We start from the raw sequence: 131,156 nt of genomic DNA on the forward strand, positions 1-131,156 counted from the left end.
CTGATTCCTGGTGTGATCAATTCTTTTGCTTGAAAACCAGGGCTTACTAGAGGTACTCCACTGCCTGAGGTAGAGTAGCACATGGTATCCTCCTTCGCTCAGGAAAGACAAGGCAAATTATTTTGTCACATGAGGCGGAAAATCTCATAAGCATCTCTCCCTATCCATGACAGTAAAAACACAGTAATAATTTAAATGATTAACTATCAGCTGCCCTTTCATGACACCAAAATTGCACTGCCTGAGGTGGCTTGCTCATCTTCCTGACATAGTCTGTTTATCATTCTGAACATCTTTCCAAAGCAAAGCAAAGTGTGCTGCTTATATACCGTTTCACAGTGCTTAAAGTTCTCTTTGGGCAGACAACAGTTTAATTATGCAGGGTGCACATTGCCCACCTCCTGTAAGCTCAGTACAGTGGTGCCTCGCTTAACGAGTGCACCGTATAGCGATGTTTCCGTATAGCGATCCCTTTTATACGGAAACATACCCAATCGTCGCAATGGGGAAAACCCGCATTGCGAAGATCGGGTATTGCGGCGGCCATTTTGGAGCCGCCGAACAGCTGATCGGCGGTTCCAAAATGGCCGCTGGAAGCCCAGAAATGGCTGCCGGCAGCCGTTTTCGCGCCCTGCCCTCGCTTAGCGAAGGCGCGAAAATGGCTGCCGGCAATTGGAATCCTCGCTGAACGGGTAAGTAAGAAAGGTATTGGAACACATTAAACTAAGTTTAATGCGTTTCAATACATTTCCCCTACCCGTTTAGCAACGATTTTGCATAGCGAGGGTTAATCCGGAACGGATTAACCTCGCTATGCGGGGCACCACTGTACTCAATTTACTGACGTTAGAAGGAGGGAAAGTTGAGGCAACCTTGAGCCAGCTCCCTGAGCCTGGGATTGAGCTCCCATCATGAGCAGAGTCTTCACTATAATATTGCAGTTTAACCACTGGGCCACAAGGTTCCTGTTTCCAATAGTTACAGGTGAAACTAATTTAGTGGAGATAACATAGTGAGAAATCTACTTTCTAAAATCCTTCAGTCTGAATCCATCTTTAATTTCCAAAATAATGGCTGAGATAGAAAGAACAGGAATCTACAGTATTTCCATAACATCTATTAACAACAACAACAACAACAAAATCTCTGGAGCATTCATAAATGAAAGTTAAGCCCATGAAATGTAACAATAAAGCCTAGAATAAAGCCAAACAGCCAAAAACAGTGGCTCAAAGAAGATGAAAAGTACTTTAAAAACGAAAAGGACAAGTAAAAAGAGAGAGGAGAAAAAGTTTTCAGCAAGTGCTAAAAAGTTCACAAAATACGTGGCAAGCAAGCAACACTGAGTCAGGCATTCCATAACCTGTGTGCCAGGTACAGCAGGCAATCCTTTAGGTAAGGTAATAATTTGTATATTACATAAGGAAAGCCCACTCAGATTAGCCCACTCATGTATCCTTTGTTGACGTATAATCTTAGAGATTTGACAGAAGAGATTTTCTTCAGCACTCTGATTAATGGCCCACTGTGAAACCTAAATAATCCATACAGAGCACAGCTTCTCCCAGTATTGAAGTTGCTCAACCATCCCTATAGTTTTGTCTGTTATACTAGGTTCTCAGGGCTGGATGGAAATAATGTGCTTCACCAAACTGTCTTCTTCAGTCACTGACCTGATTCCTCTGCAAGCACCACAAGCACTGCTAGACAGAGATAGCCATTTATGGTTACTTGCTCCCACCTCTTCATAGTTCTGACATATAATACAGTCCTTCAGCCTCATTCTTGCAACAAGAACGGGTTCGGGGCACACATATTGCATTTATAATCAGTGCAGCCCATCAATGATTTTGTAAATCAAGAGAGGTCATTCCATGTGGGTCAAGGTGAATATCAAGGGTCAAGTAGAAACTATAATAATATGGTTTGCCCTTTGTTTATGAGGAAAACCATCTCCATCAGGTCCAGATTCAACATTTAGGTGGAAAAGAAGAAGTAAGCAATTAAGGTTGGGCAGTAGCATCCTGATATATAAGAACATAAGAAGAGCCCTGCCGGATCAGGCCAAGGGCCCATCTAGTCCAGCTTCCTGTATCTCACAGTGGCCCCACCAGATGCCTCTGGGAGCACATGAGACAACTAGATACCTGTCTCCTGATGCCCCTCCCCTGCATCTGGCATTTGGAGGTACCTTCCTTTTAAGGCTGGAGATTGTACATCCCCATCATGGTTTGTAACCTGCCATGGACTTTTCCTCCAGAAATCTGTCCAATCCCCTTTTAAAGGCATCTAGGCCAGAAGCCATCACCACATCCTGTGGCAAGGAGTTCCACAGACTAACAACATGCTGGGTAAAGAAATATTTTCTTTTGTCTGTTCTCACTCTCCCAACACACAGTTTGAGTGGATGTCCCCTGGATCTAGTATTGATTGAGAGGGAAAAGAGCTTCCCATATCCATAGGTTTGTCAGGATATGGAAAAGTGGGAGATGTAAAGGATAAAGAATGAACATGTTTTGTAAAGAGAAACCCATCTTGGAGGCCATGGTTCTAGTTTTGACAATTGCCACCTATTCAGAATAGCAGGGCTTTTGGGAGAGCAGGAGTAATCAGAGACTGTGTGAGAGAGTGGTTGAACATGAGTAGGCTACCTGTTCCTGATGGGAGTTGTACTCCTTCTGAAGGAGCAAGTGAATCCCTCTTTGTTGCTAGAGGCCCGAAGGACTTCATGACTTGAAGGGTCATTTGGTATACCAGCTGCAGCTGTCCTGAACAAAGTACTCATCCAGACATCGGTACATTTGAAGTTTGGATTGTTCCAATGTGCTCTGTGTGAGGTTGCCCGAAAAGATAACTCAGAAGCTGGAGCTCATACTGAATGTTTAGCTAGATTTCTGAGAAGAGTAAACAACCAGTACAACATGACACCATTCTCTGCTGAAAGATGTGTACCAATGTTTTCTTCTTCTTCTTCTTCTAACAGGCTGGGTATAAGGTTTGGGTTTGTTAGTATCTGAGCAACGTAGGACCTGAGACATCACCTTTTCTCTTATAGATCCATTTGGTCCTTGAGGTCACGTGAAGAGGCCTTCCTGGTGGTGCCATGTGCTCCACTGTTGATGGGAGTGGACTGTTTAGTGTGGCATCCAGGACGTGGAAAGCTCTTCCCTTAGACATTGAGCATGCGTCAACAAATTTTGTTTTTAATACATGTTGAAAACTTATCTATTTTAGTAAGTGTACTCACACTTCAGGTCTAAGTGATTTAAAAGTATTCAAAAATAAATAATAGCGAATGATAGAAAAAATAGAATGGGTGGGGACATTCTGGGTGGTTTTTTTTTTTTTTTTTTTTGGTAGCTGATGAATTTTGAAAGAAAGAATCATCTCCCATACTGGATGCCAACTTATATATCTAGCTACTAAGAGACTTGCTTCTGCTGTTGCTTTGGCATGTCTGCCTCTGGCCACGCAGCCTGGACTCTCTCACATGTGCACACATGCGCGCACGCACGCGCACACACACACACATGAGGACTCTCACACACACACATTCCTCTGGGAGCCAATCAGGGTTTGAATGACATCCCAGATGACTCTTTGCTATTAATTCTTGGAAACAGAAAGAACCCCTTGTTCAAACCATTCTTATTCCCTAGGAGGAATTACAAAGCAGCAGACTAAAAAGTTCCTGACTTAACCCTTCCCCAGACTTTCTGGTTTGCTCCATTGCAGAAGGCTGCCAGAAGCAGGAGAGCTGCATGCATTGCCTGGCTGGATTCTTACCTAAGAGAATTATTCTTGCTTGCCAAAATAAGCAACTATAGGTTAGACCCATGGACTAAGCAAAATGGGTGCTGGGAATAGGAATCTCAACCCTGTAAATCTACTGCAGCAGAATTTCTCAGCTTGTGATTCTCCAGATGCATCAGACTACAATTTCCCTTCATCTCCAACCAGATGGTCAGATCACTTGGCCAGAACAGCCTGGGGAACTTTTAATTCAGCAGAATGGAGGGTCTGGGATTGAGGAAGATTTAAGTAATCAATTTTGATCATCCCCTGTGTCATACAAATAAATGCCCCCCCCCCAAATTATATAAAGCTATACCTTTGTTTGATATATACCCCTGCCTTTCTCGCAGTGCAAGGATCTCCTGCTTCTGGCAGGTTACAACGTGAATGAAAACAGATAGTTTTTTAAAAAATCATTTATATATATTTTTAAAATAAAAACTATTAAATAAATTTTATTGATTGATTGATTGATTTGATTTGATTTGATTTGTTTCCCGCCCATCTGGTCTATGCGACCATTCTGAACAGCTAAAGAACCACTGAATTAAAACCATTTTTAATTTTTAAATTACATTTTTAAAACTGAATTAAAACCATTTCAAAGTGCAGCAAAATAAGAAAATCTGCAACATCCTTTATTAACACACTTTTGGTAACAGCACAGTAGTTCACAAATGCCTGTCTAGAATTTTTTTCTTAGCCTTCTTGTAGAAGAGTAGGGGATGGCAGGCTAACATCTTGTGGAAGGGAGTTCCATAGCCTGGGACCAGCCACTGAGAAGGGCCTCTCCACAGTCTGACTTTAAATTCATCCAAATTAAAAGGATCTTGCAAGGGGTAATATAGTCCCAGGCATGTTTATATAAATGTATCCAGGCACTCGCTTGGGTTCCTTCAAGTTGATACCAGGAACCTGCTGTTCACCAGGAAAAGATTCAATTTGCCAAGAGGAGGTGGGATGTCATCTGTCAAACAGATAGGCAGTGCCCACTTTCCTCTTTGAACTCTGGAGACCCCTAGGAATGCAGGCATGCTGATTTCTTTAACAATAATAAATCCAATCTCCTGAATAGTTTTGAAGCTACTGGATATATTGTGGATTTTTGATGAATACTAGGCTCCTAATCCATCAAAATCTCTCTGCTATGCTTTTTGTCAAATTATCTTCAAGGTGATCCATTAAGAATGAAGATGATTAGCAAAAGCAATGAAGAGTCTTGCGGCACATTGAAGACTAGTGAGTGCTTTTCGGTACGCAGCATCCATCGGATGAGAGGGATGTTGCCCTTGCTGGCAGAGTGGGGGAGATTTTTGATAACAGAAGTGCAAAATGTATACATTATTATTTTAATACCAGATTTTAATAAACAATAGCTAGAAAATGAGAAGGGTGTCATAGCATAGATAAGCAGATTGACACCTGCACAGTGATTATCATCTCCCAACTAGTATGTGTAAAAAACTATACATCATGTGCTGTCAAGTTGGAACCAATTTATAGTGACCCTAACAGGGCTTTCCAGATAAGAGCATGTCTAGATGGGGGAGATGTTGGAGTGGTCTGGCTTGCACCTAAACAGTTCTTATCTTTAATTCAATCTATTTTATCTCTCACTTGAGCATTCCATCCACACTGATCGCTGTTTCTTCTCCCATGAGAAGGGTCCAGACAAATCTTTGGATTGCACCAGTTTGTCCTCCTTTTAATTAATGACACTCCCCTCCCTGCCCCCTTCTCCATCTTTTCTCATGGCTGTCATTTATTAGGCTGCAACAACATTCCTTTTTTGTGTTAAATCAAGTAATTGACATAGTGGAACAGATATGCATCTACCTAGAATGGTACACGTAATACCGCCAATGTATTTTATCTAGAATAGAGCTGCATCAATAGGAACATGTATTTTAAAAAATTAAAACAGTAGAGAATCTGAAAATAGAAGAGGGGGGTTCTCCATCGTTCCTTTCAGTGCCACAACTCACCAAATATGGCATGGGTGCCACAACTCACCAAATATGACATGGGGTTGTCACCTCTGAAAACACCAACCACAGTTCTATTTGGATATGAACTAGCTATCCACATAGGCTATAGAATGGGATAATTAGGACAGCTCTGAATTGCACTGAAAAAACTGTAGCCCTAACACTGTGCAAATAAAGAGTGAGACAAGTCAAAACCTGCTTTGATGCCATGATTTGAATCAAACCAAACACCATGAAAACCATTCCAAACAGCAAGCAATCTGCTCATCTGGATGTGCTCTAACTGAGATGTTTAAGGAGTGGTTTTACCCTATCCAACCCCTACCCCACCCCACCATGTATTTCCATGGCCAAGCAGGGGTTCAAACCCATGCATCCTAGCCCAACAGTCTGTCCATTATACCACAGTGGCTATTGTTAAACCACTCCTGCAAAGAAAATCAATGATGTTGTCATCTTTTGCATTTCCTTTTCTTCACATCCTCTTATGACCCAACCATGTTTATAACTACTTTCCGTGCCAAGTAACAATCCATATATCTGAAATAATGGATTCAACTGCAAGAAAATTAAAATCCAGGTAAGACATGTTACCTTTAAGGTCCCCCAAGGCTTTTTCATGTTTTTGTTACAACAGGCTAGCATAGCTACCTCTCTGATATGATAGCATGATATGCCTGGAGTATTCATAGAAAAAGCCCATATCCTTACATTCTGGGAGACAGAAACATATTGACATGGTTTCTCCTTAAGCACCTGTAAGTAGGCTTATCCAAATGAAACAATACCTGGATTTGACAAAGAACTGTTAATAACCCATTATCTCTCCTGAAATGTATCTCCATTTTCCCCTAGAAATTCAAGTGGTTAATGACTTGAGCAGGGAGAGCATTCTAGGATTTGTTATTGTCCCAAACCCTCCCCACACCATCAGGAACACTGGAAATCCCAAGGATGGTGTTCATGAATAAGGAAATCTCTCCTTTTCAAAAGGTCCCCTTCCCTCTGTGAAGGGTGACCAATAATTGTAACACCAGGGGGCATGCTGAGAAGGCTGTTACTACTCATGCAATTATCCATCTAGATTCTCAAGTATTGAATTGGGCTGAAAAGACAATAGGAATAGGTGAAAAAAGTAAGAGAGAGAGAGAAGCTGTAGGCAGTTTCAATAGGAAAGACAGTTTAGGGTTTGTCAGCACCTTAGGGAACTGGCTATCACCTCAGAGATCTGATGGGGAACGACAGGTTTTGGCTGTTGACTGGCATATTAAGTAATTCCTCTCTACCTATTCACATATGTAAATAAACACAAATATTTTCAAATAGCAGTATCTCCAGCCAGAGTTTGAAAAAATTACTTTGTTTGACTGTAGTTCCCAGGATTCCCTCAATATCTTACTTTGTATTGAGGGTGCTGTGTATGTCTTGCCTGAAAGTCAGGAAAATCTCCATATCTCAGTAAATGGAAAAGAAAATGTTCAAACATAAAAATAGCTTTTTAATGACTTATTACTTCCTATTATTCTTTCTGTTGGCCAGTCTCACAAGTAATTCATTGCAATGCATATATTAATGTGTTGCAAAGCCATTATTAACAAAACAGAAAAATTTAGGAAATTTTGTTGTTGTTCATTCTAGTAGCAAATTCTAATATTACACTTGGAAATATTTTTTAGAATACAGAATACAAATCTCCTGAATAGGAAAATATATAAAAAAATATTTTCTGTATTACTTAGGATTGATAATGGCACAAAACCCTGAAAATTGTCAAAATATATCTAAATATTGTATTTAAAGTAACATTTGAAAGAAAAGACCTAAGCAAAATAGGTCATACCTAAAAAGTAAATTTCAATTACTAGTGGTACTACTCATTACACAGAAATAACTTATTCTGGTATCTAAATTACTTATAACTAGTTAATTCCAAACTATGTTGCCCAATGTTGTTTGCTATGCTTTTCTATCAATGCAACCACTATTACTTCTTAAGTCACTGGACAAAGAAAACAGTAGTCTCTCTCTCTCTCTCTCTCTCTCTCTCTCTCTCTCTCTCTCTCTCTCTCTGTGTGTGTGTGTGTGTGTGTGTGTGTGTGTGTGTGTGTGTGTGTGTGTTTGTGTTTAGGGGAAGCATTATTCCACAGGCCAAAGACAGGCTGTTGTGAGTAATGAGGAAAAGACTATAGGAGGGTGGGGTAGGGTGGGGGTCACAAAACTTTGGTTTTCTAATTCCTGAACCAGCATGAGGACAATAGAGACACAATGGGGTCAAGGAATGACTGTCAAATTCTGTCTGTCAGATGTGGCCCAATTTAAAAGTGACACAGTGTAGAAACTGATTTGAGCAGATGAGCCACAGCACATTTAGACCAGTCACTGATTCTGGCCAAGGCAGCATCACCAGTCTGGGTTCAGTATTCATTAATCTAATTTGAACATAGCATTGCCACATTTAAACCTGGACACATTTCTTTCACACACCTAGCCTTGCTTTTAAATTGGTCCGGCATCATACTTGGAGCTTGGGAAAGTTACTTTTTTTGGACCAAAATTCCCAGCATCCTCTGCTCAGCATGGTCACTGTCTGGAGGGCAGTGTGAGCTGCAGTTCTAGAATCATAAGTTTGTCAGGCACTGCTCGTGCATTGTGAACTGCTAGAGTGGTGTCGAACTGTGGCCCTCCAGATGTTCTTGGCCTTTAACTCCCAGAAATCCTGGCCAGCAGAGGTGGTGGTGAAGGCTTGGGGGAGTTGGAAGTCCAAGAACATCTGGAGGGCCACAGTTCAACACCACTGCGCTAGACAATAGATAGTCACGACTGTACGAAGTGCTCCATCACAAAATGTCTGAGTGGTCACCTTGTACTTGGACGCCAACCTGTCCCCACACTGAACTGCACTAAATAATCCTACTTCTTCAAGGAGTTCTACAGACATCACAGAACAATCCACTCTGTGATACACTATAAGAATTACATTTATACCAGCCTTGAAATCATATATTGGTGTGAAAAACCTATCTTGAACTTCCAAAGAGTGCTTTTTTTTGTGAAGGGCTTCTGTAACATGCATGGGCAGTTCGCAGCCATGACTGGAATTTGGGATGAATTCTGTTTAAGAAAACTTTTATCCTCCTTTTCAGCCTTGAGCCAAGCAACATATTACACTGTTGCTTTTAACAAAATAACAGCTGTTGAGTCCTTATTCACCCCAATTTCTCCTGTACCTTGGTGTCCTTGTGTTGCTCAACAAACATGTTTAGACATTGCTTTTTTTATTCACAGAATGCTCTCTGAACCCCCATGAACATGTTAGAACAGGGATGGGCAACTTTGTCCTATATGAGGAGTCAAAACACGTGTCCCGCTGCTTTATTTCAAATAGTACTATGGAAACAAGGTGTAGAAATGCAATGAACTAGGACAGAAAATCACTTTTTTAAAAATGAGAGTAAACCACTAGGAAGATTGTGAAATTGCTAAAGTAAAAAAAAAAACCTACAAGAAGGTGAGAAGCGATTAGCCAAAATCACTTTATATTTTCGTGTCTACTGGGAAAACTGACCAGTAGACATGACAATACAATGCATGTGTCTTTAGTTTGTTCATGACCTTAAGTCACGACTGTTGCTGTGATGAAAGCAAATTTCAACATCTAGACCTTTTTGCTTTTGCAGCTTCAACAGAGTCAAGAATTAGAAAATATTTACAGGAAATAAAATTTTGTGTTAGACTTTGGTCACTTGCTCACAAAGATTATTATCACTTCATGGTGCCACCACATTCCACCACACTCAGAGACATTCCAAAAGGTTTCTCCTTCTGTGTGGAAAAAAGAGATGGTCATAGAATTGCCTAGCACCTCTGGTCCTTAATATATTCCTACATTACTGATTTAAACAGACTTCTGCAGTCATTATATATCCCAGAGAACAGAAATAGTAGTTGTATGAAGGTAGAAATCCCAGAAATCTCTGATAATATATTCTCAGTTTTTCACCTGATAATAAATCCTTTATGGTAGCCATGTAAAAGAGGGGGCAGAGGTGGGAGCCAGTATACAGTTGTAATCTAATAAATAGACCAGGGACTATTTAACTCTGTTTTAGGCTTGAGCTAAGACTTGCAAGGAACATACTGCACTAACAGGACAGTCAGCTTTTCAGCAGAACTACATTCATGCTCAGAATGAAAGCCAGAAAACGTTACAAGTCTCATCAAGAAGACATTTCATTCCCCCACCTTCCGAGCATCATCTTAGGACCTACTTTACACAAAGAGAATATTTTTGTAGGCTCTCTGTAAATTTGTCTGGCTACTGGCATTTCCTTCTGACAGTTATTCAAACGGCTGCATGTCATCAGAATTTTTGCTTATGGAATTTTTCATTTAGCAGAACATTAGAATCTTTGCAGCAAATGGTTATCACTAACCATAATGCAAAAGGAGTGTCTTAAATCAGAAATGCATGAAATGGGCAGATAAAACAGCCACATTTAAGAGAAGGAAGGAAGGCAGGCAGGAAGGAAGGAAGGAGGGAAGGAAGGCTTAACCTTACACACAAACTATATCTTACTAGTGGATTGTCATTATTAAAGGGAATTCTGTAATTGCTGAAAATAGCTGGTTGCCACAGCAGAAGATTTTTACACTTCCTGTAGCTTGCCAGTCAGCTTACATTGTTTTGTGATTGGTCATCCTGAGGTACACACTGTCTTCATTTGCAAGTTTGATTGCTCAGTCAACAAAAATATATCTCAATCAAGTCTCTGGAACACCATGAATTTCAGCTTTTGGTGATGGTGTATGTATAATCTAGATTTTCAGTCCCAAACACAGATACTGTGATGGATTTATTGCCTCTGTAATAATGTTATCAACATTGCCTTGCCTCATCTTCATATGAGATCACATCACATCCATAGACATTAGAAAAGCTTTCGAAAAGTGGTCATGAATCCTCCAAAATATGGTAGATGGTCTCTCATGTAGCCTCTCATCCAGCCCACCCACCATAGGTCTGGAAAGATCTAGCAATGCTCTCTGCTTCTCAGGTCCCTATTGCATAGACTCTGGAGAGATATACAACCCTCTCTTCTTTCTTGAAAGTCAGTCAAATCACAGAGAAACAGCTCTACAAGAGAATCTAGTACATTCACTTCCATCCAGAAGTTAGACACTTGTACAAGTCAGGGAAAGAAACCACAAATGTTTTTCATATTTCCTTCTTCTAATGCTACATAGTTCTCCAAAGGGTGTTAAAATGCAACTTCCAACCTCTCCACCCCCACCCAGTGCTGACTGGGTTGAATAGGGTTGCAGTGTATCCTATCTGGAGGGCAGTGGGCTGAGAGTCTGATCCAGCCATGTAAACGTGTTTTCAGATGCTGGTTGGACTTCAACTCCCAGAAGCTCCATCACACATGGCCAATCATGAAAGAATCTGGCAGCTGTAAGTCAGCAACATCTGTGGGCCCATAGCCACAGACCTCAGAGAACTATTAACCAATCTGCACTTTTTAGACAGGTCTTCCTTCAGCTATAAGCATGACATACACACAGACAGATATGACTAACCTTTGGTTCTCTTTGCTGTTCTTCTGTTATAGTTCCATTCAGACTTTCTGACATCAGTGGAAACAGATAGAAGCAGACAGACAAACTGAACACATGCCAGCTGACGGCGCAGAGAAGAGTCAGGGAGTAACCTGAGTGGCCACAAAAGCAACCAGAAAAGCATCTGAAAAGAGCAAAGCACATATCTTCCCGTCCTCCGGATATTGGCTGCTGTTTGGCTGATGCTCTATCCATGAGGAAGCATTCCACTCAGGAGAGAGGCACACAATGTCACAGGTGTGCCAGATGTATTTAAAGGCAAAAGTGCACCCCTGTTGTGGCCTACAGTCCAGCTCCTCTTAGCTTTCTCTGCTCCTTGGTTCTGAAGCAAGACACAACAGGCCTTTAAAAAGCTTTGTGCATGCCTGTGGTGTGTGTGTATTAATCACATGATTTTTGTTCACCTGTATCTTGAACAAAGACAGTGCACTGTTAAAAAGCCCAAACAAGAAAGCAGGCAAGAGAAGGGGGGGAGTACAGAGAGAAATTGAAGGGGTTGTTGAGAGAAAAAGAGAGCCCTTATCAAACTTCCAATTCATGGGTCTCCCATTCCGTCAGCACACTGGTGTTATTGTTCAGCCGTTGTGTGTCAAGCGTCTTCTCCTACTCCATTCGTTTATGCTCCACTGTATAGAAATTTTTGTGAACCCTTTAGTTTTCCCAGGCAAACCTGGGACAACACCTCTCCTCTGTCCCCAGGAAAAGAGGCAGCCCAAAGTTTTACCACTATCTTGTTTAGATTCTGATCAGGGCACATGTGCTCAGATATTGATGATGCATTTATACCTGTGCATACAAGTTGTCCTAAACGATGAGATAGAGTAACCAGGGCAAACAGTATGTGCAGATAGCCAGTGTTTTTTATACCTCATAAAGTCTGCAAATTAGCTATCTTCATTGTATGGTGGGTCACCTGGAGGAAATCACACACTTAATTTGGAAATATGATTGTTCTGTCTAGAACATCTGCTCCAATCAGATTTCTAGAACATTAATGGATTTAATTTTTTTAATTAATGGCTACCACCACATACAGTTTGGCCCTAAGAAATAAGAGGCACACGTACTTGAAACATTTTCCTCATAGAAACAGTGTATATCTTGGGACATAATTATTTTCCTTCATCTTCTTTCCACATGTGTGTTTCCCTTCTCAGTCTCTCTTCTTGCAAACTGCAAACTCTTCTTGCAAAATTTCTGACAGGGAAGGCCTGACTGCAGAAGATAACTTCACAGGAATCATCAACAGCACTAAGCTACATATGTTCTCTGGAACAAAATGAGACTAAAAATAATGTGTTCCTTCAAAATAGATAAAGCATGGAAAGTCAGAGAAAATATCAGAAGAGTAAGTAGGAAAAGAGGAACATTGTATGAATGCAGGAACAATACTGATAACACCAATCACAAAGCAGGTACAATACTGAAAACAGTTTATCTTTAAAAGTCTTGAGACAGAAATGATTGTATTTACAGTAAATCAAACATTGAATTACAGGCTGAAATATTGCTGGTGCAGCTTCACCTTCACAAGGCTGATGGTATCATCACCAGGGGCAATTTTTGGAAAGTAGACACTTCTAAGCCATCGCTCCCATGTAATCCCTTTCATAATGTGGATGTCAAAGGAGCAATGGGATGGGGTGTGTGTTCTTTATCAACAAAAATCACTGCTGACCATAATTTAGTTAATTAAAGTCTTCCTTCTCCCGTCCCATAGTTCCCACATAAGGATTACATGGGAGCTGTGGAAGCCATGACACAGAAGTAGGAAGTCATTCATTTCCAACAATCATTACCCCCAGTGGAAAGCTGATATCAGGCATAGCTGCACCAACAGGATTTCAGCCACAGATTCTATACTTCATGCAGGCTGGTCTTCTTTTTAAGTGTTACAGGAAGATCACCCAAATCCTAAACAAATTCCCCTTCCTCTCTGAGAGTCCAGGGTGCAGTGAAATATGGCTACCTCATGTTACATCAGAGACTGCTAAGATAAAAACAGAAGGGGAATATCACATGAATTTAACTTTTCTTATTACAGCACTATAGTAGAAAGGAGAAGCCGCGTCTTATGGAATTCCTTTTTCTGTACAACTGTTGAATGATGCAATTCTCTCAGAGTCTAGATCCAGCAAATTATCCACTTCCAGAGATAGGTGAGAAATTAATTGGATTCACAAATGTTTGCAAGGTTATCTAATTTGCAGCCTCTGAAACCAAATGCAGACTCATCTGCAGTATGAGGTCATTAGTCAGGACATGCATGAGCTTTCAGTGTGGTTTGTTAAACAAGAGTACTTTGAAAAAATATGTATATATTTTTAATGTGCCTGAAAAAAATGTCTATGCTTGAAAAATATATAGGAACACTCTTTGGTCAAGGAGAGTTTGTGTGTGCATTTTGCATGCAAAAAGACTAAATTTTGAAAGGTAACAATTTCCATGTAAGGCAAAAAAAAAAACAAAAACAAAAAAAAAAACTTTATAGCCCGATATAGATTTGAGCCAGAATTAACTTTGAGATGGAAGGTTTAGAGAACTCTGGCCAGATCCATTTATATAGACTCACTCATACCTCTGCTGATCTGCCAGCAAGTATCCCATTCTCTAATGTTGTGTGTTTGGGGTGGGGTGAGTTGAAATCTATCATCCTATTCTCTTTTGCATCAGGAGGTCTGTAAGATCTTGCACCTGGGCATGAGAGAGGGGAAATTGCATGCCTCTCCTCTTTTCTGTGGCTTGCTCCTTTGCTCTTCCCTCCCACCCCCAAGTTGAATATTAGCCCGACAAGGGAACAATCAGGTCAGTGTTTCCAAGCTATGATGATCTCCCAGTGGGACCAAGAGATGACCCTCTTTCCCTCCCTAAGGCCTTCCACAGTCTAAAGATCCTTCCATCTCTCTCACTAGCTAAAGGGGAGCCTCTCTGAGGCTAGGTTTATGGGATAAAATTACATTAACTGAAGAATGCTATGGAGATTAATTATTCCCATGGGTTGAGGTTACCAAACTCTATTTGTTTCTTGTTAATTGATGGGATGTAAGGCATTCACTGCAAAATCCTGGTTGTTAAAAATGCCAAATTATTTCCTCTCTTCTGCCTCCCACAAGACATCTCTTTGGAGATGATCACATTCACTGCAAGGAAAAATAGAAGACATCGATCTCCTACACCAGCTCAGTGTAACAATTAGAGTATTAGGCCAAGACTCAGGAGATCTGGGTTCAAATCCCTGGTCAGCCATTAATCACATGGTGTGACATAGGGCGAATGCTCCCTCTCCATAAAATATAGCTGGTAGTTGAAAGGATTTCACAGATACAGGCACAGGCAGGGCTTGAAAAAGTTCCTTTTGGGGACTACAACTCCAAAAATGCTCCAGCCAGTATGATTCTGGGCCCACAGGTGATAACTGTGATGGAATCAGAGATTTTCCCCAATGCTAATGCGAATACTGAGACCTGGCAATAGAAACATCTCACTTGTGGATGAAACACACTTCAGTGGTCCCCATAGTCATTGGAGCTTTGGGAACAATGGCAATAAATTTCACACAGTACTATAAGCAATTGCAGATCTCGGAAATGACACCATCGGAGCTAAAAAAAAAAGGCAATATATGTAACAGCATACATTCTGCACCGATATTTAACAGCTACTTAGGTTTTCAGTTAAAAATTGTATCTATTATTTAATTGCCGTCAATGTTTTTATAATTTTGATTGACTGTGCCTGGTGTTTTTGAATAAATACTACTACTACTACTACTACTACTACTACTACTACTACTAAAGCAAAGCCAGAACTTGGAGAAGTTACTGTTTTGAACTACAGTTCCCAGAATCCATGCTGCTAGGTGAGGTCTGAGATTCATAACTTTAACAAAGTTCCAAACTCTGAATAAAGCTCAGTTTTCTAAAAATTAAAAAAAAATGGGAGGGTAACCACATGGAATGTGAATGGGAGGGAAATAGTAGGTTTCTCCATGAAAGAAAACATTTTGGGGTGAACAGATACCAGTAATGTTGAACAAGAACAATCCATGGTATGTTTACAAGGGCTACATCAAGTATTATGTTAGTATGAGTAGTACACTATGCAATAGCGTAGTATGCTTGGACTGACAAGAAGAAGAAGAAGAAGAAGAAGAAGAAGAAGAAGAAGAAGAAGAAGAAGAAGAACAACAACAACAACAACAACAACAACAACAACAACAACAACAACAACAACAAAAATTGGATTGGTGTACCATATTTTGGAATAAGCAGGAAACATCAACCATCTGTTATACATGGATGACCTAAAACTATATGCAAAAAGTGCCACAGAGATAGAATCACCGCTAAACAAAGTGTGAATATTTAGTGAAGATATTCAAATTGACAAATGTGCAGTTCTGTCTATACACCATGGCAAGATCCAAGACTTAGATGGAATAGAGTTAACAAATGGCAATATTATACAATCACTATCAAGTGATGAACATTATAAATACCTTGGAATACTAGAAGCAGACAACATCATGCACACAAAACGTAAAGAACTGACAGAAAGAGAATATATCGAAAGACTGTGGAAAATCTTAAAATAAAAATTAAATGGGAGAAATACAATCAAAGCCATAAACTCATGGGCAGCTCCAGTAATTAGACACCCAGCAGGAATAATAGATTAGACCGTAAATGAATTAGAAGAATTGGATCAAAAAACACAGAAACTAATCAACATGCATCATGCACTACATCCAAAAAGTGATGTGGACAGATTATATTTACCAGGAAAAATTGGGGGCTATGGATTACTGCTAAGAGTAGACCTTTGGTCTAGATGGGCAGGATAGAAATCAAATGAATGAATGAATGAATGAATGAATGAATGAATGAATGAATGAATGAATAAATAAATAAATAAATAAATAAATAAATAAATAAATAAATAAATAAATAAATAAATAATACAACAGGTAGTATAGGAGAAAAAAGGAAGCCTAAATGATTATATCAGTACAAGTAGAGAAAAATTACTTAGGGGCAGTGAAAATTGAGAATATTTTGTAAACAACTGAAACAAAGTCTCATTATGAAAATCAACAATTTGAAAATAAATTAAATAGTTGGAAAAATAAACCACTATATGGATAACATCTGAGAAACACTGATGGAAAGCATTATACTAATTCAACATGGGCATGGCTAAAACTGGGGGCCATTATGATGGCAGAAAGTGAGGAGGAACTAAAGAACCTTGTAATGAGGGTGAAAGAGGAGAGTGTAAAAAACGGTCTGAAACTCAACATCAAAAAAAATTAAGATCATGGCCACTGGTCCCATCACCTCCTGGGAAATAGAAGGGGAAGATATGGAGGCAGTGACAAATTTTACTTTCTTGGGCTCCATGATCACTGCAGATGGTAACAGCAGCCACAAAATTAAAAGACGCCTGCTTCTTGGGAGGAAAGTGATGAGAAACCTCGACAGCATCTTAAAAATCAGAGACATCACCTTGCTGATGAAGGTCCGCATAGTCAAAGCTATGATTTTTCCAGTAGCGATGTATGGAAGTGAGAAATGGACCATAAAGAAAGCTGACCGCCGAAGATTTGATGCCTTTGAATTGTGTTGCTGGAGGAGGCTCTTGAGAGTCCCCTGGACTGCAAGGAGAACAAACCTATCCATTCTAAAGGAAATAAACCCTGAGTGCTCACTGGAGGGACATATCCTGAAGCTGAGGCTCCAGTACTTTGGCCATCTCATGAGAAGAGAAGACTCCTTGGAAAAGACCTTGATGTTGGGAAAGTGTGAAGGCAAGAGAAGGGGACGACAGAGGATGAGATGGTTGGACAATATCATTGAAGCGACCAACATGAATTTTACACAACTCTGGGAGGCAGTGGAAGATAGGAGGGCCTGGCGTGCTCTGGTCCATGGGGTCATGAAGAGTCGGACACCACTAAACGACTAAACGACGACAGGGACCATTAAGGAAAAAAACCAAAGGCTTGATCTTTGCTGTACAAGAACAAGCACTCCAAACCATTGTGACGAAAGCTAAGATCCAAGGAATTAGTGCTAACACCAAATGTCGACTCTGCCACAGTTCATCTGTAAATGTCCAAAGACTGCACAAACAGATTACAAAATTAGACATGATAGAGTGGGAAAAAATAGTGTATTAATCATTGTGCAAAAATATAACCTGCCAGCCTTTAAAAAACCATGGGAACATCAAGTAGAAAAGGTGTCAGAAAATGATAACGTGAAGATCTTGTGGGATTTCTAGATCCAATTTGATACAGTAGAAACCTGGAACATAACACACCAGACATAGTAGTAATAGAATGAAGATCAATGGCATTGCAATTCCAGTGGATGCCAGAGTTGAAAATAAAGAACTGGAAAAGGCTAACAAAGTAAAGAGACCTGGCAATTGAAACATCTTGCTTGTGGATGAAACACACTTCATGGTCGTGTTGCCCAGGATTATGGGACATATAGTCCAACATATCTGGATGACACTGGATTAGTGGGAGACTAACCTATAATGTACCGCATCCCACAAAAACAGCCCAGCTAATGGAATAATTTTATGTAAAATGGCTCACATGTTAGTGCTATTTACTCAGATAGGTAAATAAGGGAGAAAACATTAAATTAAATTAAATGCTGGCAGGAGGGAAGGCCTGGACGAAAAGCCATGTTTTAAGTTGAGTTTTAAATGTACCCAGCGTAGGGGCCGCACGGATCTCAGGAGGGAGATTGTTCCAAAGGCGAGGAGCCACCGCCGAGAAGGCCTGGTTTCATGTCTTTTCCCTCCGGGCCTCCCTCGGTGTCAGGCTCCTCAGCCTCACCTCCTGGCTCGCGCGGGTGATCCGGGTAGATCTTGGTGGGAGAAGGCGAGGATGTGTGTGCTGTGGTGGTGGCGGAACTGGAAGTGGTGGCGGAAGGGGGAATCCCAGCACGGGGGTGTCTCAAGACCCCACCCTGGATCTGGAGCCAGCACCAACTGCTCTGGATCCACCTGCTGAAGCGCCAGCACCGTGGCTGCAGCCGCCTTCTCAGGTTTGGCTGCACGGGGGGGGGGGAAGCTGTCCCTCCGGGGCATAAGCAGAGCGTTATTTTCCCTACAGCTTGCTAAAGCCTGCCAGAAAGGAATCCCACTCCCGGGGGGGGGGGGGTGATGGCTTGTGTCAGGCTTTCCCCCTCTTTCTATGCCTGACAGGGGCATAGAGAGGTGGGGGGAAAGGGACCAAAGCGATCCCCTGGCTTCACCGGCTTTCCCTTTCCCTCCCCAATCTAAAACCAATTCAAGTGTCTAGCATTCCACCCATGTATAGCTCGGTTTCTCTTATGATGTAATCAGGGAGGGAAACTGAAATGCTTCTGTGCCTGATGGGGCCAAAGTCTACTTTGCTGCCAAATGCCTTGGTGCAATCTCTACCTCCAAGTTAAATACCTCATTGCCTGCTGCGGGCAAACTCTACTTCACTGCCAAATGTGATGCTGCTGAAGACAAACTCTACCTCAGTGCCTCATGCCTCTGTGTGCCTGCCAGAGACAAATCAAGCTACCTCAGTGCCAAAGATCTCTCATTCTGCTGGGGCCAAATCCCTCAATGCCATCTGCTTCTGTGCCGCGTGGTAAACTTTCCTGAGGGGACCCAATTTGTGGGTGAATAACTCGGATGTCCAATACCCAATCTTCACCAAACTTGGCAGGCATGTTGGGGAAACACATAGGAAGCTTCTGTTTGATTTAGGATTCTCTAAGTACCTGGGGGGAGCGTTCCTGGGGGTGTCCTCCTTGTGACTATATAACTCAGAGGTCTGTTACCCAACATTCACCAAACTTGCTGGGCTTGTAGGAAACCATCTCAGGAAGCTTCCGTGCATATATGGTATATCTAGGTGCTTGGGGGGGGCAGTTTTATAGCATTTTAAAGTGAAAATGAGTTGACAAATTGATTTGTCGATTCATCTGAGAATATTCATAAATTCGTATTCGTTGATTTGTTAACCTTGATGAATCATGAATCACAAAAAATTGCCATTTTTAATGCTTCCCCATCTCTAGTGGAGATCATTCTTGCCTGTAGCAGTGGCTGACACACAGAGAAGACACAGATTCTTAATCACTTTTCACCCACACTCTCTAGAACAAAAAGAGCAGTATTATTCCCTACTAGAGGAAACAAAAGAGAAAAGTAGGTGAAGGGACTGTGAGCAGGAGATAAGAGTACTGACAGCTTCTTTTTTCTGCCTTAGTTTTTTTAAAGATAGGGACATGATTTCTGGATTAGTAGGAGAATATGAGCCCTCAAACAGCGGCACTGATTACCTGTTAATTAGCACCCATTGTTAGTGATCAAACCATGACAAAAGAGGGCTTTGACAAGAAAATTAACGCAGGTCATCATAACAATGCAACACCAGAAGATATCAAACATCTCAGATTTATTAATAAATTGATTTCTGCTACTATATTTGTTTGGAGTTTGAAATGGAGGTATTCAAATATAACAGTGAAAATGTTAACTCATGCATTTCAACTGAAGTGCTGGAAAAAAAATATAGGCTTATTGACCCACATAGCACTCAGCTCAGATATTGTCCCACATTATAGCCCCATTGAAAGTTTGCAGGTAGACTGGACATTGGGTGGATTCCATGTTTGCTAGTACAGATTCTAGGATTAAACCTTTGAAAAGCTACTTTTTAGGATTACAGCTCCCAGAAACCCCTAGCTAGTGACCATGCTGGCTGGGGGAAAATTAGAAATTATAGTCAGAAAAGTCATTTTTTCCAAGCTATGGTTTCTGTGATGTATGCTTGTGTACTAGGTTTTACAGCGTGGTCGACTGTCATGAATTTTGTCGTGTTAGATCTGCTAGATTTCAACAAACATTTCATTTTATATTAATTGCCCAATCAATCTTGGAGCTTAATGGATTTCCAATAGGTAGCTGAAAGTCAGACAACGAAGTAACAGCTGCAGCAAAAAACAACAACAAAGGAATTTTTTAAAAAACTGTTCAAAATGAGGATATGGGACAATATTAAGACATGTGGATTAAATCCTTGTTCTCTAAACATATGATGTACAGAAGCTCCCCTTATAACATCCAATAACATGAACAAATCTGTGCTGTCCTGAATATTTTTATTCATGTTAACATTTATTTCAAATGAAGCTTTCCCTTTGGCTATTGCAAGACTAGGGTACACCGGACTGCAACCTGTTGGACAGCAACTATGGTCAGACATCATTGAACTGCAATTCCCATCAGTACTACACAGCATAGCTAAGGGTATGGGCTGTTAGTAGTTCAATTACATCTTTGCGCATGCAGATATAACGAGCAGTGGCCTTCTAGCTGGTTTTGCACTACAGTGCCCATCAGCCTAATCTGCACAGCCAGTGGTGGCCAGTGGTGAGGGCTGATGGTAGTTGTATTCCAGCAATGTTATGCATCCCATCACTGAGAAAACATGTGTCTCCATTCAGTTGGTAGTCCCGTTTAAAGCAAACCCAGTAAACCAGATGGGACTTACATAAATGTTGACTTATTATTCACTCATTGATTCAACAGACCTGTTCTAGGTGAGACACAGAGTACTGTAGATCTAGGATTTAGGTCCCAGATAGGCATGCATTACTGAGACCTGGGTGGGGGAAGAAGGAGGAGTTCCTCTATCTCAGTTGTGTCCCCCTGGGTACATGGTCCAACACCAGGGTCACCCGGAGGGTCGGGGAGGAGGCGTGGCAATAGTCTACAAGGATTCCTTCCACTTTTCCAGACTCCCTGTCCCCTTGGGAAATGGTCTTGAGGGCCTGTATTGTGTGTTGGGCTCAAGAGACAGACTGGGGATTCTGTTGGTGTACCGCCAATACTGCTGCTTACCAACAGTCTCCCTACGTGAGCTGATGGAGGTGATCTTGGACCTGGTGGTGAGAACCCCCAGTCTTTTTGTACCGGGGGACCTCAACCTCCATGCCAAGGCCACTTTAACAGGGGCGGCTCAGGACTTCATGGCCGCCATGACAACCATGGGGCTGTCTCAACATGTCATCAGCCCAACTCATGAGAAAGGCCATACATTTGACCTAGTATTCTCAACGGGAAAGAGGGATGGTGGTCTGGATGTGGTGGGTTTATCTTTGACCCCACTGTCATGGTCGGACCATTTCCTGGTAAAGTTTAGACTCCCTGCCGCTGCTACTCTCTGCAGGGAAGGGGGATCAATTAAAATGATCTACCCCTGGAGACTTATGGATCCTGAAGGATTCCTGAATGCTCTCGGAGAGTTTCCAGCTGATGTGGCTGGTGCTCCTGTCAAAGCCCAGGTCACTTTGTGGTACAAGGAGATGCCCCAGGCAGTTGACATGATTGCAGCTAGGCACCCTCTCCCTGCCTGCAGAGCCTATATGGCACCGTGGTATACAGAGGAGCTTCTTGCTATGAAGCAGTTGGGGAGATGGCTTGAGCACAGATGGAGGAAATATCACTTCAATTATGACCAAACACAGCTTAGAGCCCATTATCGGGCCTACTTTGTGGTGATACAGCTGGCGAAACGTTAGCATTTCTCAAGTCGTGTTGCTTCCTTGGAGTGTTGTCCAGCAGAGCTATTTTGAGTGGCCTAATGGTTAGGTGGACGTCCTGGACCACTCAGTGCCTCGCTGTAACAAATTTGTTACACACTTTGAAGGGAAAATTGCTCAGATTCACAAAGACTTGGACCACCTTTAATGCTGAGCCTATGGTTGTGTCCAGTGCTCCGGACTTATGTCATAATTTATTGGATGAGTTTCAGTTGTTACGACCCAAGGATGTGGACAGGATGCTTGGATTGGTTCATACCACCACTACACAACTCGACCCTTGCCCATCATGGCTAATAAAGGAATCTCCCTGGGGGATTTGTACCTGGATCCTTGAGGCCATCAACTCCTCATTAAGAGAGGGAGTGGTCCCCTCCCCGGTTAAAGGAGGCAATGGTTCGCCCACTCCTTAAAAAGTCTAATCTGGACCCAGATCTAGTGATTAACTATCGACCAGTGGCAAATCTCCGTTTTCTGGGCATGGTGTTGGAACGTGTGGTGGCTGAGCAGCTCCAGAGTCTCCTGGGTGAAATGGATTATCTAGATCCATTTCAGTCAGGTTTCAGGCTGGGTTATGGAACAGAGACTTCCTTGTTTGCCCTGTTTGATGACCTTTGCCGGGAGAGAGACAGGGGGGAATGCATCCCTGTTGATTCTCCCGGACCTCTCAGTGGCTTTTGATACCATCGACCATGGAGTCCTTCTGGACAGATTGGCTGGGATGGGAATGGGAGGCACCGTTTTATGGTGGTTCCGCTCCTACCTGGCAGATTGGGTCCAGAAGGTGGTGCTGGGGGACAGTAGCTCTGATCCATGGTGGTTGTGTCATGGGGTTCTTCAGGGTTCTATACGGTCCCCCATGCTATTCAATATCTACATGAAACCACTAGGGGAGATCATTAAGAGGTTTGGGCTGAGGAGTCAGCAATATGCTGACAACACCCAGCCCTACCTCTCATTCTCTACCAATCCAGGTGTGCAATCACCATTCTGAACCCGTGCCTGGACTCAGTAATGGACTGGATGAGGGTCAATAAACTGAGGCTCAATCTAGACAAGTCAGAAGTACTGCTGGTAGGTGCTCAGCCAGATAGGTTAAAGAGCCATTTCCCTGCCCTAGACGGGGTTGCACTCCTCTTAAAGGATAGGGTCCGCAGCCTGGGAGTGCTTCTTGACCTGGGTATGACTTTGGAAGCCCAGATGGACTCGGTGTCCAGGGGTGTCTTCTTACAGCTGCGGAGAATATATCAACTTCGCCCTTACCTGGATGAGCGGAGCCTGGCAACAGTCAGATATGCATTGATAACAACCAGACTGGACTATTGCAATGCGCTATACATGGGGCAGCCTTTGAAGACGGTCCAACAACTGCAACTGGCACAGAACAGGGCTGCACAGCTGGTAAGTGGTGCCGCCACGTAGACTCATATCACGGCAGTTATGAAAAATTTACACTGGCTGCCAGTTGCTGCTCGGGCCCAATTCAAAGGGCTTACTCTGACATATAAAGCCCTAAACGGCTTACGACCTGGTTATCTAAAAGGACCGCCTTCTTCCATACAAGCCTGCCCTTACTCTAAGATCAGGCCAGGAGGCCCTTCTGAAGGTGCCATCCCTGAAAGAGGTGAGGGGGATGGCATGTCGAAATAGGGCCTCCTTGGCTGTTGCCCCCCAACTTTGGAATGCCCTTCCTATAAAGATCCACCTGGCTCCGACACTTTTGGCTTTTTGGTGCCAGGCAAAGACCTTTCTGTTTAGCCAGCATTTTAATTAAATAGTATCCTTTAGCTGGCTGTATGAGCAGCAGGATTTATTAATGATAAATTGACTGTTTTCAGATTGGGTATTATTATAATAACAGGTATTATTTTAATGGTTTTAATGTGGTTCTAAAGTTTTAATATTGCTGTACACCACTCAGAGACCATTGGTAATAGTGCGGCTAAAAACCTTGTAAATAAAATTAATTAATTAATTAATACCTCCCCATCACCACTATTAGCAATTCTTGAAAGATGAATGTGCAAGATGTCTGTGTAACTGCCACTCATTGCCCAGTGTCTATGCCATCACATAAGATAAGGGAAAAGCTGTCCACCCCAAGGCAGTTCTGGATAGTGTCAAAGATTTTAAATTTTTTTAAGGTGGAGGGCTAATTTTCTGGTGAGATGAATACTGAGCTCTTAATTATAGCTCCCCCCCCCCCACTTTATCTTCTGATACTGGATCCCACAATTGACAGGAAGATACCTGGCTTTGTTTCAGTAGAAAATGTGGAAACTGACAATGGGAAGAATCAAACTCTTAAGATTCCAGGAATATTCTATATCATTTCTAAAATATTCCACACCAACTGTCCTCACTGTGATACCCTCCACGTGCTTTGGATGGAGTACAACTCCCATTGATAGGAATTGTAATCTATCATATATGCAGAACACCAGCTTTGTAAATGCTGGTGTGTGTGATTTATTCCAAAAATAAAACCTTGAGTACAGCTACTCAGTCCCAGTGGGTATATGTAGTGAGATGCGGAGACAAGACACATAAGCTACCAATTTATATATATTATGTGACAGTCTTCCGCAGCCAGGTGCATTTTCTTCAGTTGTTTTGGATTACAACTCCATCATCCCAAAGGATGGGGCTGATGGGAATAGTACTCCAACACATCTAGAGAGTAACAGGCTGGAGAAGGCTCCTCTGTGGATTTTATCTGCCCTGATGGCACTTTAACATCACTGCTTTGTGCAGAGCTGACCCATAATGTTCTTTATTACGTGTTAACACTGGGATATGCTGCCTAACTGCAGCTTCATAATACTAGGCAAGTGAAAACATGTGTGTGCCGTTGTCACATTACATGTGCGATGTCTCTGACACACATAGGTTGTTCACCTCATACAGAAGTCCTACCATGTACGATGCACGCCTTAAGCACCGTCCTCCCTCATGCCAAAGGAGGCACGGGGGCCTAAATTTTTTATTTATTTTTAAAGCTAACCTGAGGTGCAGTACCCTATGTAGAACAAACTAAATAAAAGTTAACTGTAGCCACCATGTCTATCCTAACCAGAATGTGTGTGAGATGGGGGGGGGGCTAAAATGCATTTGGGGGGGTGGGTGTCTAAAAATCTCCTGCCAGCATACAATGAATGTATTTGGGCCCTAAAGAGCTCTTAGCTCCACCCTCCGCCTTTCCCTCCCCCAGTGTTAAGCAGCAAGCCAGTCAGAGAGACATTCATGCCGGGTATTAGGAAAAACCAAGCCTCCCCCTAGGAATGGCACTTGTCTGAGAGTTCCCTCAGCACACAGCTCCTGAAAGCCACCAGGCTTGTGAAAGGAGAACAGAGAGGCTATTGGGATACAAATTACAGTTCTCTCAGGATTTACCCGGCAGAGCAGCCAGGCCAACAGTAAGTTTTCTTACCTGCGCTTGGTAAATCTCTCCTTCCCTCCCTCTTCTCCCTCTTCTTCTCTGTTCTTTTTAAATAGCTGACAGCTTTCTCCTTCCATGTTAATTAATCAGATAAAAGTGGTTGCTCTTGTCTTCAAAGGAGCAGCAAACAAAAATTAGAAATGGGAAAGGCAGTCAAGGTTTTGTTGGAATAGTTGTGTTTAAAGTAGGGAGCGGCTGGCGGTGATGGGTGTCCACTTAATTTGAAGTGTTGCTTCCCTGGAATTGGATAATACCTGGCAGAAATGTTATACAAGGTGACAGAGGTGAAAAGCAACCAGGTGCCAAAGCTTCAGATTTTTTAGAAGTACTATTTTAAAAGAATTTTGGAGCAGAAATGAAACAGGAAGAGAGCATGGAGCCAAAATATTTCTATCCATGGCGCCTTTTACCTGGTCTGCTTCAAAAGACATAGTGTATTAGAAATACATGGCGAATTCTTACACAGTCATAGGGCTTTTTTGTTAGCTTGCTTGTTTTCATCTTTTAACGGTAAACCCACCCATTTCATCTCCTGATATTCTTCACTCTAATCTCAATCTTAGATTGACAACTCCATCCGCCTTTGGAGTTTAGAGGAAGAAATTAGAAAGTGTTTTTTGCTTTCTGGTCCTCTCCAAGACCTCCCAAATCTTTGTTTGTTGGCTTTCACCTGGAAGCAGGCTCTCACTTTATAAACATTTATGGCATGGATTGAAAGCTTCCAGTCAATTAGAAATTTTCTTACACATCTTTGATCGTGGATGTCTCAGGTCCTGTAAAATGATCTGTAATGTAGCAGGTTTCCTGTTTTTTTTTAATTAAGCATTTCCTGATTCTTTGCCAGATTATTGGGAGACTTTCTTTGCCTTTAGCTTTAGCATTCATATTCACCTTTTTTTTGTGGTTCCAGTTTGAAGTTTTGATTTTTGGGGCGTACAAGAAAGAGGAACCATGACAGATGATCAAGACCTTTCTGAGGTGGAGATGAGTCCTGTAGGTTCTGAAGACCACCATTGCCTTTCGCCAGGACCTTCCATGGCGTCAGATGCCAACTCTCACCTTTCTAACTCCAGTAGTGGCGAGATGGGGAAGGTGAAGAAGGAACAACAGGACGCAGAAGCAGATGACGATAAGTTCCCTGTGTGCATCCGGGAGGCAGTCAGCCAGGTATTGAGCGGCTACGACTGGACTCTGGTGCCCATGCCTGTGCGGGTCAATGGAAGCAGCAAGAGCAAACCCCATGTCAAGCGGCCTATGAATGCCTTCATGGTGTGGGCACAAGCAGCCCGGAGGAAACTGGCAGACCAGTACCCTCACCTCCATAATGCAGAACTTAGTAAGACACTTGGGAAACTCTGGAGGTAAGAATGGCTGAGGGAATGCCTTGGGGTGGGGAAATGTGTAAGAAACGTGAGAAAAGTGGCACAAACTGGGGAGTGATAGCCACTCAGAAAGCATAGCTTATTTCAGGATCTGTGTTTATGCTTCATGATGCAAACAGGCAAGCGGGTGGGATGATGAAGGAAATGAGGAACATGTGAATGGCTAGTAAACTGAAGTGGATAAAGAGCTTCCTATCTTGACAATGTATTGTCAATATAAATTTTGTATTACGTTTTGATTCTGCATACTCTTGTTCTATAGCAAAGCCCATGTATATTTGTCCACTATGAGTTTTTTTTTTTTTGCCTCCGGCTCCAAACTGCCTACCATCCTTCTGTCTACAGCTCTTCATTTCCTTCTGAAGCATTGTTAGTCAGTCCTTTCTGCTAGCAAGTGTTTTCTGGGTTGGTTGGTTGGTTGGTTGGTTGGTTTATTCTCATGAGTCCAACATTTTTTGAAGTCTACAATGAACATTTGTGGTGGGGAAAACCAGCGATTCTTAAATGTAAAAAGTTTTTTCAACGGGCTAGATGCTGACCAGGAAAGTGACAAAAGTACACGTAAAACGAACGCACAAATGTATAAAAAGTTATTTTAAATTCATGTCTCAAAGTCAATCTTATTATTGGTGTAAGTTCCATTTCAAACATTTGGAATCTGGCTTGGGTTTATTTTTAACTTTCTTAAATATATTTGGATCCGAGTCTTGAAGATGGAGAGCATACGGAATGTTGAAGGAAACAGTTATCTCCTCCAGTTTTTCTATTATTTACCCACAGATATCAATAACTGGTTACTATCTAAATAGGAAGTGAATTTGGAATGCCATAGCAGCGCAATGCAAAGGGCTATGAAAAGAAAAGCTAACAGAGTTTTTAAAAAACACAACAACCAAGAACTGTGAAAGAAAGCTAACAGAAAGGATCTAAAATTAGAGAATAGGACTGGTTATCTTGCCACTGATTTGACACTTTTTGTGTGAATCTGTTGCTTTTAAAAGATCAGAAAATTTGGGGTTCTTTCTGTTTATGGAATTATATCATTCCATACCTAATAAAACAAGTCAGCAGCCATTGAACATATGCATATGTGCATTCATCACATTTTCTAAGACTACATTCCACTGCACACTTGCTTAGAAATAAGTTCCATCAAATGCTATGAGGCTTCCTCCATTAAAGCATACACAGGATTGCACTGCTGTGAGTTTTCTATACTATCACTTGATTGCACTGTTGTATTATGCTGTTATTGCTCATGTGCTACATGGGGTTTGGACATCATTTTTAAAAGCATTTCTGGTTGAGATTATTTATCTCAGATAAAAGGGCCACTGCAATGCTGTGTAGAATATAGTTAAGAGAATATCATAGGTGCTTGTTGAACAGTGCCTGTGACATCAAAGATTATGACATGCACAATTTGTCTCTCATTCCATGCCTTTAGACCTGCAAGTAGATGGGAGCCAAAACAAACCAGTCTGAAAGTGAGGCACAGAAAATCCCTTATTAGTTTCATAGCTTTATTTTGATACTTTGTGTGCATTTACTACCTTTGTAAATCAGAAATCATGGGGCTTCACACTTGAAATTAGTTGGTGTTAGCTTCCATCTGAATACTAGCTTTGCAAGTGAAGTGACTCCTATCTCTCATACTTTGTAGTACACATCAATCAGGTTTTTAAAAAAAGAGCGAGAGAAAGAGCATGAGATTGAGATGGGCAGGAGAGAAATATTGAATCTCCTTTGCTGGAAGGCTAACCTCATTCGTTCTGTCAGGATGGATGCATTAATGCCTTGAGACCCAGAACATACAAGAAGGTTGTGCTACAAAATCAAAAATGCAGTGAAGAGTGCTTTGAACTGATCATCCATGTAACCCTTAAGGCTGGATTCTGGTGGTGCAGGATGTTCCTTTAACATCAAGGCAGCACTGCTTATATATTCAAATATCACAAATGCACTTTCTTCCCATTCCCTGTCCATCTTGGAATATCAAGAGATCTTGTACCTTGTTTGTTAAAATAAAGGTATGGGTTTAGTGTGGGTTTTGAATTTTCCCCCCTACAAATCACCTCTGCTTCTATTTATAAAATCATTTGAGCGATGCTCGAGTAAAGCTTAAGTGAATTATTTTATTTGAATTATTTTGTTTGAGCTGAGTCCTCATAGTTCTGGTTTGAATGTCAGCTTCAGTGTAAAAACCTGAATATCAGAAAACAGCTTCAATAAACAGCAAAGTGGAAGATGTGTTTCTCATATGACTATTAGATTTATAGGGGCAAACAAAATATAAGCAACACACAGACTGTTGCCTATCATACATGAGCTAGCCACACCAGTTGTTTTCAAGCCTTTTTCTCATCCACACCCTAACCATCATTCCTTCAAGGGATCTAAATAAGCAGCTAGGCCTAGTTCATGTGATTCGCTTTGCTGAGCAATTTGTCTGAGGGGAGCAATGCAACACCCCATGTGATACAAGGCCAGGAGTTCCATTTTTCCCCCTTCTGGCTCCTTGTTTATGAATAACTTTAGTCAGTGAGGAGAAGAAGGGCAATTGGTCTATACAAGAGCACATGCTTTGCATGCGAAAAGTTTAGAGTTCAATCACGCAAAGATAGGAAAGGCTTTTGATTGAAAAGCTAGAGAGTCACTGCCAGCCTGTGCAAACAATACAGAACGAGCTAAATCAATCATTTGACTCACTATAAGGCAATTTTATATATAGAAATGCTTCTTTTTTATTAGCTCTCTAATTCTCTGGGAGATATGTCTGGTTGATACTGGAGCTTTATCCATCATGTTGACAAATACAAATTCAAATTGATCCTTATGTAGAGGATTTAGATCTCTATCCTTTCCTCTTCCTTTGGATGAGTGGGTCAGAAGTAGAGATACTACTTGAAGAAAGTAAGAACGGATATTAAAATGTAGGACCTTGGTTAGCCGTGTCTCTTCCACTGGCGTCTATGTCTCTCTTCAGAAAAGGAGGACAGCACATAAGGAGGGTGGTTTTATTTCTCTTTTGCCCTTTATTAAACTAATTTCCCCCCTTATATCTTCTCCTGTGTAGTATAATGCTTACAATACTGCAGGTACAAACAAATCTGAGAGGCCCTGGGGTAGATTAATCCTAATTATGCTTACATTTTTCTAAATATGCCTTGTGAAGATGTTTCGGGCAGCTTGCTTGTCTTTTGCCAGAATCTGTATATACTCCATTTTATTGTATCAATACTTTATTTTATTCTTTTTAAAATATATATATAAATAAAATTTCAAATTTTGCTCCAAAATATCTTCATATATAATTTTATTCTGATCATTTTTTACTTTGTCAGAATTTCATAATGCTTTGGAGAAACTGCCCATTGCTTTTCAGAACTCATTCGCTGTTACATCTACAACAATTACTAGTGGATGTAACACAATAGTCATAATCATAATCAGGGCTGGCCATAGCAACAGGTTTAGTGTGCCATGAAATGACTAGTGCTGTGATTTGTTATTATTGCAGATTTACTGCTCAGAACAGGAAGTGCATTAGAAGGATTTTCTGCCTCCTGTACCAAAATAACTTGGCTAGTTTTGAGTATTATTTGACTGCACAGGATGAAGTTTTGAAAAAAGTAGATACTTTCAGCTACTTCACCTCAAGCAGCAAAATATCTTGATCGGGCTTGGATCATAATCATAATATCACTTCGGTAGTTTGGGAACATAGGAAGTCGCCTTACATGAAATAAAACCAAACAAACAATTATTTTGGCAGCTAGACAGGTTTAAGCTGCCAAAACACACTTGTCCTGATATCATTGAACTCATTTGGATTTATTGTACATATGGACAGGTATGTATAGGATCGCACTGCCCCCTTTGTTTAGTCCTAGGTAGGAAATACATGTGAAATGTTCCATTAACCTTTTAAACGAATGCTTTGAGACTGCAGGCCTTGTTATTTATATGTTGAAAATAACAAGATATGTTATAATCTTGATGTTTGTCAAACTTTGTATAGTTTGATTACAGGAAGTTCCTTAACTAGTTATAGATTTAAGAAATTATTTCTTCTGTTGATATAGGCATAGATAAGTAATCACAGAAACTGTTGTGATATAAACAATAAAGCAACCAGTGACTCAGTTAATGCTGATTGCTGCAGAACATGTGTGTGTCATGGTAGGGTCCCTAACTAGGATCTATCAGCAAGATGTATATGTGAGTTATGGAAAAGGCTAGCTAGAAATGTCTTCAATTTATATAATTTGCAGTGTAGCCCTGGTGAGAAACTATAAAAAAAACCCTACCCTGTTGCATTTTTTAAAGAGGTTGGTGTTTTGAAGTTTACTATTACAAAAATGTAACAATTCAATAATGTTAACATTATAAATTTCATAAGAAGAAATTCAACAAGATACTGAGTGTCTGAATATCTGTTTTGCAATGCAAAATTATTTTTTTAAAAAAAGTGTTCCCTTCTGTAATTGCAATCATATACAGTATGATTGTAGCCATTGGCTTTTGAACCTATCTAGACTTTATCCAATTCATGACATGGTAAACCAAATGACAGTTATAGCTTTGGATCTAGATTTCCTTTCACTTAACTACTTCTACTACTACTACTATTGTTGCTGTTGCTGTTTTTATCTTCTTTTAGTCTTGCATCTTCAGAAGCTTTAATCTGCAGTCTAAATTCACTATTATGGGATAATTCACTGTCTACAACTCATTGAACTCAATGGAGTTTATTTTGAAGTGAACATGCTTCACAATGTGGTCGTGATTATCATTAATGTGTATTATTACAGAATTGCTTATTGTGTTTTCTAGAATGAAAAGAACTGGACATTACAAATCCCTCCTGTCTTCTGTTAAACAGTTATGAATATTGGCCATTTAAGGCAGAGGTCTGGATAATGTTCATTTCCTTTTCAGCTTTGTGGTCCCATAGTGGTTGCCATCATTTATTTTTGTCTCATTTGCTTAGTTCTAGTTCAAGTCTGCCCCAAGACATTTTCTACCCAGAGGTGAAGGAAACAAGGGTGCCCTCCTGCCTTCATCCCATTGCAAGTAAACAAATTGACTGCATTTGCAGTGGAACCTTATTTCAGTACTGGCAATGGAAGCACTTCATTCACTTCTTCTAACGCCCAGCAGGCTTACTTGGGGAGCATAGTCAGGCAGCCACCTCACTCTGCCTAATAGTAGGGCTGGCTGTGTTCTGGCTTCAGCAGAGTATTCCTAACATGGTCTCCTGTCTCGGAGCCTGGGACAGTTATTTTTCTGGACTATAGATCCCAGAGCTTCTCAGCCAAGTGGCCAAGCTGGCTGTGGGGTTCTGGGAGTCATAATCCAAAAATGTACTTTTCCAGGCTGTCTCAGAGGAGGACAACCCCATGGGCCAAATCAACATGGTTGCCGTCTGAAAACCCCTGATTTATTACTTTACTTGCTTTGCCTTGTTTGCTTTTGCTAACAGAGACTTCCTTGTATGCGTCTCTCTCCACTAGCATGGCTCTACACGTTTTCCTAATTTTTTTTTACCCTGGTGCCAACATTTCAACATCAGCAGAAATATTTTAAAATAAATATTACCTTAAACTACACTTTAGGCTTCACTCTCTTGGTAAGCATTTGGTCCCTAGTGGAAAAACTGAAATGCAATTCTACTTTGTAGATCATGCTTTGTATGAAGTTCCAGTGCAGTAACATTTGAGCCCTGAAAGCCTTTTGTGGTGCCATAATAATTTTTTGTTGTGACCCTAAACACACACAAAATATAAAGGTCACTTCCCACACTCTTTTCACAGGATTGTTGTATGAACCTCAGTATAATCAATAAGGACTGTGCAGCAGCATGGTTATTACCTGGCTCATTCCCGCAATGTTTGATTTATTGATACCATTCGAAGTAGAAACACTAAGAGACAACTATGTTCTATAGATATTAATATGTTGACCAGCACTGATCTTCTGATGACAATTGTGATTTTTCCCTGGGTTGTTTTAAACCAGCCATATTATAAGAGTTTTGGATGAAAGGGAAAAGGACCGATGGAATAAATAGTAGCAAAGATAATTGAAGTTGCCCTCTACTCTGCCAGTTGAGTTATCCTTAGATCTGGGTAATATATATACATTATTTTACATTAACCTGTCTTCCCTTTCAAGGGATGGTGATCCATTGACAAGGTTTCCAGATATCTTTCAGTGAACAGAACTCTGTAGTTTTCAGAAAAACTTTCACAGTCCCACAGAATGCCATAAAAACCTCGAACCGCATGGTTGTTTTTCTTTGTACTTTGCATAAAACACAATGGATTCCTCTTCTTCATACTCAATGCATGTTTTATCCCTAATGTTTTCACCTCGTATGTCAAGCAGGGGCAAGGTAGTACTCACCACTTTTGAATCATAAATTTAATTATTATTTTAATGTCCACCAACAGAGGCGCTGGCTGGAAGCCTATTGTGTAGTGTAGTTAAGTTGCAATTAGAATAGGCACATTGAATGAACCTCAGTATAATTAATAATGTCTGTGCCTTTATAGACAATTTGACTCACTTAATCCCCACTGATTCAGTGGGTCTACTACACAGAGCAACAGCTTTTTAGCAACTGTTTTGGAGTGTTCCCCTTATGTACAGAAATTAACATTTCACGATGTAGTCCTCCCCCTGCCATTTTTCGTAGTTGATGTGTCAATTCTTATATCCCAACCAGTCCTGCAATGCATACTCCAAACAGGACTGCAATTATTTCAGAGTGTGTGTTATCTGTCTCTCTGTTGTACCTGTATTTTTTAAATGGGGTACCCAGTATGGTAGAGTAGGTGGAGTAATGGACTAGGACTCGGGAGGTCTGGATTAGATTCCTTAGCTTTACCATGAAAACAATGGTGATGTGAAATTGATAAAGCCACTCCTTAAATGCCTCACTCACCTTGGAAAACTTATTAGGTTTGCTACAAGTCAGTTCTAACTTGCTGGCACATAACAGCAACATCAGTATTTCGAATATAAGACTCCAGAGGACATGGTTAGTAGTTCCTCTCCTTTTATATGAAAGTGTATGTATAAATGGATTGTCTTTTGCTATTGCTGTCTGCCAAGCATTTTGACCACAACTTGTGATCCTGTAAGATAGACAGGCAGCTGCATTTTTTTTTTCAAATACGCCCTTTCCTCACTTACCAGTTGTACTTTGGGAATCTTTGTTCTCAATTTCTTTCAATATAGGCACCAGGTAGCATTATGTTAATTAATAAGTTATAATGATGAATTAATTATAAATATATGTATCTTAGTGGAACATGGGGCTGCTGTGGAGAAAGAAGACTTGTAACAAGTAATGCACTTAAAATTGTAACATTTTTGCATATTAAGCATTCTGTGTACAGGGCTTTTAAAATTCATCCACCAATCTGTTTGCCAAGTGATAATTTCATTAGCTAGATGACTTTCTTGTCACTATATTTTACTTGCCAACTGAAAATCTGTGAGGACTGTAAGGCTGCTGCGGAGAGATCGCCAGCATAATCACCAAATCAAATAATCGTACCACTAAATGCCAAACTGATTGCAAACTGAAAAAAAAAGGCAATCCAGAGTGTGTCTCTGATATGTTCGGGGAGACATGTCTAGTTAACATTAAGCCTACAAGTAATATCTTTAATTTTACCATTTTACAGGTGCTAATTAGAGAGTGGCTTGTGACCTCCGCAAGACCATTTGAAAAACAATTTGGTAGCTTGAGGGAGGGAAGGAGTTAAAGGAAGGCTATTTACAGACTGATGTGCACATGAATATACTAAGTTGCATATTTATTTTAATTGTTTTTTTTTAAATTGTTACAATCAATATTTCAACTGAAAAAGTCTCTCTTGTAAGCTCCGCTTTTAAAATTTCAATTTAATGAAAGTTAAGGGACACGGGAGCTGTCAAAACATGGAAAGCTGCCCCACAACTGCTAAAGGTCACAATAAAACTTTCCAAGCAAAAAAATTTTTTTCCAGAATTTTAAAAACTGTTTTCAGGACATGTGAGAAACTGGGGGGGGGGGGGAGAGGGAGAGAATGGGGTGGGCTGGAAAAATGCCCCAGGGAGCTACGGTGGTGCCCAAACTTACAAACTTAATTGGTTCTGGAACTCTGATCGTAATTCGAAATGGTCATAAGTTGATGCACCATTTCCCATAGGAATGCACTGAAATGCAATTAATCCATTCCGGCTGAAGAAAAAATACACACAAAAAAACACAAAACACCACTGCAAGACCCATCGGAAACATGATTAATCCGTTCTGGCCAAAAGAAAAGAAAAGAAAAGCAAACAAACAAACCATGCAAGACCCTTCAGAAATGCAAAAAAAGCAAAGCAGAAAGCAAATAAACTGTGCAAGACCCTTCAGAAATGCAAAAAAGCAAAGCAAAAACCAAGCAAGCCCTGCAAGACCCATCCAGAAATGTGATTAATCCGTTCTGGCCCAAAGGAAAAAGAAAAGAAAATCAAACAAACCGTTCAAGAGCCTTCAGAAATGCAAAACAAAACAAAAAAACAAACCAAAAAGCAAACAAACTGTGGAAGACCCTTTGGAAATGCAAAAAAGCAAAGCAAAAAAGCAAACAAACCCTGCGAGACCCATTGGAAATGGGGGGAAAAACTCAAAAAGCAAAAAACCCCTGTAAGACCCATCGGAAATAGGGAAAAAACAACAACCAAAAAACAAACAAACCCTGCAAGACTCATCACAGCATAGAAACATAATCCTACCACCCAGTCCAAAACCGTGCTGCAAAACCCACCCAGAACAGTTTTTAAAAAGTAGAAAGCAGCAGCTTTCCTTACCAGGCAGTCCGAAGCCTCCTCCGGTTAGCAATTTGAATTCCCCGCTTTTTCCCCTGCCTTTTTCTGGTTGTAACTTGAAGCTCCGGTCGCAAGTAGAAGCAAAATTTTGTGGCCAGTGCTGGTCGTAACTCGAAATGGTCATATGTTGGGACATTCATAAGTCGAAGCACCACTGTACTTGCATTCCATAGGCAACATTTAGGTGGCCCTGTGCACCACACACAGCCACATACACACACACATTACGTGGCGCCTCAACTACTTAATCACATTGGTTCTAAAAGCCAAACGCTAGTTATGTCACAGATGATTAACTACACAAGTTTATTTTTTTTTTTATTTAGGAAATGGCTGAAATATACTTCACATGCACATTTTCATATGAGAGGAACAAACACATCTGTTTTCCACTTGTGCATGTTGTTAAAAAGATGTATGCTGTCACAACATGTTATAGCATACATGCAGGGTACATGCAGTTTGCTACAGGGCGTCAGAAACATATGTGCACTATCATGCACACAAAGCCACCGTTACGTATGAATATTGCATATGTGTGTGTTTTGCTGCTTGGATGCATGTTCAGAAACCTTGCTTTTTCAACTTTGCTCCTGATTTCATAGAGAACTTTTTTAATCTTTAGAAAAGTTGTTTGGAGACAGGGTAGGAGAACAAATAGGAAGCAGGGGATAAATATACGCTGGAATAATCAACAACATTAGTGGCATGGATAGTTTTGTGTAAGTGCCAGAAAACAAATGTACATGAAATACATTCAATACAAACAATTTCTGTTTGTCCCATGTTCAATTCACTATGAAACCACACTTCTAGGCAATGTAAATAGGTCCTTATCTGATTTTATGGGGAGTCTTGCATTTGGTTGTCATGTGCTTTCCCCCTACAGTGTGACTCAAATTTGTAAAAAGTAATTTGTGATAATAGGGCGCAGCTAGAAGTGATTCAGCCTCTGCGTAACATCTGTGTTATCAACTACTCAGCCCACCCCAGAATTAACCATTCAAATACTTCCCCGTTTATTCACGCTCCGCTCTTCATGTACTCTCAGCTAGGAATAGCTATCCCATGAAAAGAATGGGACTGGGGTAGACACTATCTATCTGTTTGTTTGTTTGTTTGTTTGTTTGTTTGTTTGTTTAACTTATATGCCGCCCACACTACCCAAAGGTCTCTGGGCGGCTTATAGCAATTAAAATACAATAAGATAAAACAATTGAAATACAATTAAAATATTAATTTTACTGTTAATGTAAAATTAACACTACTGTTAATGATGCTTATTTCCCACCTTTCTTCTGTGACCGCAGTGGCATATTTGAGGTTTGTGCTGTAGGCTCACATCCAGGACTAGACCCAACTCAGATCCTGATAAGCTTCAACATATAGGCTGCATTGCAGGTCTTCAGAACATGCATGCCTTGGGTTTTTCTTGATAGCAGTTGCCTTATTGGTTTCCAGAAGCTACTAGTACACTTCATATTGCCCAGAATTGTATTAATTCATTTTTTTTTATCATGCTCTTCTTCTAGAACTGAGACCAAGGTGACTCACAACCAGATTTAAACAGATATATATTCTTTACAAACATTTTTAAAGATACGGATAATAACAAAAAGGTCCTTATGTTAAAATGCAATTAAAATAAACATAACATTAAAACACTGTTGGATTTAAAACAATTTTGAAATGGCAACTTTTAACAAAGATACAAAGTATCTGAAAGTTGGGGGTTTTTTTTCACTTGTATATCTCACACAATTTTCTCTTCCACTAGTGGAAGTACTTACAGTATTTATTTACTACTTATTTATCCAATGGCTATTAAAACCATAAATCCACTCATCATAGGTTCCTTCTTGGGATAATATAAGACTGAACCCATTGAGTTTCAGCCCTGTAACCAATTTTTTGTGCTTAGGTTCAACCATGGGAGACACTGAATTGTCATTGTAAAGATACTGTATTGATTCATTTCTATATGCATTAAAAAGAGACAAATGCAGTGTTCATTTACATCTGAAGACGTGGACTCCAGTCCCCCCCACACACATGCCCAATAAAACTTTCTAGACTTTAAGGTGCTGCAAGTTTCCTTGTTTTTTTGTTGTTGTTGTTTGCTATAAGTAACACAGCTGCCGCCTGGAAATTTTGTTCATGTGCCTTCATTGTTGTGATGCTTTAGTTTTCCTTTTAAGCGGTTTTGAGGGGGGTTTGTTTCTAAAAGCAAAGTATAAATATTTTGCTTTTTGTCCTTCTTCTCTTTCTCTTCTGTCTGAGCACTGGGGTAGAGACCAGCATTTTTAGATCTTAAAGATTCATGTTATGGGGAGCTTCTGTGGTTGGCACTAGCAGGTGAATCAGATTTGGGGTATCATGAAAGAGTAGCAAATTACATTATTTATTTGTTGGTTGGTTGATTGATTTTTGCTGCAAGGGATTGAAATAGATTTTTGTGAGATTTAGTGCCTCATGTAAGAACACAGCTTTACTAGCTCTAAAATACTGAATACCATGCCTTGAGGAAGATTCCATTTTCTGCTCTGCCTCAGGAAGCAATGCTTTTTTGGCCAGCTTCAGTCGCTTCTAGAACCAATTTTAGAAATAGAACATAAGTAAGATCTATTTTAGAAACAAACTTGTGATTAAAGCAAAAACAGCCCCGTGTCAAAAGGCTGTGACAGCCCACAGCTGTAGATGAATCTTTAAATAAAGAATACGTTGAGGTGGTTAGTTCTTTCCCCAATACATTTGCCCTTCCATTTGTTCAGTTGATAAACTGTCCATCATACCTTGTTGAATGTGTCAACAGCCTGCATTACATATATAGTTTTAGTTATTATCATAATTAGACCATAAGAAAATTCTGGCTATCGCAATGAAACCATGACGGCTGATTCAGACAAGCCAGTTACCACTGGATATGCGTATATACTGGAAATTTGAATATACTGAGAACTGAACTCCTCACCTTCCTCTCCATTTGCCAATTTCTCTGGAATATAGCATGGATGGAGTAAAAGGTGCCTATTTAGAAAGAAGTATCAATGGTTGAAACCAAGTCTAGTTGATTTGCTGATGTTTTTCAGTGTTTTCCGCTCCACAAAATGGCATCCGGGGCCTTAGACTGAAAGTGAGGAAATTGCTGAACACAGGATGGATGCCAAATTCACTTGAGTTGCTTCAGGGCCATTGGACTTTACCCAGTAAATCTGCCAGGAAGTGGAATCCCTGAAAGATACTATTCTTTTAGAGGCAGGAGCAGACACAAAGATATGTAGAGGGAGCAGTTGTGGTGGATGGTACTGCTCAGTGGAGTCAAACACTGCTGTGGGAAATAAAGTTCCCTTGAGAGAGTGGCAGGCTTTGCAAGGAGGAAGAAAGATATACATGTACATGTATACTGTAAAGAGATCATAAAATGGAGCCTCGTCTTTTGGACACAGGGCAAAACAATGGTCAGACTGTACGTAAAGCTGTAGGAAATTATACTTTTACTGTTTGATGAAAGCACTTGTGTCCATAGCACCCTCTGTTGGATACGACATCAAATAACAAATGCCCAGACTGGATCTTTGAGGGACAACTTGTTATTGTTGTTGTTTATCGTTTAGTCGTGTCCGACTCTTCGTGACCCCATGGACCAGAGCACGCCAGGCCCTCCTGTCTTTCCAGAAGCAACTAGCCTGTTGCTATCATAAAGAAATGTGAAAAAGGGGAGTGCTGAGGCAAATTAAATGCTAATTAATGCATTATTATATGCATTTATAAAACGAAGAAGAAACGTGGAAGTCTATCAGAAATATTATCTAGTATACGTACTTTGTTTTCCAGTTTTGTGCACCCGGGAAATTATTGGAAGATCAATATACAAAATAATCACAAACATGTGAATTCAGGACCAAACTATTCTACAGGTAGCATTTCAGTAGCAGCACTTCTTAAGTGCTGAAAATGTCTGATTGTCACAAAATGAGCTTTCCACTTTTTCTGCAGTTTGCTAATTAGCTTGGGTTTTGGTGTTTTGGGGGGGGAAGAATTGGTTGCAAATATAACTTATTAGTCCTGGAAATCTGCCAGAATCTTATATCTAAAACAGCAACAGATTTCAGTTTCTAATAAAGTCTATCAAAAAAGACATCAGGGGCATATCTACACTTGCAGCTCAAGACAAGGAATGTGTTTCTTCCTGTTGGTTTGAGTGTGTTAAAAAATCTATTTCAAAACTAATGTAACAAATTTGAATGACTTACCTTTTGTTGCAATGACTTGAATGTTTCCTAGTTACTTTATAATGTATTTTAAGAGCATTTTAAAGCATTGTTAGATGCATCCTGAACATAATTTTTCAAATCTTATGTCACTGTTATAAATAATAAGATTTTATCAACATTAATGAAAAATTAAGAAGCAGTGTAATGAATTATTGTGGGATGTATAGGTGGTGGTAAGAAATTATTTTTTGGATTGTGCATGAGTAGCACAACAAATTACTATATTAAAAATGCAAATTCTGTTTATACTACAAACATATCTTACTTTTATAACAATTTAGGTCTGTCCCAAAGAATCCTAGAAATTGTTACACAGAAAAGGAGCTTGGCAAAGGAGTATATCTGTCTTAAATTCTTGCCCCTTAGAAGACTTTGGATTATGGTTCATAGGAAATAATATGTTATTGTTAAATATTCTAAGCCTGTAGATATGCTTTCAGAGACTTTCTGCACAAGAATTCAAAGGATGTCCCATCACATTGTAGCCATATTATTTCATTTGCCACTCTGATGCCTGGGAAACATCTAATTACTCTACCAATATATAAGAGGTATAGCAGGTAGGTGTTGGAGAACAAACTTGTCACTGATCATTCCTCTCTCATACTTTGTCTTTCTTTTAATATCGCCATGCATCCTATACATGTGCTTCTCTCCATGCATTAGGGACCTGATTAAGAGCTTAATAATAATAATGATGATGATGATGATGATGATGATGATGATGATGATGATGATGATGATGATGATGATGAAGCAGACAACATGCAGACAAAAGTTAAAGAACTGACAGAAAGAGAATATATCAAAAGACTGCATAAAATCTTACAATCAAAATTAAATAGGGGAAATACAATCAAAGTCATAAACATATAATGTTCCAATAATTAGATACCCAGCTACAATAATATACTGGACTCAAAACGAACTAGAAGAACTGGATCAAAAAAACTAATGAACATACATCACACACTATATTAAAAAAGTGATGTGGACAGATTGGATGCCATGGATTACTGCAAATACAGGAGGTAGTAGAGCAGGGGTTGTCAGCCCCCAGTCCGCAGCCTGGTGCCAGTCCGTGGGCTTGCTGGAACTGGGCTGCAGATGTGGACCTCCACCCGCATGTGCAGTGGGTGTGTCACGCTCACATGGGGGTATGTAGCACCTGCTGGTGACATGTCATGCTTGCACAGGAAGCGTGTCATGCATGCATGCGTGCGAGCGTGACATGCCTCCGTGAGCATGATGTGCCCCCACCCCCACACACATGGAGCTCACTCCCCCCCCAGCTGGTCTGCGGCCCCAAAAAGGTTGGGGACTACTGTAGTAGAGGAAGGAAAAAGAAGCCTAAATGGTTTTATCAGTACACGCAGAGAAAAATTACTGAAAGCAGTGAAAATGGAGAACATTTTGAAAACAACAGAATCAAAGGCTCAATATAAGAAACAACCAATTGAAAAGAAATTAAACAGCTGGAAAAATAAACCACTACATGGACAATTCCTGAGAAATATTGATGGAAAGCATGATCATAATTCAACATGGGCATCGCTAAAACTGGGGACCCTTAAGAGAAAAAAAAATGAAGGCTTGATTTTTGCTGCCCAAGAGCAAGTGCTATAAACCAATATGATGAAAGCTAAGATTGAAGGAGTTAGTGCTGACAGCAAATGTAGATTTCAAAGTTTTAACACTTACATATAAAGCCCTATATGGTTTAGGGCCTCGTTACCTGACGGAACGCCTTTCTCCCACCTAGGTCTACCTGTATCACTCGATCTAGCCAGGAGATGAAACTGAGGAGCCTAATGCCGAGGGAGGCCCAGAAGGAAAAAACGAGAAACTGGGCCTTCTCGGCAGTGGCTCCTCATCTTTGGAATAGCCTCCCTCCTGAGTTTCGTATGGCCTCTTTCCTGGGCATCTTCAAATGGCAACTGAAAACCTGACTGTTTAAGCAAGCCTTTCCTCCATCCACCGCCTGATTTTGTTCTCTGTGCCTTTTTCCCATTTGGATTACTATGGTTTCTCTTTTTTAGTGAAATGTTATTATGATTTTAAATTGTATTAGATTTGATCTGTTGTTACCCGCCCAGAGTAGTTGGTATGACTAGATGGGCGGGCTATAAATGTAACAAACAAACAAACAAATAAATAAATGTCAATTCTGCCAAGAAAAAGATGAAACTGTGTCACATCTCACAGAGTGGCAAAGTTAGTGCACTGGTCATTATGTGAAAAATATAACTTGCTGGCCTCCAAAAACCCATCGGAACATCAGGTAGAGAAAGTGTCAGAAAATGAGGAAGTCAAGATCTTGTGAGATTTCCGGATCCAAACGGACAGACACCTGGAACATAAGACACCAGACATAGTAGTAATAGAACAAATAAATGTCCAGATCAATTACATTGCAATTCCAGGTGATGCCAGAGTTGAAAATAAAGAATTGGAAAAGCTAACAAAGTACAGAGACCCGGCAATCAAAATATCTTACCTCTGGAAGAAACACATTTCAGTTGTCCGCATAGTCATTGGGGCTTTGGGAACAATATCAAAAAATTTCACACAGTACTATAAGCAGTTGCATAACTCAGAAATCACACCATCAGAATTACAAAAACGTCAATATTAGGAACAGCATACATACTGTGTCAATATTTAACAGATACTTAAGTTTTTGGTTTAAACTTATATCTGTTATATAATACCAATCAATGCTTTTATAATTTTGACTGTGCCTGGAGTTTTTGAATAACAACTAAAGCAAAGCCAGAACTTGGAGAAGTTATTATTTTGGGCTACAGTTCACAGAATCCATGCTGCTGGGTGGGGTCTGAGATTTATAACTTTAACAAGGTTCCAAACTCTGAGTAAAGCTCAGTTTTCTAAAAATTAAAAAAATGGCAGGGCAACCACATGGAATGTGAATGGGAGGGAAAGAGTTGGTTTCTCCATCAGAGAAAACATTTTGGGCTGAACAGATGCCAGTAATGTTGAACAAGAACAATCCATGATACTTTTACAAGGGCTACATCAAGTACTGTATTATGTTAGTATGAGTAGTACACTATACTGTAGTGTAGTATGCTTGGACTGACCAATAATTTGTGAAAACCCAAGAAGAAAAGCTTGAGCACGTTGCCCATTGACTGTTTTCCATCAATGAGAAATACTGTATTGGGGATGAGGTTGAGTAGAAAGTCATTTAGGTGCTTGCTGTTGCTCTGGAACAAATGGATTTTCCACATATTGGGATGGAGATCCTGTGTATTCCTAAATGTTGTTGGACTTAACTTCCATCAGGCCTAACCCGGTGGTCATAGACATGGATGATAAAAGTTATAGTCCAACTGCATTTGGAGGACCCCAGATTCCTGCCTCTGCAGTCTAGGGCAATCTTTGCATTTTAAGAAATACTTCCACTTCCTTTCTGTCGAGCTGCTCTTGTGTGAGCAGGCCAGATACAGTAGCTGAATGAGGGGTACTTGGCTGAGGAGCCAAGGGTCAAAAATACAATTCATCACTGTGACCCCCTGGAGAAGAGCCAGCCTGTGTAGCCTTGGAGAAGCTGCATAATCCCAAGGTGGCCCCAGAAGAAAAGAATGGTAAACCACTTCTGAGTATCCAGAAAACCCTGAAAAGGGTTGCTATATGTCAGAATTGAATTTGTGGCATGTGAAAAACAAAACAAAACAAAACCTGCTCTGTTTAATAGAGGATATTGGGCTCATGCTCAAAGCAGTGAGCAAATCTTGTTGTTGGACCTTATCGTTTCCACATGTGAACAGAAAGTGTGCTGTGTCTGACAGCAGTAAGGAGAAAGTAAAACAGGACCTACTCGTTGAGAAAATGGCTAGGCGCAAGAGTGGGCAGGCACCCTTGCACCCATAAGGGTTGTAAACAAGAAGAAATTATCAGGCTACAATAGCTGAAAATCTACACAATAGGATGAAAGATGCAGAATCCTTGGTCTCTTTTGCATTTGGCCAACCTTGTTTAGATTAAATAAATAAATAAAAAAAACTAAATACAGTAAAGGTGCCTTGCTCTATGAACTATCCTTTGATACTTTCTAAACTCCTCATTGTTCTGCAATAAGGAGTGTGCACATTTCAGATGAGTACTTTTCCTCCATCGCAAACAACAAAAAGTCTTGCAATTTCTTTTTTTGCAAAAAGATTAACGAATTATGGTATAAGCTTTTGTGGAGTAAAGCCCTTTTATCAGATGAATAAACATATAAATGTGTAATGATAAAAAAAATCAGATAGCACTGAAATGCAGAATGTACAATACATAACAAATTAAAGCTTAAATATTTGCAAAGAAAGAAACAAAAACAAAACTCATAGTGAATATTCATAATGGCAGTTGGTGAACTTCAAAGTTAATTTACACATATAATCGGACTGGACGCAAGAATCTCCATTAACATACACTCCTTGATCAGTCCTAATCCCAGCAACTCCATGCATCAGTCTCCTTTTACAGTTCTTTTGGTCTCTCTTCTGTATTCTGTACATGACAATAGAAAAATCTGTAAAGTTGTAGCCCACTCCTTTCACATTGTATGAAGACTCCTTTGTGCAAGAGGAAATAAATCAGTTAGCCTTTATAGATCTGTTTGGGGCTTTAGAGGAGGAGAACCTTCAAGAGCCTCTGATAACATGAAAAATATATGGCATATAGAAAATGCATTTTTCATCCTAGCCTAGAAAGAGCATTGGTGCTGTCATAGTTGCAACATCTGGGCTTATGTGCATGCATATATGTGCATATGTACATGTGATCTTCTGCACCACCTTAATTCTTCTAAATCCCTGCTGAATGTTCAGTGACCAAGCCTGTCATAACACACCAACCCATCTGAGTAAAGAAGGGTAGCTGCGTGTCACAACAACCCAGCTGTATAATTTGCTAGCAACCACTAGATAGGCTGCAACAAAAGAATAGAACATGGAGATGTAACCTTTTTCTGATCATAAAGCTAGCATATAGACGGTACTCTGATGGCATCAAGCATTGCGCACTTGTAATAGGGGAAATAGAACATACAGTTTAAAAAACTGCTAATGTGCCAATCTGTACTTTTGTTTCTGTGTCCATGCAAATGTTCCTTTGCATAAAAGGTCATGAAGTAGGGGGGATGCCCAGGCAGGAAACAAGTGAAATCCAAATCCCCCCAAAGCTCCTGGCCTCTGCCTGCTCATACCAGTTTCACTTTTCTAAAGCTGATTTGAAGTCTTGATCCCTGGGAGAAACAAAAGGAATCCAGGAGACATAGAAGGGGAAGACAAGGGAGGGGGGCAGAGCTGGATTTGGTTGTGATACATTCCTAGAGTTTGGAGACAACAGTGAGAAATCAAGCAGGCAGAGGGCCCGTGATTCAACACTTGAACTGCTGAGGTAAAGAAGTTGGTCAGAAAATCAAGTGTGCCTGTGGCATGGTTTCTCCTGTCGAATATATTTCCATAACACAGCACGCAGGGTACTTTCCATCAATGACAGTTGATGGGGTCCTGTTGTGCCTTGAAAAAAGAAGAAGCAATACATTTAGGACCAAAATATATGTGATGTCAGCTGGTGATGGTGCTGTCCTTGTGGAGATGACTTCCGTCGTAGCTACTGTGCCTCTACAACCAGGTGACAAATCATAAGACAAAAACAAGGCATTTTCAACATGCAGAACTGAGGAAAATTTCTGCTGGGATAAATTTGCATGCCAACTTTTACTGTAGTTTTTTTTATATATACTCATGGATATAGTTACAGAATCCATTTTGTTTGCTCTATTTTTATCTAGTGCATGTTTGCATGCACTAATTGAATCATGGATTGGAAGTGTCAGACAATTTCACACAATTCTAGTGACATCTGGAAGTGAGCAAGTTGCCTTCCCTTGGACAATAGTTACCATGTGCAGTTAAATTTCTAACTTATGGCGATACTAACACTTAATCACCTCTAAAAGATCCTATAATTAAAAACCCTGTTTAGATTTTGCAAATACAAGGTTGTGGATTCCATTATTGAGCCAATCCATCTCTTGTTATGTCTTCCTCTTTTCCTTTTGGCTTGGTATATACCAAATTACAAAGAAAATCTAGATCCATTCCCAATAATTCAGTGTTTCTTGCGAGGACCAGCCCAACAAATGCCCAGGATCTTTCAAAATAGATTTAGGTGCCAGCCTGTGTCTCTCACTCCTTGGGAGCTGGAATACATATAGCACTGTACACTTATGTTTAGAACCAATTAGGATGGAGGAGTTAGAGTTCTGGTCATTTGTGTGTGAAATATAAAATCAAGAGGATAGACAGGGAAAACTGGCGTTGAACTCTTGGGGGCTCAATGGTTTTAATCTTCTGGATTAAGGCAGTGGTGGAATGCATTTATGTGGCAGCGACCCTCTCTGCACTGCTTGGGGTCAAATTAGGTCAGCACTATAAGAGGCTTCACTGCAGGTCATCCTATATGATTACTACCTAAAAGAGGAGAAGCCAAGTCTTGTACATTTGCTGTTCCTTCTGCAACCAGGTACTCATGGGTCATCACTTCTGCCTTTAGGCCCTATCCCCGCTCTTGTCTTTAGATTTTGCAAAAAAAAAAAAATCAATTCAATAGAGTAACAGTCTCTAAACTTAGATGAAACTTGCAGAAACCCCTTCAGTTTTGTGTTTTGGTGTGTATTCCTGGAATATAACTCCAAGCTACAACTTAGAGGTTTTAAGCAGAATTGCAGATTTGCTCCTGGGACAATCTGTACCATTGGAAATGTCACATAGGAAAAGAGATATCTTTGATTTTTGCTGTTTCTAACTGATACCTGAACTCCTTTGTGTGTGTGTGGGAGGGAGTATTATAGACCCAAAGAAAAACAAAACAAAGCTAGCGATCTGGCACCTTGTGAGCCCTGCCAATGCTTGCAGGGTCAGCAGCTGGTTGATCCTGGCAGCCCCACTGCTTTTCCCTCTGCGAACACCTGGCTTGGGTTGCCGTTGGCTGGGTTCAGTGACATCTTTCCTTTCTTTCTCACTCACCCCAATAAGAAATATGGATTTCCCTCCTCCTTGTCACTGGTTTTTTTTTTTCTTGAGTCTGGGTTCTCCTGGGGAGTTGTAAGTCAGCAATGGTTTTCCCAAGGCTACAGGGGAACGTGTACAGGACACAGCAAGTCCTGGTGGAAGGCCAGACAGCTTGCTGGCAGGAGCACCTTCACCATTGTCTCCATCCTCACATGCCTACATATTTTGCACATACAAAAATCTGCGTATTTCAGGATGTATATGAGCGTATCTATAGATGAGGGCTGCTTCTCTCTGGAACTGCACTCACCACATTGTTGCCAGACGTTACCGTTCTTCTCTAGCCTCAACTTCTGAGAAAAATGGTTCTGCAGGATGTAAGCACCAATTGGCTGGTGGTTTTGAAAGCATCTCTCTCCCTCAGAGCAGCACCACAACTTAACAAAACAGCTTAACTTTGTCACATGAGCTTCTTACTGTCACGTAAACACACCGGTGGATCTTAAATATTTTTAAACAGAGGGGACAGTACTGTGGAAGTATAGGTAGATAAGTAAAGCCAACAACTTCAAAAATATATATTGGAAGAAGCTAGGCATATAATTGCATATAAGAAAAACAGTGTCTGTGCACTCTGCATTGTTTCATTCAATGTGTTCCATATCACTTCAATGGTGAGGTTATATAGCTCAGATTTCTAATTATATCCTGTGCAGTAGTTGACAAAGTGATAGTAGATAGTGTTGAAGGAGAGGGGAGAAAGCATTAAAGAGAGATCTAGTGGGGCATCAAACGTTCTGTAACCATTAGAACATGATACAGTGCAAGAGGTCTATGAAGCTTCTGTAGCAAGGGCAAAGGATATGGGAATGTCTTTACAACTTAAGTGTCACAGGTCAAATAGGGATATACTGTCCCATTCACATAATTCAGCAGTAGATTCCAGGTTTTGTTCTTGTTATTTCCTGTAAGGTTTGGGAGAGACTTCAGCCTGAACCTCCAGAGAGCTGCTGACAATAAGGGTCCTATGTAGATGCTTACAGGGATTGTTGTTGTTTAGTCGATAAATTGTGTCCAACTCTTCATGACCCCATGGACCAGAGCACGCCATGTCCTCTTATCTTCCACTGCCTCTCGGAGTTGGGTCAAATTCATGTCGGTAGCTTCAATGACACTGTCCAACCATCTCGTCCTCTGTCATCCCCTTCTCCTCTTTCCCTCACACTTTCCCAACATCAGGATCTTTTCCAGGGAGTCTTCTCATGAGATGGCCAAAGTATTGGAGCCTCAGCTTCAGGATCTGTCCTTCCAGTGAGCACTCAGGGTTGATTAGAGGGATACCTAGGGCTAAATCCACCTTTTAATCTCAGCTAGAATAGAGTCACTGAATACTTGGGATTTGTTATGCAACCACATATGTAAGTCTATCGATATACTGGGTTTTCTCAAGTAACAACTGGATCAAGTAGTCTGCATTTTATAGGACTAATCCATCAATTGTAAATAGAATAGAATGAATAGAAATTCCCTTTTGAAATATTCTGAGGTTGCTAGATAGTGCCTATGACCAGATATCTTCACAGACATCTTCATGTAACCCATATTATACTGTGCATTTTAATTGTAAGCTATTTTCATAGCCAATTTTGTCTGACAATAGGGCATAATGATGATTAATCCACAAGACAATTGTTTTTTGTGATCGCTGTGGCACTTCACAAGACAATCTTTTCTATGGATGATTTTCGCAAGACGACGATTTTTCCCCATTGGAATGCATTAAATAGATTTCAATGCATTCCAATGGGGAACTGCGTTTCGCAAGACAATGTTTTCACAAGATGACGTTTTTCGCAGAACGAATTAACATCATCTTGCGAAGCACCTCTTTATTAACATGCATCCACACACAGATTAAAGTTGTACACCTCTGGTTATCAAATTAAATTGTGACTACAATGGCTGGAGATGAGTCAGCATATCTAGAGTGCACTAAGTTAGGGAAATCTTCATTTAATTCATTAATCTATTGGTTAATTAACCAACAAAGTTAAATAGTCTTTCATGTGTTCCAAAGCTGAGCCTGGGTGCTTAGAACAGATATCAGGATTAAAACTTCTGGTCCCAATGAAGCCCTATCTTTGGAGCTTCGTTTATAGTTAATTTCTCCAAAAACCCATTGTTTCCAGTATATGATCTTACTTCCACTGTAGATAGGAAGCTGAGATCTGGGAACAAGACTGAAAGAAACACATGGCTGGGCTTTCTTAAGATGTAAATGAGTAGAGGCATCCATGAGAAGTGACTGGGGGGTTTACTAAAACCATTAGGAAGTTTTTGATCATGCTTTTCGCTGTTCCAGATTACTTTAGCATGGTGGCAACAGCTGCTAAAATTGTATAGAGGGAGGTTCATGCATTTTTCTCTCATGTTCACACACAACACACCTTCCATACCCTACACAATGGAACTGCTTTGGGAGCTATTCTTAGCTATTTATGTGTGAAGTGAACCTCAGAGGTAAATTTATAAAAGCAAAAGTCACTGCTAAACAAGGCTGTTCTGGGAATAAAAGAGATCCTTACTTGTCTCTATTAGTTAGACCAGAGTTCCTCCGCAGTTGAAACAACAGAAAAGAGGAGGAGAGTCCCCACCACCACCGGTTTTCCAGTAATCTGGAGATAGAGTGAAAATCTGGGCCAAAAATATGCTTTGTGGATCTTGGCTAAACAGCCTGAATATGAGCATAATAAAGATGATATAGCAGTCTGACCAAAGTTGTGTGTTGGCTGGGCCTGTTATTAGGCAAAACGGAGCAGCTGTTTCAAATTTCTGATACAGTACTGTACTTTAGTAGGGAGCAGGAAGATGTTGGACCTGTGTAGACTGGCAGCCTGCGCTACATCTCCTGCCTTAGCCTGCCACCTCCAGGAACAGCAGAGGACACTGCTTGTAACCAGGGTTGGGATAAGGTTCAACTGTCCAGTTGGTGTCCATGTGCCAAAAGAGGGATGAAAGAGACAGGCCTTGTTTCTTTGTTTGCTGCCTCCCCCCTCCATAAGGGACTCAGATTGGCTCACAGTCAGTTAAAGCTCTATAGGAATCACCATTCATAAGAAAGGACACTAAAAAAAGAATTAAACATGTAACAATATTAAAAGAATTTTACAAACCTCTACATTCTATAGAAGCAGGCTTCCTTAAAAAAAGAAACCTACTTACTGCTTAAATATCCTTTGCTCCAGCAGCTAAATATCTTTTGTCACTGTAGGATCCTCTTCTAATGCTCTTTAAGAGACATAAATCCATGTAAAAGAACATTGCAAAACTTAAGGAGTAAGAGCTTCTCACAGCATGAATGTACTTGGGCTGATCAGGCATTACTCAGGGATGGGAAAGATATTTAATAAACTAAGAGCCAGTGTGTTGTCACAATTAGATTATAAAGTGGTACATTCCGGGGCCATATTCCCAGAAATAGTAAAAATCCCCAGATTACTAAGAGACGTTGGACTGGTCAAGCCTAACTCTTCGTCTTAAATTACCTCACATGCCTGTTGTGATGATAAAATTGGGATGGAGGATCACCAAAATGGGATTTTTAGTTATATATTCTCTTTCTCTCCCACATCCACCAGATCTTTATTAACTAATTTTCTATCCCATATGAATGAAATTGGCAACAACTTTTCTAACCACACTTTCTTCAAAATTGAGGAAGGTTGCTAAGATGCAGTTTACTTCACCTTCACCAGCTGGCAGCCCTTGACACATGGCACAAAAAGGGCAAACTAGTCAAAATAAAAGGGATTAGATTTCTGCTAACCCATGTCTAATGAAATGAGCAGTAAGATTCTGTTCTAACAGGAGAAACACCTAATGCTACCAGGCCAGCCTTGCATTTCTATAGCACCTTTCATGAGACGTTCTACAGGGCTGTGCTATGTTTTTATTACTCCCCGAAACAACATCTTATAAAGCAGCTCCTGTTCAATAGAGGAGTAACTGAGGTCAGACCCTAAAAATGTGAGCAACATTTGGAATGATTAAAAGGAGATTCTGAATTGCATAACTCTCAAAACTATATATCACATCTTAATCCAAGATGAATTCAGAAATAATCTGTTGAGTGGATCTAGGTTATACATGACACAGAGGGTTGCCCCTTTCACCATTAAGGCCGCCTCCCTTAGGAAGAAAAGGAATATGTGTTAGAGACACAATTGGATGTCTATTTGAGAATGAGAATTTTCTGTATATGATTTAGTGACTTTGAAATCCTTCCTTTCACTCATGGGCTGAGAGTCTTTAGGTTTTTATATATTGTGTACGGCGGATTTGAAACGGTCTGAAGACCTTTTCAATAAAAGTTATATTCTATTCTAACTTGATCAAATAGCTGATTAGCTACATGTAGATCTCACTCTTACTCCAGGCTCAAAAAGTGGTGGTAGCACTCATACCTGGTAGTTTCCAATGTAATGTTTTAAAAAGAGGCTGAACAGAAGCATGATATTGAAGCAGTCATGGTTCAGAACTTTATTATTTATCCACAATGCTGTAATGGTGTGAAATTGTTTCTAACGGTTTTGCTTTATCAGCTATATGTTGTATGTTTCCCCTTTTTAATAAACCCATCTTCTATTCCTCCTCCTACCAACTCTTTTGACTTTTAGGCTATTGAATGAAAGCGATAAGCGGCCCTTCATTGAAGAAGCAGAGCGGCTGCGGATGCAGCACAAGAAGGACCATCCTGATTACAAGTATCAGCCACGTCGGCGGAAAAATGGCAAGGCCACCCAGGGAGAAAATGATGGCCAAGCCGATGGGGAATCTGGTGGAGCTACTGCCATTCAGGCTCACTATAAGAATGCCCACTTGGACCATCGACACCCAGGGGAAGGATCCCCCCTATCTGACGGGCACCCTGAACACTCCTCAGGTTAGTTTGATTAGGCCAGTTAACTCAGTGGCCAGATTCTCAGTTCTGCTGGTTGGCTGACTTATAAATTAGCTACTGTCTACATGTGGTAGGTGGGATCATGACTGGCCAAGGATTTTGTTTTATTTCTGCCTGGCAGGACTCAATATTTAGATATGGCATAGGTGAGCTTTTTAAGATAAAGAATTCATTGATCCTCAGTGCCAGAGCCCATGGAATATATTAGAGCTGCTATCTTCCCTTGTCCCCCCGCCCCCGCCCCAGACTGGTTGTACATGTTCTTCTTGCTTCTGTAGTGGAGGCTGTACAAAAAAAAAAAAAGAATATCATGTATCAGTTCCTGTGAGGAAAAGTGAACCAAGGGACTGGCCTGGGTACATTGCATCGTTTAGGGCGGGAGGGGGCAAAGTGTGGCTCTCTAGCTGTTATTGTACTGCAACACCCATCATCCCTAGACAACTGAATCAGCAGCAATGAACGCTGTGAGTTGCAGTCCAGGGACATCCTCAGAGCTGCTCTTTTGCCTACCAGTGACCTGAGAGGCCAACTCTGTGTGTTATCCTTGACATGATCCTGCCAATATATTATGTTTTTGTGAAGCCCTGGGTTATTCAAAGTGAGAGTGGCCCTTCATACCTTTTCTCTCTTTCCTCCCATGTGATTTTCGCCTCACAGGGCAGAGCCATGGACCCCCCACACCACCAACTACTCCAAAGACAGAACTGCAGTCGGGTAAGGGTGACTCCAAGCGGGAGGGACGCTCACTTGGGGAAGGAGGAAAGCCTCACATCGACTTTGGCAACGTGGATATTGGAGAGATCAGCCATGAAGTGATGTCCAACATGGAGCCCTTTGATGTCAATGAATTTGATCAGTACCTGCCACCAAATGGACACACTGCTCACCCAGGCCATGTCGGGGGCTATGCCGCAGCGGCTGGCTATGGCCTTGGGAGTGCCCTGGCTGCAGCCAGTGGACACTCAGCCTGGATCTCCAAACAACATGGGGTTTCCTTGTCTGCTGCCACATCCTCAGTGGTAGACTCCAAGGCACAAGTGAAAACAGAGGGCTCTGCTCCAGGGAGCCATTACACTGATCAACCTTCCACTTCCCAGATAGCATATACATCCCTCAGTCTGCCCCACTATGGCTCAGCCTTCCCTTCTATATCCAGGCCCCAGTTTGACTACCCTGATCACCAGCCCTCAGGACCCTACTACAGCCACTCCAGTCAGGCTTCTGGCCTCTACTCGGCCTTTTCCTATATGGGGCCCTCTCAACGTCCCTTATACACTGCCATCTCTGATCCAGCACCCTCAGTGCCACAGTCTCATAGTCCCACACACTGGGAGCAGCCTGTGTATACAACCCTTTCAAGACCCTAGGGAAAGGGGAGCAGTGACCGAAGCAGCAGCGGAAAGGCTCCGGAGAATCAGCCCCAGAAGACGAGCCTCCAAGTTCCGAGGTCATTTGGTGTCATCCAGTCGCCAGAACCCACAGAATATCCGGGCGTGTCTGTCATGACCGCAGTTATTGATGGCTTACCTGGCTGGAGGGAGGTTCCCACCCACCCGTCCCCACTTTCCCAGTCCCCAATTGGCTTCAAAGATCCCATAGGCCTTCTAGATGAGGATGATTCTAGGCATGGAGCCACTAGTCTTCACGGGTTTCTGTCGGGCAGATTGAGGATTTAAAAATAACAACAGCAATAATAACATGAAAAAGAAACAATCCGCTTCCTTCTCTTCCCCTCCCTCAAGCTGTCCAGACCCATCAGTGTGAAGGTTTAGAAAGAAATCAATGTGGCCATCACTTTGCCATCTGTGAGTGAAGTGTGGCTAGTTGGACACCCTGAAGGCTATGTTACAGAAGGAGAAGTAGGGTGGTGCAGCTGATGTGGACAGTTCTCTAGGTCATTCCTGCTTCAGAGTCTCACACGCATGAAATTCTGTTCTGTACTGGAAGACCAACCTATGCTTGCTTTTCCTGTTGATATTTGACATAACCGTGCCCCACTTTCCCTTATCCATCTCAGCACTTCTCTGCTGCCTGGCTGTCTTAAGACTTACCTACACAGTACATTGGACTCAGGAACTGCATTATATGCTCTGGCTGCCTTTGCATCATAGCATGTAAACATGTGTCTACACATTGGTCCCTTGGACCATAAAAGGCAAAGGAAACTGTATCCTACTTGGTTGTTATGAACAATTTTGTATTCCTAGTTTGTTTCCAATGCTCTATGGTTCCCTTCTAAACTCTTCCACAGCTGCCTTTCTAATGCTCCAGAAGTTCCCCTGCCAATGCCAATGCTTTTTTCTGCCATGCTTGTGTGTGTGTCTGTCTGTCTGTCTGTGTAGAGCGGGTGAGGGAAGGCAGAAAATGTGTAACAACCAGAACAGTCAGTGTGGTTTTCCTGCTCTAGCTTCTATTCTGAAAGTTGCATCATCCTTCACCATTAGGTTCGCTGGCTAGGCTGGATGGGAACAGCAGTTGAACACTGAACTAGTGGGCTGCATGTTCCCTGCCTCTTTCCCTTTCCTTTACAAAACAATATGTGCCACAAAATCCTCTTTATGACTGTCATGATAGCTTAGCCGATATCTGCTCCCACTCTGATGAGAGACAGCCCAGGACATTTTGCTGCTTGAGGGAGAGATTCAGATGTTACTCCTAGCAAATTTAAATACAGTATATAATTAACATTGCAATTGGTTACTTGCTGCACTTACAAGTTCTCCAACCTTTCCTATACGAGAGAGGTTGCCTCTCACTACCAAATAGCAAAGCCAGAGATGCTCCCATTCAGAATTATGAAGCCACATTCTGCCAGTGTCACAAAATAAGGAGAATGAACATTGCAGGTGCATCTTATGTTGAATAACATTAAAAACAAAGATGGAGCATGCAACATTAAAGAAACTCATTTCAGTTTAAGTTTTCATAAGGAGGCAACCAATCAAGATGATCGAAAGGTTGCTATTAGCCCTGTGGAATGCTTTGCTTGGCCTTCGTAGAGCTTCCAAACAGACATTGCCTCCAGTGCTACCTGGCATGTCATTTTGAAGACTGCCATCACGTAGCTGATGATGGTATGAAAGCACCAGAGAGAGAGAACTGGTGTCAGGCAAATAAATGAGGATGGGCCCACTATTCATCATGGTACATGCTGTTCTTTCCAACCCCTCTGGATTGAGATGGCTGAGGTTAACCTGCCCAAAGTTATGAACTTTATATATGCTTGCCTTCATTTTCAGCTATGGATGATTGTCTTTTCTCCATGGTGTTTGAAAAGGACATGTAGTATGCCTGTGCTCTTCGTATGCATGCAATCTATTAACTGCTCTGCACCCTTATTTATGCAAGTAGCACATCCTTCCCCTGCCCCCAGCGCTACAGTCCTGTGTTGTCTTAGCACCATTAACTTTGCATCAAATGTATGGAATAATAAACTTTAAAAGGTTTCATCGTTGTGTGACAGTTTCTGTTTCCTCTTTTCCTCTCACTCTACCCACCCATCCTGGGTAAGAGGTACAAATAATTATTGTTAAACATACAAACCTTTTTGTTCACATATTTCTGTTTGCACTTTGTTAAAAGACACTGTGACTACTAAGAAATGCCTACAGTCTACCTAGGTGAAACACTGTGAGGCATCACCTTTCAAAGGATTGTACCTTCCGTATCACCTGTAGACAATTGGGTGCTGCTGAAATGTCCACAATCAGGGCATCATGGTGATGACAGCTATGTCCTATAGTTTATCTGTTACATCTGGCATGCTAATGTTATCTGTTTATATATATCTTCAGAAAAAGATTACATATAGTTCTCAGGCAAACATGTCTCCACTGATGTTATCCTTCCCTCTTCAATTCACTAAGGCTGAAACATTATGCAAAGCAGCGTGTTCCTGCCCACCTAGACACCTCAGCAAGATTGGTGATTGCAGCCACATCCTGTTGTTTTCCCTGGCACTCACATTTCCATTCCAAACCTTGATGCCTTTTCTTTGAACCTCCAGACTATCCTTGAAGGCAGCTGGTGTCCCCTCTGATCTCATTGTTCAACAGCAGGATGAACCAGAAACCCTGCTTTCATAAGTCTTTCCCCCAGCTTCTCTGTTCCATCAGATAGATGGCTCCGCAGCAAGTCTTGCAAGTTGACGAATAGATGACATGTTCTTTCTTCACTTTGAAATATCTTTTCACAAGGCCAAGGTAGCAAGATATGAATGGGGAATAAATAGGCAGAGGTCACTTAAGAGTTAGGAAATGACATGTTTTGTATAGCAGGGTGCACTATTTGCTCATTCTGTGTGGGTACTTTCAAAGAATGCAGTGGGCGAGCGGGTTATGCATCTGGCCTGACATTGTCCCCACTGCCTTTAAAGGGAATCTTTGGCTCTGGTCCAAGAGACCGGGGTTCCTTTCAGTTTGAATGCTTAAGATGCCCAGCCAAATGGAGTGATTCAGACCACCCTTTTGTCATAACACCAGGCACCATTTAACCAAACTGAGGGCAAGCAACCTGATACAGTTACGCCCTCTGTCCACAGAAGCAGCTGACAGTAGGTGGTAGGAAGACAATAAGACTGTAGGAGTAAAACAGGAATGAACAAAGTGCAGCCTGGGGGTTGCATACATCCCCACAGGATTGCTTTGAGGTCCTTCAGGAAGTCCCCCTGTGTTGCTGTTTTTTTTTAAAAAAAACAAGACAAGAAAAAGGCTGTTCACCCTACTAGTCCCCCCCCGGGGGGGGGGAGCTTCTAAGATCAGCATTGTTTGCATGGGTTGTTGCGGTCCCTGGACTCCAAAGCACCCAACCCTCCCCTACACAAAAAAAGCAGCAACAACAAACTCACATAAATAGATATACAGTAATTCCTGCCTGTTTTTAGTTTTGAGTTGTTGGTCATTTCTGGGCTTACAGCAGTTTCTAGGGGTGACGGTTTGGCCACGAGGCTCTTCAGACAAAAAGTGCAAATAGATATACATATTATATGAAGAATGGTTCCTGGCTCATTCTCTGGAAAGCCTTAGAGTAGTAGAATCCACATCTTCAGCCAGCAAACGAGGTACTAGAAAACACCCTGCTTAATTTGTGTTGGGGGGGGCAGCCACTGCTTAATCTTTTGCTTCCTTTACTATGAATGTTAGAAGCAAATAATAGTCAATACTAGAACTAGCACTTTCACAATATGCACAGTTAAAACTGTGCAATTCACTATAGCACTATAACAAGATAAATTCACGAAGGACAAGCCTGTAAATGGACTTGCTGTGATGGCAAGCTGTACAGTCCCAGGGCACCCCCCAAAAGAAGGGAATGGGAAACCACTTCTGGTAGAGAAAACCTGGAAAAGGGTTGCCATGAGTCAGGATTGACTTGATGGCACCACTACTACTACTACTACTACTACTACTACTACTACTTCTTCTTCTTCTTCTTCTTCTTCTTCTTCTTCTTCTTCTTCTTCTTCTTCTTCTTCTTCTTCTTCTTCTTCTTCTTCTTCTCCATCTCCTTCTCCTTCTTCTCCATCTCCTTCTCCTTCTTCTCCATCTTCTCCTTCTTCTCCTCCTCCTCCTCCTTCTCCTCCTCCTCCTTCTCCTTCTCCTCCTCCTCCTCCTTCTTCTTCTTCATCATCATCATCCATATATGCCCTACAGTAGAGGAGTGGCATGCCTTTGTATACTATTTACGGGGGGGGCATGAGCTAGAAGATACTGTTACTCTTGTGTCCTACATGAGGCTTTCCCATAAGCTACTGGCAGATCATGGTGTGAACAAAATGCTGGACTAGGTGAGCTTTTGTTCTGATCCAGCAGGGCTCTTAGGAACGTGGTGGCGCTGCGGGCTAAACCGCAGAAGCCTGTGCTGCAGGGTCAGAAGACCAAGCAGTCGTAAGATCGAATCCATGCGACGGAGTGAGCTCCCGTCGCTTGTCTCAGCTCCTGCCAACCTAGCGGTTCGAAAGCATGCAAATGCAAGTAGATAAATAGGGACCACTTCGGTGGGAAGGTAACAGTGTTCCGTGTCTAAGTCGCACTGGCCATGTGACCATGGAAGATTGTCTTCGGACAAACGCTGGCTCTATGGCTTGGAAACGGGGATGAGCACCGCCCCCTAGAGTCGAACACGACTGGACAAAAATTGTCAAGGGGAACCTTTACCTTTACCTTTACCTAGCAGGGCTCTTATGTTCCTCATAGCACAATCTTATATAATGGGGCTTGTTTGTAGTTTAGCAATTTAACTCTTGCAGCCTAAATACTGTAATTTATTGCGGCACATTCTTTGGATGTGACATATATGTCTCATTTATTTATATTTGTCAACCACTCTTCACCTTAACTAACAAAAGGGCAGTATACACAAGGTTAGAAAAGACAAAAACATACCCAAAATACAATACCATGAAACAGTAGGATAGCATCATTGTGAAACGACTCAGAGGTATAAAAACAGTAGAACACAGTATACCTAAGTCAGCTTTGGAATGCTAAAATCCTAGACAAGTAGGTAGGATTTAACCAGATGTTGTCATTATAGTCACATCAGGGCCAGGCAAACTTTTATGGGAAAGCACTCCAAATACAGGATACAACCACTGAGAAGGTTATCTCCCTTGTGGCTGTACAACACACTTCCTCTACCATAAAGGATCCCACAAAAGAGCTGGACAGGTTAACAGAGTCCACTTCATTTTTCAGATTGACAAGACTCTCTTTTTGCTACAGCAGGCTAATGCAACGATTCCTCCAGAAGACATTCCCTGAATACCTAGATAAAATCAAAAGTATAGACTACAAGGCATGACTATAGGGTTAAATGAAACTGAAGACATGTTTTCGGATAATCCAGGTTAGAGAAAACAAACTATCAGTGGAAATATCCATTGTTAACATGTTGAGAGTTATAGCTATGAAGAGAATAATACATCTTGCTTTTGCAGAAGATTTGGGTAAGTGCAGCTGATATCTGGATTAGCAGAATGCACAACACATGGCCAAAACAGGAGGTTGCCGTGGCTGAAAGATGCCCAGAATCATGGCTAAGGCACAAAAACCAAGCTGGGCAAAGGGATCCTTCCAGCCCGGTTCCAAGTGCTCCCCATGAGGAAGGCTGGTTAAGGAAGAGCGGCATGCTTTCTTAGTCACTGTCTGGCAGAGGTCAGTGCCAACAACTTTGTTTCTGTCTTCATAGCAAAAGCAGGATCCGGCGCCCACCAGCTTCTATGTTGCACACAAAAAGGATGCATATTCCCTTTGCAGTCTGATGGGAGCTACCCTGAAATCTTTTGCTATCCCTTTAATTGTATCTGATATACATGCAAGTCTTGATCACTGGGAGGGGAGGGGAGGGGGGAATGTTAAAACAAAGAAGCTTTTTTTTAGTGGACCAAGAAAACGACTCCTGCGCTCCATTGCGGATGCCAAAATGGTCACACAAAGGCACATTTCATTACTGAAATTTCATCACGCCAACGTGATTAAACGCCAGGGGGAGCGGGGAGGGCAAGGAGGGTTGTAAACGATTACTCTGCAGATTAACCTTTTATTGCCATGGGTGCTATGAACATACAACACATGTCTTGTAGTTTTAGAGCCCACGCTTGCTGACAGCTGGTGATCATATCCCTTTAAAAGCTATTTCACAAAATTGCCTCTAAAACCCTTTCTTTTTTAAAAAAATATAATAATACACACATCACAGCTCCTATCTCTGCATTCCATTTATACATAGGAAAATGGTACTGATGCAGGAATGGGAACCCTGTGGGCCTAAAACTGCATGTGATCCTCTGCTTAATTTCAAAAACATGCCAAAAATGATCAGTTTAGAGACCTCAAGAGTGATTTGTGCTTCATTGGGTGCCTGGTGGGTAGAAGGAAAGAGAATTTGCAGGCGAGGGATTATGAGAAAGAAAGAGAAGAGGCAGAAAGAAAGATGGGAAGGGGTGGCCCATTTATTAATAGCTTCAGCAATTCCCACCACTAGGATGCAGATCCTTACAACTGGTTATTTGCCATCAAGTCATTTCTAACCCTGTCTTTTATATGGTAATCCTATGAATTAAAGGCCAAGCCGAAATGTGTTGAGCTTTTATTTTGGAATAAAATGCATACTAGAGTTTTTAGAACTGGAACTAGTCTCCCCTCGCCTACAGATACTGGTTGTTCCAACTGATTCTTGGATGAAGATTATTTTCTGGATGTCCATCCCAATTAGAGTTCTGAGTGCTATCCTGATAGCTAAATTCATAGCCCTGAAAGAAATCTGGACCTAGAGTTCAGCAAGAAGGTGAACCGGTTAAGATTTCTTGGCCTCAAATTAGGAGTAACAAATTAGAGATAAAATAGCTCCAGACATGTTTGTTTCACCTTGCTTCTTGTGTTCCAATACTTATATACACATGAAATTCTCAAAACATTTGGACTATGCTGTTAACAGGATATTAGGACAAGTCAGCTTCAGTATAAAATGCACAAATTTTAGGAGAAGCATTACTTGGGTCCTCTACACAGATTCCTGGATGTTGTTGTGTGTTGTATAAAGACTAAGCTATTTAAGCTAAATTCCAACCAGACATTGGTTTTGGGTGGAGTATTACCTGTCCTTAAGTTGTTTTTCTCTGAAAGATCAGCTGCCCAGTCTGATGGTACTCCTTGATGCCCTTATCTAGGTGTTTTCTACCAACTTCAGCAAGCAAATCCTCTGCAATTCGTCATCTCTGACCAGGGCTTTGCTGCTGCTACTCTCTTTCACAGGAATAAGCCTATAGCAAGTTCAAGGTGCCGGCATTGACATTTTATGACATTATCAGCTTGCATCTAGCATACTTTGGGTAATGTGCCCACTTCATTGCAAACTGAAAATTCTCTGGATGCTGGTTGTTTTCATGTGCTTTTTTCTTCTCCAATCATGACACCCTCTTTGGGATTTTTTGCCTAGGAATCTGTATTTGTGCCTTAATTAGTACTGTTTTAGGCCAGCTCTTAAGGTATTGTGCTTTTCAATGCTTTCATAGCCTATCAGTGACTGCTACTTAAAATTTGCTGTGCATCATTTAAGTGTTAAAATGTGTTACCTCTGTTTTAGTACCCCATCCCACATAACTCATCAATAAACATATTGCATTTTTAAAGGCATGCATGTTCAGTCAATTAAAAAGTGAAATTCAGTGTTTCAAACAATCCAAAATCTCATTCACAAAAAAACAACTAAGACCTGTAAATCTGATAGCCTTTATAGTACTGTGAGATTTTTGTTTCTTCTGTGATAGAGTAACATAGCTGTTTCTCTGAAAACATCCAAATAGTTTTCTCTTTGTTTAATCAAGAGAAAACACTCTTTGCTTTTGCCTGTTATCCCTTGCATGCCCCCAACTATATACGAGATTCACTCTGAGGAAGTTTAACAACTTATTTTCTTGTTATTTCAGGAATGCATGTGGCACTTTGCTGTGAGAAGACTAGATGTATCTCCCATGCTACAACTGGGGTGATAATGAGACGGTGGGAAAGAGGTGCACTGATACCTACCATAAAACATAGATTATGTTTATACATGTTAGGCAGACCCTCACTGGGCACAGACTCATCAAGGCAACTATGCTTCCTGCTGCAGAACTGCCACTGTAAGAGGATCCTGTTGATTGATAAGAAGCCAGGGTAGGAGCAGGAAACAATGGGAGATTTGATGAGAGTTGCTCTGTGATACTCCTGAGAAGCTCACAGAGCCAGTCCTGATCAGAGGGGAAATTGGGGGTTTCCAAGGCAACTTGCTCCCAGGCACAAAGGCATGTCTGTTTGCTAGCAGGCAAAAGAAATGTCTCCTCTACTACAGAGCCCTGGAAAAGGGTGTAGGTCGCGGGGTGTCTCTCAATTGCCTTAGAGGGCATCTGGAAGCCTGGCAGCTGCAGGATCACTTTAAAATCACTTAGGTATAACATGATGGTCAGAGACAAGTGCAGAGGAAATGCCCCCCAACCCATCCCCAGTTCACAGAAGTAATGTTTCCAAGGCAGCAGGAGACTCGTTTTGCTTTGCAAAGCCAACAATAGACTAAAGTTCTGGATATTCAAGAAAGAAAGAAAAAATGTAGGCCAAATAGCAAGCACAACACTTTCCTAAAAATGAAGGGGAAAAGAGATGCTTATGGTCTATCTGCAAAATTAAGCTGCTACTTTTTGAGCAACCAACACAGTAATTATAGTGTGAATTTAATATTTATTTACACAAAAATAAAAAAATAAAAGTATCTACAGTGAAGCTGAAGTTGAGTCACAGGAAGGAAGCAGATCAATCTGTGATAATCAGTTCATCAACACCCCAGTCTTCATAGCTTCCATCTGGCAAGTATCTGCGGATAATTATGGGAATCTTCCGAGCTCTGTAGGAAAGAAAGAGGTACAATAAGGAAAAGGGCACTTTGGTCACACCATGGATGCTCTCACACAGCTGCACTTTGATATAATAATATCACAATCACAGATTGACAGAATAATGGAGTTGAAAGGGTTCTATAAAGCCATCAAGTCTGACCCCCTGAACAATTACAAAGAAATTTCACACATGATGCTTTCCATTCCTCCAAATGTTAGCTCTGCATTTAGCAGTGCTGAACTGAGACCAAGGAATCTTCAAATGAACAGGTACAGAAACAATTTAAAAAGATTACTGGAGTGATATAAATGTTCTCCACAAATGGCCCACTTGTGCAGCAGAGGTTAAACCATTCCTATACTTTACCTGACAAAGAAATTACCCCACCTCTTTGTTGAATACAATAGCTATTAGAAGCTTTTGAAAAGTGAACAATTCAGAACTGAAAGGAAAGAAACTCAAATCCCAATTAATCTAAATAAAACTTTTTAGGTCAACAATGTATTTAACCAGCTTGGAATTTGTCCAGGACATCAGGCTTATAATCTTGCAGCACATGAAAAGCAGAAATGTAGAAATCTCTTAAAATCACAACTTATTACAATGACCTGAAGTGAAATCTAGAACAACATCTTTGGTGGCAATCCCTTGACATGACCTCCTGTGGGAGGCATCAGTGGAACAGTCACAGCTTCCAACTGAACACCAAACCAATTTAGATAATTTAACCTTTGGATTATATAAACTTGCTTCCATGAAGTTATGGAAGCGACTGTTTCATTAAATGAAAAAAGAGGGAAATTTCAAGTTAATTTTACAGAGAAGACTTAGCTACAAATTGAATGAGTGTGTTAAAAAAAAACTTGTACAAGTGTGAAAATCAAGGGCAACTGACTTGAGTTCAGTGCTTCTTTTCATTGATGCTTCTGCTTTAATGTGTGAAATGGAATTTGTTAACCTCATTCACGCTACACTCAGTACAACTCAGTTCCACTTTTTTTCAGAGGCTTCTACATAAGGTATGAATTGGTGCAATGACTTTCTAGACAATGACAGTTCTAAAGCATTAAAAAAAAATCCAAAGATGCACTGATTTTCTAATTAAACTTCAAATATTGGTCAGCTGATAGCTACAGGGCAGCTGAACTAGGAAGGAGAAATGGGAAAATTTTCTTGTTCATTTCCGCAGAAAGGGTCAAGACTCTTTCATAATAAATTAATTCTATAAAACCTGACATGTGATATTTATAAGAAACAATTGCTTGATCAAGATAACATTGACTGCATCTGCATCTCCTACTACACAATTTTCCCCCAAGTTGATTTAAGAACAATTTTATGTGAACTTTCTTTTGGGGAGGTGCTAGGAGAAGCATTACTTGGGTGTTCTATACATATGCAGAGTCAGCTCATTGGTAGTGGTGAGTGCACTAGCTTTAGCTCCCGGTACATGCCTTTTATGTGCTCCCTGATTTGAAGGCATATGTCTGGAATAGAGAATCTTTTCTATTACAACGGGTTCTAAATCATATGAGAATCTGCACAAGTAGAAAAGGCTTCCTGTTGTAGAAGTTAGGTAGTGATAGGAAGGAAGAGCAAGTGAACCATCTTCCTGTCTTTGCCCACTCCCTCTCTTGCATGTTCATTCTAAACATAAGTACAATGTGTAAATAAGACTAGCGAGAGTAGCATTCAAGAGCAAATCAAACACATGTGGACAGTTTTATTCACTCTAACTTACTTGAGTTCTTTCATTGCAATCAGCAATGGGTCTGTCTCTCCTTCCAGTTCTACCATCACTGGGGCACACATGCTAAATAGGGGGGAAATGATTCTACAATCAATACAGATATAGGATAAACTGCAGTCCTTTCTTCAAATATTGAACAGAAAATCTAAAAGTACGGCACTGTAATAATCATTTCTCTTCACTTCAAAATGCCTAATCTTCAACACAGAAAGATGACTAGAGAAAGCATCATCAGAATGCTGTAGGGTGGCTCCAAGAATAAAGTAGTACAAGAGGAACTGTGTATTCAGTGCATTATTCTAAACATTTTCTTTTCCTCTTGTCCACAGCAAAGAAGCTATATGTTCAGAAAAGTATGACACCATTTCCCACATACTCCTTTGCATGAAAACACTAGTTCCTTTCTGCTCCCTGAAAGTCCTAAGGAACGCTTAAACCTACATTTGGGTTGGAGACCCTAAATATTCTAAGGTAATGGGGAGGATAAGACTGGACCTGGGTGTTGCCCTCAGTTGAAAGCAGATTGAAATACAGGAACATCACTGGCTCATATCCTCTATTAGTGCTTAATATATGGACTACAAATATCCTTACGCTATCTGAAGGGCACGGGTACCAAGAACTCTCGCTCGCTCATATTTGGTCATGTAAGGAGTAGTGATCCGCTTCTGGTTTGCCTGCTGGCGCTCTCCAGATGGCAGGATTTCCACATTTTCCTGACCCTCCTGCAGATTAATATAAAGAAAGAGATCCACTTTTACAAAGTTAAACATACAGACAAGTCATTACAATTACTTAAGAATTAAGGTACAGTGGGGTCTTGACTTGAGAACTTAATCCATATTGGAAGGCGGTTCTCAAGTCAAAAAGTTCTCAGGTCAAATCTGCATTTCCCATAGGAATGCATTGAAAACCATTTGATCCGTATCTGCTCTTTTCCGTCCATAGAAACTAATGGGAAGCTGCTATTCTGCCTTCGACCACTAGAGGGGGATATTTTGTTTCTTTTTTTCTTAGGTCAAGAAAGGTTCAGGGAAGGCAGGGAAAATACAGTCCAGGCAGTACAGGAGCAGGCAGTCTGAAGACTCCCAATCCACTCTCTAAACGCTGGGAGGAGTGAGGAAGCAGACAGGCACCCTTTTCACTGGCCAACAGTTAACTGAAAGTTCAAATTTTGCACTTTCCCTGCCTCCCACGTGGGTTTTTTCAGTTCTTAACTCAAATCTAAGTATGTAAGTCAAGTCAATATTTTCCTATGAGAGTGGTTCTTAAGTCAAAATGTTCTTAACTCAAGCCGTTCTTAAGTCAAGACCCCACTGTAACATTTATAGAGAATTTAAATTATCAATATTAAGTAAAGGTATTAACATGATAAATGATTAAATAAAGATATTTATCTGATTAATACATAAGGCTGCCAATTTTTACTACATGTAAATAGGTAATAAGCCCAAGAACTGTTTTCCTCTTAACAGACTAGGGTCTAATGGTTGTTGGGTCTAATTAGAAAGTAGTTAGGAAACAGACTAGGGTCTGTTTCCTAACTACTTTCTAATTATCAGCACATAAATTTATGAAGGGATTGGCACTGGAACCATATAGGTTCATGGTACAGGTAGACATTTATTTCCTATTCTCTGCCTCCACCTTTTGTCCTGACACCAAACATATGTATCTTGAAAACACATATGCTCATGAACCACTTCAGGTAAGCACTGTAATTTTTTTTACAGCAGTTTGAACTTCACAGGTTAAAGTCACTTACCTCCTCTGCATTTTCGAGATCGTCCAGCCCCTCATCTTCCTCTACATCATCAAAATCATCTCCATCAAAACTGGTGGGAAAAATATATTAAAGCCTTAAGCATAGTTCCAGAGTTAAAATCTAGCCTACATTAAATCACTCTCTTGCTTGTTTTCACTAAATATCCCCCTACCCCGCCAAATCTTAGGGAACTGGAACTCTAACACATGCATTTAGTTCAAACTTCTGAACCCACAAGATTATTGATATGAAACCAGCATCAGAAGATGATCATAAACCTCCAGGGCAAACTCAAAACCTTCTTGGGAACAGACAATTTAAAACTGGTGTGATAGTACTCCTACTTATATATTTTTGCCTTTCACTTCACAGTTCTTTCCATTTTTCCTCCAGAAAAGTATCCAAATTTTTTCAAAAATCTTATTTACTTTCAATGTCACCTCCACTCCATTTTTAGGAATTGATGAAACTGACAATTACCTCCTTATGCCCCTTCTCAAGCAAAAACAGAAAGCATCATCATAATAAATAAGAGGTAGATTGTTGCACTGATGAAATAATGAACTTTCTGGCAGAAAGATGTGGTGATGATCGTAGGTTTAGTGGGCTTTAAAAGGTAAAGGTAAAGGTTCCCCTTGATAATTTTTGTCCAGTCGTGTTCGACTCTAGGGGGCGGTGCTCATCCCCGTTTCCAAGCCATAGAGCCAGCGTTTGTCCAAAGACAATCTTCCGTGGTCACATGGCCAGTGCGACTTAGACACGGAACGCTGTTACCTTCCCACCGAGGTGGTCCCTATTGATCTACTGGCATTTGCATGCTTTCGAACCACTAGGTTGGCGGGAGCTGGAACAAAGCGACGGGAGCTCACTCCGTCGCGTGGATTCGATCTTATGACTGCTGGTCTTCTGACCCTGCAGCACAGGCTTCTGCGGTTTAGCCCACAGCGCCACCACGTCCCTTTAGTGGGCTTTATAGGATGATTAATCAAATGTATATGTGAAGATCAGAAGAGCAGTGTGCCGTCCTCCGAGTCACAGAACACAGAGACTGAAAGCGGATTGGTGGAGGGAATATTGATAGAGATAGATCAAGAAGAGGTGGTACAACAAGTGCCAGCCGAAGTGTGCTTGGTAGATGAACGAGGGGAGGAGCTAGATCTAATAGTATGGGAGGAGATAAAAGAGGGGGAAAGCACGCATGTTTTCAGGCTGGTAACTGATGGTGAACTAGGGAAGACCATAAGTCGCGGGGTACAGACTGAACCCATGCGGGACTTCGGAGAGGCGTCCGGAATCGAGAAGGACTTTCCTAACTTACAGTTAGGAGGGGGATTATTGCCGGATCCGACCTTAACCGGCGCAAAGGGACGTGAGTTCAACACTTTAGCATGGACAGTGGTCGTGTACCCTCGAAACCAGCCTGGGGGACGGAGGGTGATCCGTCCTGGTTCCTCTTTTCAATAGAAACCGCCCGAGGGGGACTGGGCTCATCACCCATGCTGTGGGACGGTGTGCGTGGTGCGGAGTGCCCCCCTGAGACCTATGACAGACCGGGAACGCTTTGGTCCGGCTCCCTTTTGAAGGAAGGTAGAGGGAATGTTGGAGAAAGAATTAAGAAATACCACGTTTTGCCTGAGATGTTTATTAGATCCGTTTGACACTGTTGAACTTCATGCTGTTAAGAATAAAGAGACTAATGTTGAAAAGTTAGAGCAGCCTCCGGCTCTTTTCCCCGCCTTTACAACGATTGCGCCCCCCGGCTGAAGAACTTCGTTACAGTATGTCAACATCCATTAACCACGCCATCTAAATGCTGGGCCCAGAGTATGCCACTAAATGCCCCAGTTAAAGAGTATGCCATTAAATACCAGTTAAAGATATTTATCTGATTAATATATAAGGCTGCCAAGAGTAAACAGTTATTGCTTTCACACCCTATAAGCACTATAAAAATGTGATCTCTATAGCCACTGGGGAAAAGATGACTTAGACATGCCTTTGGTCTCAGGTAAGAGAAATCTTCATGCTTACATGTGAGTGAGACGAGGAAAGTGTTCTGTTGCAATTACTCAGTGGCATGCAAGCAGGAGGATCTTCTTGTGATTCAAGGCTTGTCTTAGCTTAGGATCTGAATCCAAATCTTTCTTGTTAGTGGGGTGCAGCTGTTCAAGTATGGAACAATTCAGGACAGAGCAAGTAATGTATTTTTGGCCATAATGCAAATTACATAAAACATTCTGTAGTAATTAGACTAAGAAAAACTGCACAAAAATGTACTTGATTTCTAGATCTCTTCATCAGTCAGGATCACTAGCTGATCTTGGGCCAGCAGGTACTCTCTCTCTCTCTCTCTCTCTCCCCAACCTACCAGACAGGATTGTTTTGAATATACAATGGGGACAGGCACCACATACAATGTCCTGAATTCATTAATGAAAGGGCAAAACGGTATTAATTAGGGATGAACAATAATCCCAACACATATTATTTATTTATTCTGTCTCTCCTCTAGAGCAGTGATTCCCAATCTTGGGCCCCCAGATGTTCTTGGACTACGACTCCCAGAAATCCTGGCCAGCATAGCTACGGTGAAGGCTTCTGGGAGTTTTAGTCCAAAAACATCTGGATTATCCAAGGTTGGGGACCACCGCTCTAACGAGCTCTAGGCAGCATGGATGGCTCTCCTCCTCCCCACTTTACCCTCGCAACAACCCGGTGATGTAGGTCCGGCTGAGCATGTGTGGCTGGCCAAAGATTCCCCCCGCCCCGTACTTCTCACTCTCAGGCAATGATCTGAAGCCGGCCTCCCGAGTCCTACCCCAGTGCTCTAACCACTGCACCCTCCCGGCTGTTTGGTTCAGAAACGCGTGGTTCCCAATCCTGGAGAGACCTCCCCCCACCCCCACCCCGCAACGTCTCCTCCAACCAGCACCGACCACCCCCGCCAAACGCTCGGTCCCCTCAGAGCACCGCTCGCCTCGTGGGCGCGTGAGCTTACTTGTCCTCGTTGTCCGACATCTTGCGGCGCCTTTTCCCGGCTCGGCGCGCGGCTCTCGCGATTCCACCTCCGACAAGCTCCGAGGGGGCCCCGCCACGAGCGCGAAAGGGCCAAGAACGGCCACCACGCCGAAGACGAACTCCCCGACGTTCTGACGCAGCCGAGGCTACGCGCTAGGATTTCCGGAGTCAGAGGGCACTTTACCGGAAGTGGCTCCGAGAGGGGGTTGTCATGGTGACGAGGGCCGCCAGTTCGGGTAAGAGAGAGCAGTACTGTACGGAGTTCTTCCCCTGGAAACACCTCCGGCACCTTACTCTGTAGTCAGGGTGGGAACAGGGATAAGTAAGAAGGAAGGGCAGAAGTGGGAAGGAAATGAAACGGAACATCTCATTGCTTTGTTTTCATGTCACATTTCTGCCTGCAAGATATCACACACAGCTCCAGCATCCAGATAGATTCGTGGTTAATGTGGCATGAAGGGTTCTCGTTTTCTTAAGGTCTTTCCCACTCCTTCTGATGAAGTTTTATTTTACAGTACTCTATACAACAAATAGCTCAGCTAATGCAATAATATAGAGAAGTTGGCTTTTGGGTTTTGTAGAATCATACAAAGGAAAAATAAAATGGTCCATCTGATCCTTCTCCAGAACGCAAGGATCACCTGCCCCATAACGGTAGGCTAAATGCCCTACAAATAGGTTCATGTCACGAAACTGGCGGGAGCACAGTACTGTAGGTCTTGTTGGACCAAGACAGTAAGCCAATTCACAGACGGACGGAGGGAGGGAATTCCACCCTCACGTCATCACCTGCCTATCTTTGGCTCAGTTGCTGCAGTCCTATGTGACATTAAGCCCATCTGATGGATTTATATTTGAATGGATTACATGTATTTATAACAGAAGCAAACCTACTAAGTTAGTATCTAAAATAACAGCATTAAAAAAAGTTCAAAGAGCAGCACAAAACAGTAGGTGCTGCTTTTGGTAATTTGTGTGACATGCTCAGAACACCTACCCAACCAAAGCAAACCGATGCTGGAAGTAGATCTTGTAGCCCTTTTAAAAGACAGCTAAAGATTAGCAGCTTTGCATGCCTGGGTGTTATAAAAATCTTGCTTCTAGTATGGAGGTTAACATTAACAGTATATAAAACAGAACTTGATCTGAGAAAGACTGTTGCCAGTGAGGAAAATGGGAAATATAGGAATGGGAAATATAGGAAAATGTAGGTACTGGTGCATAAGACTAGAAAGAAAATAAAGAAGGTTAAAGCCAGCAACTGAATAGGGCCAAGAAGCCCATGAATGCAGCCAACACAGAAACACATACACACATCAAATTGTACCAAATGTATGGCAATGATACCTTAAATGCAAACAAACCACCTTTCTGAAGTATGTTTAGGTAGGATGCACTTTCTCTTTTTTTAAGTGTGACGTCACAAAGAGAACAACTCTTTATGTTTATTTATTTTCATTGGCAAACTTTTATATTCAGTAATGCAATTATTAGAGAGGAAGGAGACACTGGCTGAAATCCTGTTGGTGCAGCTCCATGCACAAGGCTAATGGTGTCATCTGCTGCAGGATTTCATTGCTAATTAAAAGTTTCTGATTCCACCCACCCCTATCCCAAGGCTCCCTAGAAAGCATTTCCAGCCTAGAAGATCTTTGAATCCACTGCCACCAGTTCAGGGAACATTTAATTAGCAATAAAAGGTTATGATATCAACAGCCTTGCACATGTAGCTGTACCAGCAGGATTTCAGTCACTATGTCTTTTTAAATTGTAGTGCTTATAGCTGTGTAAGATTTTTCTCCACTTTTTATTTTTCAGGTGCCACAATGGCTTCCCGAGAGAAGACCACACCTGCTGTGGCAAGAGACACTGGATTTTGGCATGTGCCCATTGTGACTGAGTACAGCAAAGAAACACAAGAGCTGTTAAAAGGTAACCAGAGGGCTAACCAGAGGTTAGAACAAGTATGGGCGCTTGCAACCCTTGTTTATTAGCTATGTATCCTACCTTGCTGTCTCAGATTATGTAAACTTCTAACTGAATGCATTCCCCTATGTATAGGTCCTCAGCCTCTTTCCAATGTGTGTGCAAATAATTTTGTTCAACAATCAGGATGTACAGAGATAACAATTCAGAAGAAGGGCAGGTACACATTCACCTTTCACATTCTGCAGCTCATCTGGGATCAGTTACTTCCCTTTCATTACCTGTTTGTGCCACAGGCAGCTGTAAGCTCAAATTCATCCCACTCGATATAGTCACAGGAATATAGGAACCTTCCTTATTCTAAGACAGACCATTAATTCATTTAACCTACACTGACTGGCAGCAGCTCTCTTTATTTTTGGAAGGGAGTCTGTTCCAGTCTACTGGGATACTGTATGCAAGAGATTGAAAGCATTGTCCTCTACCTAAGCTACAACTCTGTCTTGAGCGATGGGCTGTCTACCCAGTGGGAGTTACGTTGTACTTGTGCAAAAAAAGAGACTTGCTTTTTGGACATTTCTGTTCTGTTGGCCTATTGTATTTCTAGTTTACCACCTATTATCCAAGGCCAGACGTCAGAGGCCTGTTCAACAAAAATGCATTAGTGTATGACATTTAGCCTGACTGAAAGTGGCATAGTGTTTGTCAATCCACTGTTTGCCATTTAAATTCTGCATCTGTTCTTTCCATCCAATTCTGGGGGAGCTGTTTTGGTCTAAACTAGTATCTGTTATCAGTAATGGAATGAAGAAGGGTGGACAAACTGAAGCTTAATCCAGACAAGACAGAGGTGCTCCTGCTCAGTTGAAAGACAGATCAGGAAGCAGGGATTCAGTCTGTCCTGAATTGGGTGACACTTCTCCTGAAAACTTAGGTGTGCATTCTGGATTCAGGTCTGAACTAGGATGCCCAGGTTTCAGCAATGGCCAGGAATGCATTTGCACAGTTAAAACTAATGTAGCAGCTATGTCCTATCCTTGAGAAGTCTAATATGGCCACTTTGACACTAGTCTTGTGTATATCCTGTTTAGATTACTGCAGTGCATTGTATATGGGTCTGCCTTTGGAAGCTCTTTGGAAACTTCATTGGCTCTAAGATGCTGCAGCTAGACTCCTAACTGCAGTTGGTTACCAGAAGAATAGAAATTCCTTGTTATAATAGCCTCATTGCCCCAGTTTATTTCTGCGCACAGTTCAAAGTTTTATATTGGTTTTGTATTAAAACATCTTGAGTCCAAGCTATCTGATGGACTGGGCCTCCCTCAAATAGCTGCCCCTTAAGACCATTGGGGGAGGCCTATTTCTTGGTCCCGCTGCCCTTATAGATGTGGATGTGAGAGAGGGCCATTTTGGTGGCTGCTCTCAGGTTGTGGAACTCCCTTGCTTGGGAGACTAGGTTGGCCTGCTCATTGGTCTTTTCTTTGTAGGCAGGCTTTTAATAAGTAAATTGCTACTAAGGAAGTGGTTCTAATGGGAGAGTTGTCTTTTTTTCTTTTTATTACTTAAAATGGTGCATTTTAAAATAAGCTTTTAGTGCCATTGTTTAATACATCTGCCAAAACTGTTCTACCTGTCTGTTCTTGGTATGTTGTTTTTCTGCTGTTTTATTTATTTCTTTGTTCTTACCTTTTTATTTTTTGTTTATTATTTATTTTTATTGTATAATGTATATTTATTTATTTATTTATTTATTTTATTTGTTTGTTAACCACCAGGGGTAGTGCTTTGCACTAATGAAGAGGTATAAAACTGAATAAATAAATACATTAAAATTAAATACATTATACATTGCTTTAAAGGGATTTTATTTAGAACATTTTACTTATTAATGCACTTAATTGTTTTTAATACTGTAGTTTACTGTATGTGAAGGAGTAGGACCCAGTGTGCCGTCCCCAGAAGAAGAAGGCCCGAAAGACGCGAGTGCCTGTACGGAAGGGATACTGGTAGAAATAGAGTGTGAGGAGGAGCTGCAGAGGAAACCCACTGAAGTGTGCTTGGTGGATGAGGGCGGAGCGGAGATGGACTTGATCATGTGGGAGGAGGTGAAAGGAGAGGGAGAAATTGCGCGGGAGTTTAGTTGGTTGGGGGAAGGAGAGCTGGGCAGATGTATGACCAGAGGGGTGCAGACGGATTGGCTGAAAGACGCTAAGAGCCTAGCGGACGGGACCCCTGGTTTCCAAAACCTACCGGGAGGAGGAGGACTGCTGCCGGAGTCTCCTTCAACTAGCGGTCGTGGTAGGACTTATGAGCCCTTGGAATGGAGGGTCTCGGTCTTCCCGGTGGGCTACCATGGTGGGGGACGGAGAGTTATCCGCCCGGGCCCCGAGTTCCAACAGAAACCCCCGGAGGGGGATTGGGCCCGCCACCCCTGCTGTGGGACCATATGCGCCGTCCGGAGTGCACCTTTAAGACCTTTGACGGACCGCGAGCGGTTTGGCCCAGCCCCTTGGTAGATGAAGAGACAGGTCCGCCAGTTGTTAGACCTAAGAAGTATACGCTGTTAACCGATGAAGTTTTGAAGGATCCGTTCGATCCGGTGGAGTTAAGTGTACACACGAATAAAGTTGTTATTTCTCAAGACTCGAACTCGCCTCCGCGTCTGTTTCCCACCTTTACAACCCAACCCCCCCCGGCTAAAGACGAACCTTGTCACACTGTATCTGAACAGTTTTTAAATTTTGTGGTAAGCTGGGAGAAAGGCATGGTATAAATTAAACAAATAAATACATAAATAATTGTAACAGTGGATGCAGGTGAACGGACTGAGACTGAATCCGAATAAGATGGAGGTCCTTTGGGTGGGTGCCCCAGACATCAGTAGTCTGGGAAACTCCTTTGGGGGGGGTGACTCTTACCACCAAGAGTGAGGTTCACAGCTTGGGTGTACATCTGGACCCGGCACTCACCATGGAGACCCAGGTGTCGTCAGTGGTCCATTCCGTACATTTCTACCTTCAGCAGATTGCTCATCTGCGTCCCTATCTTGATGTGGGGGCGCTCGCCACTCTGGTCCACAAGCTTGTAATCTCAAGATTAGACTACTGTAATGTGCTTTATGTGGGACTGCCTTTGAGATTGACGCAGAAATTTCAGATGGTACAAAATGCAGCGGCCAGACTTCTAACTGGGGTGAAAATGTATCAACATATTTCCCCCACACTGGCCACCTTGCATTGGTTGCCCATTCGTTTCCGTGTTGAGTTCAAAGTTCTTACGATTACATATAAAGCCGTAAACGTTTTAGGACCTTGATATCTGGCAGAGCGCCTTCTCCCACCCAGTTCTGCCAGAATCACTCATTTCAGCCAGGACGGGCGGCTGAGGGGCCTAACGCCGAGGGTGGTCCGGAAGGAAAGAACAAGGAACCGGGCCTTCTTGGCAGTGGCCCCTCGCCTCTGGAACAACTTGCCCGTGGAGATCCGCCTGGCTGGGTGTCTTTAGAAGTAAACTTAAGACTTGGTTATTTGGGCAGGCTTTCCTTCCTGCTGTATCTTAAATTCACATTTTAACATCTTGGATTTATTGCATGTTTATTGGTTTTATTGGTTTTACTGTTTTTAAATTTGTAATGCCACCCAGAGTAGACCTTTGGTCTACATGGGCGGGGTATAAATCTAATAAAATAAAAAATAAATAAATAAACAAGGTGCAATCTGGAATTATGATCACTTATGCAAATAAAAGTCCTCTCTTGAATCTCTTCTTCTTGCAACTTGTGCCAAGGTCTTGCTTACACTATGTTCTGATATGCCCCAAACAATGTTTGGTATACAGTACTAGCACTACCTGCCCTAGATGTACTATGTGCTATCTATTTCAATTTGCTTTCCATGATTTTTGCAGAAAAGTTGGCAGGTCTTTGGGTTTCGGTCTCAAGTCCGAGTCTGAGTCTTTGGTACCAAGTCCCGAGTCCCTATTAAAAACAAGCTTTTTTCACCAGAAAAGAGAGAGAGGGAGTCATGAGTTGTGTCAGAGTCATTGACCCTCTCCCTCAAGTTGAGTTCAAGTCAAGTCGACTTAAGTCCAACTTGAGTCCCCATCCCTTTTTTGCTCCATTTCTTCAACAGCTGCCACTAAAGTGGTTGGGCAAACTGTTTTTTTTTAAATGGTACTGCAACATTGTAATTGTTTTTCCTTTAATGATCTTTCTGGAGAATACTTTCTGAATTGAAAACATTTAGTGCAGTACAATCACACTTTTGAAGATTAAAATAGTTATTTAGGATTCTAACTGTTTATGAAAAATATCCTGTAGCTCAGACTTCTGTGCTATGAGGCCCTCCAAATATGTTACAAAATACTCACCATCCCAAGCAAGGAATCACATTCCAGCAGATTTAGAGGCAAGGAGGAGGATTGGAGAAGGTCGCTATATAGTTTAAAAACTTCGGCAATGTCTTCAAAGGTCTGTGGGGAAATTCTGGGGAGTATGCACGTGTGTCTAGGTATTTCATCTTCTTAGGTAAAGGTTCCCCTTGACATTTAGTCGACTCGTGTCCAACTCTAGAGCGCGGTGCTCATCCCTGTCTCCAAGCCATATAACCAGACAGTTTCCATGGTCACATGGCCAGCGCAACTAGACATGGAACACCGTAACCTTCCCACCATGGTGGTACTTATTTATCTACTGTACTCACATTTTTACATGCTTTCGAACTGCTAGGTTAGCAGGAGCTGGGACAAGAGGCAGGAGCTCACTCCGTCACATGGATTTGATCTTACGACTGCTGGTCTTCTGACCTTGCAGCACAGAGGCTTCTGCAGTTTAACCCGCAGTGCCACCACATCCCTTTTCATCTTCTTAGACAGCTGTTATTTGTGTGAAATTTCCTTCTACAAATGGGCTGTTGCCTTTGGAGTGCTTGGATCAAAAGGTTTTTAATTTTTCTTCTGCATTTCAGTGATGATGCAAGAATCCAGACTTACTAATTTCCAGCGACGTCATCTCATAAACTACATGAAACGTAAGTTATCTCTGCATGCAACCTTTCCTTCACATTTAGCTCCAAAGCTGCTGGTTGTTAAAAAGTGGCTGATTCCTAAATTTGGTGCATTCACAGTCACATGTACCATCCCTGACTAAAGGGGAAAAAACCATTCCCTCAGAAAGGAAACTTACAGGCTCAAGAGGTCAAACAGATCATAAGTGGAAATAAGTCATGGATTATGGCTACTGAAGAGATCTGGTTTTATCCAGCTCTCGCTCTCTGAGTCTTAATGAAGGCCCTGTTATAGTTCTGGCCGTTCCAGAGTAGATTTGTCAACATATGGTATAAAAGTAAGTATGAGCAGTTTTTAACAAAAGCTGGGAATCGGATGTTCCTGAATCCATGTCGGATGTGATATACAATGCTCCACCATACTAGAATACTGGATACTTTTTCTATAACTAACTTCTGCTTCTGTTAAATTGTTGCTGTGTTAGCACTTTATTTTATAATTGGATTTAATTGTTTTTAGCCACGTAGGGTGGTGTGCAGGTGCTAGAAGGACAGGATCCAAGTTTCTTGGTAAAATAAAATAAAAATCTACATGTTACTTAGGCATTTGGTTTGCAGCCATGCTCCTACTTGGTTTTAAGACCAAGTATAAGAGCTTTTCCAGGATTGTATCCTTTAGTCCTCCTAATAATAGGTTACAATGGCCTTTTCTCTCACTCTTTCTCTTTCCTTCCTTAGGAGGTGACTCCCTGCCTATCCACTGCAACCCAACTTCCAGCAGGGAACCACAGCTTTCAAAGCCTGTCTCGCCATCAAAGGTCTTTCTGTCCATCAATCCATATGGTAGACCTCACCTTCGGCCTGCTGAGACCTGCCGGGCAGGTGATGCATATACCCGGGAGAAATTCAGGCCCCAAGCTACCCGTAAGTCAGTAGATGATGGCAAATGATAAAGCTGGTTGAAAAAGATGAAGAGACACACATTTTCAGTAATCTTTACAACAGGGTGCTATTGTGTATTTGTGTGAGTGCATTGAAAATGAAAGATAAGACAGAGGGCCTTCTCTGTGGTGGTTTCTATCTCTGGTATGATGTCTTCATCTCAGCAGATTGGTGCCCTATGGAGTTATCATTTGGGTCCAAGATAAGATATATTTCCCAAACATTATTAAAGTGTGATGTTGGTTTGAGGTTAATCCACTTTGCATTTTATGCCCATGCATTGTTCTGGTTACAATGCAGTTTCATTTTATTAGTGTCATTTTTTGTTTTTGTTTTTCTTGCCATCCTGCTATATTAGGATGAAAGATGGATTAAGAACAACAAAGAAAAAAAGAATAAACAAGGGTCTTCCCTAAGCTAATGGCTGAGGCATGATTTGGATATTTCCTAGTTCTGGCTTTCAGCTGTTAGACACTGCGCTAGATTTTAGATTGTCTTTGCAATCATATACAGTATGAAGCTCCTGTTCCTAACAGGAGCAGAAGTTTTAGACCACATCTAAAAATTTTATGTGTTAAATGTTCACCTCTCTTCTCTGAAAAGCTAAAGCTACAACCATCACACAAACCTGAACCTGTAAGTAAGCCTCTTTGGACACTGTGGGACTTATTTTCAAGTGAACATACACACAATGGTGCTGTATATGTTACCTTGCTCTTTTACTGTTGCTTTTTGTGCTCAGCAAATCTCATTATAGTCAACTTGGCTCACACAGATATAGCTAACTTATGTTTGAACCTTTAGCCAGCAAATTTGCCACACTGAGTATGTGTGGACTTTATTCCATATGGATTTATGAATAAGATTTTGATAGAAAACTCTATAGCATCCATATTTTTGGCATTTGTAGGAGACTTGGAGAAAGAGAAGGAAAGACTCCAAAACATCTTAGCAACAGGAAAGGATAAAGTAGAGAAAAAGCTTCAGAAGAAGCCAGTCAAGATGGAAGAGGAGGTACCAGAACTAGACCGGTTTGAAGAACGTATGTAAAAGGAATTTTTTGTAGAGAGCAGAGCTGGGCAATTTCTAAAGGGCTGAAGGTCATTTCCTCTCCTCTGGAAGGTTACATATCTTCTCCAACCTCTCAGCCCCTCATAAAACCCTAAAAATGTGGCCCCCAAATGCAAATTGTACCACAGAAGCCATGGGAGGAGCACAATTTATATTATACACGCCATTTTACACCCACTTAGAGCCTATGTTGGATCTTAAAAGGGATTATTTTAAGAAATAAAAAGTGATTGGCCAAAGTCACAGTGGGTTTAAATAAAGAGTTTTAAAGCTCTTAAACACCTGGAGGAGTGTAATCAGGTATATTGTATAAATTGCTCTCCACATATCTGTGGAGATCAATTTGGATTTTGGGAGTTTATTTTTAAAATTTAAGAGGTTGAGGGAGTCTGGAGAGTTTTGGAGGCTCCATGTATCCAGAAGCTGTACTTTGCTTGCTGTGATACAGGGTTTAGGGCAGTGAAAGGGAAGTAGCTCTTCTAGCTTGGAGATGAGCAGTAGTGTTCAGAGGAAAGCGGTAGCTGTTCCTATTGGGTTCAGGGGGATCCCTGAGAGAGAGGATTTGTCCTTATTTTGTCCTGCTCTGTATTTTCAGATTCTGAGTGCTGATGTCAAATAAATATGCCATGTTTCCCCAAAAATAAGACAGGGTCTTGTATTAATTTTTGCTCCAAAAAAAGCAGTAGGGCTTATTTTCAGAGGATGTTTTAATTTTTTCATGTAAAATAATCTATGTTTATTTAAGTACAGTCATGCAATCTTCTTCTGGTTGCTGCACAATGGTGGAAGGTGGGCTTTCACTTAACTAGTGCTTATTTTCAGGGTAGGTCTTATTTTCAGGGAAACAGGGTAAGTGGCCATACAAGTCACTATTAAGATTTAGTTGCATTGGTCATGGAATGATTTATTGTTTCTGAAGTAAATATTGTAACAGAACCATAGCCCTCACCCCACTATCTGGAACAGGCAATAGAAAGCAACTTGCACTACGTAAAACATTGCTTCACCCAAAGCTGCATTATGGCAGCCTGAAGCAAGATGACTGCACTTTGAAGATGGGCGCAGTGGGAAGCGCCTAAGTCAGATCCTTGCCAGAAAACATATAGAATACGGATATGATCTTCAATAAGCTGGGCCCAACTATATGAGCAGAGAAGGTGGTTATTGTTGGTGGCAAAACTGCCAGAGTGTAAACATACAGTACATGGAGACTGTTATCTTTCCTGTGCAAGTGGAGTGCATACTTTAGATTTCTGGTGGATATTTATGGGTCTCTGGAATGCACTCCATATATGTGAGAGGGGAAAAATGTGAGCAGGTAAAAGCTATTTATACACAACTCATAAAGATCCTTTTGTCAGCACAGAAGTGAGTTTCCCATTCTGGATGGCAACAGCGCTCTTGTACTGTTTTGCGTCCTGTCTCCAAAGTACTGTACCTTCTCTGAACCTGGAGGGCCTCATCAGTGTGGCTAATGTCTATCAATGTGACATTCATTCATGGTTCCTCCATAAATTTGCCTAATCCTGTTTTTGATGCTGTTGATCTTAATATGGCAAGTTCATTCCATGATCTAATTATCTGTGAGATATTTCCTTTTCATAAACGTGAAGAAGCCCTACCCAGTCATTAACCCTGGTTTCTTTCCAGGAGAATGATAGTCATTTCTAAGTTTAAATAGAATACAAGCAACTAATAGAATATGTCTAAGAATTGGAAAATGAATGATTTATAGAGTGCAGGAAGTACTGATGTGTTCCAGCCCTCGGGCTCTTTATTCCACATTGCTTTCTTTTTGTTCAACATCTAGTGGTGAATGAAATCCAAGACCGACAAAAATTTCTGGCAGAGATGGAAGCTCTGGGACAGGACAAGTTATACCAAGGGATCATCCTTACTGAAGTATCACAGGTAACTGACTTCTTCTGGTCTAGTAATTCTGATATCCACCCGGTTATTGTTAGACAGTTAGACAATCAAGCACAACATACTTTGAGAAGACGGGGAGAGTTTTGGCAAATTTGTACATGTGTGCATGCCTGAACCTAGGAAACAGGGATTGAGGTGAAGACTCTAAAACAAAAATCTTGGGGGCAGCGGAAATAAACCTTCAACTCTCTGGTTACACATTATGACAAAATTACTTGTAGACTTCTCACACCTTCCCCTGCTTTTTCTAGAAACTACGTGAGATGGAGATAATCGATAAGCAGAGGAGTGCAGAACTGAGAGAGGCAATGGCTGCTTCCTTCAAAATAGGCAACAGACCTGATCCTTCAAGCACAGGTGAAGACAACCAGTAGTCTTTTGCAAGGCTTGTGGCATCATTTCCTTCTGCTGCCATAGGCCTTCCCATTAGAGAGCAGTTAGAATAGCAGTGGTGTAGTTTTAGCCCTTGTAGTGCAGAGATGGACAATTTTTCAAGCCCAGCTGGAAGGCTGGCACAGCTGCTTGCATGCACACAGTCTCCCCCTTCCACATCTTTCCTGGGCGCACACAATCTCTCCAGTTTCCTATTTTGCTGTGTTCCTCTTGATTAACAAATACAGTAATTTCTGAGCAAGTGAACAATATTCTAGGTGCAGCGGAGTGGGTCCTGATTTCAGAGGAGGCACAGAGAGAAGCTGCAGATTGTAGAGTGCTGCTTTAGTGGCCAAAAGCTATGGATGCATTTCAATGCGGGTTTTTCTGCATAAACATTAGGAATACTCTATTCATAGCAGTTAGCAGAAGGAGGTCTTTTCATGATGTGGATAGAAACAGTCATTTGATTGCTCTTTGGCAATAAGGGCAGAGGGTGTGTTTTGTTTTCAAGTAGACCAGCAAGGAATGGAAGAAGCTCAGCGTACCTGCCTCTGAAACATAACAGCACACATTGTTTTCTGCCATTTTTACTTTTATTTATTAAAATACAAATGGCCAAGCAAGGATTCAGGATGAGGATTTCTGGATAGGCCTTTTTAGGGTTCAAACAATTTTCAGCTAGCCTTTGGCAGAAGTTAATATTGCTATGTCTCATTTATAATCTTTTGCATACTTGCTCATGGCTGCTACTTCAAAACTAGCAAGAGGGGAGAGAATCAGAGCACTATATCAAAACGTGGGCCTTGTTTTACATTCTGTGACTATCTCAATGAGACTAGGGGCATAGAAGAACAGGTTGAAGCCAACCTAAATACGATGGGGAAGCCATGTTTTTCTTTCTTATGTCTGCATTGATTACATCTAAACTAGAGAGGCTTAATTTTTATAACAGTAAGTGAATGGGTTGGGGAGCTGACTCATTCAGTGCTTTAACTCACTGTACTCAATTGCTTAAATCCTTTTTTCAACACTCCAGTTCACTGTTAGTATCAAATATGAGGCTGGGAGAAAGGTGACTGAGTGTCAAAAGATAAAGTGGCTAAGGATATCTAGTTCCTCTCATGTGCAGGGGTGTTTCAGTGAAAAAGGAAAGCTCCTGGTCTACTTTAGATGCAGCCAAGGCAATCAGACATATGGTCAAGGCTAGTTTAGCTGTCAACCATCCTGCTTAAGTAGTTGGGCCGGGGGGGGGGGGGAAGCAAAGTGCATCTTTGAGGCTTCATGATCTTTTGTTTTCCATTCCTTGGAAATATATTTATGCAGCACTGATCTTGTTCCCTTTCGGCTGGAATAAGCAGAGTCAAAACACAGTAAATAAATATTGCAACAGATGCTCGATACAATTTCTTTATTTGATTTCTTTGTTCCCTGCATGTCAGTGAAGAATGTAGTTAATACAGTGTAATTATGTCCACCACAGTCTGGTGGAGATTTCTGATGGGAGTGTATAGGATGGCATTTTAGACCCGTGGCTTGTTTTGCTTTACAGAGGAGAATGTTGTGCTTTGGGATCAAATCCAAGGGTGACTTCGCTGTGCGGGAGTCAGATGATGGCTGGCATTCATTTGCAGGGGTCAAGAACATGGCCCCAACCACAGTTGGCAACACTCATGAATTTAAATCCCCTTGTGGAATGGTTCAGGCTGGGTGTTGCAGCCCAGGTCCAGCCAAAAATTCATCATATTTGGATAAGGCAGCACTGCAGTTTGCTCTGGGCTGGTAGTCTGCTCTGCTAACAAGAACTCAAGACTAACAGCTGACTAACCAACACCTACAATACTATCAGTGTTTAACTCAGACCAAACAAACATTTCAATAAATAGATCCTCGACGCAGAGAAGGCAGAAAGGAAGGAGGAAAGAGACATCTCCCTCTTAACACGCACACGCACACACACACACCACACAAATAAAAACAAAGCTGGAAGAGCGGGCTGAAATTTCACTAACAAAATGGTAGAAAGAGCTGTCTTGAAAATTTTATAAAAATATATACAGACCAAGCTGAGGGAGGAGGGCAGGAAGCAGCCGAGATCCCTCCCAAATGGGCTAGTGGCGGCACTGGTGAGCAAGGCCAAAACGAAGTCTTGCTGGCATTGAGGACAGCTTCATATTTCCCTCTGCCTAAGAGCAGAAAGGGAAAGTCTCAACCTGTCCCAGTCCCATGAGGAGCACCATGGATGAAATTAGCAGCAGCAGCAACCTTGAGGGTTATAAAAGACTTATTAAGTGTCCTGTTCAGACCTGGACAAATGATCACCTCTTTGCTTCGTTTTGCAAAACTTCCTCTTTGCTTCATTCAGAGTTTTCCTAAGACCCAAGGACTTACAGCACATCTTTGGTGATAGAGAAGGCTTCAAGAAATAGGGCATTAGTTAGTTTTTGTTGCTGATTCTGTTGGCCCTTGTGACAAAAAAAATCTGAGAGCTCACCAGTTTAACTGTTATAAACCAACAACAAAATAAATAATCCTGCTCTGAAAACACTGGGTTTTTTCAAATAATTTTTTGGACAAGTAGGCAAAAAAGAGATTTGTAGCAGGGGAGGAGAGCCACTCCTTCCCCCTAGACCACTGTGGAAGGTCTCCTCCTTCCTCAGAGGACAGGGGTATGAGGCACATGTGACTATCACAGTTTAGAAAAAGGAGACAATTAGTGCAAGTTTTTCACAGACAATCAAATCTGGGACTGCTCAGAACACTGAATAAGAGTACACACACAACGGAGGAAGTCTAAAAATGTCTTACTCCCCCACCCTCATCCACCCTCAAGCTAAAAGGGACACAAGCAGCTTCCTTCTCCAAGTCTGTTCCTCCTCAATGTCCAGTGCTAAGTGGAGCTGCTATACCTCCCATCTTCTCTAAGCATAAGAGATATGCTGCTGGAAATGGCTGCATTTCTCTTGGGAAAAGCTAGCTTTGGTATATGGTGAGGCACAGCTTCTAAAAACCAGGGGCAGGAGGCACAAAGTCCTGTTTGCCAGGCTCCCAGCCAAATGGAAGACTGAAGCAGCCAGAAGGCATAGCAGTCCTGCCTGCTTTTGGCTGCCACCTGCTTTAGCTTTTCTCCTTGGGCGACTTGCTCTTTGACTCATGTTTGTTCCCAAGCAGCTTCAACATTTTCATGGGCTTGAATTTCCCTTTCTTCCTGCTCTCGGCATCAGCTTCTCTGTGAAACTCTGGAAAGAGAAAATGAGATGCACTATAAATCCTTTCTGTGGAATGCAAGCTGGGGCGCAGCAAGGAAAGGGGGAGACATGGGACACTCACATCAGAAGATCGCCACTTTGGGAAGATTGATCTACACACACCTCCCCAGATTTTCAAGCTTAAACCCAGGGAAGTGCCCATTAACCCCTGGAAGTCCAGAATTCTACTTTAAGCAGATTTTGTGAGTACAAAACTTAAATTCTGTAAATGAATAGTTTAGTATCAGTCACCTTGGATCAATTTTGCAGTTGGGGTAGGTACTGCTCACAAAAATTGCAATTATGTTTAATTTAGAGAGGCAAGACAGACGCTTGTGGAGAAGTGTGAAAAGGGAACTAACCACTGAAGAGCTATCCAACCCTCTTTGTAGGGATGTACCTTATAGGCAATGTAAACTTTCATCACTTCCTGGCCACCATCTATGGTCAAGTTTGGTTTGGATAGTAGGTAAAACCTCTCCAATTTTTTTTTCAGCCAGTAGGTTCTTCTTCTTCCTGCATTTCTTTTCACATTTATTCAACCCTGAATGATCAGCTGTAGCAATCTGTACTTTACAAATCCTCGTGCCCACCCCCAACATCCTTAGGAGGATGCAATTAGTATTTTGGAGGCAATCTCTCTTTTTAAAAAAGTTGGTGTTCAAATTTAACTTTTTGTTGCTTACTACATTTTTCACCTAAAGGAAGGTACTCCTCAAAGTGCATCGGTTATACAACGGGGCAGAATGAGATTGGCATGGATGTCAGATTTTAATATGTTTCAGCAGAAAACAGACAATCCTGCCTGATATTCAGAACTGGAATCCTGTTGTAAAGGAGTCCAAACAATTTTGGGATTCTATGGCTTTTTAAACTTCTGATCCAGTCCTCACACGTACCTTTCTTTTTAATCATGGCTTCCACCATTTTATCCTCTTCTTCCTCCCTGGAAAAAATAAGAGAAAGCAATAGTGAGATTCCGCCTTAGTGAACACTCACCACTTTGGTCCATGCGCTTGTAATCTCGTGATTAGACCACTGTAATGCGCTCTACATGGGGCTACCTTTGAGATTGATGCGGAAGCTTGAAATGGTGCAGAATGCGGCGGCCAGACTTCTTAGTGGGATGAGAAAACATCAGCATATTTTCCCCACTATGGGTGCCTTGCCTTGGCTGCCCGTTTGTTTTCGCACTGATTTCAAAGTGTTAATGATTACATATAAAGCCCTAAACGGTTTAGGACCTCTAGCAGAACACCTCCTCCACCTAGATCTACTTGAATCACTCACTCTAGCCAAGAGGGGCTGCTGAGGGGCCTAACACCGAGGGAGGCCCACAAAGAACAAAAAATGGGCCTTCTTGGCAGTGGCCCCTCGCCTTGGGAATAGTCTCCTCCCCCCGAGATTCGCCTGGCCCCCTCACTGGGTGTTTTTAAGAGCCCACTCAAGACCTGGCTATTTAGGCAGGCCTTCCCTCCTGTCACCACTTGATTTCTATTTTCCCATCTTGAATGATATTTTGTTTGTTGTTAAACTGTTGTTTGATATATTAGATTGTTTTTAGTCTTTTTTATTGTTAGCCGCCCAGAGTAGACGTTATCTAAATGGGCGGGATATAAATTTAATAAATTAAATAAATAAATAAATAGTTATGGCATGATTTATTGATAGACGCTATTATGCTCAGTAGAAGTTACTAGAGAGGAGCATGAAATGGAAATCTAGTGATTTGTGGCTAACTAGGAACCCCCATGAACCTGCAGAAAAATGAACCAGTTTGCAGTTTATTTTTCCAGTTTGTGCTGAGGGGGGCCTGCCTGCTCCTACAGCCTCTGCCACCACCATGGGAGCATTGCTCCCCAGCGGTGGTGGGCTCCTGGCAGGGAAGATGGGCACACTGCCTCTAAGGATGGCACTGGCAGCAGAAGCAGGTAAGCAGTGGCAACGGGAAGTGAGACGGGGGCAGGCAGGCAGGCAGGCATCTGTTTTGCCAAAGCATATGAAATGCTAAAGGCAAAAAAAGTTCAACAAAATGGGATCCTTGAACTGGGATGTGAAACAAACCACAAACCAGCCCAGTTCATCAGGTTCTTTTGGTTTGTGGTTCATTTCATGCCCAGCTTTTAGAAGTTACTCTTCCCCAAATAATATTTAGTTGATAGCCCCTGCTTAGGTAACTAGGTCAAGGAGTTTCCCCAACTGCCATGCACTGCATTTTTGGTCAAGCTGGCATCCACTTCCTTGGGTAAAGTTTGGATACTCATACTTTCTGCTAGAGAAGACATTACTTTTAAGAATGACAAGGTGTGGCTATTCTTTACAGGGTTACAGCTTGAGCCATTATTATCCCCTCCCTTGTTATTCAACAGTACCCAGCCTGTTTCACCTCATTTTCCCTCAGGCTACCTTTGCCGGTCTTCATCTAGACAGTTGACAATGGCATTCCGTTGTTCAATAATGGTGACAAGCTCTTGCATCAACACCTTTTCTCTCACTCGGTCATCATCTGTCCAGTCTTTCTCTATTCAATCAAAAAGAGAGAAGGTGGGGAAAACAGTGACAAGAAGAACTTCCATGGGCAAGACAGCCAGACCCCTGCTCTAGGGAATGTCAAGGGAGAGGCATCTGACCCGTGCAACCCCATGCTCCCCAACTACTCCTTCATTAATCATACTATGAAAAGATGGGAGTGCTGTGAAGGTTGAGCATGTTCCAGCCATCCCGGCATGTATCATCAACCACAGAGACAAAATCTGGCCTCTTCATAGTGGTACCACACCACATCAAGAGTATGCTAACTCCAATTAAAATGATCTCAGGTAGGATGGCTAAGCGAGGCCACTACCTGGGATCATGGAGAGTCACTGCCCACGAAAAGAAAGAATACTGAGGTGGACAGTCTAACCATCCAATTCGGTATACAAGATAACTTCCTAGCTTCCTGGTTTGTAGCCTTTGTTGTTTGAGGCTGATGGTTATAATCAAAGGGTCTGCTTGACAAATGATCTACTGTGGCTCAACACACATTTCATTTTCCATGCAGATTGTTAAGTGCTCTTCTATACTTTTTATTGCCCATTCATGCTTTGAGTCTATTCTAGGAGCTTCCCTCTTATTGGGATTCTCATTCATTTGAGAAGGGAATGCCATACAGAGGGTGCTAGGAGTGGAAAAGAGACTCTCCTTTTATTGAACACTGCACCCTGCTGGCAGTCAAGGTGAGCTGAAGCATGTGCGCACACAAACACACACACACAAAACAGCAAGAAATACCAACTCTCACTGCAGACAAGTCCTCCACAACACAGCACACTCTAGATATATAGGTTCATACACCATTGGTTATACAGGCTGGGGATGGTGGTGGTTACAGTCCAACACACCTGGAAGGCGACATGTTAGGGAAGGCTGGTGTAGTATCTTAAAAGAAGGGCTGCAGCTCAATGCTGTAACAGAAGCTTTAATCCACAATTTTGAGGATGTGTATTTTCCATTAAAAAGACATGGTACCATGCTCTGGGGAAAGCTTCTGCTGCAGACCCCACACCACTGTTGCTGATCAGAATTGGGAACACATTCTGTACAGAATAGTGAATCTAGACTGAGCATTTTGGGCTGGCTTGTTGAATCGTATATGCATGGATCCCTAAGAAAATGTTATATTTCACATGCAGACAGGCCCAGACACTTTCAATGCCCTGGAGAGGGGAAGCAGGAGGCAGCATTATCTCAGTTTTCTGTTCTGTAGGGAAACAAGTAGCTGCAGATGGCTAGCATAAGGCAGCTTCATAATATGGTTATATACAATGTGAAAAGAAAGCCTTTTGGCTCTAGGTCAGGGGTCTCCAAACTTTTCAGCGGGAGGGCCACATCATATATGTTCCACATTTTTGAGGGCCAAAGGAATACATGTGCATGCCCACCTGTGCACATGCCCGCCCACTGGGCTGGATAAAAGTCAAGGTGGGTCGGATGTGGCCCACAGCCATAATTTGGAGACCCCTGCTCTAGTTGGTATTTCGCTTGCACTAAATATAGTTTCATGCTAAGTTTCTTGAAATACTCTGTAAAGTCAGTAACTATTACTTTTCCCATAACACAGGTGAAGAGAAAGAGAGAGAGAGAGTAGTTTGCCTAAGGGCGTATATGGATACCTAGAGCCTTCCTGATATAAAATTGAAGTCAGAGTCATCTTCCTGTGATGCTCAGCTAAGGTAGTTCTCTAAACACTCACTCCACCTTTTCTTTATATATATGTGTGTGTGTATATATATATATATATACATACATACACACACACACACACACACACATACACAAAATTAAAAAGATTTAAACATCTTATTATCAAAAGCACTTTATGGACTGTGTATCCTAAAAACGCAAAAGAATTCTAAACAGAACTCTGGAGGACTGCCTGTCAGATCTCATGGACGGCACGACGACAAGTATTACCTTTAAATAAATGTTTTAAATGATCTAGTAAGTTATTTTCAAATGCTTTAGCACAAGTCACTTTAAAACCTGATAGGAATACACCTACTGTATAATGAAAGGACTTACCAGGTTTATTGAGAAGGCATCGCAATTCATACTCGACATCAGCCTGACGCTGCTCTAGGTTTTGTTGCTTAAAACTAAAAAGAGAGAGGATACGTATTATTTCATTTCATTGTTAATTAAGTGTTTATGGAACTCCCTTAAGAACACTTAGGAACAGCTCTGCTGTATCAGACTAAAGTCCTATTTAGTGTGGGTTTCTGTTTCTCACAGTAGCCAACCAGCTGCCTATAGGAAGCTCATAAGCACGACAACGTGGCAAAACCCTCCGGCTTGCATTCCCTCATAACCCATATTCACTTCCAAGGACCATGCCGTCATCTCAGGGTAGTTATAAACCACCAGCAAGGCTATTGTGGTGGGATGAGAAGGGACGACACTGAGCAAGGCAAGGTTTCTTCTGGAGAACATTTTTTCAGGGATCAATCTGAATTATCAATGCCCTTGAAATCCAGCTGCAGACTGAATAGCCTTTATCTAATAAAAGGGGCTTGAACAATAATAGTGAAGAGGTGAGCTGCTGAGGGACGGGTGGTCACTGCCTCTCTCAACAAGGAACCTGCAGTGGTTCTCAAACTGGGATCCCCAGGTGTACTTGGACTGCAATTCCCAGAAGCCATCACCTCTTGCTGCACTGGCCAGGATTTTTGGGAGTAGCAATCCAAGAACATCTGGAACTCCCTGCCCTAGAGAACACTGGAGCCTTCTCTTGTATCCTATTCAAACTAAGGGGGGGTATTTCAGGTGAAGGGAACCGTAACTTTTTAGACAGTTCAAAAAATGAACACCTTCCTCACTTTCCCCAGTTCAGCTACAACTGCTCGCCTCCAAGGAGTGCATATTTCCACTGCACAAGTAAACAGGCATTCTTACAGATGCCTGCATGGTTACACTGTCCACCAGCAACACTCTGGGATTCTCGGTTATCAGAAACATGGAAAAATCCAGGTCAAGCTCATTTTGGAAGGTTGACAGATCTTCCTTGAAGGATATATCCCTCATGTCCTGCTTGTGAACTTCCCCGAGGCATCTTGCTGCCCACTTGACAGAAAAGAAAGCCGGATTAGATAAGCCTCTGGATTGATTGAGCAGAGTTCTTCTCATGCATTCGCTTGTTTGGGCTGATCTTTGGGTCACTGGTAAGCCTGCAGAGGCTGGAGACATTTCAGTGCTCTTACCCCTTACTTCAGATGGCCTTCATGAGAGCTGTTGCCTGGCAAGGGAAGGCCACTTTCACCACAGGCTGTATAGAATCCAGCCACTCCCACTCACTTTGGGAGCTGGTGCCTGGTGCAGCCTCAGCAAAGAGCAAGGACAAAGGCAGAAAATACTGCAGGGACAATTCTGAATAACACTGCCAAGAGAATTCTGGCAGCCGTACTCTGAGCACCTTCTGGGACTATAATGTAGGATACACGTGTTCTAAACAAATAAGTGTAGGGCAGTCTCCCTGCTGCCCCACCCCACAACACTTTCATGGGGCACTTAGCCTTTGTTCCCTGTCCTGAGACACCCATATGGAACACACTACCTGTCTGTGATAAAATCCAAAGTATATTTACCCTACAGTAGGTCTTGCAAAGATTAATGAGATTTACTTAGTTCTTTGCACTCACATATAGATGAGTTCAGACTCCCGACGCACCAGCATGTGTTTCTCGTGGATGAGCTTAAACCAGTCTACCAGCAGACCATCTTCAGGGACATCTGCCGGACACAGAGACAGGGAGAGCTCAGAAACACAGGAAGGGAAAACAGCCACATTCTTTCACATATAAAGGATGCCAAAGGCAGCTGGGGCATTTCTGACCGTAATAGCACTTGTTTTAGGGCAGCTGAGATACATAAGTGCCATTTTTGGAGCAAAGATGCAAAAAGAACATAGCAGCATTTCTTTAACTGCCAGTTTCTCCACTGGCAGACTGGCTGGATAGCGCAGTGAGTTAGCCATCTGGCTGCAGAGCAAGAGGTTGGGAGATCAGTTCCTCACTGTGAAAAACCAGCCTCTGTGCCCTTGGGCAAGCTGTGCAGTCCCAGGATTCCCCCAGAAGGAGGGAACAGCAAACCACCTCTGAGTACTCCCTATCTAGAAAACCCTGAAAAGAGTTGTCATATATCAGAACGGACTTGATGGCACACATTATTATCTCTACCTTCATAGTCATGCACACACTTCTCTTCAAAATGCTAGGTATAAGGCTCCAAGAAATTCAAACAACATGTCTCATCCTTTCCACACTAAGCACCCCCTTCTTGTTTTGTCTTTGCAGTGAACACAGACACTGTCTCCTCCACAAGTTCTAGTTGATTCTATACCAATCCACGCACTGGTGTAGGGACTAAACAAACTACTGGCATTCCACAAGCTTGTGTATTGTGACGTATAGACTGACTCTCTTGGCTTGTTTTTTTCCCCAGAGTTATAAACTGCAAATGAACCATGGCTTTATAACCATATTTTTGGGAGGAAGAGAAGAGCCAGAGATCCTGGTTCACATGTCCTAATTAAGACAATGGAAGATGTGTGGTTTATTTGGCTTTTCCCACTTGCAGAAAGAGCCAAGAGGAAGCAACTGGGTAGCATGCAAAGGCTTCCTCCTTTGCTTCTTTCCTTCCCCTATAAGGCAGGAAAACAAGGAATCCCATCTTGCATATCCTTTCACTTCACAACAGTCTAATGCCTTTACTCCTACTGGACCTTTTCACCTGGGATATTTGAATAATTTCCCCAACCAACATGATAGCTCAGGGCAGTACCAAGATATTTTGATGCATGAGGTAAAGGAACAAAGAGTACCCCTTCCAATGGAGTAAAGATGCAAAATATTCAACAACCAGCCAAATTATTTTGACAGGTAGTAATAAAAATCCCTCAAACACCTCTTCTCATTCTTGTCAGTCAAAAAAACAGTAATAAATAATTAAGTTTGCTGCCATTTCATGATAGCCAAAATTTGCTGCATTTCACTCAGCTTGATAAAAGGGTTGGCTCTGCTCTCAGATCTTTCTCTGGCGTTCCCACCAGCTCCAGATGCTCAGGTACAGCCTTCATCCTTCCATACAGTAATACATAAATGTATATGCAGAGAATTTTAAATGTTACTGTACATGCATGACTTTCACCCTACACATAGATGTAGAATTATTTTTAAAAAGCAATAGTGTCAAGCAATAACAGTCAGCCATGGGGTCCTTACTCAAGACTGAGTGGCAACCAGAAACGCTGGCTTGGTGGGCAGTTTAATTAATACTGCCTTACATCCAAAGGCAGTATTTTCATTTTGACGCAGATGTCCCCACACCTACCATTTCCCATGCTACGAAGTTTTCTTTCCAGCTCAACGCCTCGGTGCTCTAGTTCATCCAGTTGCTGTTCAATACTATCCATCTCACCATAGATATCCTCCACTGGGACATACTGGTCTGACTGTACCTGAAAAAAGGCGAAGGAGTAACTTCCGTTTGCATGTTTGACATAAACCAGTCACAGTTACTGGAAAAGACCAATACAAGAGTATTTCCCACCTAATGTGTCAATTTACTTGCACTGTGTGTCCTAGTTACCTTCCGTTTGATCAATGGAAAACCATGTCCTGGAGCAGGAGGCCTTGCTGGCTTGGGTCCCTTTGGAGTTTTCTTCACAGCGGGTGAAGCTACTGGTGAAGGTTTCCGGTTGAAGGGATTCTCTTTACAGGATGACTGGAGATAAACACGTAGAACAGAACACTCAAAATGTATTCCGACATTCATGTATGGCCCTGACTACCACTTGATCTCAACCCTTATGGCAACACAGGCTTCAGATCAGTGTTAAAGCACATCTTTTGCACCCAGATGGGGTTAGGAAAGGAAGTGGCAGAGCCACTGCAGTCCGTGTTGACAGTGCTGGACCAGTGGTTTCACATGGTAGAAGGCAAAGTCTTCATTTCTGATAGGAAACCTTCTGACTGGAGCTATGCCTCAGCTTCAGCAGATGAAAAAGATCAGGGATTCTTTTAGGACTATGCATGGGATGAGATTAATCAGTAAGAGAAATGAGGTGATGCATATGCAGTCAAAAAGGTCAGGGACACACTGAATGATATGGCAGCCATCCTGATGGCTTTCAGGAACTAGATATGCACTCATCAATGAAGTACTGGTTTAGTGTGACTGAAGATGCACAACTTGCAGCTGGCAAATCATATCTTCTGCTCCCTGTTTGGCCCCCAAAGCCAGTGGAACCCCATCCATTTCCTCCCATAACACAGATGATTAGCTAGGCTTCTGGTGGGAAAATGCCATTTCCTAGCCTTCCAGGTCACAGTTTTTCTACTACTAGAAATGGTAGTGAAAGCGTGACTGCAATGGAGGAAGGTGCAGGCTTTAACACCACCTCCAAATGATTCCTGAACACTCATGTTGGTGCAAAAAGGCACCATCTTGTCCTTTGCCTCAGTTAGCAAAGTGCCTTAAGCAAGGCCTGGTCAGTGGATCTGAAGTTCTCTGCCAGCCTGTATAACAAGTGCTTCAACTTGGAGGATACGATTTGTTTTTATTTGTCCATTACAAAAAGAAGCAGAATATAACATAACCAGTGGGTGGCACTAGAGCTAAGTAGATGGCAGGCCAAAAAGGTGACAAAAGAAAATCATTTAAAAGAACTATAATAGGATGGAGGAGCTTATGACTCTCCAGAGGTGTCAGACAACACCCACAGTCTCTTACAATTGACTGTGCCGACTCTTGACTTCTGGAGAATGAAGTCAAGGCATCTTGACAAGAAAAGGTTCCCCGAGCCTGACATGTGGGCCACAACAGGGTCTCCGATTCCATATAAGGTTTTAGGCTACCTTTTCAGGGATGGCAAATGAGGAAAAAAAAAAACCTTGCAGAGCATGTGCATAAGGACAACAGACAGTCAGAGGCCATCACCAGAATCTGAGAAAGCAGATCCAACCTACTTTTGGCTGAGCTTTGGGTGAAGGAGAGTTCTGGTCAGCCCCACCACTCAGATCTGAAACCAAGACAATAGGAGTGGGAGTAGAACCAGCTGGAAGCTTGGGAGAAATCTCTCCAGAGCTGTTTTCCAAGGTCCCGGCCGAGCAGCTTCTGGGAGTCTGTAAGGATCCACCCTGCACCTCACCGCCCAAATCACTGGATGACGAGAAGAAAGGGACTGCAGAGCAACTGGGCAGAACCGTGGATCCGCCATTGGCAGAGATGTCGGCAACTGGGGGTTCTGAGATGGAGGTGCTGGACATGGATGGCGCATGGACCATGGGCTCAGAGGAGCTCTTGGGCACAGAGGCCTCCTCCAGGTTGACCGCCGCCTTGGCCAAACACTCGGATGTGATGCTCTCCAAGCTGAGGGCAGGGGACGGAGTAGTGGAAGAGGGCTCGGAGCGGGACAGCCTGGAGATCGAATGGTGAGCTGCAAATGACACAGAATGACACAGGTGAGAGACTGTATGTGGCAAATGCTCCTGTGGAAAAAAAATCCTTTTTCAGCCAGGGCTGCTGAAATACTGAAGCTGCTTGGTCTGTTCCTTTGGACACACTAGACCCTGCCTCGAGACCATCTCCCCACTATAAATCTCAAAGCCAACCTTCCAACACCCGGTGCTTGGCAGATCTTTTGCATCATACTCTTCGCCACATCGCGTGTGGGCAGTAGTCAGGATTGATGGACGTTGCCATTCAAACATCTGGAGAGTGCCTGATTGGAGGCTGCTGCTGTAAGCCATCAAAAATCAATGGCTGTATCCAAAGTACCCTCTAATTTTCAGTGTCACTGGATGGTGCTCTGCCTCTTGCTTGTGCAACTTCACCCGTGTGTGTGTGTGTGTGTGTGTGTGTGTGTGTGTGTGTGTGTGTGTGTGTGTGTGTGTGTGTGTGTGTGTGTGTGTGTGTGTGTGTGTGTGTGTGTGTGTGTGTGTGTGTGTGTGTGTGTGTGTGTGTGTGTGTGTGTGTGACTCCACCACCCACGCATGCAGGGTTCCATTGCAACTGGAAGCTAACCCAATTGCTGTGTGGAGGAAGAAGACAGTTGCACACAAGAAGGAGCAGACATGCATCTGCTCATGCCCAGTTTAGAGGGAATCTTTGCTGTACTGGCACTGCAGGTGCCAATTAGAGCAGAAGCATTGACTCAACAGGATTTACTTAAGTGTTAAACTGTTGTTCCATTAATGGGTCTACTCCCTGGCTGAGACTAGGAATAAGATACTGTCCAATGTGTTATAAAAAGAGAGTAACATGTGCAAAAAGAAAAATAGCAGGTCATTGTTTCCGAGCATACTGCACAGAAATCAGCCTGGGTTTGAGCCTGGATAATCTCTCCAACAGTGTTTGGGGGCCTAGTGAACTACCCACTGGCTTTGGTAGCCAGATGGGCGGTATAAAAATTCAATAAATAAATAAATGTGGGCCCAGGCAAAGGAAGAGAAACCATAAACTTTAAGATCTCCAGACCCTAAACGTTCCCCACAGAGACATGAGAACAGAAATCAGAAGCGTACGAGGGAGGATTTCAGCAATAAATATCCGCCAGTAACTTAATCCATTAAGAGAAGACCAAGGTGCAGCATAAGCATACTGCCTGCGCCTGCTGAAGGAATCGGAAGGGTCAGAATTGACAATGGCCAATTTTATTGCAAGAAGAGGTAACTTGTGTGATGCCTGGTACATAGCTGGGACTGCTGATTTGTTTCCCAGCTAAAGACAAGATGGAGAGACTCACCAAGTGGGGAGGCGTTCGGGGCCTTTGGGGCTGGACGTTTCTTTGTCTTGGGGCTGCTCGTGGGAGTGATGCCATACCAGGGATGTGCAGTCTTCGGGGCACCCTCACTCTCACTCAACTCTGGCGTTGAGTTGTTCTGTGCCGTGACTGATTCCAATTCCTCCTCTTCATCCTCAAAGGGATTATAGGGCTTTGGCTCCCTTGGAGTGGGTCTTCCTTCGCCGCCACTTGCCTTCCCTTCTTCTTCTCCACCCTCATCCATTCCTGAAGTCTTTGGTGGACTTTCCTTGCTACTGCCTGGTGGGGGAGGAGCAGGCTTTTTCTTGGGCTCCCCCTGGACCAATGCAATCCAGGGAGGATCTTTTGGTTTGGGTAACTCACCAATTCTAGTGAAAGGAAGGAAGAAAAGAGGACAAGACATGACACCAGATCAAGCTGAGAACTGGAATCCCAGCAAACAGAAATTCCTCCCCACACAAACAGGGCGATGCTCCCATGTTCTATTCTCAACAGAACAGAAGATGCACACTCAAACATGAGAAATGGTAACTATTACAAAAATCATCATTCCTAATCTCAATAGCTCTTTGCTTTTAAAAATAAAATAAAACTCTCCCCCCCCCCCCCAATTTCTGAAGTCAGTCAGGAAATGTGCACGAAATGCCTGAATAATAATAATAATAGGAATATTACCAACAGGTTTATTAGATATGTTTGTCCTTAAGATGACACAAAGTGCTGTTTTTGTTATTTCAGTAAATTATGATAGCTATCACTCTGGAGATTATTATGTGTATCCAACAATGGATTAACATGTGGGTGAAAAAATATGTACAGTATACACTATTAATTGCAGCGTGGTATTTTCATATGAATTTCACAGATTAGGAAGCTACAGTGTGTGGTTATTTCAGTCTCCACCTGTTTCCTGTTGTTTCTAAATGGTATATATAGGGGTGAGTTGACCGTCTGTTTGCTGGAACTGAATGGATTGAGTGACAAACAAGTACCAGGACCTGGACACCCTGTGTAGCAATATGAAGTGGAAACTGAGCTGAGAGAGGGGTGCTTTTTTTGAGGGGGGGTTACACCATGTGACTCTGAGAACCTTCTTCCCATGTCTTATGTGGGTCTGAGACACCAACAGAACTCTCCGCTCAACAGATGGGGGAAACAACCTTAGAACAGCAAGCTGGGGAAAAAACCTGTGTCTTATCCTTTAAAAAAACACACGGCCAAATCAGAATATAGATCAATAGTCTTGGACAGAAAGGAAAAAAGAGATGAACTGGAGTCCACTTCCCTGTCTCGGTTCTGTTTGTGATCAAAAGGACATACCGGTCTGAAGATGTGGGTCTCACTCTGGGCTTCGGAACTGGAAGGCAGGGCTCAGGAGGCCTACCTGATGCAGAAATTAAAGAAGCAAAACAACAGATGTCTGTTAAGAAGAGAATCTTTCCAAATCCATTATAACCATGAGCCGTTTACTTTATATTTATAGGTGAATGCTTGACTCTGGATCTGTGGAGTGTTTTTCAATCCTCTAATTAGGAGGATGGTCTCCTAGTGCCAAAGATCAGGGCCACAATAGATCTCATTTCCCTAGCTATAATTCTCTGACCCAGCCACAGAGCACCCATTTGCAAACTCCATCCCTTTCTTTCCATCCATTCCATTGGCTCAACCTTCTACCATGCTTACACTAGTTGTAGGTAAGCTCTGACATCATGCAAGTGAGAGGCTGGGCCGGGAGAAGTGAGACAGATCATTCTCCCAGCTAGCCATATTGGTTTCCATATCAGCCAAAGGACAGGAAACGTAAGGTTTCCTGTACAACCAACATGGAAACACAGTAGGCTGGCAATGGGAAGGTCAGAGAGCTTGTTTGGTAGAAAGCCATTTTAAATTTTCCCACTAGTCTGTGAGGCACAACTTGTGATTCCAACAGTAGGGAAATATAACACTCTAGATTAGGAATGGGCTGCATGCAGCCCCTTATAGCTATTTTTGCATCCCCTGAATATTCCCCCATAGGGAAAAAAGATCCATAAAAAAGGTCATTTCCCGCTGCTGAGGCCCTCTGGGAGTAGTGTGTTTGTAATAAAATAAGATGCACCCCAAACCCAAACCCACAAAAAATAGAACTGCAATATCCAGGATGATTTGGTCTTGATTGTTTTCCCTATATTTTCTCCTTTTCCTCTGCTAGGGGCTAGTACAGACTCTGGCAGAGGAAAATTGGCCCTCTGATTCTGAAGTTGCCTGTCCCCACATCCAGACATTGTTAGATAACTAATCCCATCATCCTGAGCAGCACAGCCAAAGGTGAGGGCTAACAGGGGCTGCTGCCCAACCACTTCTGTAGGGGCAAATATTTCCTAGTCTTGCCTCAGTCAAAAATACCTTAACTTGGAAGACAAAGTGCTGTACAACCAATGAATATACAGTGGTGCCTCGCATTACGATGTTAATTCGTTCCAGCGAAATCGCTGTAGAACGAAAACATTGTAAAGCAAAATTAAAAAGCCCATAGAAACGCATTAAAACCCGATTAATGCGTTCCTATGGGCTTGAAACTCATCGTCCAGCGAAGATCTTCCATAGCGCGGCCATTTTTGCTGCCCATGCAGCGAGGAATCCATCCCAGAAAACAGCGGGCGGCCATTTTTTTCCCCTGCGGCCATTTTGAAACCGCCGATCAGCTGTAGGAAAATCATCATTTTGCGAGAATCTGTTTCCAAAGCAGGGAACCAATCATCGCAAAGCGAAAAAACCCATAGGAAAAATCGTTTTGCGATCGCTTTTGCGATCGCAAAAACTTCATTGTTATGCGATTTCATCGTAAAACGGAGCGTTCGTCTTGTGAGGCACCACTGTACACATGTTTTTAGTAATTGTATGTGCAGTATTTGTGCTCTGCTAGCATAGAATTTGGTTATCTTGACACAGAAGGAATTTGAGAGTGGCATGCAAGAATACATATAAACCAAGCTAGGGAATGTTTTGCCTAAGGCATGGTTCTGTTTGAGCTGCTTGTCAACCTGGCCCCAGTCAGACTAAGGGGTGCAAAATTAGCTGGAAGCTGCTTGTGAAAAGGAGGCAAGAATATCTGGGGAAACTCCCACACTATAGATGTTACTGTGGTGAATGGATATACAACACTTGGCCCATTCTGAATACAAATACCAGGGCGGGGAGAGAATGAGGATCCCTAGGCAAAAATTCTTTCCTTTTATCATTCAAGTCTGTCGAGAGGGAACCTGTGGCCCTCTAGACGTTAATGAATTATGAATATCATCATGTCGTATTATTGGTCAGGCTGCCTGGGCCTGATTAGAACTGGAGTCCAATAGCATCTGCACTGTAACAGGACCCTCAGCCCTGATTAAAATTGTACTCTTTTGCACAAAAATGCTGAAGTCCAAAGTTCCTCTTTTTTTTTTACCACCTTCCTCTATTTACAGCAATATTTGGTGGCCACATTTGCTTGGTGTACTCTATTCATATACTGTACAAGTATTTCTCTAGTAATATGTGTCTGGAGGAGAAAAGTTATTTTCCCCCCTTCTACAGTACCTATTAAACAAAAAGGCTCAGGGCTCAGCAAGAAATGGTGGCTTCAGGGCACTCTCTGGCGTGCCCACTTGACAGATGAGGGGCAAGTTCAGAGCTGTGCATGTAGCCCCCAACAACACACTCCCATCTCCCCGCCACATCAAATGTCTAATTTATATATAAAAAAAAAACTTCAAGGATATGCAGACAATTTTGTTGTTTTCTCCTCTTTCTCCACTAATTTAGGTGGGGGAGAGGGATTCAAAACCAGGTGATTTCCATCTGTGACACACACACACACACACACACACACACAGAGAGAGAGAGAGAGAGAGAGAATTAAAAAGGCAAAATGGAGCAGCCCTCTACAGGCAAGGCCTGGGTACATGTGGCGTGGACGTCCCCATCCTCTAAGGAAAAGGATAGGCAAGGTGGGGTAGCCCTTTTTGGTGATGGCCCCCTGCCCTTCCAACACCCAACAGTGATGCTTTACCGTCCGTCAAAAGTGTTTTCAGCACAAGGTTTTTTATCTCAGGCATTTTAGGAACAGTTTTAGTATCTCACAATTAGCTCTGCCTCTACCCTAGGTCTCCAGCTGTTTCAAGGCGGCTGTCAACCTGGAGGAGGCCTCTGTGCCTAAGAGCTCCTCTGAGCCCATGGTCCATGCACCACTGGCCTTGGCTAGGGATAATGGTAGCTGTGATCAAAATACACAGGGGAAACCAACGTTGGGAAAGGCTTTTTGAATCATTGGTTGTTGTGGGTTTTTCGGGCTCTTAGGCTGTGTTCTGAAGGTTGTTCTTCCTAATGTTTTGCCAGTCTCTGTGGCCGACATCTTCAGAGGACAGCGCTCTATGCTCTGGATTTTTGAATCACTTAAGATTTTTGTACTGTTTTGTACCTTTCTACTGTTTTATCTGCTGCAGGTTTCACTTTTGGTTTTATACTTTTCTTAAAAAAAGAAAACAACCACCACTGATGGGTGCAGTTTTCTCTTGCTCTGTATTCCTGTCATTCTTTTACTGCTAACATATATTTTATGTTGTTAATTTGGTCGTACACCATCCCAGTGAACTTAGGTTACTGGATAGTCTAGGAATTTTAAGAAAGGGGGAAAATGCAAAGGGTGGGGGTGAGGGCCGAGAAAGATTCCCACGACAAGAATCTGGAAAAGTTACTTTTTTGCACTAGGGTTGGGCATGGTGGCTGTAGCATACTGGCTCCTGTCATCCCCCAAAAATAACTTTCTCAATGTCTGTATCTGTGTGAGAGCTATTGCCACTTAGAGTAAGCAGTCTTGGGTTTCACAGAACATTGATCACCACCAATATACAGATATATTTTTCAGGAGAAAACAGTCTTGTCATGACGGCCATGCCAATCTCCAAAAAGTGTAACATCTATTTAAAATACACGTGGCCAGATCTGGCTTTTGCATCAGGCTGGTGTCAGTCCAATGCCATGAAGAAGAAGAAAAAAGATCAGTTCCTTGAACAACTTGTACTCACGTTTCCTTACCATTGACCAGGCTGGATCCTGGCTCACTGGAGCTCTCGCTGGACACACTGGCTCGAGGCTTTGGAACAGGGTGGGAGTTGGGTGGTGAGAGGGTTGTGTTGTCTGTACTTTTTCGGGGAGCAGGAGTGGGGCGGGCCTCCTTGAGCTGCTCCTGTCGCACGCTAGCTTTCTCTTGGATGAGCAAGGAGGGTTTGGCTGGAAGAGGGGGCCTGGGAGGCATCTGGCAGCAAAGCTCTGAGACGGAAGTGAGCATTTCATTCTTTGGCTGGCCAAGAGGCACCTCCACCTCAGTCTTTGCTTCTCCTCTATCATCTGTTTCCCTCCCAGTTTTGTCCAGCTTTTCTGCGGCTGAAGGGCGACTCTCTGGTACTCCGTTCTCTTCCTCCACACCCGGACTCACTACCCCAGGGTCTCTGCTTTCTGCCACGGGCTGAAGAACTGGACTTGGCCTGCGCTCAGTTCTCCCACATAGGCCCAGCTTGCCGCGATGTTGAGTGCACACAAAAGTGCCCGCTTCAGGGCCAGGCTTGTAGGACCCAGGAAGGAGGGTGCTGGAGCATTCCTTACACCTGCCAGGAGTGCAAAACAGAGCATGTTACCCCAAAGGTGGAATCACAGCCTAAGCTTGGGGGTGTCACTTTTTTGGACTACAGGTCCCATAATTCTCCAGCCATTGCTGGGGGGAGTCTGGGAATTTTAATCCAAAAAGTAATATTTCTAAGCTCTGACTGAGACTTTGCAATCACAGGAATACTTAGAACAACAAGGTTTGCTAAAGGGCTCATGGCAAAATCCAAGCAAAGTCATGAAGCTTCTCCACTTCTTTGTTTCTCTCAGTTCTCTGTGCTGGGTTTAGCAGGAGACAAAATCTCCATTCCATACACAAGCACATGACCCAAAAACATGCTTATTTTTTTATGTACCGGTAAGTTAAATGCAGTACTAGCAGGTGGGGATGAAAACAGTTAGATGTTTAAAGTTTGTATCTTGCTAAATGTTTAAACTAACCTTGCTTTGCAAATGCTACAGGCAGACTTTGGAAATCATGCAGGGACACATTAGTCCGGTTGCTGGGGATGGAGCTGAGGAAAAGGTGGAGCTGGGAAAGGACATCATTCAGTTTTACTTGTATTCTGCTACGTCTCTCTTCCAGTTGCCACAAGAGCAGATCATGCTCTTGCAGCAGCAGGTCAAAAATCCACAGCTTGAATATATTTTAATCACAATTTCCCTGACTTTCCCTGACCAATTTCCATTTCCCTGACTTTCTAGAAAGTGGCAACCACATATCTGTGTATGTACTGGGGATTTTGGTAGAAAACACAGCACCCCATGAGTAGAACTATCAACCAGCCAAGTAGCATTTCCATCCCGTCTTACGCCTGTCTCAACTGCCCTTCAGCAGGGGGTTAACGTTCTTCTTCATTCCTACGTAATTATTCCTGTGCCAAGGTTTCTGGAGCCAGAGACTAGCTCTCTGCATAAAAATATATCCAAAGGCAGATTTGATACATCTTATGTTTCACTTTTTAATGACATCAATGAGCAGGCATAATATGAGCACACATTTTTTCCCCAGAGTGGAAGTGCATAAACTAAAACAATGAAAGCTGGTCTAGAAAGGGTGCCCTTTCCCCAAGAAAACAGATCTGCAATTCAGTCCTTCTAGGTCAGGGGTCCCCAACCCCCAGTCTGCGGTCCAGTGCTGGTCCATGGCCTGGTCCAGACTGGGCTGCGGAGACAGATCTCCCACCCACCCCTGCACGCACACACTCCCCCCCCCGCACAGCCCCTTCGCGCATATGCATAACTGCACAAGCACCCCCAGCCCTTTGCACATGCGCCCCACCCTTCACATATGTGTGAGAACCCCCACAAGCGCCCCCCGCCCGTTCAGGCGTGCCCCCGTGCCCCCCACCCATTCACACGAGCATGGGGGGTGCCCCGCCTTCCCCGCACACGGATCCCGTCCTTCCCCAACCTTTGCCTCCACCACAAAATGTGGCTAATATGGAAAGCAGGCCACATATTTTGATAACAAAGTATCAGCTGTAACGCGACCAAAACAAAATATGAGGGCAATATGTGTTCATGATTCAGCATGATAAAAAGACCGTGCCTGGTCAGGAAGGCTGGGCCTACAGAGAGCAGGTGGACAGTACCTGTTTTCAAGGGACTTGGGTCAGAAATGCTTACCGGAAGCACTGGCGATGGTAGAGTTTTCCATCAGCCAGATAGCGCTGCACCAGGTGAACGTGTTGCTGGCAAGCTGCACATGTGCTGCTAAGCGTGGTACGCTGAGGTTGCTCTGCCAGGCCCTCGGCAACATCATCCTGAGGTAACAAGAAGCTGGGGTAAAAATGCTTCCAAGGTTGGAGTAGTAGCAACACTCATTATTTGTAATCATTGGCTATTCTGGCTAAGGCGAATGGGACCTACAGTCTATCAACATGGGATGGAGGGGAGAGGCATGTTGTCCATTGTTGCCTTAAGCCTTAACAGGCCTCAGTCTTGTACTGCCTTCCCCCACCTGGGGCTCCCCAGATGGTTTGAACTTCAGATCCCTGAATCTCTGACATTTGGTCAGACTGGCTGAAGCTGACAGGCATCAGTCCGAAAACATTTAGAGCACACCAGTGTAGAGAGGCTTGTTTAGTAAAACAGAACCGCAATCCTGACTTCACAAACCAAAGAATACTGAGGCTCCAGTCATGTCTTCCCTAACCTTGTGAGCCTCTAGATGTGCCAGATATCAAACTCTGATCATCTCCACTGCCCCTATTTAGCTCTGTGCCATGCCTGTACCATGTATGCACCATGCATGACTTCTAATAACTCCCACATTTTTATAGTTGCAGACAGCACAAACATGATCTTTATCAAGCTCCTAGTGAGCACAAGGGCTGCATTTAGTTTTGTCAGGTACAAACACAACACATATGGTCAACCCTGCCCACCACACCCTCTCAGATGTTGAACCATTGATTACTGATTGACTGATGGGCTGACTGCACTTTCAGATTGCTTTGCTACCTTTATTTCTCTGGGTGGTGTACAAGACATTATAAATACAAAATACGAACAGTGAGCTGATGAGGAGAGAGAAGAAATCATACAATCAAAATAAAATCAGCAACACCGTCTGTTTTGAATCACTCTGTTTTGGAGTGTATCAGTTCAGAAGCCAGAACTAGAGGCAGCTTTTAGAGATCTACCGAATTTATGTGCCCTGGTTCTTAGCAGGCTAGGTACCTGGGGTGCTGACGTGGTGGTCTCCAGTACAGCCACAGGCCCCTGAGTAGGCTGTATGGGTGAGGACGCAACCACTGGGCGCTTCATGGGTGGGGGGATCCGAGCTGCAAAGACAGGGGGGAAAAAACAGGATCAACCTATCACAGAACTGGAAATCAGAGAAGAAAAGATGATGTAGAGAGTCCCTGGTTTTCCAAGGCTCAACAGAATGAACTAGCTTCTCACACTTTGAGACTATCCTTACTTTGTTACTAACTTACAGTGGAAGAAACAAAAATTGGGGGCTGGCATGCAAAGATTGCATGCTTTTTCCTCCTCCAAGATTTGTCCTAGTTCTCTTATACTTCAGAGCTCATGTGTTGATCACCTAAATTTGTCTATGCAGTGAGCAGCATAAGAGCATTAAAGCCATAGGGAATTCCAAGCAGAGCCTTAGAAAGTAAGTTTTGGAAGACAATATCTGGAATACACATATATTCTGGAAGTTGTCATCCATTTATTTATTCATATTATTTATATGCTGCCTGTCTCCCTATAGGGAACCCAGGAATAATTCAGCCAGCATGGCTGCTGGAATTCTTGAAACTGCAATGTTCTGGGTATTTGCACATTTGGAGAACATACATTTTGAGTCCACCAAGATCTGTATCCCTCTAAACTCCGTGCCTCCATTGCAGGGTGCCATCTTCCTGGCTCTGAGCTGGCTTTTTTGATGATAGAATAATCTCTTCATCTCCACTGTAGAATTGACATGTCTTCTCCACAGCATTTTACCCTGTGCTTTCCTTGTTGAGCTTTTGGCACCAGACAAACCCTGTTTCACTCATTCAAGCATTTTAACCTGCTTCTCTGATTATATCTTACAGCTTATGCTCTGATGCTCTATTCTGAAATCTGGAACAGAATAAAACCTCGTTACTGCACTATATTATGTGCCTTTGGAGTGGCTGATTTTCTTGATTTTTGTTGCTGTTATTCTCATGTCTCCTTGACAGCCTAGGCTTCAAGGAGACTTGCCACTGTAAATATCAATCAGTCAATGAATACCCTGCTTAGATCAGCAGTTTAGGTATCTGGTGGCAGAGCCAGAGGTTGGGAGTTCGATTCCACACTGTGCTTGTGTAGCCTTGGGAAAGCTGCACAGTCCCAGGGCAACTCCAGAAGGAAATGGTCAACTACTTTTGAGTTCTCTCTACCTAGAAAACCCTGAAAAGGATCACTATAAGTCAGAATTGATCTGACAGTACATTATTATTACTATTAGGCATCTACGTATCATAAGAAGCAAGCATCCATACCTATTGATGGATGCCCCAGTAGCACACCTGAGCTTCCTCAGCTCTGACTGGCACCGCATCCTGGAGCATGAAAGCAGCTGGAGGAATCTCTCCCCCCCACACACACACAGTTTCCTTAACCCAGTGCAAATCAGAGAAGGGCAAATTAGCCAAATCTAAATAAAAAGCAAAACATTTTCCTCAAGGTAAGTCAGAGTTGATGGTATCAAGTAGGGTAGCATCACCATGGAGCTCTCACCTTGGCTGGGGTTATTAAAATAGTTGTAATACTGAGACACATAAGTCATGACACTGAGGCAGTCAGGGACCTTCATGGAGACCATGTCGCTGGGATCCAGCAGAGCAGGGATCCCCAGCTCCTGCTCAGCCACCTCAAATGCCTAAAAAAGGAAAACACTTCAGAAGCCAAAGTTGACATAAACAGACATAAAATCATACATGAACGCGAGAACTTTGGAAAAGTTGCCTTGTTATAGTACATATCCCAGAATCTCCCAGCCAGCATAGAGCTCACCATGCCATCTGCAGAATTCTTAGAATTTGAGACCAAACATTTTATACATTAAAATATAACCATACATATTTTCCAAGCTCCGAAAGTAGCAACAAGGGAAAATTTATAGTGAAAAAGAAGGAACCAACCAGGTTGATGCACACTAGGATCCTGTGACATCGTATCACCTCTTTCCCTTTTGGACACTTTTGAAATGGAAGGATGGTTGTTCTCTTCTAATGTTTGTACACAGTGTTCTTCACAAGTCAGTGCACCTGCCCCAAGATAGTCCTTGGGCAAACCCTCTACTGATCTGGGAAATGGACTTCCTCTAACACTCTTGTGTTGGCTCCATGTCTCAGTGATATGTCATTTCTACAATCTCCTCCCATTATTTCATTTACCATATATTGTACTGTATAAATAATACAAGAAAACATCCCAATTTGCTCTGAAAATCATCCTCAATTGTTACAGAAAGACATCCCTTCACATATTTTAAAACATGTTCTCCTAGGAGCAATCTACTGAATAGGAGCAGTCTAAGCTTTTGCTACACTGCAAATCTATACATAGAAATATATTTCCACATATAGATTGCTGCAGTTGGATGAAAACATTTACTCACAAATCAGAAAGCCACTATTTAATCGTTAAAGTGTTGGATTAGGACCAGGGAGATACTGGTTCAAATCCCCATTTAGCCACAAAATCTCACTGGCTGATATGAGGTCAATCAACAGCTCTCAGCCTGTAGTCAGTATAAAATGGAAAGGAAAATCATGCTCACTGCCTTGAGTTTTTGCTGTTAGGAAATGCAGAACATCATCATAATAAACAGGTCACACAGATTAAAGCTATTATTAAAGAATTGTCTTCCTCTCTGACAACATCCTGTCTTTTTCCTCGACCCTCTTCAGTCCTTTGAGATGTGGCCATGCACCTCAAAACGCCTCCTTTTCCCTCCCACCATCTCAGTTTGTCCAATGGCCCCACAAATTTCTGCAGGGGGGAAAAAAACGCTTTCAGAAAATGTTGAGCAAATTAACCCCATTTGAACTGAAAAGTTAGCAGCAATAACACCCCCATCAATGCAAGATGAATATCGACAAAATGAAATAACTTCAGCAAGCTGATTTTCTGATTTTTTTTCCCCAGTCATGAACAATTAGCAGGAGACAAACAAAAAAAGTGGAATTAAGAGAGATAATAGGTCACATGAGAACAGGGACTATTAGACAGCATGCTGGGCTCTGACCAACTCTCAGCTGCGCCACAGACTCACTCAGCAACCTTCATTGAGTCACCTTCCTTCACAGTTTGAGAATGCTACTGTGATATTAAATCACAGATCATGTTGTGATCAACACATATTGTTTGTTTTTCTTGCTTCAAAGGCAAGATAGCAAAGCAGCCAATATCAAATAAATAAATGCTTCAATCAATAAAATAAAAACCTGGCAAAATATGTATGGAAAGGAAACTGGGAGATATTAAATATACGTGAATAAAAATAACACTATAGGAGAGTGCATCTAGGAGACACCCCATAGTCCCATGTAGCCATGGACAGGATTTCAAACATGGCACAGAAACTACAGTGTCACAATCTTGGTGATGTGGAACACATCAAGGAGACTTCTGAAAGACCTCATGAATGCATGAAAATGGCAACACAACATTTTGCTTTTCCATCAGACTGGAAACACAAGAGTTACCTCAGAACTAGCTCATCCCCAGCCACAACTCTGCAATTACATCAGTGCTACTCTATCCAGCCAAGATTATTATTTACACTTGCTTGCTATCTCAGACTGTCCGCAAAGGAAAATCTAAGCATCTTCTTTCACTGCTATAGGTAGGTGTTTCCACTGGGCTGCAGGTTTGCCACCCAATACCAAATCTTCTGCTCTACTACACAGAATCAGGCCCTCTGGGCATTCCTTTTTTTCTTTTTCTTTTTTTGAAAAATAAAAAGCAAGTGAAGAAAAACTTCTTACCCGCTGAATTCATAGCAGAGTCTGAATTGGGAAGTGTGAATTAATCCTCAACCCACCCACGAAAGGCCTGCCAGATTGTTGCACCCCCACTGTCCACCCTTTCCCCAGCTGCTAGAAATTGCTCAGAGAACTAACTGAAGCAACAGATGACCAGAACAGGTTAAATCAGCAAGTACAGAGGATGACTTAAATCAATTACACAGATTAATTCATAAAACCTTTGCTATACTCTTTATTTTCTCCTTCATCTAGGCCTCCCATAAAACATAAATCTCCTATCCTGTATTAATCTCATCTACGTCTCAGAAACATCAAAATGATAGCTCATCACAGTCCACATATCTTGTCCATTAGAGATAACCAGAGGTTGGAAACATTACTTTTTGGACTTTAATTAACTCCCAGAATCCCATGCTGGGGAGCTCCAAATAAAAAATGCACATTTCCAAATACTGCAGATAACTGAGAGCTCCGCTAAGATGCTGGACTCAGTTTAGATCTTGAAAGCCCTAAAAGCCATCTTAGAGGCCACCTGTCTCATTATGAACCTACTTGGCTTCCAAAATCCCAAGAAAAAGCTCTCTTGAGAACACCAACAGTTGCAGAGGTCCATCTAACTGCACATGTCGCTCTCAGATTGTGGAATGCATTCCCACTGGAGGTGCACACTGTGTCCATCCTCACTCCTTTTAGGAAGATTATGAAGGGCTTTTTTCCAGTCCAGCCTTTTAAACTGTTTTGATTATACAATTGTTTTAATAGTTCTTTGTTTTTAATGATGTCCATTAACCACAGTGAATGCTAATTCCAGTGGAAAGGTGGAATAAAAATGCTGCAAGTAAGTAAGATGAAAAAGGAGTATTCTTGTCAGAATTTAAGGACTGAGCTGCAGAACTTGGATAACGACAATGACAACACCACCAACAACAGGGTGTGATACCCGTGAACCGGGTAGAGAGGTGATGCTAGGAGTGCCGTCTCGCCCCAAAGCCTCCGTGGGCACGCAGACAGCTCCCAAGCCATTCCCACCCCGGATGTTACACCAGTCCGTAGATACAGTAGACTTGGAGAAGGGAGTGAAGGGGTTAAGCATATCTACCCAGACTCCTCGGGTCTGGGCAGGGAGGGGGACGAAGGACCCTGAGGAGGGAGCAGCCGGGGAAGTCAGTTACCGGACGGCAGGGGAAGAGAGTGGATGGGAGTGGGTATCTATCCAAGACCCCTGGTCGGGTAAATGGGAACAAGTCTGCCTGACTAAACAGGAGGCAGAGGAGAGGAGGAGGAATGAGGCTAGAGTCCGGCCCTCTTATTGGGGAGAAAGAGAGACCCGAGAGTGGCGTAGGAAATTAGTGGAGGAGAAGAGAAGGGTAGAGAGAGAAAAGGAGGAGAAGACCAGATGGCATCTGGAGGAGTTGAAGAGACTGGGTTATCTCCAGGACCCTGGGAACAACCCGGGGCAGAGACCTCCATACCCTGGGGATACACAGGGTTCGAAGAGACGACCCCACTACTAACAACAGAGAGAGAAGACTTCGATCCCGAAGAACCCTCACAGGTTCAGGCTGGTCCATGGGCGTTGAAGTCAAGTAACCCGTTCGACAAAGATTGGGTGCCCCTATATGAACCGTTACTTCAACAGGAGAAGTTTATTCCCAAGTTGATTGACGTTTCTATCCCGTTACCCCAGTTAAATAAAGAAGACAAATGGTTCAGTTCAAATGTGTCTACGGCTTTATTTGGGACGGGGGAGGTGAAGAATAGCGGACCCTCACACAGGGCTTTAAGGGTTCACCCACATGAACACTACAAATTGTCATCTAAGTCAGTGGTCCCCAACCTTGGACTTTCAGATGTTCTTGGACTACAACTCTCAGAAGCCTTCACCATCATCTCTGCTGGCCAGGATTTCGGGGTGTTGAAGTCCAAGAACATCTGGAGGCCCAGGGTTGGGGACCACCGATCTAAGTGATATGTACATTTAGATTATCACAGTCCCTGTGATGACATGCCAGTCCAAGAACAACAGTACAGCATCTAATTTATTGTGCCACATTGATAAGGCATTAATGAGCTGTTAGTCTCGGACTAAAATCCTCCCTTGTTGGAATCATGACCCTTCATTGGATTTTCACAATCCTATCAATCTTACATTAAAGTCAATTCTACATGCTTCAAAAGGACCCACTCTCAAGCGGACATGCACAGCATTTCTGCTTTGCAATGCAGAGGATTTTGCAGTGAATAATTGTTTCCCTTTTTGCTGAGGCTGGAAACTCTGCGACCATAATCCTTGTCCAAGGAGTGGTGTGCCTATATGGAGCATTGGGGTACAGTATAAGAGAAGATGAAATGCACACAACTTTCTGATCAATGCAGAACCAAGTGTGCTGCTCCAAATACATTTTTCTTCTTTTGAAAGGGATCCCATAAGCATCTAGAGTGGTCCTGACCCGACCAGATAGGCGGGATATAAATGAAATAAATAAAATAAAAAATAAAATCTTTTCAAGGGTGAGTTTGATAGGTCTGAGAAAGGGGTGACTATATGGTTGCTGTGCATTTCCTAGCACAAGTCAAAACGTAACAGCATCCAGAAGTTCTGGAGAAGGTATGTTTATTATTCAGTTTCATTAACTGATATGCTTTGCTTAAGGGTATACAGTGTCTGCAAGGGAAGAGGCTGGGAGCACAGTAGATATAGTTGGTTTTGCCCTAGTGACCTATTAGTTCTGCCTCACCAATTACCATTGCTCTTCACACAGTACTCTAAAAATGATTTCCAAAGAAGTAGTCAACGTAGTCTGTTTAGGCATATTGGCAACAATAAAAGGGTAGAGCAGAAGAAAATTTATTATGGTTGTTATGCTGGCCACAAAGACTGGCGAAACGTTAGGAAGAACAACCTTCAGAACATGGCCAAAGAACCCGAAAAACCCACAACAACCATTAGATCCTGGTAGTGAAAGCCTTCGCAAATACAAATTTTATTATTTCAGCATGAGCTTTCTTAGATGAAAATCTACTTCTTCAGACATACATACAGAACTGGTAGCGAAATTTTGGGCGGCATGCTACAGCAGGCAGACGAGATAGCTCAACACTTAGACCTTGGCCATACATCGCTATATTTGCTGCTTTAGACATTCTTAGCTGTTTTTAGACATTTTACCTTTTGTATGACTATATATGCCACTCTCCTCAACGGTTTACCTTTTATCTTTTAGCAGTTTTACTTTTTATCCTTTTAGCTTTTTACCCTTTTTTATCCTTTATTTTTACCTCTTGTATGAGTTTGTAGAACATTCTTGTCTATGAAGTTATGTATTCAATTTTGTATGGCTCGATGCCGTAATAATAAAATGTATGTATGTATGTACTTCTTCAGACACCAGACTTCAGACTGACAAAGAGAATTTGGATCCATGTAACTTCAAACTGAAATATTCTTAAAATATTGGTAGAATTCTACTGGTGTTTCCATAAGGTCTGCATAACATGCTAACTTGGCTATGCCACCAGGTGCATGACTAGGCTCACAAGTAAGATGCACCCTGGCACCCCATCAAGCAGCCACAATTAGCCACAGCAAATTACAGAAACCTTACACTAATACCAATAGGATTCTTGTCGGTAGCTTTTGAAAGAGCAGAAGCATCTCAAAAGGCAGAGTGCACTTTGAGCATTACAGAAAATGAAACTTAAGACAAATTTGAGAATAAGTTTGGGATGTAGTTTTCAGATATAGTACTTGGTTGCCGATATTACATTTTTAGACATGTGGAATCATTCTATCACTGCTGAGACTAATCTGAGCCAGGACTGCATCAGAATTAAGCAAAATAATAAAGAACAAGGCAGGGACTCACCAGGCGGTTGTTCTCAAATACATTCTCCTTGGAAAGTGAATTAAAATCCCTGCGAAAAAAACACACACAAAACAAACAAAAACAAAATATAAATATCACAGGAACAGCAGGCAGTATGATCCTACCTCTATCAGATCATGCACAGACATTCCTCATTAGGGAGGTAGTTCAAAGTGTCCCCCTCTCCTTCCTTCCTTCCTTCTCAGCAGATAATCTTTATAGTTCAGCAATCCTTGACACTAACAGACAGGAAAAGTTATGGATTTTCCAAAAATACAAAAAGCAGAAAATTATGACTATAAAGGAACCTCAGTTACAGGACCACCAATGATAAAAATGGCAGAGATGCTTTCAGTGAGAAACTGCTGCTTCACAAAGATACCATTCTACACCACGTTCTCAAATAATGTCTGTGCAAGTTACTTAGGAAAATTTCCAATGAAGTAGGTTCAAAGTCCAGGTCAGTTCACAAAATATTTCTGTCAAATGAGGGATATAGTAGGAGCAAAGGAGTCAGATAAAGCTTATCTAGTCCATTCTGACTATCTATTTTGTTCCCACAGTGTCCTACCCTATACCTCTGGGAAGCACATAAACAGAACATGAGGGCAAAAGCTCCCTGTAGTCATGCTTCCAAGCCATTGATATCCAGAGCAGTAGTGCCTTTGATCAGGGTGGATTTGATTTAAGTCAAATTGATTTAAATCATGATCTTAAAAAACCATGATTTAAATGTTTAAAAATTGTGGGTTTTGACGCTTTAAATTATTTTTTTAAATTCAACCATGATTTAAATCTATTTGATTTTTTAAAAAAGATCATTAATTTTTATCCACCCTGCTATGACAAGAGGAGAGGGAGGGGACAGACAGCTGTCACAAAGTAACAGACAATGTTCATAAAAAATCTTTACAGCTTGTTGTGTGGAGAGGTGTCAACAAGCTGGGACATGGTCTACAAATGCTTGTGCTGTTAGACATGCATCGTGATAGGTTATGATGGCATGCGTTCACTGCAGCTGTCTTGTAAAAAAAGCAGAACCTTTCATTAAGCAGGTCCAGGTCCCTGCGATGAAAACAAAGATCACCTCTACTTCATATGGGGTGCACACAAGTAATATATAGTGGTACCTTGACTTCCGAATGTCTCCACTTACGAACATTTCGAGTTACGAATGGCTCCGGTCGCAAAATGTTGGATCGACTTGCGAACGGAGCCTCGACTTCCGAATGAAAAAAAACCTTTCCTGTCCTTTTTTGACTTAAGTTCATCTTAGGTCAAAAGAAGAAAAAAATTAAAAATTTCTCCCCCTAGTGATAGAGTATGGATTAACTGGCTTTGCATTAGTTCCTATGGGAACTAATGCCTCTACTTGTGAACAGCTCCTTGACATAAGAACGAAAAACAGCCGGAACGGATTAAATGATTTTCAATGCATTCCTATGGGAAATTTTGCCTCGACTTACGAACTTCTCGACATACGGACGCCGTTCCAATACAGATTAAGTTCATAAGTCAAGGTACCACTGTAATTATGGATGAGGCTAAATCACTTTTCCTTCCACTTCTGTGTACCTCATCTCTGGAGCAGTTCCAACACTTGTGCACAGATTTTATTTTTAATTGATCTTGTTCTCACGCTACCACTGTACCAAACCTACGAAGGACCAATCATGACATTTGATTGTCCATATTTCCTCTGGAAATAACACAAAGCACACTTCAGAATCAGAAAATCTGACTGTGGCTGCAATCCTACACAAGACCCTTCTCCAACCTGATGCTCTTCGAATTTGTTGAGTAACTCCAACCAGCATAACGAATGGGAAGCACCAAGGTGAGTAAGCATATGCATATTTACATGGGAGTTGACCTCAATGCTCTTAATTTTTCATACACAAAGACATAGGATCAGTCTGCACCTTTATTTCTTTCTCTGTGCACCAACTGATGTTACCGAAGAGCCCATATTACAAAATGATGAACCTGATCAACAGATCATGCTAGGAAGAATGCCTGGTATCACATATTCCTGAAATGCAGAAGCACCCAAGAGATATAGAGGCCAACAAATGTTACATGTTCGTTTTTCAAACAAACTATGTAGAAGAGGCAGGAAAAATCACAAGTGAACAGTAAGTAGGTCTTATTTTTACCACCATAATTCCAGAAAGACCACAAGTTCCTTCTTATCTGGTTTGCACACTTCCCAGTAAGGTCTCTTGCAGCAGAACCTTGATAAGAAGAGCAACTGATTGGGAAGGGCTGGAGTTTCAGCATAGCTACAGCCCTTCTCAAAGAACCTGCAAGGAGTTAAAGAATAAGGTAGATGGAGTTCAGGCATTGGAGAGGCAAAAGCAGGTCAAACTAGGCTGAGAGCTTTTCTGCAACAACCTTTGTCAGCAACTAATCTTCTTGGACGTGGTGGTGTTGCGGGTTAAACCACTGAAGCCTCTGTGCTGCAAGGTCAGAAGACCTGCAGTCATATGATCGAATCCCTGTCACTTGTCCCAGCTCCTGCCAACCTAGTGGTTCGAAAGCATGCAAAATGCAAAAATGCAAGTAGATAAATAGGTACCACCTTGGTGGGAAGGTAAACGGTGTTCCATGTCTAGTCACACTGGCCACGTAGGACTGTCTGTGGACAAATGCTAGCTCTATGGGTTGGAAACAGATATGAGCACCGCTGCCTAGAGTCGGACACAACTGGACAAATTGTCAAGGGGAACCTTTACCTTTACCTAATCTTCTTGGACAGAGTGCTCTGAGAACACAAGGAGGGAGCAGAACTTGGAAAAGGTCCATTTTTTGACCGTGACTTCCAAAATCGGAGCATCCATGGTGAGTGCCAGGCGATTCTGTGAGTTGTAGTTTAGAAAAGTGACTTTTTCAAGCTCTGGGAAGGACAGCTGATAAGAGAAGCCGAACTCCTCTAAAGTGCTCTACTGCTAAATTCTGCTAGCTCAGTAAAACCATCTTCCCCTTCTACAGCTAGGCAGCAAAGCTACAGAGCTAACTTTGGCCAAGAACCTCCGCTAACCCTTAGCAGGGAAAAATGCCCTTTAGATTGGGTGTAGTACAAATACTACAAATTCACCTCCCATCTCTAGCTTATATGTAACAAAATACGGCAGTGGCTAAACACAGCAAATACTGTACATCCACATTCTGGAGACTAGACATTTTATACAAAGACACTACAGTTGGCATGCACAGATGTGCACACTAGTAGGAAAATTTCACAGACAAAGGATATGTGAACATTAGGGACAGGACTTTTGAAATTCTAGGACTTCCAGTCTCACAAGTACCAAGAACCCCTGCAAGGTAGACTTCTTGGACTGAGAGAAGAAAAATCAGAATACAAAAGAGATACCTTTCTACTGCCATTGCTTGTTTCATTGTTGCATCAGCTGGGAAGAAGAGAACACCTCCTCTGTCTCATTGCTTCCTGGGAATCACCCTCATGCACCTTAGAAATGGTAATTCAGTCAGAGGCTTTCCCTAGAGTTTAATGGGTCGCAAGAAGACCCTCTCCATGGTGCACTGGGGCAATTCTCAGGAAACACTGAGATGGGTGGTTGCCTTTCTTCCCAACTGATGCATGCAGAATGAAGCATAGAATGGCAGTGGAAAGACATCTCTTTAGCTTCTAGTTTCTTCTCTCCCAATCCCAGAAGTCTATCTAAGGGATTCTAGACGACTTCTGGGAGTAGAAGTCCTAGAATTCCAAAAATCTCACTCCAATGAACATCCATGTAAAAAGCAGCGGCTCATGGGCAAATCTATGTATGTCTCATGACGAACTGCCCCAAGGTCTAAGGTGCTGAGACTAATGCCAAAGCCTTTGTTGCAAGGAATGTCACAGAAAGCAGTTACCCTTAATAGTAGAAACAAAGTTGGTTCTATGGTAGAAAGTATAGTACTGTACAGTGGTGCCTTGACTTGAAATTCTAGGACTTCCAGTCTCCCAAGTACCAAGAACCCCTGCAAGGCTGGGAAGGATCTGGGAGGGCAAGGGTCAAAACTGCCACCTCCCTTTGCCCTCCCGGACCCTTCCCAGCCTTCCTCCACCACCGTGCGGTCCCACCGGGGCCAAAATCGCCACCCTCTGTAGGCCTCCGGGAGCCTACCTGGCCTTCCTCTGCCACCTTTTCCTAAGTGTTGGGGCAAAAAATCTACCAAGAAGCAGCCCCTTTCTAACCTACAGTTAGATATTTGAATTGCCCGCCTTTTTCCCCTGCCTTTTTCTGTCCATAGGTCAAAACCCCAGCTGCAAGTGAAAGCAAAATTTTGCGGCCAGAGCTGTCCGTAAGTCAAATTGTTCGTAGGTCAGGGCGTTCATAAGTCAAGGCACCACTGTATAACAAAGAATAGGTTGCTGTGCATCACTGAATAGCAAAATGTATAGATAGAATGTAGGAGAGAGGAGATCCGTCATTTTCTGCTTTAATCAAGATCTAGCCCACAAGTAAGGTATTTTGGTCTTCCAGATGTTTTAGACTACAATTCCTGCTATCCATTTTCACCGGCTGTGGCTTCTTGAAGCTGAAGTCTAAAACATCTGAAGTGCCAAATGTTCTTTTCCCCCCTTAATTAGCCACTGATAAAAGGAAATGCTGTTTTACTACCACAGGTAGGCTCACATGTGCTCGGGCCATGCAAGAATGGAGGGAATCACAGAAAGTGATAATGAGGCAGAATTCAGCTTGTGGGGAGTCTACACCTTTAAAACAACATGTCTAGTTCTTCGGGGTGAACAGAGACACAGCACCTGTCAAATTCCAGAAGGGTTATATGAATAAGATTTTCCATAGCCAGGAGGTGGGAGCTTAAGCTCCAGTCAAACAATCTGCCTCTCCCTAAAACTAGCTCGAGCAGAAGTTAGTTAAAATGCAGACTAAATTTTGCAATACACACTAAATACATACTCCACTCAGGTTGCATCAATCTTTTCTCAGTCAAGTCATGTTTAGCAGGAGCTCAACAAACAAAAATCCGATCTCAAGATCTTCATAAGCAGGGATGGGGACTCAAGCTGTGGGGTTTGAGGTCAAGTCGGACTTAAGTTGCACTGGGGACTCGACTCCGTTTCTTTTCTTTTTTTTTCAATGACTTGAGCTCGACTAGTGACTTGGAACCCACACACCCCTCCCTTTTTCTGGGGGGGGGAGCTTGTTTTTAATAGAATCTTGGTGCTGGGACCCAAAAACTTGTCGTCATCCCTGTCTTTAAGAGAATGAGCCAGGAGCACAGGAATACACAAGTAACCAGGGTTTTTAACAGCCTTTTGACTTCTCTATGGTCTAAGCAGCTTTCTTGACCTCTCTAAACGATTAGCTGGAACAACACCTCCAAGATCTTCCAAGTGTAGCCTACACACAACCCCACCCACATCCTATTAATGTGAGCAGCTTTCTAATTACAGCTTAAAAGAAAAAAGGGTCTGCTTTTGATCTGACAAAGGACTGTTTTTCAGGCATTTTCCCCCAGCCTTTGATCTTCTAGCTTCCACACCAAGGTCCAATAAAGAGGCTAATGATTCAACACTCCTGTTAGACAGTTTGTTGGAAAAATCCTTTCTTAACATGCCATGTCCTTGTAAGGTCCTATGTGTCAAGTCTGCAGCCTGCTTTGCTCCACTTAACTGAGAAGCGCTTAGTTAGACCATCTGTTAGAAAAGAGATTTATGTCCAGGATATTTAACAGCCATGACTTCTGCTTGATGTGACAGTCATTTCTGTTTGTTAAAAAGAAGCTCTGCCTCTGCCAAATGCAGTGATTTTTTGAACCACTTGCTTCAGGGTTTATTCAGCCTATATGCTCTTCTAACAGCTGCTTTTTAGCTCCCCAACAGCTGTCACATGCACTTAAAATTTATATGAATAGTTGACAACTCTCATAATGCTTGATCAGTTGCTTCGCAATATCACAGGACAGCTGCTATCTATTCCACCCCTCCTGCAAGAACCTGGGTTTTCTTCACCTGTGTTGACAAAGCCTTGGTTTAGTTGTAAAAGCTTGTTTGTGGCATGGCTGTTGTAGGTACAGAAGCTGATCTGACCAGGTAGACATTGCATCTTCATTTTTAATTTTTTCCCATTTTGGAGAGTGGCAAATGCTCAAGTTAAAAGAATCCGAAGTGACAATTATCATCAAATATACTTAATGATTATACAGTACTTCTCACATAAATCTGCATACATGATCTCAGGTATTCTTTTAGTGGTATTATAAGGTAAGCCAATATTGTTGTTATAAGCTGTCAAGTCACTTACAACTAAAGGAGACTCTAAGAGGACTCTCAAGGAGTGATGTAATGTTGAAGGAGTGATGTAATGTTGCCATCCCATCCCAAATGAATTTCAGTTGCTGAACCCAGATCTTCTGAGTCCTACTTCAATCTTCCATCTACTACACCACAGTGGCTCTCAAACTAGTTATTAATAATATGGTGCAGAGAGGGTAGAGGTTAATGATTAGAGATTATGAGACTCGCTTAAAGTCATCAAGGATCCAAACAATAATCCACTTAAATTGGGCAGATAACTTGTGGCCCTCTTAACACTGTTTGACTGCAATTCCCGTAAACATTAGCTATGCTAGCTTGAAGTTCAGACCAACAACATTTGACAGAACAAGCTGCCTTCTGCAAAAGTCAGAGTTGCAGATAGTCACCCACAACAGCCACTCAACATCTAGAGATGCACTAAAGCATAACATGATTGACATAATCATCTCCTTTTTGCCTACAGCAGCTGTCTTTCCACCCAGAGCTCTCCAGATATGTTGGGAAGATAGACATTGGGGTACAACACAACTGGAATGCACCAAGGGGAAGGAAGGCATCTGATCATAAAGGACATACATACACTGAAGACAAAGATACTTTACCTATCTTTTCACAATATGACACTGTCAAATTTCTATTTTATTGAAGAACCAATCTTGATTTGGTCACTCTTGCGACTCAAAATAATGGAAGGTTCCCACAAAAACAGCACCGGTTCTTCCTCCCAGGCAGCTAATCAGGTCATAAGGAAACAACAACCACATTGCAACCTTATTTTGTAATCCTAGTGACACAGCAGCCTCCCTCCCAAAAACAAAACAAAAACAAAAACTGTTGTGGCACATTACTTACCGTCATTAGATAAATTCTGACTTAGGGTGACCCTTTCCAGGGTTTTCCAGATAGAGTATACTCAGAAGTGGTTTACCGTTCTCTTTTTCTGGGGGCATCCTGGGAGTGTACAGCTTGTCCAATGTGGGAAGTTTTATTTCCCCACAGTCCAAGAACACATAAGTTGGCTCTACTAGCAGGAGGCACAATGGGGAATCAAACTTCCAACATCTGGCTCTTACCTAAACCACTGAGCTTTGCAGCCAGCTTTAAATATTAACTGTTACATTTTCATGCAAGTTTTCATGGATCAAGTGTACTACCTCAAACATAAACTACAGTCCATTCACCACTAAAAATGGTGGCTGAAGTAATTGAAAAACAAAGTGGATCATGTTTGTCTGTCTATAATTCTTCTTAAAGGATGTTGATCATTCTTGCATTCTTTTCTCTGGTGCTTTGTTCACACATCAGATATATAAATAGTAATAAGGAAGGAAGAAGCACACTGAATGAAAAAACACCTCTACCTCTTCCTCTTCCCAAAGATAGGAGGTCATCATGACTGATTTTTGGATGCAGGAGTTTGTGCTGCATCCAAACAAGCATGTCTGCCAGGTTCTCCAGGCAATATGTTGTTCTTTCCAGCACATCTTTCCCCACTCATTTTACCTCTTCATACTTCTAACTTCTCCTATCCTCCACTGCCTCCCGGAGTTGTGTCAAATTCATGCTGGTTGCTTCGATGACACTGTCCAACCATCTCATCCTCTGTTGTCCCCTTCTCCTCTTGTCTTCACACTTTGCTAACATCAGGGTCTTTTATCTTTTTCACTAGAGCCTGTGTCAAAATCCACAATCCCAGGATACTTTGTAGAGTCCAGCTTTGTAGCATTATACAATGAGCATTCTCAAAGTCAACTTTCATACTACTAACTTCAGCTACAACTGAATTAATTAAATAGGGGCTGGGAAAAAATAATACTATTTCAGCCTTCCTCAACTTTCCATCATTCAATGCCATGCTGGGTAGGGAGGTAGCAGTTGTAGTTATGTGGTTTAGGCATCTGACTGGAGAGTCAGAGGTTGGGAGTTTGATTCCTCATTCTTCCTTAACAAGGGCTGGACTCGATGATCCATAGGGTCCCTTCCAGCTTTGCATTTCTAAGATGATAGTCTAAACATCAGGAGGACGGTAGGTAGGGGAAGACTCTGTTACCACGATCATAAGGCAACAAATGTCATCCACTCCTTTTCAGAGGACTTCTCAAACAATTTGCACTACCTGAAGTAGTTCAATCGGTCACAGGTTGTTCATTAAGTCTATCTTCTAAGGCAATGCTTTCAAGCCTTGGGTCCCCCCGCCCAGATCTTCTTGGGCTACAACTCCCAGAAATCCCAGCCAGCACAGCTAGTGGTGAAGGCTTCTGGGAGTTTTACTCCAAGAACATCTGGTGACCTAAGATTGAGAACTACTGTTCTATCGTACAACCAACCTCAGAACTTAATTGTCTAGACTCATTTTGGGAAGCTCCTCAGATATAAGAGAAAATAAGCCAATGGCATTTAAGAGGAGATCAACCAACAACTCCGAGCAGAATAGAAGTGAACAGTACTGAAAATATCTCCCCCACAAAAAATTATTGTGTTCAAGCTGCTCTTTCCAAGCCATTAATAATAATCCTGAATATCAGCTATCCAGATTCTCAATCCTGAAAAAAAGTACAAATTCTCTTTCCTACAGTGGGAGGGATTTCACCTGAACCATCAGGTGTGAGAGGACCTAATACAGAGACTACCTATGGTCACACAGTAAATCTATAGAAAGTTTGCAGATCACTTGAGAAAACTTGTGCTTTATTTGTTTTGCTAACAGAGGGAGGTCATTTGATCAAGGTCAGATGATCAGACTAGCAATGTTCTAACACAATAGTTGTGATTTTCATGACTTGACATCCTGCAACCCAAACATGAATGCTGAAAGCAGCTAAAACTAGACTGAGGAAGTGAACAGTGATTCACAAAACTCAGACTAAAAACAGTGTTAGTCTTCAAGGCACCACAAGACCTTGAAGAGTGAAAGCTAGCTGGTTTAGGTAGAGCCTGAGAATGGAAGTTCAATTACCCATTTTGCCTCCTACCAGTAGAACCAGCCTGTGTTGCCTTAGGCAAGCTGCATAGTCTCAGGGCACCCCAGAAAAAGGGAATGGCAAACCACTCCTGAGTATTCTCTATCAGGAATATCCTGGAAAGGGTTGCCATAAATCAGAATTGACTTGATAACACATGATGATGATGATGATGATGATTATACATGGTGAAAGAGATACCTCTTTGAAAATAGCTGAAGTTTAGCAAACATTACTATCAGCTTTTCAGAATTTTGCTCAGTAAAGGCACAACTCTTACATTAGTAAAGGAAAACTAGATATTGCAACATAAGTTATGAAAGTGTTGTGTCTTAACAAGATAAAAAAGAGAAAATTATTAAATGGTCTGCCAGGACCCCCAGAGGTTTTCAAGTAGCCCATTAAAAATGGTTAACTGCTATCATCAGGCAAATTCTCTACACCCTTAATTATTCTTAGCTACTAAAACTCTGTTTTCAATGAAAGGAGATCAAAGGTGGATCCCATCTCTCTTCCTTCATTGCCTCCCTGTTTTTGAGGGATATACAGGATGACATAGTGTGTTGCAGTGGATACAGTAACCGACTAGGCCACTGGAGATGAGAGTTCGAATCCCCATTTGGCCACAGAAACTCATTGTAGGAATGGAACTGGTAAAACCATTCCTTAAATATTTCGCTTACCTTGAAAGCCTACTAGGGTCGCTATTAGTCGGTTCAGACTTGAGGGCACCTAAATGACTATATAGGATCAGCAGCTATGGAATGGATGGGTGTGACTCAGTGCATACGTTCTTGCTGCCAACAGACCTCCTTCCACGTAGCAAGCCAGGCAATCGGGGTCCCCCCCTTCTCGATATCATTCGGAGGGACCCCCTTATCTCTCGTCAGTAGCGATGATGCCCTCCCCGCCCGCTTCACCCCCCCCCCGGGGTTTATCCCACCACTGCCTTCTCCAAAATCCCCAGGAGGAGCGCTCACGGGCTTCCATTCAAGCGCCGGAGAGCCGTTCCTCCTCAGGCCGGCTGCCCACCCAGGCGAGCTCGGGGCTGCTGGGCCTGGTCCCGTCGCACGGAAGGGCAGAGGGGTGGGGGGGAAAGGGGAGGCGGCCGCCCGGTACTCACAGCAAATCAGGCCGGTTCCTATGGAGGATGGCGCAAAAGGCCAGGCCATCCCGGAAGGAGCTGCTGAGGTCTCGGATCTCCACGCCGGAGTAGCCCTCGCATTGGCGGCGGCACCAGGCCTGCAAGGCGCTGCGCGGACCCGACATCGGGGAGAGGAGAGGAGGTGCTTCCAGGCTCAGGGAGCCGCTGCCCAGGAGAGGACCATGAAGGGGGTGCAGAGGCGAGCCAGAGGTGGCGACCGGGCTGGACGCGCCTTCGACACGGGCGGCTCCCGGACGGGTCGAGGCGGGTCTGTGCCTCCGGCGAGCCCCGTGCGGTTCCTTGCCCCGCGGCTGGGCGGGGAGGCTGCGCTCCGCCGGTCCCTGAGCTCAGGTTCTCTCACCGCCGGCTCCCCGATCCCCTCCTACCCCCGGGGGGGAGCGCCTCCTTCCTCTCCCGCCCAGTAACACCGCCGGGCTCTGCTCAGACCTGTCCCTGCGGCAGCGGCGGCGGCGGCTTCTTCTTCTTCTCCGCCCATGATCCCGGCAAAGCGCCGCGGTTAGTCATCGAGCAGCACCGGGCGAAGCCGCAGCCTGTGGCAAGCCAAGGAGCTGCAGCCGCCTTGCTGAGCCAGGCGCGCTTGTGTCGGGAGGGCGAGAGCTGGGAGGGCCTGCATCGCTCTGCGGCAGTCGCGGGTGGGGGAGAGACGGCCTTCGGCACAGCTCGCGAAGGAACTGTCGTCCCTTGGCTGCTATTTAGGATAGCTAAGTGGAGCCTCCATGTTCAGAGGCAGTCGAGCCACGGAGAACTAGTTCTTGGGGCCACGGCAGAGAGCGACGGTTGCTTTCATTTCCAACTGTTGAGCTTCCGGGAGGCACCCTAGCCTACCACGAGGGGTAAATGTACTGGGGCCAGAACATATGGTTTGATCCAGCAACCTTCACGGCACTTGGTTTACAAGCAAGGCTGTCTGATAATTTAATAATAATGATTTCAGTAACCGTTTCCTTCCATTACACTTCGAAATCCGCCTGAGGTAGCTGGCCGACTCCCTAGTAGGATTGATATATGGAGCAGGCAAGGCCTGTGTACTGCGGTCCCATATTTATTTATTTAAACTATTTTTACCTCGTCTTTCTCCTTAGAAAAGGACCCAAGGCAGCTTACAGCATTTAAAGACAATACTGTACAGTACTGTATATAAAAACAAAACAATGATTATATAAAGGTGGCCTAGGTAGTCATGCTAGGAGTACCCAACCAAAACCACTCTCAAATACTGCGTTGCTGTAACTAGGCATAACCTGGTCCTGAGTCTGCTGCTTGTTCTCTATAAATTGTACATCCCCGGTGCCACACACATATATGTGGCCTAACCCCCTGCACTAAGCTGAGGTAAATAACAAATCTCACTGGACCTTTCTTTCCCCTTGCAGAGGTACCATGCAGGAAATTTGCAGGAATTTTCAACAAATAACTATGAAATTCTTTACACTTAATTTAATATTAATATTATTTTTTCTTACAATAATTACATTACACTACTTGAATTTCTTGTAGCTGCCTGACAACCATAGGTGTGCTTTCTGTCTACCAGTATAGAAAGGTAGGAAGAATAATGCAGGGTGGGGACAGAATTTTGAAACAATGCGTTAGTAATAGTGTTACCTGCATAGTTTAGATTTGAAGATTGATAAGGGCATAGCAATGTTATTTAAAATAATAAAAATACCCTATTTTCCATGTATAGGACAATACTTTTGACTAAAATATTTAGATTAAAAATTGAGGGTCGTCTTATACACGGAAGTAAGGAAGGGGGAAGGGATCGAGGCGCTTTGATCCCTGCTTTCCCCCTCCACTTTTTGCAAAGAATGAAATTTTGGGTTAAAAAGGGGGAGTATCTTATACACAGAAAAATACGGTAATAATTGAAAGATTGGTAAATCATTTTAGCAAAACAGATAATGTCTCTTCTTTAGTTCTAAAATATCATTTTGAGGGGGTTGCATTTGACAGGATTTTCAGCCGCTTTTCTAGCTTGCAGAAAGCTTTTTTATTTTGGAAATAGCAGTAAGAAGTATGTTACTAGTGTATTAATAGCACATAACAATGTAGTATCAAGGAGCTACTAATGTATTATTTTGAAAACCAGTGAGTAACATCTAATATGTTATTGTGTTTTAAAACTCTTCTGAGCTCTCTCTGAGAAACAACAGGACATGTGTCTGAAGACAGGATTAACATCTGACCTAGTTTCCTAGGGGAGGCTCTAAGGGTTTGCTAAAGCAAGTGAATGGTGGCCTACTCCAGATTCTTAGCTTGGCCAATTGACCTAAAATGGAAGTAGCGTATAAGGCATTGTGTCTCAGGCTACGTTTGTCAGTCTTCCAACTCCCATTGCCATTTTCAGATATTCGCCTAAGTGGAACATATAATATTTGCATTCACTGTGCATTTTAATTTGTCTGCAACAGAAAGTCAGCATCAAAATAGTGGGAGAGTATTTAATTATTAGATGATTAGCTGCTGTTTAATATGTATACTGTAGCATTGCTTATTTGTTTGTGTGTGCCCCAGATTAAACAGGGCTCTTAAAGAGGATTAATACAAACAATTCACATGTACATAATTATGGAATTAATGAGTTCTAGTCACTGCTTTTCAAAAAGTGGATGACCCGCCCTAGATGAGATGAAAAGGGAAGAAATCTTGGTACCATGCTGTGACACTAATGAATACATATATTATTAAATGCTCTGTGCTGCTGAGCACGGAGGAATTGCTGCCCTGAAACCACAGCATTGGTTTCTGCTCCTATTAGCAGATAGCGTAGCATCTAATCTTCTCTCAGGTCCCCAAGAGGAGTGAATATACACTAGGGAAACACCAGCCCACTCACACCACACTCTGCCTCTTAAACAGGGATAGGTGACTTGTGCCCTTCCAGATGCTATGAGACTGTAAGTCCTATCAACCCTTGTCATCATAGTGAAAATGGAGCAAGATGAAGGCAAATAACACATTTGCCCAGTCACAAATTGTCTGTCCTTCCTCTAGAATGCAAACGAAAGCACTAATTCTAAATGGTTTCTCTCACCTTTCCCTTTCACTGGGTCATGTCACGTACCCACCCTCTTATGGGCATGTTCTATCCCAAAGATTTCAAGCTATGAAGGAACATGATTTTGCTTTTTGTAAGAGTCTTAGGCACTGATTCACAGTGCTCAACACCACTACTCAAGGCACTTGTGTACATTACATACAACATCTTATCAATAATACTAATTTTTGTCAATGATATAAATATCCTTTTCCAACTGTACATGGATGACTGCTTTTCTCTGCTGTCCGGATATCTATGCATTAAATAAGTGGGCTGCCCACACACCAGACACTCTGTCAATAAGGATTGAATAATGAATAATTAAAAATGTAGACACATCTGTAGCATTACAGTATGAGTGTAGTTGTTTGGGAAGGCAAACATTCAAGACTTCTCCTAAGAAGACCACATAAATACCGGTTAGACCAGGGAAACTGGAAAGAGGAGCTATATGAAATAGGTGTGGGTGTGTTTCTTTGTTGCTGCTGCTCTGCACAGAGTCTTGACGTTACACCTAGATGATTCTTACCTATTAAATACTCAGTCACCTGGCACTGTTGCAATTAATCAGGGAACTGTGTGGATGTATATGTACACACAACAGATACAGTGGTCCCACTGTGGTCTCCAAAGATGAAAGACAGCATTGGGTGAGCAGTAAGTCAAGAAGCTGGGCAATTTGGAATATTACATGTTTTCCTCCAGAGGTGGCTGCAGGCATTAGTCCTAACAAGTCCAAAGATTTCTGCTACGGTTAGGCTGCCATCCATCATGTGTTTTTGAATCCGTTTTTGGCTTCCTGGATGCAAGCGCCAGCTTTATGTACTCCAGACATTCTACAGAAGGCCCATTCTTCTGCTTCTCTGTATAAATCATCTCCGAGAACAGCATGTGCTGACAGGGTGCCAGGGGATGGAAGAAATCGCCTTTTTTTAAGTACACGTTCCTCAGGTTCATATATATATTGCTCAGGTTTTTTGTTCTAGTACTATAAGTGAAATTAGATTACTTGTTTTGGTCAACAAAAGTAGGAGTGTCCCGATTACTCAGGCAGGACCTTTCGTAAAGACTATGAAGAGTTACTAGAATAAAACCTGTTTGAATTATTACAACACATATATTTCTGAACCTGGCTAGATAGCTCAATGAACTGAGTACCTGGCTGGGGACCTGACAAATAGTTGTCCAATTTTCTTTTGAATGCCTCCCACATTGGAGCACTTGCCACCTCCTGAGGTAATTGGTCTATCATGTTGCTCTAACAATTAAGAAGTTTTCCCTGATATTCAGCCTAAATCTGGCTTCCTTTAACTGTGAGGGTTCAGTGTTATGATCTTCCTTTTTATCAATCATTCCAGTCGACGCCGATTGCAAGGGAAACTGTGAAGCATTTATTTTTCGAACCAAGAAATAAACAATTGTCCTAAACTTGTGTGTCTTCTTTTTCTCCTCCCTCCAATTGGTCAGGAAGGGGTTTCCAACCATCTTAACAAGAAGGAGTTACTATAACTGATATTCCAGGGTCCTGGTAACTCTGGAGGAGTCCATTCCTTTAAGGATGTACCTTTTGGTATAGGGAGCACGGTCACGGCCACGGGCTCGTCTTCCAGGGGGTCATCCCAAGGGGCATCTCTCCCTGGTTCCAACGCCTCCCAAGTTGTTTGTGTTCTGCCATGCTCTTTATCTCTTGTACCCTCCATTCAATTATTTCTCGCCTTTCCCTTTCCACTCGCTCTTTCTCTTTTCTCAACTTTCTCCTCCACTCTCTTGCCTCAGCCTCTCCCCAATAAGATGGTTGAGGGGGAAATCACTGGCCGTTGTCTATGGTCTGCTTCCTCTCGAGGTACCCTCAGTCTCTCCAACTTTTGGGTCCATGGATCTTGCAGCCAGATCCATTCCCAACCTGGAGGCAACTGGTCCCTTTCTTCTCTCACCTCTCCTATCTCTGCCTCTTATCTCCTCCCTCCTTTTCTTCTGTTTTTCCACCTCTTCCAACGGTCCTTCTTTTATTTCCATCCCCCTCAACTCTTTCCTTACTATTTCTACCTCTACACTTAGTGGAGGTTCCTCAGGTGCTTTCACTGGAGTTGGTCGGAGTTCTCTTCCCCCTCCATTTTCTGTCTCTGGGGGAAGAAGGGATGGCACTTCAGCGAGCAGGAATCCCGACTCGCCTTCTGTCTCACAGTAAATTGACCCCATTATTACATGTCCTGCAGTCTAGGATGATTGAGGACAGAACTTGGCCCTCCTCTGTATACCTTCAAATATTCAGAAAGTGCTATCATATTGCTTCTCGGTCTTCTTTTCTCAAGGCTAAACATGCCCAGTTCTTTCAGTTTTTCCGCATAGGGCATGGTTTCCAGCCCTTGATCATCTTTGTTGCCCTTCTCTGAACTTGTTCCAGTTTGTTGGCATCCTTCTTAAAGTTTGTTGGCATCCTGGGCCATAAAAATCTAAATCCACAAATATTTTGCTTCAGAGAGAGAGAAAAAGGCAAGCTGACTTATGTTGATAGCATTCATAAACATGCTGCTCCATGTGTGTGTATCCCCACAATAGACTGATGGAGACTGGATACAGGATAGTCTTCCTACTGTGAAAAACCATTTAATCCCAGCTGGGCATATTGTAGAAGTATTTCCTACATTTGTGCTCTGCCTTCTATCTAAGGAGCTCAAGCAATGTATATGGCTCTTTTCTTCCCCACCCCAATTTTACTCTTGTAAAAATCCTGTGAAATAGCTTAGGCTGTGGGAACCTATTGGTTCAGGGTCACACAGGGAGCTGCACAGCAGAATAGGAATTTCAGCCTAGGCTACCAATGCTGTAACCACTATAATCATATCTGTGACATCTAGGAAACACCAGGCGATGCTGGGAAGAGAGCAGATCCTTTGACCAGATTATGGGTATGCACCTCCTTAATGTGATCAGAAAAAAATCCTGAAAGCATAGTGCTAAAATGAAAAAAAAACCCACAACAACCAAGGTGTTTATACATTTTCTTTTGAAATAGGTAGTCATGTTCATTACTGCAGACAGTACAAGTGAACTGTGCTCCACAAAACCTTATGCCAAATAGACTTGCTAATGCCACAGGGTCTCTAAATGGTCAGAGAACACCATATAGACAGCATCACATATTTTCATAGCTAAGCAAATCAGATGGACAACACGCACAAAACTGCCACTCTCTGTGCCTCTATATTCTGTAAGAAATATAAGAGAGGCTTGGTATCGTTATGCATCTCTTTGAACTGAAAGCTCCAGATGTTCAAAAGACATGAATAGTAATGTTCAGCATCTCTGTAGGCTTTTCCATATTGGATAACATAACAATCTCTGACAAGAGAAAAAAAATCTGCAAAACTGCATGGATTCCATTCTCTTCCTTCTAATCTACATGCAGTACTGGAATATGTTAGCAGACTTTAAAACTCATAACATATTTCATAAATGCCAGATTGATGCTGCCAACAAAGGTAGACCACTCTGAAACTGTAGCCAGAAACTAGGGTGTGCATATATAACTCTTGACACACTTGTGTTGGTAAGTGCCCTGAACTCCATCTAGGATCAGAGTCTTTTGAATTGACTGGAGACCTAGCTTTTAATCTTTTGCTGTACCCTAGTTGCTTGTTTCTGCCATTCTTTCCTGCCCTTTCACTTGACAAAAACAAGGGGGAGGGAGGACCCATAAGTACAACCAAAAACTAGAAAGAAGCCTGACATACTTCAAAAGAAGAATCCATTAAGGGTATGCTTTTGAAAAGTCTTTCAGCAGAAATATCTTTGAAGGCGGCTTTGTAAAAACATGCGGGGTTTCTCAGATAAGGTGCTTTTTTCTACTGCTTTGTCACCAGCTTTTGGTTATTTTGTCTTTGTATTAGTCTCTGGAATTTTGTGTGCTGAAAAACAAATTATTAAAATGAAAGACTGGCATAATTTATTCAGAGTGTCTTTTTTTGGGGGGGAGGTATCACATTTTGTCCAGCTCTGACCACAGTGCGGCAAACCTGCCAAAGCAAGACAGGAAAACCTCAACAAAGGAAACGAAAGACATTGGGTTATTCACATGCCATTCTGTGCTTCAGTGGACTCTTGCAATTGAATGCCAAAATCTTTTACGTAATGCGTTGGACAATACATGAAGCCAAGAAAGAGGTCAGAGAGAGATTTTCAGAAACAGTTCATTCAGAACTGATGTTGGCGTGAGGAAATGTCACACCCTGAGGGCCTGGTGATTCCCAACCAAATGGTGAATGCACCTGCCAAGGGCAAATTAATGCAACAACCAGATTGATAATAGGAAGCTCCTGACCATAAAATTACGGGTGAAAAACACAAGCATTCTGGAATCAAAATACAATAATCTTTTGAGGATAAACCAATTTAGATTGTTCAGCAGCCCTTGATGTGGACTAGAACAATTCTTGATCTATAAAGATGTTGACAAAAGAACAGATGAAAAAGGGGGGAAAGCAAAATATTGTAGCACTTCAAAGCAAACCTATATTTCAGTGTGAGCTTTTGTGGATCAAAATCCACTCTACCAGACACAGGAGTGCAAGTACTCCTTTATTCGTTCCACTGTATTGAAATGTCTAGGTGCGGATTCAGATAATAAACAAAGTGACACTGGTTTGTTAACACAAGAATGGGAGAATTAAATTATTAAATAGCACATCCTAGCTATTGATCAACTGAGCAGACTTGGCTGTCACAGGAACAATACGACTTGTTTATGGGTCAGAGTCTGTCAAGAAAGACAACTATTTTATACCTACAAGATATTACAGAAAGTTATCAATATACAGCATGTAGCATTTAAGAAGTCTTGACCTCTACTGAGGCCCTGAGGATGCACTGGAACTTTTTAAAGTAGCTAATTTCTGCAGTCTTCTTTTTGAGTTGCCCTTTTTAATTCCTTTCTACCTAAATAAAATAGCCGCTTGAAGATCCATAACAAAGTGTCCTGATATATTGAATTTTCTAAACTAGTTCTCTGTCCTGCTATTCTGATGTCAGATTTATGTCTCTTTGTTCTTGCCTGCAGGGAGTGTCCTGTTTGTCCTATGTATAAAGGCTGGGCAGTTGTTTATAGACAACCATGGACTGGCCTCCCAAAGCCCGGGAGAGTTAAGTATTATTGTCCAGAATGGGCTGCAGCTCACTGATGATATTATGGTCTTGGTTGGGAATTGTAGGAGACTCTTAATGTTTTCTTGTTCTCTATAGTGGGTCCCTCTTGCAACACTTATTATTGGATACCACTTTGGCACTGTCAATTTGCTTCTTCACCATGTCAAGTGAATATTGTAGCTGCCTCCTGTAATTCCAAGAGACTCCAAAACTACCTAGCTTATCATCCTGGCTAGTATCTGCTAATTAACAGTTTAATAATCCGTTTCCTGTTTTTAAAAACATAGTGTCATATTATCATTTGCATCCTCACCTGAACATGAATCTCAGTACCATGGAAGAAAGAGTGCATTTACACTTCTCTATCTGAAAAGTGGATTTTGATCCACAAAAGTTAACATTGCAATGAAGCTGTTAGTCTTTCAAGTGGTACAGTATTTTTCTTTTTAATCTTTTCTTTTCCCCCTTTAGCCAACAGACTAACTTTGATATTTCTTTAGAAAGAAAAAGAGAAATAGATTTCTAGTCATACTGATAGAACCATGGTTAAATTGTTGTGTCCAATTTTTGCCTTTCTTAGGCTCTACAGTCTTGCCTGCTCAAAATATTTGACACTATCCAGTTACAGTAATCTTGCAAGACAAGCAGTCTTATTCCAAAATCCCATAAATGAGAACTCTGTGATCTGGCTGGCATGTTTTACCCACTCAGCTATACCAACCTTCAGATTTTGTCATAGCAGCTGAGCCTGGAGATGGGAATTAAAAACAATGTCGCTCCACAGAGACTTCACCAGCATTTCAACAATTGGACTCTGTTGATCAGGCTGCATGCTCTGAATTCCTCTCGCTTCAGCTGGTGCCAGGCACAGATTTGGACAGAGTCCATCCTTCCTTGTGCTGCAAAGAGCAACTGGCCCCGTTTCTTTCCAGCAGGCCCCAGCTTTTACCAATTCAAAGAAAAAGTTACAGTGCTACAACTGCGCACGTATGATATATGCATTCACAGAAACTTAAGAGGAAACATTTCTTGATGGCTGATGTACAGCTTCCATAATTAAGCACTTTGCACAGGACCCTCATCTGGGATATTTTTATCACGCATGCCTAGAACACAATGGCCGCATTCACGTCTCAAAGTAAGTCATGGTGTGATGAATTTAGCTTGTTGTCATGTGTGTACCCTCCTTTACTAACAAAGTATGGTTTCTTAACAGCCACGTCACACTCCAAGTATGTGGTTTATTATTAACTTACAAACTGACTTGTTTAAACCATGGCTTGCCAAGATGTCCAAACCCTCAACAAGTCTTGTTACCTAGTAATGCACCCTGAAACTGGTAAGAAGTATGGGAAAGAATAGTCGTGGTGGACTAGAGTAGTCCACCACGACTAGATAGGCAGGATATAAATTAAATAAATAAATAATAATAATAAGATGGCTGAAGCCAAAAACAAACAAACAAAAACCATGGCTACCACAAACCTGATTGATCACGACATGCAAAATGTCTAAAGTGAACTTACTAGCATATACAGCTCACTTGCCATCTGCCTATGACTGACTGTCAGATCTTCGACCCACCCAACCTCTAGGAAATTCTGAGCAATACAGGAGTTAACCCATTTTATTCTGACAAACCTGCAAGGTAGGTTAGACTGGAGAGACGAGGACTACAGTAGTTCAAAATAATCCATTAAATTTTACAATTGAGTAGATTATTAAATTCAAGCTTCCTGAATTTAAGTCCAATATTGTGTTCATTATACCACACCCTCTGTGTCAAGAAGAAAACTCCTACAAAGGAATAATGAATTAAAGCAGGATCACACACAATAAAGGCAAGCCATGGCCGAAGCCTGTGCCATCCAGATGAAGACACTTTCCACATTTTTTAGAAGATGGTTGTTTTCTACAAGTGGCAGGGCAAAGAAGTTTGAATA

At 42.2% G+C, this 131,156-nt stretch overlaps 4 protein-coding genes and 1 long non-coding RNA gene across 6 annotated transcripts; 3 read left to right on the forward strand and 2 right to left on the reverse strand.

The window, feature by feature from the left end:
• Positions 1-25,222: 25,222 nt before the first annotated feature.
• Positions 25,223-54,549, forward strand: SOX10 (SRY-box transcription factor 10). Its single transcript, XM_020787743.3, has 4 exons — positions 25,223-25,416; positions 26,350-26,800; positions 51,671-51,936; positions 52,612-54,549. Exons 2-4 carry the CDS (start codon positions 26,391-26,393, stop codon positions 53,319-53,321), a joined length of 1,386 nt encoding a protein of 461 aa, XP_020643402.1. The 5' UTR covers positions 25,223-25,416; positions 26,350-26,390; the 3' UTR covers positions 53,322-54,549.
• A 7,599-nt stretch (positions 54,550-62,148) lies between these two features.
• Positions 62,149-69,009, reverse strand: POLR2F (RNA polymerase II, I and III subunit F). Its single transcript, XM_020787736.3, has 5 exons — positions 68,838-69,009; positions 65,840-65,909; positions 64,669-64,799; positions 64,066-64,137; positions 62,149-62,331 (listed from the first exon to the last, which is right to left on the reverse strand). The coding sequence occupies exons 1-5, from the start codon at positions 68,855-68,857 to the stop codon at positions 62,241-62,243; spliced, it is 384 nt and encodes a 127-aa protein (XP_020643395.1). The 5' UTR covers positions 68,858-69,009; the 3' UTR covers positions 62,149-62,240.
• Positions 68,961-81,506, forward strand: C5H22orf23 (chromosome 5 C22orf23 homolog). The gene is made up of 7 exons (XM_078376165.1): positions 68,961-69,091; positions 70,675-70,789; positions 75,748-75,810; positions 76,525-76,710; positions 77,639-77,770; positions 79,610-79,710; positions 79,980-81,506. Exons 2-7 carry the CDS (start codon positions 70,684-70,686, stop codon positions 80,100-80,102), a joined length of 711 nt encoding a protein of 236 aa, XP_078232291.1. The 5' UTR covers positions 68,961-69,091; positions 70,675-70,683; the 3' UTR covers positions 80,103-81,506.
• MICALL1 (MICAL like 1) lies at positions 81,499-121,362 on the reverse strand. 2 transcript variants are annotated; one of them, XM_078376163.1, is made up of 16 exons: positions 120,987-121,362; positions 110,612-110,660; positions 104,491-104,632; positions 102,955-103,058; positions 101,899-102,035; positions 99,703-100,271; positions 95,968-96,031; positions 94,630-95,015; positions 92,852-93,321; positions 91,473-91,607; positions 91,215-91,341; positions 89,525-89,618; positions 87,912-87,985; positions 85,755-85,869; positions 84,248-84,294; positions 81,499-83,339 (listed from the first exon to the last, which is right to left on the reverse strand). In XM_078376163.1, the coding sequence occupies exons 1-16, from the start codon at positions 121,130-121,132 to the stop codon at positions 83,218-83,220; spliced, it is 2,781 nt and encodes a 926-aa protein (XP_078232289.1). In that variant the 5' UTR covers positions 121,133-121,362; the 3' UTR covers positions 81,499-83,217. The 2 variants fall into 2 exon arrangements, with proteins under 2 accessions (XP_078232289.1, XP_020643391.3); XM_020787732.3 differs by having other exon boundaries at positions 89,525-89,615; positions 120,987-121,274.
• On the forward strand, positions 83,691-84,062 carry LOC144583095 (uncharacterized). Its single transcript, XR_013536687.1, has 2 exons — positions 83,691-83,804; positions 83,957-84,062. It is a non-coding gene; the product is annotated as an uncharacterized LOC144583095 (long non-coding RNA).
• Positions 121,363-131,156: the final 9,794 nt, after the last annotated feature.

Source organism: Pogona vitticeps, chromosome 5, assembly GCF_051106095.1.
Source record: "Pogona vitticeps strain Pit_001003342236 chromosome 5, PviZW2.1, whole genome shotgun sequence".
NCBI lineage: Eukaryota > Metazoa > Chordata > Lepidosauria > Squamata > Agamidae > Pogona > Pogona vitticeps.

What these genes read in the sequence shown, in the direction of transcription:
- C5H22orf23 (XM_078376165.1), top strand. Translation starts at nt 70,684, where the DNA reads ATGGCTTCCCGAGAGAAGACCACACCTGCTGTGGCAAGAGACACTGGA. An exon ending in ATTCAGGCCCCAAGCTACCC is followed by an intron (nt 76,711 to 77,638) that starts GTAAGTCAGTAG and finishes TGGCATTTGTAG; the next exon opens with GAGACTTGGAGAAAGAGAAG. An exon ending in TCCTTACTGAAGTATCACAG is followed by an intron (nt 79,711 to 79,979) that starts GTAACTGACTTC and finishes TGCTTTTTCTAG; the next exon opens with AAACTACGTGAGATGGAGAT.
- MICALL1 (XM_078376163.1), bottom strand. Translation starts at nt 121,132, where the DNA reads ATGTCGGGTCCGCGCAGCGCCTTGCAGGCCTGGTGCCGCCGCCAATGC. An exon ending in ACTTCGTAGCATGGGAAATG is followed by an intron (nt 89,619 to 91,214) that starts GTAGGTGTGGGG and finishes CTCTGTGTCCGG; the next exon opens with CAGATGTCCCTGAAGATGGT. An exon ending in CTAGATGAAGACCGGCAAAG is followed by an intron (nt 84,295 to 85,754) that starts GTAGCCTGAGGG and finishes TATTTTTTCCAG; the next exon opens with GGAGGAAGAAGAGGATAAAA.
- POLR2F (XM_020787736.3), bottom strand. Translation starts at nt 68,857, where the DNA reads ATGTCGGACAACGAGGACAA. An exon ending in ATCTCGAAAATGCAGAGGAG is followed by an intron (nt 64,800 to 65,839) that starts GTAAGTGACTTT and finishes ATTAATCTGCAG; the next exon opens with GAGGGTCAGGAAAATGTGGA. An exon ending in ACCCGTGCCCTTCAGATAGC is followed by an intron (nt 64,138 to 64,668) that starts GTAAGGATATTT and finishes CCCCCTATTTAG; the next exon opens with CATGTGTGCCCCAGTGATGG.
- SOX10 (XM_020787743.3), top strand. Translation starts at nt 26,391, where the DNA reads ATGACAGATGATCAAGACCTTTCTGAGGTGGAGATGAGTCCTGTAGGT. An exon ending in ACACTTGGGAAACTCTGGAG is followed by an intron (nt 26,801 to 51,670) that starts GTAAGAATGGCT and finishes TTTGACTTTTAG; the next exon opens with GCTATTGAATGAAAGCGATA. An exon ending in GCACCCTGAACACTCCTCAG is followed by an intron (nt 51,937 to 52,611) that starts GTTAGTTTGATT and finishes TTCGCCTCACAG; the next exon opens with GGCAGAGCCATGGACCCCCC.